At 43.9% G+C, this 144,179-nt stretch overlaps 1 protein-coding gene across 2 annotated transcripts; it reads right to left on the reverse strand.

Annotated features, from left to right (window-relative positions):
- Nucleotides 1-997: 997 nt before the first annotated feature.
- Nucleotides 998-96,232, reverse strand: HIC2 (HIC ZBTB transcriptional repressor 2). Of its 2 annotated transcripts, XM_084649100.1 has the most exons (4): nucleotides 96,121-96,232; nucleotides 51,519-51,662; nucleotides 11,535-11,678; nucleotides 998-3,835 (listed from the first exon to the last, which is right to left on the reverse strand). In XM_084649100.1, exon 4 carries the CDS (start codon nucleotides 3,797-3,799, stop codon nucleotides 2,099-2,101), a length of 1,701 nt encoding a protein of 566 aa, XP_084505226.1. In that variant the 5' UTR covers nucleotides 3,800-3,835; nucleotides 11,535-11,678; nucleotides 51,519-51,662; nucleotides 96,121-96,232; the 3' UTR covers nucleotides 998-2,098. The 2 variants fall into 2 exon arrangements, with proteins under 2 accessions (XP_084505226.1, XP_084505225.1); XM_084649099.1 differs by lacking the exon at nucleotides 11,535-11,678.
- Between the last annotated feature and the right edge of the window lie 47,947 nt (nucleotides 96,233-144,179).

The raw sequence follows: 144,179 nt of genomic DNA on the forward strand, positions 1-144,179 counted from the left end.
GGGGGCGGGGGGGAGAGTGTGTAAACCTTACTCAGTTCAGAAGGGATGATTCTACTGGCTGTGAATTTTTACCACCACACTCCACCAGTCATGGGAGGCTTGAAATAAGCCATAGCTTTCCACAAGGTCACGCCAACAAAGTCGAGGGGCCAAGAATCGGCAGGCTAAACTCTCTGTCTTCTCTCCTAAACCAATAGCAGCTGTTGGCTGTGATGTCTTAGGCAGATGTTGCAAAAACGTTTTGTTGCTTTTTTCATTTTGAGGTGTATATGTGTGTGTGCGCGCGTGAGCAATTTTCTAAAAGGGAGGATATGAAACACTTTGGTTTTTTTTTTTTTCCCCCTCCTCCCCATCTTATTGCACTCTGGATTCTAGTAAGTTATAGGCTGCGACTCCCCTCACCCTCTGTCCTGCCAGGTGTTTACACACTGACCCAGATGTGCTGGAAGAATGGAGGATGAGGGGACCTTTTTTCCATAGCATCCAGGTTCAATAAACAAAGCTGGAAAGGGCCCAAAAGCTCTAAGAAGTTTCCTTCCTTTTATCTAAAAGTGACTACAAAAAGCCAAGAGTTTGCTGAGTGAACCATTCTAAGCATCTATGCACTGGGGTCTCTGGCTTAATACATTTTTGTCTTTGGCCGAGCTTTGCTTTAATATTTTTCTAGCTGACTTTTGATGGAAGGACGGGGTGGTAAAAAAATCCCTTAATTTTAATTTAGCTTCTACTTTATACATTTACTTACAATAAAAAAAAAAATACCTGCCTAATCTTTCACTAACCATCTTATTGTTCTCATGAATTCAAGAGGTAGCAAAGGTAACGGGTCTGTTCACACAGACTCGCTCTTTAGTGAGGGAGGAAAGCTAAAAACATACACACACACAAAAATAAAATAAAAAAAAATTAAAAAAAAAAGTACCTAAGGAACTTGTAGCAAGTCCAGCCTACATCAAACCCCTTCCCTACCCCACCCACCCCAAGAATTAACCTCAGACCTTCCAGTTCAAACATTCACATAAACATTACAATGGTTTTTCCTTTAATAAAACAAGTACCTCTAAGCAAAGAATATTCATACGAAACTACTAGAAAAGTAAAGACTACCCCCTGCTCACTGAAAGAAATTTCCAGGGCACCCACACCCCTGTTCAGTCATGGGTAAGGCTGCAGAGGTGGCGAGGAGGGGTGAGGCATGTGGTTAGGTATGCCAAGGTTAAAGACTAAACCCAAAAGGGGGGAAAAAAAAAAAAGTGTTGCCATTTCCTGAACTGAAACACTACGTGGCACACACCTAGGTAGACTGCTTTAGCCATCTCCACCTCATGGGGAAGGATGACGACTCCCATCACCATCACAGCTTCCCACAGAATTTAAATGGGCTGCCAACCCTGTCACAGTCAGTCCACAGCTTCTGCACTGGGTACAGCAAAAGCAATGCTTTGTGGTTTTGTAACACATTGTTAGAAAATGGGGTTCTTTTTTTTTTTTTTAATTTTTTTGTTTTTTAAAGGAGTCGCAAGAAATGCCCTTATTGAATCTGGTTGTAAGGACATTAGTAATGTAACATTAATGCAAAAGGAAAGGCAAAGCCCACAGAGTAGCCAGTGGATAACACGTTCCACTTGCACTTTTTGTTAGTGCAGAAAATAACACTTGATCAATGTCTATAAAGCACTACAGGAGTGCCAAGGAAGAGGGGGGCGGGGGAATAAAGAGTTGGTACAGCCCCAGCTGATCAGATGGAATGTCTCTCCCCATTCCCACTTACCATCCAACAGGCAGGAGACCTCACTCCTGCTACCTGGGTGGAGGGATCAAAAGAGAGACCAAGTCAACACCCACAAAAATAAACGGCATTTCTTGCCACGCCACTGAGATTTAGAAAGGGGGGGTGGGGAATGATTTGAGAAGGGCATCAGCTTGGCTGTGGACCTACGTTTCTTTGTCTTTTATTAAAAAAAAAAAAATCTTAAAGCTACGTTTGTTTAGGCCGCCTATGACTGAACAGAGGAGGGGAGTTGCCCTCTTAAGCAGCAAGTCTACAGAAAGGTAAATCACTGCGGATGGGCTTGAAGCTCATTCTGGAGTCTTTGGCTTATGTGGGAGAGGTATGCATTCGCAGGTGGCTGATCAGATTGCGCTGCTGGGTGAATTTCCCACCACACAGTTGACATTCGTAGGGTTTTTCTCCTGAGTGGACACGCATATGCTCTGTCAGTCGGTACTGCCGGGTAAAGCGCATCCCGCATTCCTCGCAAGCAAAGGGCTTGAGCCCTAAATGGCTGCGCATGTGCCGTGTCATGGTGCCCCGCTGTGTGAACATCTTGCCGCAGATGTTGCAAGGGAAGGGCCGTGTCAGCCAGTGAGTCTTCTCATGCTGCCGCAGAGTGGCTGGATCCTTGTAGCTCTTCTCGCATACTGAACACTTAAAGGGCCGGGATTCTGCAGCATAGGGCTGGTTAGGGTTGGACAAATCCTCAGCTTCCTCCTTGTCGCCATATGTGCCTTCCTCCTTGATGTAGAGGTCTTCCTCAGTGTGCGTCTCTACGTGGGCGTTGAGCTGCTCGGAGCTGGGGAAGCCCTTGCCACAGGGGATGCAGACATACAGGTTGTCACCGTAGGCCACAGGCTCAAACCCCTCCTGCCGGTAGACGTAGTTGGCGCTGGTGTGCCCCCCACTCTCACACTCGCTCTGTCCACTGTCATCGCTCATCTCCTTGCCGTTTTCTATCTCCTCTTTACACTGGAATGCCTGCTCCGGGCCATAGGCGTTGCTCAGGTTCCGCTCGGCCGACTTGGACAAGGGACCCACCAGGATGCCATTGGGTAGCCCCTCGCCTTCCTCACCACCTTTGCCCCCCTCTTTCCGGTCAAAAGCATTGTCTTTCTTGATCCACTCCTTCTTGCGTGCCGAGTGCCGGAGGCTCTTGCGCTGGCCGCTCTCCGCCAGGGAGTGGCTCTCCTCGTTCATGTCCATCTCCATGGGCTCGCTGCTGTCTGCTGCACTCTGGGGGGCTCCGGCTGCAGACTCGTCGAATGATGAGGCACTGTTGGCTGCGGGGGCTGAGGCAGATTGGGGAGAGCCGTGCTGGCTTTCACTGTGCTGTGTGTCGTCCTGGGAGGCTGCCGCGGGGAGCGACGGGCTTTTTTTGGACAGGTCGAGGCCGAGCTCCTGGTCGCCACTGCTTCCATTTGCACTGCCGCCGTTCTTGCTGGCTCCCCTGCTTAAGGAGTGAGAGTTCTCTTGGTTAGAGCTGCTGATGAAGATCTCATCGTCAGAGACCTTTCCCTTTGGCAGCTCCTTTGAGTGTGAGCCCTTCATGCCCTCAGTTGACCCTGAATAACGAGTTTGGATGACTGAAGTGGTAGAAAGCCTCTGACTCCTGGGGGGTCTCCCGACACTGGGGCCGCCGGCCCTGCCAGTGAAAGACCTCCCATTCCGCTTCAGCTTCTTCCTGCAGAGAGCTGCCAGGTCGTGCAGTTGGAGGTAGCTTGCTGCGGTGAGGAGAGCATTAAAGTTCTGTTCACCGGGCTGGTCAGTCGTTAAGAGCTTCCCAGTATAAATAAAGTCCAAGATCTGTCGGAACACGGTGGGGTTCACCATGTCCGTGTCTAAGTTAATCAGGTTGTCATGCAGGACGAGGGATTTGAAATACATGCTGCTGGCTGCCAGGATGTTCTTGTGGGCACGAAACAGGGCATTTTCTACCACAATAATCACATCACAGAGGAAACCTTTGGCTCGTTGCTGGTTCAGCTGCAGTAGCAGTTGTTTGGCATGATTTGGCAGTTCCATCTCCACCTTCTCTTCCTTTCACCTTCACTTTACCACCTACAAGACAAGAGAATAAGATCTGTGAGCCCACCATTTCCACTTGGACAAACCTGTGTTTAATAGACTGGTTTAACAGACTGCTGTTTAATATTAGGTTTGACACTGACTAAGGAGTTCTGGGTGCATTCCAGCACTGCAAGCTGTGCTCCTGCTAAGAATACAGGGAGAAACATTTCTCATGCTAAAGCCTCAGGGTTTTTAAAATATATATCTATATCTATATCTTAAACACTCATGATAGGCTGAAACTACCTATCCAAAGATCAGCAGGGAAGCAATGGTTAGTTTTCAGTTTGTTTTTTTCCTTCGGCGTGAACCCCTTTAAGGGGGATGGGGAAAAAAAGCAAGCTGTTCCACCATTATTCATATATTTGAAACATGTAAAATATTTATCATAAGCAGCAGCTTTCATTGCTTTAAATATATGGTTTCTGTCTTTGGGGTTAAAAATAATACAGGCAGCAATTTATTCCATATGCAATGCAAGTTAATTACATCGAGGTGGGAAATCGGGGAGGGGGGGGAGGGGAGGGGGAAGAGAAGGGGGAACTTGTAAGAGTATAAAATGTGAGTTTAAAAATTTCCCCCTGTTCAAATCCACATCCTGGTCCCCAGGAAGACAAGGACGACAAAACCAGGGCTCCAAATTAATTAGCATTGTTAAAGTTCTTTAAAGTGCTAAATGTTCATGTTACCACTCCTAAAAAAAAAAAAAAAAGCTTGTCAATAACTTTACATTATTTTCTTGGATTAAAAAAGAAAAATGAAATAATAGTACACAAGGGTTTTGTTTAAACAGATAAATCACCTATCTCATGTTTCCTCTCTCATTCTGTCCCCTGAATGATGGTGAGATTAAAGACCACAAACACCTTTTCTATCCATATATTGCATATTTTTTATTACACACACACACACACACACACACACACACACACACACACAGAGTGCGCTAATATATCTGGACTTTTAATGTTGGCAGCACGACTGACTTTTAAACATCATAAAAATCCACTGGATTTCCAAGCACTATTTTATCTTTTGAAATGCATGGCAAGGGGGAAAATCAAGATCAATTACATTTGAGGATTTCCTGGGTATTACATGGAATACTTGACACTAACCCTCTATTATGCGCATTGTATTTGGATTTCCAGTTCCTTTTATACTTCATTAGCTGGATTTCATACACACAGAATCCAGCCCTGTACTTCACTGATCTCAGCATTCAAATTCTGTGGAGGCATTTCCCTGACATCTATTTTAAAAAGTACCTGTTCCCTCTCAGCCAAACGAGTTTTGGGTAACCGGTCTGGGGTTAATGAACTTCCTCCAGATAGAAATGTAAGTTTCCTCTTAAAAAAAAAAAAGTTTGTGATTTTTCTCATTATAAATGGTTGCTTAAATTCATTGGTCTCTATTAAACACCAAACATACAACACACGTCAACACGTTCTCTAGACCTTGGTTAATTAGTTTGTAGATTATCCTCTATTCTTCTCCCTCTAGTGAACCTCAAGAATTAATTCCAATTAACTTTTGACCCAGAGCTGGAATAAAACCACTATCATCTTCATTATGAAGCTCTTACCCAGGGAGAGTTCATACTGAAGTAATTGAATATAAGGACTGGTCTCCAAAAATCAGCAGTAAGCAACATGAGAAGTGAGAACAGAGAATTAAGCAGAGCGTTTGGAGGCCATAAAAGTTCTGGCTGGATTCTCTTGGATATACAGCATCTGCCAGAGCGTGTTCATGCTTTTAACCATCTCTGTGACTTGGGCCTGTTCCACACAGTTTTTGTACCAATTTAACTATTTCAGTTAATGCTGTGATTTTATACTGATATTGTTAAATCAGTACAACCGCTACAATTGACACACAAACAGTTATATTGGTATAAAGGCACCTTATACCAGTAGATCCTATTGCTATAACTTTAAGTACCTTTGCACTGATATAACTGTCACCACACTAGATGTGCCAACTTAACAAGACCAGTTTCAAATCAGTCTAGTTAAAGCAGTCCAGGAATGGAGGGTAGACCAGCCCTTGGATTTCTAAAAGGAAAAGAAGGGAAACGGGGTGGGCAAAGGCTGAAGGTTCCAATGTGCTGACAACTCCTTTAGAATACTCCAAAATATTCTCCCTCCCATTTGTCTACATCTTTCTAGTTCCCTCCATGCTCATATGAAATCCAGAATTGTAGTGAAAATTTGCTTCCACTAGGTCTCTTTCAGCATTACAAGCTTCTCTCCCACTCCCCATCCTGCTGTCTATCATTCAAATGGCTTTCTCCAAGGAAACAGGCCTGGAATATAGTATTCTGGTAGCAGTGAAGGGGTTAACTTCCTCTTTTTAAGCTCAGTAAGTTAGTTACCAGTTAATGTTTTTATTACTTGTGCTTCCCATTACCCCATTCAGACCCACCGTATCCCTCTGGGTCAAGTCTCATGTACTCAGGCTAAAGAAATATTGAATTATGTTGTCAATCTCGAGGCTTGAAGGGAAAAAAAAAATCCATGCTACCATTAGCCAGTGGTAAATGGTTAAGAGTTCCCTGTCAAGGGTGGCCTGTGCCATCAATTTCTGTGCCATGCAGGCTTTCACTGGACAGCAGAGTTTCTAGCTCTTATGGCTGTATAGAAAACCTTCCAAATATAAGCCAATGCAAAGCTTTCTTCCCAAGTCGGCTAACAGGCTGCTCCACCAGTGCTTCCACGGCTGCTAACAGTTTGCAAGGCAGTCAGTTTACTCTTCTACAAGAAGACTCACTTTTTACATCTGGCTAGTAGGTGGATCTGACAGCAAGTAGGTGTTTGGTAAAATTTTCAAATCATGTTCATTATCCACATTCATCCAATCCAGTGCTCGCGCACACATACTTGGTATTTGAATTTAAATACCGAGAGCTACATTCACCTGTACACCCTGGCTGTTCTGTATTGTCTCAGTAACACAAGGCAGCCAGAGCGTACTGGTGAATCTGGCCTCTACTGTGCAGAAGTTTAACACTGTTCCCAGAGATGGGTGGATGCTAGAAAGGGTGGAGGACAAAGAATAAAATACAAGCCTGAGCAAAATAGTAATTATTCATTTCTTCTCCCCTCCCCATATGGCATTTCTGTCTGGTAGGGAAGCACACACTAGCTGCATGAAAGCCCTAGGAGACTAGGGTCTCCACTATTTGATACTGACAAGCACTTTAAAAAACTATGCATGCTGTAATTAGCCAAACTGGAGAGTTGCAGCACACATCCACTTTGTCTGGTTTTCATGGCTTGTTTCCGGAACTCCTGATTAAGGGGAAGAGACAGCAGCACACAAAAGCACCAGACACCCACATTTATCATCTAGTCATGTAAAATATGACTAACTTCTGCGTCATCGAGCCATATGGACAGGGAAGGGGAGAAAAACGTTACTTACAGCATAACTAAATACAACACCTACACATAAATAAATACCCATTGCTCAAGCAGAGCAAATGGTCAGCTAGTTGCATTGGTCTCACTAACAGTATGGTTGTTGTTTTATGTGCATATAACACCCCTTCCCACAAAAAGAGAGTGATTTTAAGCTGTTCCATAAAGGAAATATGTGGGAAGGAAAATGAGAGACAATAAGAAGTCTTGCCTAGCCAGACAAATGAGAAATTTAGTAGGTTACTGAACTAAAACCCAACTTATTTCACAGTTTATGTCACTTGGAAATAGTGATTGTCCAGGCAAATTTGTATATACAGAACATGCAATATGCCTGAATTGCAAATGCCAGTCTGATATAAGGCTTTGCAGAGATTAAAGGGCTCCTTTAGTTGCTCAGGGGAAAGACCTTTGATTAAATCATATCAAATAAATCAGGGAACTAGCTGAAGTAGCTGGCATATTCATTTCCACGTTACAGCACAAATGCCAACTATGGAAGTAACTATCCTAAATGGGCAAGTCAGTACTTGGAGGGGTGGGAAGAAAGAAGTGTTGAATTTTAACTCTTATTTATGAGGTATGAAAATACGTCTGTGACCTTCCTTCCTAAGTAAGTCTTCTTTAGTTTTTTTAGCATGGTGCGTGTTCTTTAATTATGACTGCTTATTACAGAGCTTCAATTTGTATCTTTGTGCATCAGCATCACAAGTATTAAGTAATTACTACCACACATTGCTATTTTGTGGCACTCATGAAAACCAGTGAGCTTTCTAAAGCAATCATGGAGTAGCAGAGATGGGGTTGAAGATTTTAAAACCAGTAGTCACTTTTCAACTTCAAGCACTCCAATGCAACGTAACGGATTAAGTGTTCCCCAGACTAGAGATTCCTGTTGATTTAGCAGCAACAGCGTAGTGAACTCCATGAAGCAGCACTGTCCCAGGCCAGGTCTAGAGGCACTTTGCCAGTATAGCTATATCAGTATACTGTACTAGCAAAAAGCTCCTAGTGTGGACACAGCTTATTTCAGCCCCCACAAGCAAAATAAGCTTTACCAGCAAAAGCAAGTGGCACAACTATGCCAGCAGATATTTGTAGTGTAGACCTGGCCTTTATCTGTATCTTCTGAAGTGCTCAGGAAATCATCATAAATCCATTACAGACATTGGTCCAGAACTGACCAGCTCCAAACACCCACTTAACAGGGATGCATCCTGAGATGGAGTGCATCCTCTTGTTCACTAGATGGGTGCAGGAATTGTTCAGCAATCCATAGCATTTAGGAGACTATACAATCCCTAGGATGCTCCCAAACAGTAAGGAACAGCATAGATCCAATTAAAAAAAAAATACCACAGCATTCCAAATAAATAAATGGTGAACATTACAACTTTATTATAAATACCTGGTGCACCTGTATCATAGCTCTGAAAGGGGACAGGATATTAAAGCTTTACAACTGTATTAGTGCTGAATGCTCAAGAGAGCTTCCTGAAAAAACCCAAAACAACAACTGTGGAGCATCAAATGCTAAGACTGTTTTTGGACCACTGAAAGAAGCCTTGCTCTATTCTAGGGGAAGGAAATAAAAAACAAAAGTTGTTCCATTCCAGGAGTAGCATGGGCACAATGGGATTTCAGATGCTTTTCCATTAAGAAAGATACTTAAAAACATGGCAGACTCTCTTTGCTGAGTAGGAGACTTATTACTAACATTTGTGATCAAACACAATGGAGCGTCCTTTGCATACTGTCTAGGACCAAACAGAACTAGGGGTGTATTGGTCACATAGTAGTAGAGATAACCCAGTTATAAAGGAAGGCTCCTGCCCAGTTTCAGTGACCCTGCAGTAACAGCAACCGCTTAGTATACACCGTTTCCAGAAGTGTGAACCTCATCAAGGATCCTGATGCACAATAAAGGAAGGAAACAAAATGGGAGTCTTAGCGTTACAGGGAATTCACCCCCACCCACAGCCAGAGTCTAGCTAATGGAAAAATGGGACAGAACAGAAATGTTATGCTTCTAAGATATTACACACAATGAACAGCATTAAAATAAACCTACACTAACTAGGAGCTGGCAGTGTCTTCATAAGCAATATTGCCTAAGGAACTGGATGCTTGTGAGAATTGATAATCAATTTATTAAATCAGTGGCTCAAAGCCAAACTAGGGCATATTCTGGTCTGATGGGCATTGAATACAGCGTAGAACATACCATGTGCTCTAAGAGCTTTGCTGCTTTATTACAAAGTGAGAACAACTTAATCCTCTCTCCATTTACCATCAAGACTTCGGAAAGGAAATTGGTTAAAATTAGACTGTCAAAACACATACAAACAGTAACAAAAAATAACTACTTAGGATGAAATACTAAATGCCACTACAGTGCTTTAGAATTGTTTAAGGACCATAAAAAAAAAGATACTTACACCCATCCCCAAAGCAAATCCCAAAGAAACGAAGACTGTAACTATCTTTGCAACCTATGGCAGGAGACGCTATTTCATTTCACTGCTGAGTTTCAGACTGGAGTGTTAGACAGTGTTTATATTTTGAAAGGAACACCAGTGAAGCAAAGAATAGTTCCAAAGCAGACCTAACGAATCCCTTGCTTCATTTAGAGAATTTGTGGGCGGCAGAGAGGCTAGATATGGAGAAGCTGTGTACTGAAATAACTATGATTGATAAAAATCTAACATGGAGATCAGAAGCTCTGCATCAAATTAGATGCCATTGAACTTTAGCCTGCCTTGCACATTTTAATATACGAAGGAAAAGGTGGTATTCTCCTTGACTGCCTGCTGTCCCCAGCAGCTCTGCAGCACTCCGGTGAACATGAACAAAAAACAAACAAATGGGAAGTTTATTCCCTGTTCTGCTTTCTTCTTCCACCAATTTATTTGGGTCCCTCTAGCCTTTAACAGACAGAAGAATGCACTGTGTCCAACTGCCACCAAATTCCTGTGGGCAAGTCACTTCACTTCTCTCTGCTTCAGCTTCCCTATCTGTAAAATGGGGTGACAACACGTAACCCTTTTCAAGAGGCTTGGGTGAAAAAGGGCTTTATCAGGATGTATTCCTACTCTAACGCTCCCTTCACCCCACGGCCATCTGCGCTGTGGGAATACTGCCCACATGTTAATTTCATCGTGGTCTTTGGGACGAGGCATAGGAAACGTGGGCTCTCACGGATGCGCACCTCCCTGCAGACTGGTGGTGCCTCACAGGTTCCCTGGGGAGCTGCAAATGCCCTGTAATTAAACACACACGGGGTGCATGGGTTCAGCTCTAAAGCAGTCAAAGCTGGCCCTAGGGATGTGCTGATAGTGATATCCCAAATGGCAACCTCCCATCCCCTGAACACAGTCAAAGCACTGGAGCTGAAGTAGCGTCAATAAAGTCCCCCTTTTCATTCTCTCTCTCTCTCTTTAAAAAAAAAAAAAAAAAAAAAGAAGAGGATCAGCAAAAGCTCTAGGTGGAAGGGGTGAAACCCCAGGAGATCCAGGTGGGAAACTGGACGCAGCACCATGGTGTTCATGGAGAGAGAATCTCACACTTCGTCTCAATATATTTCAGACTAGCCCTGCAAGCAATACAAGGGCAAAGGTGTGCACAGCAGGGGCCGAGCAGCATGCACAGTAGGAACCGGCTGCACAGTTAAAGCGGTAGGAATAGGGATGGGGGAGAGAAGGGAGGAGTGCGATATCTTGTCAAACCATAGGGTAAGATGTTGGGAAATTAACGTGAGCCACACTTGGGCTGCTGTGGTGAAATTAGTACTGTGCAGAACTGCTCTCAAAAAGAAAGGGAGTCTCTGCTTACTAAAGCAAATGCCTCAGAATTGCTGCAGAATCTGTTCTGCTTGGTTTTTGACACAAGCATCCTTGGGTTTGGTAGCCTGTGTTGTGATGTCTGGACATGAAGCACGAGGGGAAAAACAAGCTCAGCAGCTAGGGACCCCTGGCTTCTGTCCTCAAAATGTGAAGAGCAAAAAGGTTTGAGGATTCCTGCAGCACCGTGTCCTCCTGCCCAAAAGGTAACAAGCAGCGCCAGATACCTGATGCATAGCAAACTGCACATGGGGCAGAAAAACTCAAGAGGGTGAAGAATGCAGGGATTCCTTAAGGCTAGCATGTGTTGACAATACCAGGAAAACAAAGGGCGATCAGGTCTGCGTGAAGCTGCAGCAAAGCAGGGGCAACTTGTTATGTGTTGAAACTCGGAGCATTAGAATGCACGTTAACCACTTCGTTGCCGCTTACCATGCCAGGTACATTGGGCTAAGGGCACCTCCATCCAGTGCTGCCTGACGTGCCAGGTACATCCCATGATGTTCCATTGAAATCACAACAGGCCATCAATAGAACGTGGCTGCACAGATGCTGAATGAAGAACCAGCAGGGACGCTGTTAAATGCAATTAAAAAACTGCAATCAAAATTGAAACGTACATTTCAAATGGCCACCTAATTTAAAGACAACAACAACTGCTTCTATCGTTAACCCCCTCTCAGACTGTTGAGCTGCACAGGGCAGGGATGTGCAAACATTATGGGGAACCCCTTGCAAACCTCTTGGATCCTTTTCTCTGGCAACCTCCTTTCTCAGAAATACAAGAACCCGAAGAGCTTCAGATAGGAACACGGAAATGCTTCCCAGGGAATAGCTGTCCATAAGACACCTTCATCACCTCATTTTGCCCCCTGAAGGCTATCTAGCAACTAGACACTACAGTGATGGGTGATTTAGAAATGCTTCTCCATTGTTGAAGTCTTCATGCCACAATCTTCAGAGTCCCATACTCTGCACGATGCTTTTCGCATGGCTTTGAAGGAGCACTTCTAAAAGCTGCCACTGCCCTACTTTGAAATCCGCCTGTCACAGAACTGCCATCACGTTAAGCCAATCTGGTTTCCTGTGGACCCAGTTATATACAGAAAGGGAAAGAGTCCATTATTCCAAGACTGAACCTCAGGGCATGGCCTACTGTATCGCACTACAGTGGCACATCTGCAGCTCTCCCAGGGACGCACCGTAGCGTAGAGGCTTCTTGCACTGACGGAAGAAGCTTTTCCCCCTACCTAGTTAATCAGTCTCTCCAAGAGGCAGCAGGTAGCTGTGTTTACACCAGGGATTAGATCAACCTAACTACAGCACTCATGGCACAAAAACGGTTCACAGCCCTGTGTGACGTAGCTCTGCTGATCTAATTTTTAAGCATAGACCAGGCCTCAGTGTACCACAATGATAACGGAGCTCTGACGATTTAGGACTTTCACTGTGTCTCAGTGATTGAGGATTAAACCGATTCATGGCAAACTACACCACAGTCCCCACCTAAAACTTAGGTCCATCTAACTACATTGCTCAGGGCTGTGAAAACGTTATGTCCTGTGCGACCAGATAGCTCAACCTATTCCCTGTTGCAGACACAGCTAGGTGGACAGAAGAATTCTTCCATTGACCTAGCTACCGCCTCGCAGAGAAAAACCCCTTCCATCATTGCAGGAAGCAGCTACACTGCAGTGCTGCAGCTGAAGGTTGCTATACATTAAAAATGTATAATTCCACCTTTCCTGCTGAAAAGAAAAGCTTATGCGACCTCCCCATTTTAAGTGAATGTTACATAGATGCTCCAGGCTTGTGAAACTTAGTGCAAGTCCTACAACCTCAGAGCCTCCTCCCTCAGGAGTTAGCATAATCAAATAAAGAAGGATTACTGAGAAGGATAATCCTTTGGATGAGACATTAAATATGGGTCCCTTTATAGGGCTGTTTGTAAAAGAGGTATATACCACTTGTGAAATCAGGGAAGTAATTAAAACTAAATTTTGCTTCAAATTGGAGGAGAGCCTGCAAAGCACTTTTAATGCTGTGAATGTTGTTGTCAGGTGAACACAGTTACACAATATGTCTGGGCCTGATAAACCAGGGGTTCAAGGACAGAACATGGCAAACATTCTTTCCCTTCCCCACACTGTCTCCCAGCATCCCTCCTACTATTGGTCTACGTGGAAGCCTGTGGACATTCTTGTACCCCCCCAAAAAGACTCGGCCGGGGGGGGGGGAGGTAGGCTTTAAAGGAGGACAAGGTAAAACTCAGGAAGAGGAAGGATGGCTGGAAAGTTCCTAGACAGCATTTGATTTTTGGGCTCAGGCCTACCTGGCTTATCAGGCATAGTTTTTATGAGGGACTGTGTTGATATTTCATAATTTTCTCAGCAAAAGTAGAAATTACAATCTACGAAGCTTGTCCAAGAGGAAATAAACCCCCTGCCTAGCTTCATAGGTACTCATGGACTAGAAAACTTGCCTAGCTTCACAGGACTCTCAGCAATGAGGTTCTGCTCCCCCGTTAGGGAGCAATACATTTGCATAGCTCTAGTTCTTTTTGCCTGCCTTGTGTGCCTGTCCAGCTGGGAGTTAATGATTGGATAGCACTTCTCAAGTAAGTTACGATTCTGGCCATCATTTCCATGTCCCAGAAAAAAAATCAAACTGCAAGACACCTTCACTGTAATGAATTTCCTTAAAAGGGATTGATAGTAAATGAGGACCACTGGCCTTGCAGCTATAAAGCTCCTCCCTGGAGAGGATACAGAATGCAGAGAGAAGGTTCTTCATTCTGCCTGGACGTGCGCTGGGTTCAGGCCCGAAATATACAGAAAGCTGAACCAATACCACCTGTCACTTTTGTAACTAAATCATTTTTATGCTGAAATAACAGGCCTTTTGCATTAAGATTATAGCTGTCAAAACAGGCCAGATTTATTGACAAGATTTCATCAAACAAAGGTGAAATTTAAGCACATACACTCCTACTGACCCAGTTTACACTGGACCAGGATCAGCAGTGCAGAACCGGTTTAAAATGGACCACTGCCAGTGTGAAAAGCTGTGTTTAAACAGAGTGTCTGTATTAGCTTAGGCACAAGGGTTTCAGCCCCTGCGAACTGGAACCTTTACCTCTCGGCTCTTTCTGGAGTAAGCCAATGACATCCAGGCTGTGGGTAAGCTACTGCTGAGTATATAATGGTGGCTGCATATGCCAACACTAACTCTGTGAAGCACGTGGCGATACCCAGTTTAGGAGGGGGGTGCTGAGCAACGCATTAAAGCATTTCTGGAATCTGGAGTGAGACAGCAGCTCAAATGCAGATTTACATACAGATTACAGCAATTTGCTACTAGCTACTGTGAAGCAAGAAGCTCTGCTCAGTGGTTACTGCTGTAAGGGAAAAACAGCTTGCGGAAACAACACAGAACTGTTTAAATAAAGATACATTTCCCACTGGTGGAGCCTCCCCATTCACACGGAGGCCAAACTTCCCACTGGTCTCTGCTTGTGCTGCCCATCCCTAAGCAGAAATCTTGTACAGAACACGTTTGTCTACTGCTGCCCACATGAACCAGCACCCATGAAGCAGTGAAACCCTTGTGATATTTGCCAAGCATGATGGACTCCAGGGATGTAGCAGAACCATGAAACAAAAACCACAGGAGACAGGAGGAGCAGGTAGCAATCAACAGATGCTGACACTCATGCAACTCAGAACTGGCTGAACAAGCTCACCAAAACCTGCATTTCGACAAAACCCACCAGACAAAGGCAGCCCTAAAACCAAGCAGTCGTCTGACACAGCCTCTTATTTCAGAAAGACGTCCATATCCTTAAGCAGACCCAGCACATACAAGCAGAAGACACCCCTGACGCACCTACCACCCGGGTCCCTTTGCCAGAAGCTGGAAATGGGCGACAGGGGATGAATCACTTGATGATTACCTGTTCTGTTCATTCCCTCTGGGGCACCTGGCATTGGCCACTGTCCGAATACTGGACTAGATGGACCTTTGGTCTGATGCAGTATGGCCGTTCTTATGTATGCAAAAATTAATCTAGCTTCTTACAGTCAATTACCTTTGGGCCTTGATATACAGAGTTCTTCCTTTAAGATTTATCTGGATGTCCGAGACCTTTCGAAGTCTTTCTTGCCTGGAGCAAGTCAAATGGTCACGTTTTCCCCTACCTGCCCTGGCTTGCCATGTTTCATTTTAGGATGGCAGGCTAGGGGACTGGGCATAGAACAACTCTCTGCCAAAGCTGGCAAGTGACTCATGAGAGGTGGAAAGAAGTCCAGGAGATTCTTTGCCCATTCAGGGGACAGAATTTACTATGCTTGTATCTTAGAGCTTCAAGAATTAGCACATTTCCTCTTTGGGTTGTAGGGTTAAAACTGAAGTCAAAAACCTCCAGGCAGGCAGGTTTCCCCTTTAACGATCTTCCTTTGCATAAAACTAGCATGATTGACAAACCAAGCGCCATGTACAATGGCAACCAAGTCCACCATCAACACCAGCAACATGCCTGCCTGACCCATGCTGCATCACATAAAATCAACGTCCAGACTCTACAGCCACAAACTAACCTATAAACCATGAGAGCTACATTCTTCAGCCCCATCATTCGTTCTCCCAACCCCTCCTGCACACGCTTTCCAACAGGGCACTGCACATGCACTGTTGCTATAAGCAGCTCTGAATACTCTGCTGAAGTCCTGCTCCAACGTGAAGCCGTGCCCCTCAGCGAACCCCAAGTATGGCTATCCCTCCAGCAAATAAAGAGGTGGTCAGGGATGGGAAAGGAGCAAACATTCCCACTGTCATAAGAGGAGCTGAACATCAGTGTGCTGGACAGCCTGGAGGATGGAGGAAGCAGTGGCTGTGGAGTTTAGTTGGCAAGGGAAGAGATTTTAGAGGTTTTAGATTTTCAGCCCCGGTCTACATTTAACATTTAGATCAATCCAGCTACATTGCTCGGGGCTGGGGAAAATTCACACCCCTGAGCAACAGCGGCTATCGGTGGTAAGCTAAACTAGCTCCCGGTGCGGACGCTGCTGCATCAATGGAAGCATTCTGCCATTGACAAAGTACTGCTGCTCAGGGAGGTGGAAGACCTACACCCACAGAAAAAGAGCAGTTCTGTTGATGCAGGAAGCACCTACTCTACGGGGTAGCACCCATAGTGTAGACGTACCCTTTCAGGATCCCGGAGCGGGAGGGAGCGCCCCACTCAATCTTTGGCGCTCTCCTTTGCCCGACGGTGGCAAACTTCACAGCTGTAGCTCCGCTATTCCGATCTACTACCACTTGCATTGTTGCAATCGCCGGTAGAGAATTAAGAGTTATAAAGTTTGTTAAACCAGGCTTTGGAGTGCTGAGGGAACGGGGCAGATCTGGAGACAGGCTCTCCCACACAAGTCCCATTTATTGTGTGTCCTCAGTGAGCTTCGCTGGTTGTGTCACGAGAGGAGCATTCCACACAGAGCTGACTGCACAGCGTGACAGTGCAATAACCCCATGCACTCACTGCTGCAGCAGCTGCCCTGAACACTCAGTGTGAAGGCAGTGATGGCAGGGGCTGAGGAGAGGAAAAGGTATATGAGCACATTTTGCGCTGCCATGAGAACTTAGACCAAGCTGTCATTACACTTCTACATCCTGACTACCAGAGAGCACAGAAGTTGGGTGTCCTCAACAGACAAAGAAATAGATTTTGTTATCACAGGTATGCAATTTTTGCCTAGACCCAAATGTCTGTGCAGCTAGTGATGACGTAATGCATTAAACAGCAAAGTCGTCATCCAGCTCCTCAGCAAGAAATGAAGGCGGTGCCTTTGGCGCTCAGTTACCTTGAGCGGCCATTATGTACTATGAATGGTTTGCTAAGTACTAACTGGTTCCTCAGCCCTGTACAGGTTTCTACACCTCAGAGAAGTCTCCACTTCTGAGTCAGCCGCTAGAAATTCGTGTCCTGGAAAGTCCTCTCCCTCCCACCAGTAAAAGGCAAAAAAGAGTAAAACCAATGAAAGATGAAATTGGCCACAAATTCCGCAGGACAGGGCGCATGTCTTACTTTGTAAAGCACCATTTAACTTCACAGAGTACCAAACAAGGAGTAGTAAATAATAAATAATCATCATTTAGCAGAGATGCTGTCTGTAAAATTGGAAAAACACTGCTGTTCTATACCTTAATCAATGCTGTTGGTAGGACTGCCAGAGATACTGCTTGCCCTCACCTGACTTACTCCAACAAGCACCCTGTTTTTATTTTAGAGGCGATTTGGAAGATTTCCTATGCTGGACATCTGCTTTTATTGACACTGTTGAGATTAATGTTTTAACAGAGAGGTGATGAGGATGATTAAATATACTGTGGGAGATGTCTCTTCCCTTCATCCAGTAGAGTCTAATTTGCCAGTTTGCATCTGTGTACCACTAATGATTCATTTACAAAGCATCTGTGTCTGTCTAGGCTTTCATACCATGCTGAGCACCATGGTAGCTGAGCATATCACTTGCCAGTTACTTCATATAGTTTGGAGGACCAGATTTTGCTGTTACTCCATGAGAATCTCGTCCTGAGTTGGTAGAGCTAGAGTCTACAGCACAGTGATGAAGGGTTCCCCACCCTCCTACCCACCACGGCTCTCTTAGTTCCCCACCTTCCTGTGTCACTGAGTTTTCATGCCTACGTGTTCTGGCACCAGTTTCAAATACTGAGAGAATTCAATGTGGCACAATCTGAAGCAGATCCAACAGCACCCCTTGCAAAATTCTGTTTGCTTGGGGTGTGTGATTTTTTTTGTTTTCTGGACAGGTGAGTGAGATGCCATTAGTATTTTCCATCATCACCACCACGATACAGGCAAGTGAGTAGATACTGACCTAGGCAGGTATATTGTCATAACAATTCTATAATGCCAGTTTAAAGTACATTCTATGGGTTACAAAACAATCAAGCGATGAGTATGGGGCAACTAGGAAAGTCCCATTATCAGGATTACCTATGGGTGTTTTGTTGGTAACTGCCTGAATACCCAGGGTTAAGTATTTCAAAAGTCATTCATCTTCAGTTACCACCTATGCAAACTGCTACTTTAACTGCCTATTCATTTGCTGAAGGACAGAAGCCTCAAAGAACATTTTATATGAAGACTGAATGGATTCCCTTAGTTCTTTAAGATATATTAGCACAACCTCATTTGGCAATTGCCCCCAAGGGTGCTGGGGAGCAGAGGGGTGAGGCAGATTCTATTTATAGAGGATAACACTGGAAGAAACAGGAGCTACTGGAGAATCAACCGTGAGGGGTGAAGCTGTGACAATGCTAAATCTAGCAAAAGGTGCAGACACAGTCTTTGTGCCAAAGAAAGCTCTCACAACATGCAATAGGTGGGGCCACATTCAAGTTTTAGGCTTGGCTGGCAGGTTTCACAGGCACTCCTGATGAGAATTCACATAGGTGTATTCCAAAGCTGCAGGAGAGAAGAACTAAAAGGCTATCTAAATATAAAAAACTGCCAAGTCACTTCCTATAGAGCTCTCCCCTTCCCACTTGAAGGGGCAGGTGGTAAAAACAGCAGGTTGGACTGATTTACACTGGTTTAAATGGAGTAGTTGATCCCAGCACGTTTACAGCCATATCACGGAGATCAGAGTCTGGCTCAGCTAAACAGAACAAACTATCAGTAACCACCTCAAGGAACATGGATGCTATATATCAGGGGGGAAAAGTATGGTTACCACTCTGCCATTTCTATCTGAGCTCACTAAAATAAAGTAACAGCATCAAGGAGCTCTCTAGAAGGGATGCCGATATGCTCTTTGGAAGAATATATTTGGACTAAAACTTTACTCTTGGCATGGTGAATTCTCAAACACCTGTACCCAGTATTTAACTGCCATTGCAGGACCTTGGCTGAACAGCATTTAACCACATGGTGGGCTAACTTAAATTTAAGCATCATTGTGCCACAGTGCAGGTGCATCAGCACAATCTGCATCCTTGCTGCCTCAAACAAAACACCTGGTGAGACTCAAGCAGGTGAAGAAACCGCACTCATCAAGAACCCTAACCACACTAGGTAGGAAACAGTCATACTCTGATGCAGTCCAGCTGTCTTCAACCCCTGGTTGGTTGATTGCCTGATCAATCTACTACCCTAGCTATACAGTATTCAAGGTGATTTCTCTAGAATTCCACAGAGGTGTCAGTCTTTAAGATAAAATACACTGCTCAGCCATTTTAAAGAACTAGAATAGCAAAAACCACCTCACCATCCATCCATCCTGCAACAAGGAACTAGTCCATCCTGCGACAGGAGGAGAAGATAATGTACTAGTAGTAGGTCTTCTCCATCCCCGACTACTATGATGCTGATGTTTTTGGAGGCTTGTCTCCTCAGCTTCCTTATTAATACCAGTGTTCCTGCAGACCTTAGAGTAACAACGACAATACACCCGTATCCAAGAGTCCTCGTATCTCTGAGTTTCTCACAAAGTTAGTCCTTGCATATCCAGGTCTCCCACTGAAGTCAATGAGAGTTTTGTAACAAGGTATTTACTGGGCCCCTCATCATCTTACACAGGGGAGAAATCCTAGATGGCTGGGAGCAGCCTGGAGAAACATTCCACTTTCAAAGGGGGTTATTTCCTTTTTTAAAAAAACACTAACTTTTTTTAGCCAATTTTTCATCAGTCTGGTTTAATGCATCCCAGCTGTATATGAGAATGCTGGCTCCCTCACAGAGATATTCCCAACTGTACATATTCATTTCTGAACAGGTAATGGGTCTTGGCACAGCGGCTGGATCCTATGCAGGAGTTGGATGTGACATGTTGGGAAAGGGGTTGAATTCTCATCTCCTGTTCTAACAGGAAGGCCATTCAATGAATACACCCAAGAACCTGAAACAGACACATGTCTAAATTTGTGACTTTTTTTTTTAAACTACGCTTTACTGTTAGCATTTTTATTTTCAGTGCTATTGCTCTCTCCCACTGATTTTGCCCTGACTATTTAGCAGAGAGATTTTCTGACACCCATTCCTGGAGTTTATAACAGGGAGAACCCTACTTAGCTCTGTTGGGTTTAGCTGGTATACAAAGAACAGACATCACTTGCAGCCACAGAAACATCTACAATGCTAACAGCAGGATTTATGGGTAGCTTCTGCCCCTCAAACTGCAGAGCCAAAGGGATCTTGGACAGCAGGTTGGTGTGTCTCAGAAGAAAATTGACTTTTTAAAAAACAAAAACAAAACAAAAAACATGGTCTTAGTAAGAAAGTGGAGGAAATAAATAGAGCTTTGGAATTCTGAATTCCATGACTAGGGTAGTTTTAAGAGAAATTCCTGCATTGGGCCTAAACACACAAGCTGAGATTTATAAAGGAGCCTAAGAGTATCTCTACACTACAATTAAAAACCCGTAGCTGGCCCTTGCCAGCTGACTCGGACTCATGGGGCTCAGACCAAGGGGCTGTTTAATTGCAGTGTAGACGTCCAGCCCTGAGGCTCTAGGACCCTGAAAGGTGGGAGGGTCCCAGAGCTCGGGCTGCAGCCCCAGCCAGAACAAATTGTCTACACCACAATTAAATAGCCCTGCAGCTTGAGTCAGCTGGCACGGGCCCAGTGTGGATCTCTAATTGCCATGAAGACATGCTGTAAGTGACTTAGGAGCTGCTGAAATCCCCACCCACAATGATTATTTATACATACTACAAATTTTAGAAACTGATGAATAGTATTCCCATTTTAGGATATAAAACAAGCTTTTTTAAAAAAAGATATGGGCTTATCTAAAACACATTAGAACTTCAGGGAGAAGAAAATCCAGGTTCAGATCTGAATTTTACATTTAGGACTGCTTGTATTTAAGAAACAAAACCTAAAAATTAAACCTCCATAATTTTGCGTGAGCGAGATATTTAAATCTCCAAATTGAAACCAACACCTAAGGCTTTTTTCCCTGGTTTGAATTAAAAAACAAAAAAACCACACAACTGTAAGGATCCATCCCTCTTTCCAGTTCTGGCAGCTGAAATTTCACAGGAAAATGCCAGACTTTTGCCAAGGATGGTGGAAAGTCTCATGAGAATGCTAACCTACTAAAAAAATCCTCCACTTAACATGGCCAAAATCCCAGTGGATCTTGCTGGATCTCAGCCATTTGGAATTCAGCACCATTGAATTCAAACCTTAGCCCCCAGTGCATCCTTCTTGGATCATTGCTAATTAAAAAAAGAAAATTGTTATTCAACTCTGCTTTTTTTTTTTAAATTAATTGCTATTTTCCTAGAAAGGGTAAAGAGTATTTCTCTTTTAATGAGTCAAATTATTGGAGAACTCAGTGACAGATTATCTTAAAAATAGTTTGAGGGAAAAAAATAAATTAGAAAGAAAAAACCCCCCACAAAACAAGAAGCACTTTACCACCACAGGGTTCCTTTCCCCTGCTGTGCACAACCATTAAATGCCATTCTGCCTCCTCATTTGAGACACTGAATCTGAAAGATCCAGCATAAAAGGCCTGGTGAACACTGTGCCCGATAAGAAATGTTTAAAAAAAATATGGTTATAACGACACTGAAATAATTAGAATATTCACAGAAGTTCCCCTTGGATTCAAGTCAGCATGTGGGAGTGAGGGATTAAGATAAAGTATTCACAGCATTTCCCAGTCAGATGCTGAGATATCAAAGCCTGCGTACTAAGGTGTACTGGTGTAGCGGGGGTGGCTACCTAATAGCAGACACTGCAAGCAGCATGAGTGAGTGAGTATAGTTTGTTTTTTTAAGTTTGTGATCTAGTTTTAGTGCTCACATGAGAGAGTAACAGCTCTAGCCTAGTGTAGGCAGGCTCTGGGCAAGCTTTCCCCAAACCTCTCTGTCAACATATGCCAAACCTGAATTAAATCAGTACTGCTCCTTGATATCGCCCACCCACCCACAGCAAGCCGGAAATGCCAATTTTGTCAACTTCTTCAGTCAACAAATTGGGGCCATTTTATTGTCTCTTCTCCTACATGACAGTAAACAGTTACTCTTTGATTACAATAAAGCAGGAAGCCACCTGAGCAAGGAAAGTATAGTACTGAATTTTGTCATCATCACCTTCCGTACCAGATCTCAGCTTTTCACGAACCTTCCTGGACACGGCTGTGAGGGAGAGTGAATGAGTGCATTACTCCCATTTTACAGCTGGGGAAAATAGGGCACAGAGAAATCAGTGACTTCCCCCAAGGCCATATTTCAAGTCAGTGACACAGACTAGAACAGAACCCAGGTTTCCCAAGCCCCAGTCTGATACTTTAGTCACTAGATCATTCTTCATCTTGTGGAAGGGAAAGGCTCCTTTCCATAGAGTTTGCGACTCCCTTTCTCCCAAATGGCCCTGAAGCTACAGCTAGAATCTGCTGCACGGGGGCGTGCATTGTAGCAGCTGATTCAGTAAGTAACAAGGTCTTCTGAAACCAAGTCGAACAGCTCAAGTGATTTAGTGTTCCTGCCTGGGCTTGCCAAAAGACCTTAATGCAAATACAGCCCCAGGAAAGTGAGGGTGGGCTCTATGGTTCCCTCCCCCTCAGGGCTTTTTCTTCAATCCCAATACACTTCATTACAGTTGCACTTCAACTGAGAATTCAGTTTATTTTCTGAAGCAGGGAAAGTGGGTTAGTAACCCACAAAGAGCGCAAACTCTGGTGTTCCAGAGGATTTGCAGTCATCTCAAAGGGGTGTTTTGTCCATTGACATGTTTGCTGTCACATGAGCCACTGGATTCCAGGCAAGTAAAACAGGCTCACTCACTCCAAGGAGTGACACATTCACACATGGCATTACTTTTCTTGAAGGTATTTACAGTTTACTTTTTAGTGCTACTTTAAGTTCAAAGGGTCTAGTAAAGCCCCATTAAGCCATTTACATCAAACTGGTTAGTTAATTATCCTGTTGTAGACTTTAAATTAGTGATTTATAACCCTTTCCCAGAGATGCCAGTATTTGGAAGCACTTCAGCAGGGCAGGGGTTTTGCGGGGTGGGGTGACAGATGGAAAACACACAGACTTGTGTTGCACTCAATTAACTTTTTGGAGGAGAGTGGGGGAAGACACCCCACTGTTTAACAGGCGGCAGGGTTCGGAAGACTATATAGCATGAGCTCTTCCCTCCTTTATAAGTCTGTCTCACTTCAATACTTCCTCATTTGTTTTTACATGGTGCGTTGGAACACCTAAGTTGGACCAAAATCCACGTGTGCTAGTTCAGATATAAAACCAAGGGCTGGATTTCCAGAAGTGGCCATCACGCAGCGGGTTGAGCGCTTGGAGGATCCGACCCCTTATTTTGGTGCCTCAGCTTCTTCTGAAAGCCCAGAACATGGTGGCTAGAAAGGGAACCCGGTGACCTGCTCCGACCAGGGTTTATTTGGTCATTCCTTTTCAGAAAGTGCTCTTCTGCCAACCATCTCATTTTCAGTGGACAGCAGTTTGCTCTCTAGCACCTTTATGTCAAACTCAAAAAGCGCTAGAGACATCCTTCCACTAAGCCTCATACATAGGTGCTGGAACTGGGGTTGGGGAGGGCTCTTGCAGTGCTGCCGCACCCCCTGGCTTGAAGTGGGTTCCATGGCTCTCAGAGCCCCTCCCAATACAAACCGTCCCAGCGCCCCGGCCTTTTCTCTCTCTGAAATGTGCTATGCCCATTTTATACAGAAGTTCATCAGTTCAGCCAGGGGGAAGCCACAGCACGGATAAGTGGCAGAACAAAGTCTAGACCCTGGGAGTAGTGACTCCTAGGACCTTGTTCTAAGGACCCCTCATTTTTAAAGGATATTTTTGTTCCTGTAGGCTCGGGTTATTCCCATTAGTCCTTCCAGCCCATTCAGGGGTTTTCACAGGTAAGTGAATGGTGCCCCTAGGCCCATAACCACAAAAAGCTAGTCAAGCCCCACAAGAACAGCAAAATGGACAAATGTTAGTTTCTCTTCGCCATCCCTAACAGCTATTACCGGGCTAGAGGCAAATGACCTATTGGACCAGTATGCTGAATTTTACTGACCAATTAAAGTGGTGACTTAAAACCACTGCTACATACATACAGACAGACTGACAGTTAGGAAGCAACTTTGGTGCCAATCCTGCAAACTGCTTTATGCAGACCAGTCCCTGTGCTCATCTGCAGCCATATGAAATTCAGGGATCCAGTCACACAGGCCAGCTTGCAGATTAGGGCTTTCAAAAGGTGACCCATTCTGTTTTACCCTCAAATGAAGGCGTGTGAAAAAGTCAAAGTGTGTTTCCATTCAAAATATAAGGAAGTGGTCCACTTGTGTGGAAAAGTCCCACAAAATGTAGTGTTTTTTCTACTCCCAAAATGGTCCCCTTTCCATGGAAAAGGAATATTATTCTCAAGCAAACCCCATTTAATTTGTCCAAAAATATCAATTCACATTGGAAAACTTTGAAACTTTTCATTTCACAGGTTTTTGATGTGAAAGCGGCCATTTCGTGAGGATTTGGCATAATACCCCCAAAGTTTTTGGGTCAAAAAATGGTCTGGAACAAGAGGATGAAACAGTTTCAAACAAAGTTCTATGAAAATATTATCGCTTTTTCACAATTTACTGCTGCTAACTGCAAGCTCTAGGTCTTCTAATAAAAACATAAGTAAACAGAGGAGTACTTAAATTGTCAAATAAATAATAAAACATTCTCTGAATTCCCCCGCCTTTTCTTGGAAGTAGTTACACCCAAACCATCAGTCACCGGTATGTTTACACTACAGTAGTTATACTGCTGTAGCACTGTAGTGTAGACTCTTGCTATAGGGACAGAAAGGGTTTTTCCATCGCTGTAGTAAATCCATCCCTTTGAGAGGTGGTACCTAGGTCAATGGAAGAATTCTTTTGTCAACCTAGTGGTGTCTACACTGGAGGTTAGGTCAGCTTAACTAGGTCTCCCAAAGCACACTTACATTTTAGGTGTAGACCAGGCCTCAGTCCAGTAGCTGTTCTGTTGTGCTAACCCTGCCGGGAACACACAGTAAGGTAAGAAAGTTCAAATGCAAATCTCAGCCACCAAACAGCCCATCACAACCTGAACATTAGGATTCTAAACAAAGAATATCAATTTTTCTAATTCAATAGGAAGGAGGGGAGAGAAGAGGGAAACCAGTGTGGATAAATGAGCAAACCTTTCTTTTACCTCCCTAAAACCTTCCATTTCTAAGGCATGCAACAGCCATGACCACTTCTAGAACAGGTGTGTCCCATTAAATACTTCCCATGTCACACTTGTGTCCCTTGGACACTGTTCTAGGGATTTAGTACCACTGCACACCAGCTGTAGTTCACCCCACAGAGGTATCCTGTAACACCCTACAAAGGGGGGGGGAAGAGGAGGGGCTACTCTCAATTGCGTGCAGAGCCCCTCACCATATGACCTTCTACAGTCATTCATTGGCATCTTACAAACACTTGTGCTCTCAGTGCATGCACAAATACAGAAGCAAAAGGCATGCCCTCCTCCCCCAGACTCACATAACAACGAGTGTATTTCCAAGTTAAATGTACAAAGGGTTTCAAATAATTATGCTGGTTATTTTTCATTTATTACTTGCAAATCCTTGGCTGATTTTATGCCAAATGAAAACACGGAAGATCGCCTTGAAGGAGGATACAGAACTACTTAACTAGGGAACAACTGCTCGGACTCACTTCATAAGCAGGAACTGCTATTCAAATATTGTATATGCAGGATTATCACAGGCTGACTGGCCCTTTAAGAGGAGTTGGGCTCAACCTTCCCTGAAGCAGGCCAGCCATCCTCCCAGCTGGTCCTAACGGACTAGGAATCAGAGGGCCCTGGTCAATTATTGGGCCCAGCTGGGGAGAGGTCAGAGGGTTTTTAACAACACAGCTGGGCAAGCTCAGCCAGAGGGAAGCCAGAAGGATGGTTGGGTTCTCTGGGACCCCAGAAAAGCTGGGAGCAAAGCCAGAGCAGACCCTTAGCGTGGACGAGCTGGGCCTAGTAGAAGATTCAGGTGTTTCATTTGGGACTTTGATTACTGTGGGAGGGAGAGTTGAGCCCTGGAGGAGCAGGTGACCAACCATCAGTTTTCTGTTACGTTAGGACTCTGAGGGAAGCAGCCTGAAAATCTGCTATGGTAAAAAAGACTGGAAGAGGACAGGGTCTCAGCCCACAAAGGCCAGAAGGCTGTGGGGGCCAAGCCATGTGCATCTGCAGGAGTGACTGAAAAGTTGGATATGTGGAAACTGAGGCAGGGAAGCCACAGGGCCTCAGAGGAAGTTAAACTGTGACAAGAATCTGGAACAAAGGAAAGTGAGCAACATATACATCTAAAAGTAAGTGAAAAGCCATCCACATTGTGTGTGTGGGGGGGTGTTGTTATTGGTTATTCGTTTTACTGTTGCACCTAGGGACCCTAGTCCTAGACCAGGTCCCCATTGTGCTAGATGCTGTATAAACACAGAACAAAAAGACTGTCCTTGCCTTCCTGGGTGTACAATCTAAGTGTAAGACGAGACAACGGATGCGGGAGTACAAGTAATCATGAGACAATACTGGTCAGCAGGATAGGGTGTAGGCTCTGCACACCAACTGCCTGTTGTCAAGTTTTCTGTAGCCACTGTGATAAAGGAGGGACTTGAAGGTGGATAATGAGGTGGCTTTATGGATGCTTGAGAGGATGCCACCAAGTGCAGCATGGGAGAAAGCACTAAGGTATGTGTTTGAAAATCCACGTGGGCAGGGGAGGCTGGCATCGTGGGTCAATCAGAGGCAAGCACCAGCAGTGTGATGGTGAATCAGAGATGGCAGGTAGGGTGCGGACTGACTGAAGGGCCCTGCAAGTGAATAGAAGCAGTTTATGTTTGATGTGATAGAGAAGTTCCAATTTAATTCTTAAGAAACTGTTGGCCCAAGACCCAGCATTTGCCAAAGGGACTGTGGGTTACGAAGAGGAAACTTGAGGCAGCAGGTCAGGAAGTGCCATCACCTACAGCAGATACCAAGAAAGGGCAAATTGAATAGTAAAAGCTTCTGGGTAACACAAAGAGCAATGCTAGTTTGGTGGCCAGTCCTTACTTCTCTATCCTCCTCCACCAAAGGGGCCAGCTGGACATCCCTACACATGTATACGGTCACTGCATCACCTCCTGCCCCACAAAAGACAGCTCAAAGTATGTGGTGGGGAGCCTGGGGACCGCTGGTACCAAGCTGTCCCAGGATATTCATAGGCTATCGCAACGATGCCCAAATGGCGGGCATGCACCCCTAGGGAGGATGCAGAGGGAAGTTCGGGGAGGCATGGCGGGGACTAGGTCAAACCCCACAGGAGGTGGGGAGGGAGCACTCCCCAGCCATGCTTTGCCCCCAGATCCACTCCGGCCCGGCTCTCAGTCCCCAGGGGGTGTGGACGGGGTGGTGGTGTTTGAGGACCACTGGGTTATAGAGTAAGGCCAGAAGGGACCACTGTGACCATCCAGTCTGACCTCCTGCATAACAAAAGCTAGAGAATTCCACCAAGTGATTCCTGCATCAAGCCCGTAATTTCTGGCTGAGCTAGAGTATAGTTTAGAAAGGCATCCAACCTCAAATTAAAAAGACTCCAAGTGATGGAGAATCAGCCATATCCCTAGGTAGACTGTTCCAATGGTTAATTCAGATTGAACCGCCTGAACTCACATGAGTAGGGCCCTACCAAATTCATGGTCCATTTTGGTCAATTTCACGGCCGTAGGATTTTTAAAAATCATAAATGTCACGATTTCAGCTATTTAACTCTGAAATTTCACAGCGTTGTAATTGTAGGGTCCTGCCCCCAAAAGGAGTTGTGTGCATGCGTGTGTGTGTGGGGGGCGGTTTTGCAAGGTTATTGTAGGGGGGGGTCGTGGTACTGCTACCTGCACTTCTGCGCCGGCGACGCTGCCTTCCGAGCTGGACAGCTGGAGAGCAGCGGCTGCTGGCCAGGAGCCCTTCAGAGCCACTGGCAGCAGCAGAGCAGAAGTAAGGATGCCCTGCTATGGTATTTCCACCCTTACTTCTACACTGATACTGGCAGGGCGCTGCCTTCAGAACTGGGCACCCAGCCAACAGCTGCCATTCTTCGGCTGCTCTGCTCAGAGGGCAGCGCAGAAGTAAGGGTGGCCATACTGTGACCATCCCCCCCCGCAAATAACCTTGCAACCCCCTTGCCACTCCCTTTTGGGTCAGGGCCCCAGATTTGACAAACACTGGTCTCCCCCATGAAATCTGGTCTTTTGTGTGTTTTTATCCTATACTACACAGATTTCATGGGAGACCACCAGGTTTCACGGTCCATGACGTGTTTTTCATGGCCGTGAATTTGGCAGGGCCCTGCAGATGAGCATATCCGTCCATCCATACTGTTGTGAAGGTAGAGAGAGCTTCAGAAATCATGAGTAGCCTGGAGGCATGAAGCAAATGGATGCCCAAGTGCCTTTAGTAGGGCTGGGCAGAGTCCAGAGTTCAATCATCTTCTGAGACCCAGCTTTTTTAGGACTGGCTGAGAGCAGGTTAGATGAACCAGCTCCTCAGTCCAGTTTAGGTCACCAGTGAAGAGAGGAGTCCTTGGTTTCAGTCTAGGCCTTAGTAAACCTGCATCCATTTATCCCACAGAATCTTAAACTGCCTCTGTCTGCACCGGGGAAGCCTAGAGCTGGGGCATCCTCTGGCAGTTCTGATTTGAGGTTTGTGTAGGCAAAACATACCCCTAGCTCTAATCACTGTTCTCTCCCCTCTATTCAAGCGATCCAAATTCATACCTACACAAACAGCTGTCAGCTGTACCCTTATTCTTTACTCAACTTGGTCTTTGACCAGGAAAAGATCTATGGCATAACAACCATCACCCGGTGTTCTGTCACAACTGAAGTTCAACAGTTAAGCTTTTCCTAACCCAAAGATTTTAAACAGTTTCCACTCTTCACTGCTATTACAAATTTATTTGAGCATAAGCTTTCGTGAGCTACAGCTCACTTCATCGAATGCATTCAGTGGAAATCCACTGAATGCATCCGATGAAGTGAGCTGTGGCTCACGAAAACTTATGCTCAAATAAATTGGTTAGTCTCTAAGGTGCCACACGTCCTCCTTTTCTTTTTGCGAATACAGACTAACACGGCTGCTACTCTGAAACCTGCTATTACAGTGACTGCTACGTCAGGGATTTCTTGGCAGAGTATGTCTACACTGCAGCTGCAAGCCAGCCTTGAGCTAGTTCTACACAAGCTAGCATGCTAAAAATATCAGCGGGGACGTCACAGCTCTGGCAGAGACTTGGTTTAGCCACCTGAGCTCAGACCCAGGGGTCAGGTGGGCTTGAGAGTCTGAGTTGCCACATACACACTACTATTTTTAGCATGCTAGCTAACACGAGTCTGTCTACCTGGGCTTGGAAGCTTACTTCCAGATGCAGTATAGACATAACCGAGCTGACCACTAAGGGTAAGGGCCCAAGTCACTCCACAAGAAAATGAACACACAACGCAGCTCTTCTGCTGTTTTACTTCCAGAAAGCCAAAACACAGGATGTTAACATTCCAGCTACTGAAAACCAACCACAAGATCACATCTGCCTCACCTGGAGAGAAGTTTAAACCCAATTACTTTTCTGTTCCTCACAACAAACAGGATACAAATCTAGGGAATCTTTCATACTTAATTGCTACTTGGTTAGATATAGTCTTATTTAAGAGAGAGCAATAAAATATATTGTCTTCAGCTCTAGTATACTCACTCACTTTCTTTGCTAAATGCAAGTGTCAGGAGTGGAAGAACTCATACCACCATGGACAAGGTCAACTTATAACTCTATCCGAACGTGCCCACATCTGGACTGGGATAGTACACCTTTCTGTTTCCACACAGAGCCACTGGGTCTTAATTTCGGTGCAAAGGGGGGAAAATAGCTAATTTCAGCTTGATGCACAAGGATTTAGCTGCCAGTTGCTAGCTGTGTGGGAATTGAGCTGTACAATAGCCTATGGCCAGGACTCAGTCCAAGCGTTGAACTCTCACTGCTGCCAGCATAGCTAAGCACCTAATCCACTCGATGTTCTCCAGCAAACTATAGCTATTTTGAGAAATGTCAGTCTTGGGAGTATAAACTCCTAGCAACATTCCCTTTAAACTGGACTGAATGCATTATGTAATTGAAAGGAGTTTTATTAGTGAAACAGCACAAATCCCACTGCCATTAAGAATAAAAATTCATGAGCTACTGAACAGCAATGATTATTCAGAAGGCTGTCATGTTTACTGTGAAACCATAGCCATGAATTAGGCTTTTAAAAATGTAATGTATAAATAACCTACATTTTAAAATAATTTTACCCAGCAGCTAGCTCAGCATTCAAACCATTTTACCATCTGCCTTTCATATCACGTTTTTCCCTTTCCTAAATCACAAGACCAAATATATGGTTAAAGGGTTAAATAAAAACAATCCCCTTAGGTTTTCTTTTTCAATACACAGAGCATAGGAAGATAGAACAGCTGTACATGAATGCTAGCATCCTGACAACACCAGATCACTTAAATTTTGCTCTCAGATTCCTATAGTTGATTTGCTCCCTGGGAGGTCTGGAAGATTGGTGTTAGATGCCTGCTATTCCCCCTTCTTTTTTTTAAATTTTTGGGGATGAAAGGAAAATCCAAGGCTATGCTATGTGTGTGCATAATATTATAACACACTCACATGCAGAGTGGGTGCCAATAGAGTTTTTTTTGACATTTGTCATATTACAGTATGTGTGCTATTTCCTGTAATAAACTTGCTGTGGTGGTTCCTATTCTTAACGACCATGGGTGGTTAGCAACCACTTCTTCATGGCACCTACTGTACACTTCCCACAACCTCCTCCAGCCTTCTACCTATGTTCAATTCTGAAAGTGTAAGTAATACTAAAACCACACCCAAAAACCCCAGATAACGCAGACAGTTTCCTGACAATTTCCATTCTGCTTTGCTTTCCATGGTCTAATGATGGAGACGCTGATGTGCTGGATACTGGTCACGCTGGAACCTCCACCACACTTCCATAATACCCCTTATTAGAAAATGGACATTGTGTCAGTTTAAAAAAAAAAATCATAATTTTCAATTAATGGTAACCATTTAATCCTGTTGTCAATCTACATTTCCTTTAACTGCTTGGATTAGGGAGAGGAGGTTACGGAAAAATATAGGACATGTCCTGAGTATAAAGATTAAGCATATATTGCCATCAGGGAAAGTATTAAAAAAAAAAACCACACAGCCTTTTTCCTGAGCAGAGCCCACTTTACATGAAGAAGCAGAAGACAGGTATTCATCACACTGTTCCTATGGAAACTGACACTAAGCAACTTCCCTGTTCTACCTTTCGGCTGTCTGCATGTGTGCCCACAGTACTGTCTGGAGCATCCATCCCTTAAAATGTTCTCTCATCAGGAGAGAGTGAAACTGTGCAGGAGGACAGCCACATTAGAGTCAGGGACTGGGACAAAACTAGGAGTGAAAATTAATGAGTCCTGCAGCTTGTTGAAGAGAACAAACAGGAGAGTAAGAAGCTGGCATGATGAAGAAAGGAATGAGATTTATCCCCACCTGAGCCTTGTCTATACTAGTAAAAAGTATAGCTTCTCTCTTTTCTTACAAGATAGCTTTCTCATTGTAAAAAACCCACACCATTATGCTTAGAGTAGACGTGGCCTTTGACTGAACCTGTAAAGCCTGGAAAACAGAAGTGAAGCAGAGTTGTAAGTTCTCTTCTCATTGCACACCCAGATTTGACGTTAGGCAGCTGGTTAGCACCCCTGCAGAAGGTGTACCTGGACTCTTTTATTGGAAAATAAACATTCCATTAACTGATGGAGAACAGTAAAGCTCAGAGTCTTGTTTAAAGACTATAGATCAACTTATTACTATGTTTACTCTCATAGCAAGTGGACATGCTAACGATTTCCTGCAGCTAAACTAATGCCAATGCAAAGCTAACCTGTTTGGTTTTTAAATCAAGGGACACTGATCCTGTGATGAGGTTTCTTGCCCAGCAATGTAGTTTCTCATACATCAGATGAGTGATTTAATCTGATGGCTGTTGGTAGAATGAGTTCTTCATTTTACCCAGTCATTAATATAGTACACTCTGATTGGCTTTAGGAACAGACCTCTTGTACACTTCAGCCAATCAAGAGGCAGAGTTAACCACAAAAGTACATAATAACTAATCTGGTCTGGATTTAGTTATTAAGATTAAAACAAACAAGCAAACAAAAAAAAACCCACCCCACACCACCCAACCACGCCTAAAGATCAGCCATCCAGTAACCTGTTTGGTGTAATTACAATGATAAAAAAAATCCTACATCAGACTGAGCTAAATTTTCCTAATTCAAGCATGTGTCAGGACAAGTGTGGCAAACACCACTTGGCCACTCACACTTTCTGGGAGGTTAACAATATTGTTGGTTTTCAAATGGGGGGTGAAATCCTGGGGCAGGGCAATCAAATCCTGAACTTTAGTATTATGGACTGAATAGGCAGGAGAAAGAGGGGGGTATGTGGCTTATTTGTCATGTATTTTTGCTGCTTGTATTGTATGATGTGCAGGCCTGGTGTGAATCACCAGAGCATATGCCCCGGGTGGTATAAGAGTTGGTGCTTTCCTAGTGCCTTCCACATGGGGATCTCAAAACTCTTAACACACACACACACACGAACAACCTTTTTTAAATGGACTGATGGGGGAGGGGAGATTCCGATGGTGCACACTTCGAATAGAAGGTCCTAAAAATTAAAATTCAAGACCACATCTGGCCAAATAGTGAAACTGGTGACTCCTTTGGAGCTACAAATTTGTTGCTATCTATATTAATTCTTGTTTGCGTGTGAGTGGGGGCAGGCAGGTGGATGGTTCAAAGACTAGTGTACTGTTCCTTTAAACAGGGGCTGGAGGAGCTTCTGGGCAGCGACTTCAGAAAGAATGAAGAGTTTTATGGACAATACTACTTCCCTTAGCTAATAAAGTTCTTCGTTCAGTGTTAGAAGAAAGTGACTTTTTGCAATAGTTTACCAATGTCCATGACAATTCCCTTAATAAGGAGGCAGAGGGGGCTGTTCTGGTCCCGTTTGGATAGGTCTTTTCTGCAATTAATCTGAATTACAGTAATAATACCCGTTGGCCCCAACTGAGATCAGTGCCCCACTGTCCTGAACAGCTTACAATCTAAAGAGACAAGACTGACGGAGGGTGGGAGAGGGAGAAAACCCATGAGTAAGTGACTAAAAATATCCATCAGTTAAAACCAGAATAAGACCAATATTGTGTGCTTGAGGCCTTTGGAATTAGAAACCTGCTTAAAAAGGAGGAGTTACTTCCACGCTTGTTCAGTCCTGTCCGATAGGGAGGACAGTCCGAGACTGTCGACTCCCAAGAACCTCATTCCGCAGAGGTTTTAAAAGGTATTCGCGTCTGCCTGGTGTTAACCAGAGGGGCACCGAATCAGGCACACTGGGCAGGTACAACTCTCCTTTGCCGACGGAAGGGTTGAGCAATTGGGTTTTACTCAGACAAGTGTTTGCAAAAACAAAACAAAACAAAAAAGTCAACAACTCTTGTGCACTCCCAGTTTTTTGTTATATAAATCAGACTAATTTAATCTTGGCACAACAGGAGCTCCCCCAAGACCCTTGCTAGAGCCCTGGCATGGAGGTAATTGTGAGAGCCAGGCAAAGACCTGACCACACCCATCACAACTACTTTGTGTGAAAGGAACATTACATTAGCCCATAAGCATTACCATAGCCTAACTTCTCTCTCTGAATACCACCTCAGGCAAGGACTGTGTAGCCCAGAAAGGGGAAAAACCATTTCCAATTTTCTAAGATTCCCGGATCCTGCTTATCTTCAACCTTTCCCAAAACTACGGAATCCCTAAGACATGCCTTCTCCGAGGCTGCCTCCAGATGATAAAATTACCCTCTTCCAATCAGGGAACAGAAAAAGTAGCAGCGTGAAGATTGAACAGTCACACAATGAACAGGAGCAATTCATAGAATAAAATAATTCACAAAACAGCTGCCAAATAAAATGTGACAGTGACCATCTGCTCATGGATATTCCATGGGCAGGAAGAGGGGCTAAATTCACTGGGCTAGCTATTTGCTGATCATTGGGAGAGAAAGCATGTGCACCAAGAAGCAGCTAGCACTGGCTGCTGGGAGTGCTCTCGGCCAAGAGCTGAGCATCAGCATGTTCCACCCACTACTTTGAATAGGTACCCAGGGGAGGTGGTGTGTATGCCATGTTAGCCAGCTTCAGCATACTCCAGGGAAATACTTTTTATCTCAGTCTAAACACACAGTTCCAGCTAATCAGGTTTCCAACAATGGTTTGGCTGGATACTGAGGATGCCATAGAACGTGACATGTTCTGACCACCTTCCGGGCCAGGTTTTGCTCTGTCAGAAGCCCAGTACTGACAGGACCTAGGTTTGGAATATTTGACAAACGGTTTGTGGAAAATGCATTTAAAAACTCAGGCCAGGTCTACACTACAGACTTTAGTTGATGCAAGTTACATGGGCAAAGAGCTGCTAAAGTTGATATATCATTTGTGCACAGGCATAGTTGGCTGTTTGGATTGGCACCATGCCTACTCACCAGGAGTGCTTTAGTCAGTGTAAAGTGTGGTGCACCAGAGATAAGTATCCCAGCATGCTACGTGCTGCCATCTAGCGTGAGGCCTTTTCACAATGTGTTCTGGGGTAGAAAATCACTGTCCCAGGAATCTCTGGGAGCTAGGGGTCAAGTTCCCAGCACGCAACTTTTGCCATCCCAGAATGTCATCCACGTCCCATAATCTTTTTGCCTTTTTTTTCCAAAATCCATACAGAAGTACAGCACTTTTGGCACTAGCCCGCCTTGCTACAGAGTACATAAACAGAAAAGGCTAACTTTCTACGAGTATGCAAGTGTTGGTGGATCACACGGCACCAATATCCAAGGCGGCTGGTCAGGGAAGACGCATGACACTTGAATCTATAAGAACACAGGACTGTTCATAAAGCTGCGGACAGGGACAATCTTTCCCAGCTGAAATGCCCATAGTTACTCTGGGAACCCAGACTCCCTCTTGCTCACAAAGTCGTACACCAGCCACCTTGACAGCACCAAGGAGAGATTCAGTTATTGGCTCAGCTGGTGCCAAATGACTTGAATGTGCTGTTGGTAGACTGTTGGGATGCTGGCAGTGAGAAAAATACCAATGGTTAGAACTGCCTGTAGTGACGGACGCTATCCAAGAGGAAAAGCCACAGCCAAGGTGGAGGTGCAGCAGCTCTCTGACTTTGAACAGCTAGACAAGAGCTCAGCTTTGAGTTATGCAGTTGAGGGAGGTTTTGAAAAACCCCTTCAGTGGTCAGCCACAGTAATGTTCTGTGCTCGACTGTTCTCCGTGCCTGGAGAACCGGTGCTTCTAGGAACTGTGTAGTGCTTGCTGTACATTTATAAATGTGTATTTCCCTCAAGCTAGGAATTATGTGGTGCTTGCTGTACACTTACAAATGCTGTGTGCTTTGAGTACCGCCGTGCATTCTGCAACATTTCTTGGGAACTCAAAAATAATAGTATTCTTCAAAAATAGAAATTTATTGACTTGCAAAACCAGTGCAGAAAAGCAATGTGCAAAAAACAGCAGGCAATGAAATACAAACTTTAAACTTAACAGAATGGAACTTTGACATTGGAAAGGCAGCAAACATTTCTGCCCATTTCAGTGCACAAATGTAGTCTGTGGCTACACATACACTGACCTGTAAGAGCCAAGGTTGGTGTACGTGCAGCTGGGGTTTCCCTTGCTGTCACCCAACATGGAATAGAAAGGCTAAGGATGCAGCCTGTGATGCCACGGGGGTGAGGGGGGGGGATGGATGTAGGGAGCTGCTACTATGGAGTCCTCCAACGATGGCAAAAGGAGAGAGTCTGGAATCCTTGGATCTGTAGGTCAACCAGGGTCTGCAGCAGTTGGGTTTGCTGCCTGAGAAAATCCATTATGTGCTGGATCATCTCCCTCTCCTTTTCCTGACAGGATTTCTGGGCCTGTCTCCTGTCCGTTCTTTCCTTCTCCATGCCATCTGCCATGTTGGCCCTCCAGGCCATTTGTTTGCAGTCCAGTGCAGCATTAGCTTGCAGGATCTCCCTGAATATGTCCTCCCTATTCCTCGTTCTCCTCCTAGTCAGGGCCAGGAGTTCTGTGAGCAAGGGAAGGGTGCCCTTCAAGGCTGCAAAAGCAGCAGCTGCTGATAAAAAAAACAGATGTCATTGGATTTACAGTCCCAATGGAAAGGGAAAGAGTTTCAAAACTCCCTTCTCTTGTTCCCATAAACACTTAATATGAAATGCTTATAGATACTTCAGCTTTGGAGCCCAGCCACAAGGAGAGCAGCCCACCAAGGGCGAGGAAGGAATTTCAGTTGCATGAAACAATAAATGTTGGTCTCTATTCCATGGTTACATGTGCAGGGCAACGGCACTGAATAGTGGCACTATTTTCCAAGGCAGCGAGAGTTTTAGCTGACCTCTTGCCCCTGAGGGTAACGAAGGCATAGAACACTCAGCTGCCAATGGCTGCCCGGGTCCACATGCCTCTTGCCTGTTCACTGCAATGGTGTGGGAACATGTACTACCCCGGAGGAAGAAATCAGCCATCCCTGGAAATCTTCAGGAGAGGGTTGCAGAGTATCTCCCGGCTATAAGAGACTTCCCTATGTAGATAAACAAGCTCCATGTGGCTCCCCACCAGCTCCCACCTCTAATCCAACAGGGGAACGAAGAGCAGGTGCCAGCTCTAACTCGTTTGGCAAGAGCAGAACAATGAAAAGCAGATACCTTTGTCTTAACCAGGGGATGGGCCAGGTGCCATCTTGGAATTTCAACATTGTAAAGAAAAATGCATGCTTGCCAGAGGTCCCTTCCCCTCCACTGGGCTCGTCCATGCTCGCCTGCTGGGACTCGCTAGATGGGGCGAAGTCTCAAACAGGTCTTGGCTCATGACATCGTTGGAGTCTCGTCTCTTCCTCGTCGCTGTTCACAGAAGAAACCTCTGGCTTCTCAGAGGTATCCATGGTGGTCTCTGGGGTCTCCGCCAACAACGGCATGCTGCTCGTTGTAAAAGCGGCAAGTGTGTGGCTCAGCACCAGATTGATTGTTGGCCTCCCTGGCCTCGTGATATGCCTGGCCAAATTCCTTTATTTTCATGGGGTGCTGCAGCTGGTCCCTATTATGCCCCTTTGCTGCAACCCCTGTGCTATCTTTTCATAGGTGTCTACGTTTCTACAGCAAGGTGACTTATGTCAACCTAACCTTTAGGGCTGTCTACTCTTAACTGAAGATATTCCAGGAGATTCCCCCCTCCCCCAACATTACGTAATGTCGTTTTCTTAAAATATCCTATTAAAATCTCCTGGATTGCTTTCAATAGTCTGTGGGAGATTGATGCCAATTCCAGGAGACTACAGGCCAAGCCTGGAGGGTTGGCAACCCTGCTAACTTTGCAGCGTAGACCAGGCCCTAGTTCTGCTAGTGTCCTATCCCCAATGAAGACAAGTGTCTAAGAAGTGTAGCCAATAACACTGTTAAAACACAAGACACCAGAAAATACCACTCCAGTAGATCCTCCACATCTTCATAATCTTTGGCCCTGAGCAGCATAGTACTTGAAGAGAAGTTATTGCTGCTAAGAGACACAGGCACTTCTGAAAACTTTACCCATAAGTCACATGGACTGGGGGGTGGGGGAGGGAAGAGAACTTTGCAATTTGGGATGAATATTTTGAACAAACTAAAGCAATCACCAACAAACTGATGTTGAATAAATACAAGGAATCAAATTAGTCCTTTATAGAGATGAGTTATAAAGACTGACAAGTCTGAAATGACCTGAAATAATAATTTTCCATGTACATGAATATTTCTAACACAACTATCCAAGGGACCGGAGAGAGAGAGAGAGTTGGTTGCCTCTTAAAGGTGGACCTTTAACTAAAAAGGTTGAACAAGATTATAGTGGAAACCCTGAGGATACTTTGAAGTGGTTTTGCTGTGTTTGGGCACACCATCTAAAAACCACACTCTTGGGATTTTCCAGCAAGCTTGTATTTCCTTGCTCCACCAACTTTCCTCCCCCCACCCCCCCATTATTAAAAGGAGAGTTGCTTGATAAATTAAAGTAGTATACTGAACAGAGAAACTGTGGAGAGGTTAAGTAACTTGGCCGAGGTCCCAAAGCATGCCCAGTAGAAGAGCATGGTCTACAACCCAACTCGCTGTCCTTTTGTAACAAATCCAACATAGTAGACAGGCAGTTAAGTAAATTACGTATCTGCATAGTTTGGACTAGAGCACTGATCTTTCAGCTCCCCCAAAACACACACACACACACACAATGACCTCTATCACCTGGGCTAAAGCTGCTCCCCCATAGCTTATAATAATTAATAATAAAGCCCCTCTTCTTCTGAGGGCCAGACACTAGAGAATTATATTACACACATACATAGGCAGTACATTATGCACAGATCTATAGGGTGAGCCATGCAAAATGTAACATTTAAGGTGCCTATCACAGAGATATCTAAATGCAAATATAACACTTTATAGAGACCAGACAAAAGCTCCCTGCCCTCTGTTGCTTACAATGTGTGTGTTCCAGTGAAGCAGAGAATCCTGCAAGGGGATGATAATCATGGTGATCACTGAGAGAATGATTTAGGTTTGAGACTGGAAGAAGGCCAGCTGGACTAACTTGTTAAGTGCTGTAGTTAGAATGGAATGGAGAAGCTCTGTTCCACTCCCATCCCCGTCCCCCCCCCTCCCCCGGCATTACCTCCCCCCCAAAAAAGGGGAGGGAGGAAAGAAGAGTCCAAAAGGAAAACAGAACTAACAGTACCCAGGTCAGGAGTAGTATACCAAATATACTAAGAACACCATCATGAGCTCTCTCTCACAAAATAAATTCTACAAGAGCACCTCTCCCCTCCACCCCCCGAAACACACACATTCACTTCCAGTCTTAGAAGCTCATATCAAATTCCAGGCCAAAATAAAAGTTATAAGCCTCCTGGTTCTTAGAGTCAGTCTTAGACAGGACTGTCCTGACCCAGCATACACAGATTTTTTGTAATTGTAGGGACTGTTCATATGTTAGGGGTATTACATGTAAACAAATTAATGGTATAAAATACACAGGTCCTGTCCACACTACAACTTTTAAACCAAGTTTATCAGTTACCTGCATAAACAGCTCCAAACATACTTTGTGTTCACACATCACAAGGTTAATTCTTGTTTGGCAACTGGTAGCTTACAGTATTCCACCCCTGCCAGAAGAGAAAACGGTCTTTCTATAACCAGTTCAATGTAGTTTTTTGCATGGTGAATAGAACAGCTCCCCCTACATACTCTATTGTGCACGTGTAACCAGTTTTTCTATTTCTACTCCCTCTCAACTAATAGTAATAGGGTATCATAGTGTGTAATGCCCCATTCACTGCTAATGCTGCTCTAGCTGTAGGTCTTCCAAGAACACCCCTGAGACAGTATGGGATTGTGTTCCAGAATGCAATTATAGAGAGTTAGCCATTGTGATAGATGTCTATACCAGGGGTGGGCAAACTACGGCCCAGGGGCCGCATCCAGTGCTTCAGACATTTTAATCCGGCCCTCGAGCTCCTGCCAGAGAGTGGGGTCCACAGCTTGCCCGTTCCGTGCGTGCCGTGGGTCCATGCGGCTTCCGGAAGCAGCAGCATGTCTCCCCTCTGGCTCCTACACACAGGGGCAGATAGCATCACTCCTGCAGCTCCCATTGGCCGGCAACCACAGCCAATGGGAGCTGCAGGAGGGATGCCTGCAGACCGGGCAGTGCACAGAGCCGCCTGGCCATGCCTCTGCGTAGGAGCCAGAGGGGGAACGTGCTGCTCCTGCTTCTGGGAGCAGCCCTGATCCCCCTTCCATCCTCCAAACCCCTCGGTCCCAGCCTCCTGCACCCCAGAGCCTGCACCCCAAGCTGGAGCCCTCATCCCCCCACTGCAACCTCCTGTCCCAGTCTGGAGCCCCCTCCTGGTCCCCAACCTCCAATTTCATGAGCATCCATGGCCCGCCATACAGTTTCCATAGCCAGATGTGGCCCTCAAGCCAAAAAGTTTGCCTACCCCTGGTCTACAACGAGGAAATGAACAGAGAGTTGTGCTGTGAAAAGAGCTGCTACGTGGACATAAAATTAACCGATGCTTGTTACAACACAGTTGAGACAAGAACTCGTTAAAAAGCCATGATTGTACTTGTAGCATAGAGAAGGCCTTATACACATGCGACATTTTTGCACTTTAAAACCTCTGGACAGATTTTCTTCAAATTTGGCTTATTCCTCAGATTTAAGTGAGGTCACAAGTCAAAGGGATCTTTGAGCTTTTTATGTTCTTCCATTATTAGCGTAAAAGATTTCTGATCCAAAAAGGATGGAAAATGCCTAGCACATTAGGGATGCTAGGCATTATTGACTAAATTAAATAAACACCTGACAAATTCTCTCCCCTCCCTCCACTAAACAGATGCAGATGTAAATAAATAAAAAAAAAAAAATAGAAAACTTCTTTATGTGCAACTGAAAGGGGAAATGGAGGAAAAACACAAACACCGAAATTCAGCCTTCACTACAGTGTGCGCAACCTATGTCCACTACTATGTGAAGGCCTGTCACGTGCAATTGCATTAACACATTCATAAAGAATTTTTTTTATACGGGCTCTGCACGCTTTTAAGGAAAATACAAGTCAGGCCAAGTTTGGAATCCTCCAACCTATGCAGTTAAAATTACAGCAGCCCAAATTAAATTCCTTTGTGGAACTCAGATTCAAAAAAAGAGGGGGGAAAAAAATCTCCCCAAACTTGAATTATCTAAGGATTTTATCATGAAGCCAGAGAGTAGTAATATTTATTGACATGCCAAGAGTCCTGCAGCGCAAGAATTTAGGAACACCCAGAGTACAGATACACCTAAATATCTTAAACCACCATTTTGTTTTATATAATGTAATCTTACAAGTGGGGATGATCACACTGCCCATTAAGGTTGCTTGATCCATTTCATCGTAAGATGGTGTTTTCAGTTGCTCATAATTTTACCAGTTTGTAACTGATTGGACTGAAGTTTTCCATGCTGTCTGCCTCAGGCTGATTTTTTTTTTTTCTTTTTAAAGAAAATTTGAAAGGAAAATAGTTCAGCCATTGCCAAGGGAGGGTGGGGGGAAAAATATATATTGTTTGGCCCATATTAAATTCTAGCAAACTTCTCTTTGAAAAACTCCAAGCCCGCTATGTGTTGAAGGTAGAACTTGACTTTTAGCGTGAGGGTGGCCTTGGTGAAAATCTGACCAAACCTAGCCAAGTTATGGAAACTTTTTTTTCGGGGGGGGAAAAAAAACCAAAAAAAACCAAAACCAAACCCAAGTTCTCTCATGCTCAGACTTCAGATTTTAGCAGCTTAATTACTACGATTATTAATACCTTTTCCAGAATGGCTATTCTGGTAAATTGTCAAGTATAGACAAACCCTCAGACTCTGTCCAATATCTGTGAAACCCACTGGCAAAGTGTCCAATCCTCCTCTAGTGCCAGTCCGCACAAGGTAACAGCCTACTACAGTTACTAGTTACTCTGTTTGCTCAAGTGGCAGAGGCCAGTTTGGTGCATCTGAAGGGTCCAACTCTGCTGATGACCTACTTAGGTGTCAATATGATGGAATCAGCTTCTTCAGTTCTCTCTCTCTCTCTTTTTTTTTTTTTAAAGTAGGCTATCAAAACACCCACAACCATGTTAAAAGGACATTAATGTCACAAAGTCAAGCCCTCAGAATCAAAGTGGCCTGTGCAGCTTTAATTTGGTCCCCTTGAACGTATGCATAAGTACATATTTTCCACAGGCCTCCTGCCTCATTCAGTGCCCAGGATGGATGGCGCTTACTTAATGAGCGGCTATTCACAATATTGCTTTCTCGTTGCACAATGTGTGGCCAGGAGCCTTATTCACTGTATTCTATCCAAACCCTGCTCTGAGGCAGAGTTATCAATTTCCACAGTGGTTTTTCTATGGTGCTCGTCACTAGAGGCCGAGTACTTCAGAAACATTCATGAATTTATTTTCACAACACCCTGTGAGCTGAGGGAACATCATCCCCATTTTGCAGCTGGAAACTGAGTCAGATTAAGGTCAAAATTAACACTGAGTTTGGGTGTACAATTTGAGATGCCTAGGCCCTCGGAGCACTTATAATCACACTTCATTTGTTCAAAGCAGAGCTCAGCTGCTTCTGTTGCAGCTGTGGGTGCCCGGCACTTCTGCAAATCAGAACCAGGGTCTCAAGCAGGGCACCCAGAAAATGAGGCACAGACAATTAGTGAGCACCTGTGCAATGTTTGGTTTAAGTGACTTAACTAGCATCACACAGGAACTCTGGCAGAGACATCAATAGTCACGTTCTCCAGAAGTCAGCTGTCTTATCTGTGACACTGTCCCTTCTATGCCAGCAATCCCCCGCCTCACTTGTGACACTCTTTCCAACTGCTGCAATAAGCAAAACATGGGTCCTACTGAATCATCCCCAGAATAGGTCCATCTGCAACGTATGAGACAAGCATCCTGTGGGGAAAAAAATACTATGATCATGTAATTAAATCCTGTATCAATGCATATGCACAAAAGGCTGAATTAAGGTTACACAGGCAACCTTAATAGTGGCATTTCATAACTTGACTTTGCAACCTTACTAATGTTCTTTTAATGTAGTGTTGTGTGATTGCTTTTGAAAGAACATTTACAGACCATCCGTGAAAACACAAACTTGATTTTTCTCAGTTGAATTTGCCAGGTTTGGGGGCTGCTCAAGGCTATAAAAAATTGGAGCCTGAAGCAACTTTTGTGGGTTCATTTCCCCAGAGACCAGCATAGCTAAGAAGAATAGTCAACCTAATGGAGAGAGGAAAATTATAGTACGTGTAAATCAAATAGGGTCACAGAAGTAAACTGAAACCAGTTCTAATCTCTGTATCCCACAAATCCCTCTCCCATGTGCTCTCTGGCACCACTTCAGAGTAACCTGGGGAAGAAGCATGTTCACCTGTTTCAGTGTACACGATTTCCTCAGTGGCTACAGAAACAGGCACGAAGAGGATCCCACCTGGAACAGCCATTGTACTTCCTGACCAGAATCTTGCACATGGTAAACTTTATGTTGAAGGGGAGGAAACGAACAAACAGCCTGTGCTTGTGCCCTCTCTGTCTTCTTTGAAGAACTAATATCAGGAGATTTATATTCAGGGCAAGAGCCCATGCTGGCAGGAGAGGAAACTGCTTCTGAGAAGGAGGGGGAGGTGGGTAGAGGGAATAGCCTCCAGTTTCTTGGCTTGTGATCAGCAAGCTGGGACGCATTCTGTGGAACTAGGCCAAAGTATTAGTAGTTATATTCAAAAGAATACTTGAATCCCAGCTCAAGGGAGCCTAGTTTGTGGCTCTCATTTATGCTGTACATCAATTGAATATCAAACCACATTTTCTGCCTTCTGAATAATAAAGCTTAACAGTTTGGGACTCCCATATGGTCTATTGTTAAGATATTTCCAAACACTGGCGGCTGTTTTATTTCTGAAGGAAAGACGACTTCTCCCTCCTCCGAGCTTTACTTGGTAAAAATAGGCATGTGGCAAAATAAAAATAAAGTGCACCAAAAGTTCTGAGAGGAGCTTAAAAATGAAGGGGTTGAAAAGATGGGAAATACATTTTGAAATATAAGGGGAGGGGGGAGGGGAGAGCCACTGTCTCATGCAAATGCGTGTTTCAGGCAGAAGCAGCTGGTGCCACCAGGCCCTGCAGTACAGAACAGGGGGTGCAGAAGCTTTCAGAGCCCACGAGCTGCCCTAACAAAGGAGGACCACACAGATTCAAGCCATTCACAAAAGGAGCCAGGCTGATTATTTGATGATTACTTACAGGGGGGTCTTTGCCAGTAACGTAGGCAATAATACCGGAGAACCTGTTTAATGTGTAACCTGGGTTTGTCTTTTCACACGTCCCTCTTTACTCAGCTACTCATTCTCAGAGGGCAAGGCTGTTGGATGAAATTATCAATTTTCTACACAAGACACTAAATTTGTTAATAAATCAATCTACAGTGCAATACACACTGCCACTATTTTACCTGAACATTCAGGTGAAGACGGGGAGTGTTTTTATTCCCACTTCACAGATAGGACAATGAGGCAGAGAGATATTAGAAAACTTGTTCAAGGTCAGAGTCATGGTCAAAGCTAGGATTAGAATTAGACGTTGCCTACTTCCTGTCCTGTGTTCAGACCAGTTGGCCACAAGGCCCTCTTTGAAAAAGAGTAAGTCAGTTTGTACTGTAACAAAATTTGACAAGTGTGCCCAAGCACCCAGTTCCATTCAGTAAAGGCCAGCGAACTGCTCAGAAACCTCTCAAGTCCTATAATCCTAACAGACAGTGCTGTTAGGACATCCAACTGAACAAACTCCTGCTCTCAGCAAAAAGCACCACAAACTGGCCCGAAAGAGGGGCTATCCAGGCCTCCTCACGGAAGAAGATGAAACCCTGCATCTTGACCATCCATGGTGTAACATACTGGACTGTGTTTAAGCAAATGATCCAGGAAGATAAAAGAATTCTCATACCAGGCAGGGGTATGGGGACACAGCAAGATCACCAAAACCTAGCAGCCACTAGACTCCAAGGAACTAAGCTTTTTTTCCCTCCTGCTGTTGTCACTGCTTCACCCTTGCCCCACAGCACCTTCTCATTCCTTCCTCCTCCCTTCCTCACACATTCTGCTCTAGAGAAGAACAACCAGTAGCTCACAGCTGTCACCTGCCTCTTCCCTAGAGCTATGCAAAACCCAGAATTTCCATCCCACAGGGAATTCTGACATTTCAACATTTGTCTTCATCCCGAATCAGGGCACAAAGTTGAAATTGTGAAACTTTTTGCAGAACAGAAATTCTGAAAAATGTCTTTCCAAAAAGTTGTAATGTTTCAATTGGACATTTTCCATCAAACCAGTTAGACACTGAAACTAAATAACTTCAGTTTGGGCAGTTTACTGAACTGAGCTGAAATGTTTTAAATGTTTTACAAGTCAGTGTGCTATTAAACCTCAGTCACAGGAAAATCTGTGTTTCATTAAGGGAAGGCATAATCCCCAGGGATTCTGCCCCACAGAAGATAAAGATGGCTTGAACAACTCCTCCCAAAAGGCAATGCGCTGTCAGGGAAATGCAGTGTAATGTTTTGTTGAACTGACCTGAAACATTTTCTTTCCAATCAGTTTTAATATTTTGATTTTTTTTTTTAAACTCTGGTTGAACCGACCCAAATTTATTTCATTTTCTTAACCGGGGCAGGGGGAAGAGCTGAAGATTTTCAACAAAATCAATTTTCCCCACAGAAGACTTTGATTTTGCAGAAACTGTATTTTCCATTGGACAATCATTGACAGAATTTCCAAGTAGCTCCGTGTCTCACTATGTATAAAAGACACTTCTGGGAAGCATAACGCAGAATCGAGGGGCACAGAAAGTATCCTACAACCCCACGTACACCCTTACCCACTAGCTACAGCCTGCACCCCTTCCCAGCCCTCATTAACTTCATCAAAAGTTCCATCAAATTTTATACAGAAGGATAACTTCTCTGTGGAGTTTCCTGGATCCTCCTAGAATAAATTCTCTCTCTGCTGTAGAATTCTGGGATACTTTAAAAATAAGCTTTTGATTGAAGCTCATTCTCTAGAACAGAAATTTCTCTAAAATGGTATTTTAGACTTGAGTCAGTTTCACAGCTATGGAAAGGGACTTTAGAAATTAGGGAAAACACCCCTTCCCTCCCCCCCACGACCTCAAAAGGATTGAGGTCATCGTAAGACTAGACTGTGGGGTTTGGAAAGAATTTTGAGAGCCTCTACTATAGAGGTTACTCAACACAGTTGCCCGTAGGTAGATCCCATCCTTCTACTGCTTGAGCTGTTGATGCTTCTTTACTCACTGGGTTGAAGCAGTGAGTGTGTATGGAGGTTCTTGAGGTTGCAAGTTCTTTCTCATCCCACACGTATGTGTCCAGATCATCCATAATGACACAATGGAGGATCCTACTGTTAGAAGGAGTGCAGGGTTACCCTCCCACTGTAAATAGCAAGATGCTGCATAAGGACCAATGTGTATTCCTAATTCTTATATATCTTGGGAAAGGGGAAATGGGAGGTGCGCATATATTTTGATTTACTTTTTTAAAAAACACTTAGCCCACAGAATTCCAATGTTGGAAACTGTAATAAACTTTTTTATAAACCCCATAACCTTGTGACTGTTTTATAGTTGTAAGGAATCATAACCAGAGAAAGATTTAGTCTAGCAGTGATCTGCCCTCAAACATATTAATCTGTCACATCTAATATAAAGGCAATAAGGAGACTAATGATTTCACAGAGTAACTTATACAGACTGAGTATGGATTTAATGGGATCTTAAACTTAAAATTACCCCTGAAGCCAGAGTAAATGTCTCAGCCCAGCACCTACTAGCCCAAGGACTAAGCCTACTAGCCAGAGTGGAAAAAACACTGTTTTTATTCATGATTTTAAGCCTTCAATATATGTTTTACAGTTGTATTTTACTGCTGTTGGACATTCTCCATATGGCTGTGACACACATGACCAGCTTTCTTTTTATTTCCTCCTTTAGCTGGGAGATTTGATTTTTCTGTTTCTCACTACAGTAAGATATGCAATGGGGGACAGGGCCTTTGCCACCATGCACTCCCCAAAGCTATGCTGCCTGACATGTAAAGGAATACAACAACAATGCATTGTATACAACATTTTTAAGAAAAAGAAAAAGGAGTACTTGTGGCACCTTAGAGACTAACCAATTTATTTGAGCACAAGCTTTCGTGAGCTACAGCTCACTTCATCGGATGAAGTTGCATCTGTTCATCCGATGAAGTGAGCTGTAGCTCACGAAAGCTTGTGCTCAAATAAATTGGTTAGTCTCTAAGGTGCCACAAGTACTCCTTTTCTTTTTGCGAATACAGACTAACATGGCTGCTACTCTGAAACCTAACATTTTTAATATCAATTCTCTACTTAATATTTGAAATGTTAGTTTTTTCTTTTCTAGCTTCATTCCACTTTCTTTCCTAGCACAGATCATAGGGTAGGTCTTCTTGCCTTGTTTTTAGGGTATGTTTCATGTCTCCTTCATTTCCCTACACCCTAGCTGCTCTTTCCCCTCTATTTTCTCTCTCCTGCCTTCTCACCTGAAATCTGTCCTCTACTTCTCTTCTCTGGCTTAATAATTCAATCATCTAGATCTTAAACCTCTCCCTTCTTTTTCCTACCCACTCACACGCTCCTCAATACCCTTCAGGGAACAGAGTTCTGGCCCACTCCACATTTGGTTCCTTCCTATCCTCCAGAGAAGTAGCAAACAGCTCCTAGGGACATGCAACTCCCCACTCTTCCTCCAGAAAGGAAGACAGCAGCTCACTCAATCCTTCCGACCCCGGACCTGCTACTCAGCCCTCTAACCGATCCCAGTTGCCCGTTCACTCTGCAAGAACGGTTAAGTAAGTTTTTCCAAATCGAGATTAAGAGAACCCTGAATGCATTTTATAGTCGCTTGCATACAGAACGAGCCAGACCTGAAACCACTACTGATGCTTACAAAAAGTCTTTTGATGTTGAACCAGGGAGCCCTGGTTTCAACAGTAGCAAGACCAATGAAACCAAGTGTGTCAGCACGGCTGACTCAGGATACTGAAGAGAGTTTTCTACACTCTCACGTAGTGCTGTAATATAGACGCCTATGCCAACAGGAGCATTTTTTTTCCTGAACGACGTTGGCTAGGTCAGCAGACGCCTCTTAAGTTGACATAAGCCCCAGTGTAGATGGAACTATGTCAGCATAGCTACATTGGTCAGGGTGTGGGTTTTTTCCATATCCATGACCTATGCTGCTAGGCCCACATAACCTTTCACAGTAGAATCCCATCAAGAACTTCAGAACATACAGGGAGGGACATTGGCTCCCTGATAGCAGAAGGAATTCACGTTTGAAGCAGTAGGAAACTGCTTCCTGGATACAGTTATTCACCACATGGAACCAGTCACCTCCCTGCTCAATATTAAATTGTAACATTATTAGTGCCTAGGATGAACTTTTAGTTCCACTCTACAGCAACGGACAGACTACAACATGTTGGAGAGACAGAGAAAAAATATCCAGGTGTGAGACGCTTATTGCTCTGGCCACTGCAAAAAAAATGAAGGCTTGAGCTCACATTTTTGCCTGATTGCATAGCTGTCTCTGCTACCCATCTAATCTGCTTAGAAAACTGGTTTTGAAGGATATGGTTCAGACATACCAGTCTGGGGGGGTTGGGGGGGGGAGTAGCGAGAAGTGCTGCAGCTGCAAAAGAGATCTCAGAGGTTGCAACACACGCTCTCTCCCCCTCCTCCACATACAGTCAACTGCACTGGGCGGATAGGCTGGAGATTCTACAGCGTAAGCAATAAGGCAGAACAAGGTGTGAGAGCCTCTCCCCCCCCCCCTTTCCCTAATACCCACACCCTTTGGGGGTGCTGTGGAAAAAGCAAGAGGCTGAAAGTCCAGCCACCAGAAAGAGGGAGGTGGCAGTAATACCTGTCCTGGCTCATTTCAATTGTGAAACCACTTTCACGATGGGCTGGAGGGAAACACATGTCACTAGATGTTATACTGAATAAGGAGTTGCAACGTCTGTTTCGTGGTTCGGTTTTGAACCCTTATTGTGCAACCTGATTTTCTCCTATTATCCAGACCACTTTGCAAACTCCAACACAAATTCAGTTGAGTCATATGTCCTGGAAATTAAACATATCAAGGGGGAAGGAGGGAAATCCACTGCATGTTTTGGTAACAATATCTGAAACTCACACACAGAAATCTCATTTTATAGGTCGCTGCCATCTCTAAACTACGGCTGGATGATAGAGGGAGTATAATTTTAAGCGGCCCTTGAACACCACAAAATAGGCCAAAAATTTCAGTCCATAACTCGAATAGGTCACCAACAGAAGATGAAGCAGCAAAATTAGCGGACCAGATTCTGGCTGCACTTACATCACACCAGTTAAGTTACTCCAGATTTACAGTAGCAAAACTGAAATCAGAATCCAGAATCAGAAGCACGTTAAGAAGGCAGCTGCATTTTTTTTTTCTTTTTTTGTTTTAAATGCGTAGGACTTCAACCCAGTTTGCTTTGTTTCAGAAGTTTGCGCTCCCCTTTTCAGGGGGGCTAATGGTCTTTAGCAGTTGAAAGAAGACTTCTAAACATTTGACATGTGTGCTTTTTGTCTTCTTTGTGATGGCTAAAGAAGGTATAGGATAGATACCGGTATTTGTCACTCTCTCAAAGTTGTGGTTTTTCCCCTGTTTGTCATCTTCCTCTTCCCCCTCCCTCCTTGGAAATATCAGGAATGTGACACTAGTCATTAGGAGGGTCTCTGAGGCTGTATTTTGTGAGCGCGGACTCCTTAATTGGTGCAAGTGTAGAGAGTCTTAAACAAAAACTTCCTCTCCCCAAAATGATTATCATTTAAGTTAAACAGGTGTTAATGAAAAGAGTTTGAGTCTGACTAAAAATCCCTTTTCCCGCTTAATTGTTCAAACTATCACTGTCTTAACTCTTGCAAGGTCACCATTTCATTCATTCTCAAGTCCTCAGAATCTTTCAGGCCACTCTTTTTCCTACCAAAGACCAGACAAGGTTCCAAGTGCAATTCTAGCCACCCACCCCCATTTGCTGGTCATCTCCCCCTCACCCCCCAATTTTTAGGTTATTATACGACAGCTGGCTGAAGTACACAGGTATTATAGATGTAAATGGAAGCCAAAAATATAGCCAGCACAGGGATGCTCAGAACATCTGATATCAGGGGACACCCAATCCACCAGCAGCACACCACATGGTGTTGATAGGGCAAAACCCAACCTGCTTCTGCTGAAGCACAAAGCTAAAAGACCAAGTATTTTTCGCTATCCAGAGAAGTGCCGTTTTTTCCTCCTGCTTAGCTCCCGTCCTCAGCTCGGGGTACAATTCCAAAAAATCATTAGAAAAAGGTATTTGTGACTCTAGATAACATGACTAGTCCTTTGTCTTTAAATAGGTCACTTGATTCAAGAATCTCATGGCGCTTGGCAGTACTATTTGCCACTTCACAGATGTGAGGTTAGATGACTTGCTCAAGGTCACAAAGCAATAAAAGGGGGAAATGCCCAAGGCCAAAAAGCAATAAAGGGGGAAACTGGACATGGAGTCCAGACTTCTCCAATTCTGAACCCACTACCCTAACCTCTAGACCAAAGGCGTCAAACAATGGGGTAGGCAGGCCAGATCAAGCTCAGCCGATGGACTTGTCTGGCCTTTGACATTCAAATACTGCAAAATCTGAAGCTTTTATTTTGAAAAAAGCATTTCTAGTCTTCATGATTATGAAGGCAACAATCCAAATAAGTGTGTGAAGCCCGACAGCAGCATCCTTCCAGGGCTGCAGGCAGCCTGAAAGATGTTGACTGCCCACCCCCCATTAATCTCATTAGGATATTAATGCTGAAGCCCAATGACAACACTTCAGTGATCAGCAATTAAATAGTTAATGCTTCCATTTGAGCAGATGGAATGGGAGTTACTGTAGGGAAGAACAGAGGTGGCACAGACAGGGAAGGCAGAGAGAAGGAAAAGGAAGATGGGAAGACGACAAAAGGCGCAGAAATAGCAAAGATCCTGACGGGCAGCATAATTTCCCTCCTTGGTGCTAATTAGCAACCAAACCATGCAGCTTTTAAGACCCTCTGCAGACTAAGCTAGTCAGGACACGTTAGCTAACATCACATTTCTAAATCCTAGTAGAAGCATTCAAGTCTATATAGATCGAGTTTCTGATGACATCACAGGGACCAAGAGCAAAGCTATAATGTGGTGTGAGGTCACTGGGATGACAAGCAATAGAGAGCACCTTGCATCTATGTTCTGGTGTATTTTATATTCGATAGACAAGAATAAGTTGTACTTCTCAGGCCGAAGGTTGCATGTGAAAAAGTTAATATTTCAATTTCTAGTATCATTTTGTAGTTAGACACTACCACAAGGCTAGTATTCTCTCTGCTGCTTCATCCAAAGCCCCATTACCCAATGGAAAAAGGGATTAAACTACTAGTTTGCACTCCCCTCGAACTTTCCAAATCAGAGGATTTCAAATTGCTTTAAAATCAATGACTCACCTACCTTGAACGCAGCTATAAATAGTATACCCGTTTGATAGATGGGTAAACAGTCCCTCTGAAGTCACCGAGATTGCAAGGCTGTGATTGAGGGCATATTTGACCCAAAGATGTTGACTTCAATGTGAGTTGTGGGTGCTCATCATTTCTGAAAGGGAAAAAAAAAATAAATAAATAAAACCACCAATCAGGCTACCTTTACTTAATTATTGAAGCCTGGAAATTTTGGCTAACATTAGGCACCTAAGTGACTTATCCAAGGCCACAGAGACCAAAACACCCACCCCCACCCCACTTCAACAAGGGGATTCCACTTCTTGGCAATGGTCTCTGTTCTCTAGAGCTGGGGTCGCATTATTAGGGGCATGGTCTCCTTGGTCTTTATGGCTCCAGAGAGTGTATAGAAGGAGAGCAAGGAAAGTCTAAAACTGAACTCTGAAGTTTTATTTTGTGGGAGTGTGGCATACATATGGGATTCTATCTGAGAACCAGTGATTCAAAGAGATTTGGGGGTCATAATGGATAAGCAGCTGAACATGAACTCATGTTCATGTGGCCAAAAGAACTAATGCAATCCTGGGATGCATCAATAGGGGAATCTCGCATAGGAGTAGAGAGGTTATTTTACCTCTGTATTTGGCACTGGTGCGATCACTGCTGAAATACTGTGGCCAGTTCTAGTGCTGACAATTCAAGAAAGATGTTGATAAATTGGAGAGGATTCAGAGAAGAGCCATCATTAAAGATTAGAAAACCTGCCTTATAGCGATAAAATAAACAGATTGAGCTCCTTGAGTCTAACGAAGAGAAGGTTGAGGTGACTTGATTACAAGTCTAAGGGCTTGTCTACACAGACAGCACTGCAGCTATGCTGCCGTAGGCTTCAGTGAAGATTATGTCGATGGGACATTTTCTCTCGTCGTCTTTGTTAATCCACCTCTGCGAGAGACGGTACCTATGTCAATAGGAGACGCTCTCCTGGGAACATGGCACTGTCTACATGAGGGGTTAGATCAACAGAACTACGTCACTAAGGGGTGGATGGCCATAGTATCTCCATGGGGAACAAATATTTAATAATGGGCTCTTCCATCTAGCAAAGGTCTAACACGATCCAATAGCTGGAAGCTGAAGCTAGACAAATTCAGACTGGATAGGAGTAAATATTTGACAGTAGGGGTAATTGTTCCAGTGGTTAATTTACCCAGGGTCATGGTGGATTCTCCATCACTGACAATTTTTAAGATCAAGATTGGATGTTTATCTAAGGGATATGCTCTAGCAATTATTTTGGTGAAGTTCTATGACCTGTGGTACACAGGGGGTCAGACTAGATGACCACATAGATTCCAAGGCCAGAAGGAGTCAGTGAATCCGTAAGAAGGGAACTGGACTTGCCCCCTTTCCTCCTCCAGTGATGACCAAAGTGCTTATAGCAAGTTTTCAAGGGGCAATAAAGATGATGCCCTGGATCCCTGCAACACCATTTTCACAATCCATTACCCGACTTATTATTCAAATACACAGAGTTCCCCCGTGCTGGGGCAGCATCGCCCATCGACACAGAGCTGGTTCAGAGTTCTTACAATAAATACCAGAAGAGTTATGAATCTTGTGACGTCTTCTAGCCCTTTCAAGCTGACAAACTGTTCCCCAAATACTGCTGGAAGACTGATAATTTCTCATTGCTTGTCCTGGGCAATAGGTGTGCCCCTCACCAAATAGGCTTACCACTTAAAAGCTTAATTGCACCTGTGGTTTAAACATTATCCCCAACAGCACTTGGGAGTATTTGGATTTGGGCATTCCAGGTGTGGGACTCAGGCCTGCGTTCACAAACAGAGCTGGGCAAGCAGGAGTGGAAGCCGCTGGTAAGAGCAGGTTATATACACCAGAGGGCAAAGGCGGGGGGGGGGAGGGGAGTGTTTTTGTTTTGATCAGATTTGGCTTCACTTGCATTTCCAGCTGGGTTTGGGTAATGTCCACCGCATTGTTTGTGACTAAGGGCAGGTTTCCTGGTCTCAGATTTCATTTCCACAACAAAAAGATGAAAGTTTGAACCACTTGTACAACTTGGGCGTTTGCAGCCAGCAACGGTAACTGCACAGCAAGCACACTCCTCTGTGCTCCTTCATCCCACAGGCTATGTGAAAAATGGAGGAAGAGGAAATAGCCCAGGTCTGACCTGGATTACAACTTGCCATCCTTCCTTTACAATCTGACGTTTTACAAAAAGGTTAATGCTCCAAGATTGAAGGCACACTCAAATGCTTCTCTATAAAACCTTTTTAAAAAAACCTGCAACCTACAGAGGCAGTCCTCCTTTTCTCCCCTCTCATTTGGCAGATAGGGATTCCTATACCCCACAGTTCTTCTGGAGAAGACCACAGAAGATCAAGTTCCTTTCATTCACTCATTTGTGGACCCATTTAGTCCATGCTATGTAGACATGCAATGCACTCCGTTCCCAGAAAAGAGTTTGTGTTGCTTCTTCGGACACGGTGGGAGAAAACAAATAAAGTAGGCCTTGAAACTAGGTACATCATAGTAGCCAAACTTAGAGCCAGGGACCAGGAATCAGCAGGTCTTAAATTCTAATCTCTGTTTACAGTGACTTACCATATTAACTCAAGCAGCGCACAAACTTTCCGGGTCTCAGCTCTGCAGTCTACAAAAGGGAGAAACTATAGGGTGTTGCATGGTTTTAATATAGCTCAGATATGGGGAGCTTGCCCCTCTGAGGGTGTCTGAGCCCCTGTTGTTACTGCCTTTGTGTACTCCAGGATCTGGAAGGACCATGCCCACCTATAGGGGTCGGACTCCCTCCTTACTCCCCCGCCACATGAGCTCGTTCTGGGGGAGCCTACCCTTCTGGAAGGGTCAGAGGCCCCATCCCCAGCCAGGATCTGCCCATTTGAGTGGGGGTGCAGAGAACAGGTACAGTTCATCCATATCATAGGCTCTAAAGCACACGAGAGGGATGGAACACCCAGAGAGATGAATGGAGCAGTTCACATATCTCACTGCTGTTTCAGGTTGTATTCATCTCCATGGGGTGTTCTCATTCAGCTCAGACCATCACAGTGTGAGGAATGGGCCACTTCGGACCTTTCAGAGCCTCCAATGCTACAGATGCCCAAGCAGAGGAGCCTTTTCCCTCCATCGTCCCTCAAGCCCTCCTGTTTAAAGGACGATGATTGTAAGGGCTTGCCTACACTTAAAATGCTGCAGCAGTTCAGCTGCACCGCTGTAGCATTTCCATGAAAATGATACCTAAAGGAGGTGTAGGTACTCCACCTGCCCAAGAGGCAGTAGCTATGTCAAGGGGAGAAGCCCTCCCATTGACATAGTGCTGTCTACCCTGGGAGTTAGTTCGGGATAACTGCGTTGCTCAGGGGTATAAATGCCTGCATGGATTTCCTTGAAATTTGCTGTGCTTTGTGGGAGTGCAGGGTAGGGTCACTGACCCACATTTGGAGTCAATCGAGCCAGGGGTTCCGGAGATACAATCCTGGAGAAAAAAATAGACATTTTTGAAAAAGTTTCTAGGGTTTATCTTGTTTTGCACGGAGCTGAAGATCAAACTGTTGCTGTGATGTGTGTCAGAATGGTCTCCAATCAGTCAATTTTCACCCGAGGTAGTGCATGGTACCCACTAAGTCTTTGGAAAACCCAAATTGTGAATGGTATTTAAGAACACGTTCACTTCGCTTGCACAGATGTGCAGTCTGGAAGGACTGAAGTGTGCATGCGCCGATAAAGAAAGAACAATTTCTATGCAGCCACTTTGTGCTTGCCTGCATAATCTAAGGGAATGTGCTGACACAACTGCCCCAGTGAACACCTTGCCACTGATGTTTCTAGTCCGAACCTTTGTACCTCTGTCCAAAGAGGGAAAGTGGCCTAGGCAACTTCTCTCCCCCCACCCTTTTTGTCTTTTAACAGTGTTAGACTGAATCCTTTTAGGAGTAGCAGCCGTGTTAAGTCTGTACTCGCAAAAAGAAAAGGAGGACTTGTGGCACCTGAGATTGAATCCTGTGAGTGAGTGTGAGCAGGCTACGCAAAGAGCTTGGACACTGTAGCAACTGTGTGTTAAAGGGGCATAGCTGAAAAGAGGGTAGAGTTAAGATTGTATCGACAACCTTAAGTGAGCATTTCCTGGTTTTGAGAAGTTTTAAATTTTCCTCAACTCTGTGTTCTGCAAGAGGCTCACCTACCAGCAAGCAACCGTAACTCTGTGTTAATGTAGTTTTTTGCCGCTGAATAAATATATTTTTGGGAAGTACACAGATCTTCATATAAAAACCTGTGGCTATGGGCAAGGGATCTGTCTCTTGGGCAGGGTAGATTGATTTAAATCAGCAAGCAGGAAACCCCGATTTAAATTATTGATTTTTAAATTTCATTTTGCACTGTATTTTATTTTCCTGAAGTAGGTGGATTCTTGTTAACACACGTTATTTGCAACTAAATATAGCCTTTTCACTAACTTTGATGCTTCTCTTTGCTAACCAGGAGACTACACTATATCGATACACAATTAAATTATATAGCTCAACTTTACCTTTATTCAGATTCTTACTTTTTACATTTACTATGTTAGAAAATGCTTGAAGATGCAAGAAAAAATTTAGTAAATAAAAAAAATGTGATTTGTGTCAAGCTCTATTTGGATGGAAATTCAATTCAAAATATACAAACAATTTTAATTTTTTTAAATTAAACTACCTTAAAAGTGCCTGATATATTAACTCTTTTCTTACCAAAAGATGTTTTGATATGAAAATTGATTAAGCAAAGGAAGTATGAATAGTTAAGTAACTGAACTGATAGATTCTGGCCACCCTGTCCTTCAAGATTTTAGAACTAGTAGATCTTACCCTCTCACACCTAGTTTTTAATTCATAGATTGGAAGAGGAAAACAAACTTTCCTGCAGTTTCAACTCTCAGTTGGTTTCCTCACTTTTTTAAATGAGCTGAACTAAAATGAAGAAAATATTCTCTGCATCTGCGGGAGAGATGACTGTTAAAAGCTGGTTTCGCTCTTTAACAAGTGTGGTTACAGGTGTTTAGCCTGTAACTTCCAGCAGCTCAGTGGTTTGATTTTCTTCAAAACTTGGCAGCAAAAGTACTGCTTAATTTTTTTGTATTAAATTATTCTAATAGATTATAATAAAAGTGTAGGCCTTAATGTAGGTTGTCATAATTTTCAAATTTAATTTTAAATAGGTTTATTGAAAAAAAACCTTTATTTAAATGAAATCTAATTTAAGTAAAACTGTAAGGGTTTTTTTTTTTTATTAAAAATATGATTTTTATCCATCCTGCTCTTGGGAATAGTGAATTCCATGCATGGATCAAAGAGGGCATGTAGAGCTAAGAGAGACAGCAATAGGAGTTGGTTCTGTGTTTAAAAAAAAGAAAAGAAAAGAAAAGTTAAACTAGATATCCTGGAGACGGAGTATTGTCTACCAGGTTACAGCAGCTTTCAATTAAAGTTACATTTTATCCTTAGGCAAAGTTATACAGTATCTCTCTAATATTAGCGGGGGCACATTTTCAATCATGTAGATCTTATTCCCCACACACCACATTAATAATAGAACAACATTGTGAACATCGACCAAATCAGCTGGGAAATAAGAATTTTCTCTTCCCTCTCCTCTAAAGAAATATCCCTCCTCTAGAAATATCACTGAGCAACTGGAGTTAAAGGGGAGGGAAGTGGGGTGAAAATGCGGGGGGATGTTTGCTTCCCAGTAACGTGTACAATAGTGTGGCAGGAGTTCACACACAGTATACGTTTTTGCGCAGCATGAATGACTGAACCCCCCACCCCCATCTCACACATATGTTAAGGCTCAGCTTCTGCTTTAAGCCACCATAACCAGAACAGAAGTAACACCAACATACTGTTTTGAACATGCTTCAGAAAGGTCTCGGGCTCTGGCCATGACTCTCCACGAGTATTGCAGTCCAATGACAGAGGCAGCATTAGAATGCGATCTACAGCAGAGCCTCTCTCATCCCCTACCCTGCCTGGGAGGCATGTGAGAAGGCGGCTCTTTGCAGCAAGTCTCCGGAATGCAGTATGGCCCCAGGCAGCAAGAGTGGTTTCCAGAGAGGCTGTTTGCCAATTGTTTCTTGTAGGGTCCCACAGCTCTATTCTTTAATATTAAAGACAATGGGGATCAAAGGCAATGGAATCTGTGCCTCTCCCAGCCCAGCTCCTGGGTAAAATTCTGAGCCTCATTAGCAGCCTTACCTTGCTGAAGAGGATTCCTATTCTAGGCACGGAAGACAGTTGTTGGCAGCCAGGCAAAGGAGACCTTGAATAAAATTGTCAAGAGTCCCTGTGTAATGTAAAAAGAAAAGGAGTACTTGTGGCACCTTAGAGACTAACCAATTTATTTGAGCATGAGCTTTCGTGAGCTACAGCTCACTTCATATGCATCCGATGAAGTGAGCTGTAGCTCACGAAAGCTTATGCTCAAATAAATTGGTTAGTCTCTAAGGTGCCACAAGTCCTCCTTTTCTTTTTGCGAATACAGACTAACACGGCTGTTACTCTGAAACCTGTATAATGTAAGTTCCTACATCACTTTAGCCTGCTCCGCACTGCACGGTTAGGTTGACGTAAGCTGCCTTGCATCAACCTAGCTGTAGAAGTGTCTCCACTTAAGTTTGGCTACCGCCAACATAAGTGCCTCTCTACAACAGGTCTACACTACAGACCTATATTGGTATAACTCAGGGGGGAGGAGAGGACAGGACAGTTATATCAACCTACTCCCCCCCACCCCCCATAGACAGTGCCGTGTCGATGGAGAGCTTCTCCCACAGACAGAGCTACTGCCTCTCAGGGAGGTGGATTAACTATGCCAATGGGAGAGCTCCCTCCCGTGGTCATCGCAGCATCTTCACTTAAGCGCTACAGCTGCATCAGCGTTTTTAGCGTAGACCTGCCCTTAGCGACACCACCTCCCCAAGCAGCAGAGAGTCAACGTGGATGTAGTTAGGTCAACGCAGCGTCAGTGTAGACACGGCATTGCTTACATCAACTGTTGCTGGCTTTCAGGAGCAGTCCCGCAATGCCCCGCACTGACAAGACAATCCATACAAGTGCTCCTGGTGAGGGACACGCACTACCGACATAAGGAGCCAAGTGTGCGCACGCAAGCGATTTAATAACTGCGGTGACTGTATGCCGATGTAAGTTAGGTCCACGTAATTTTGTGGCATAGACATAGCCTAAGAAAGTCATGGGGACTAATGATACTAAGTCACATCTGAATCTGAATCCTTCCCATGCCATCACATTTTGCTTAGGGCAGTCGTCGTCACTAGTCAATCCTAGAGAATCTCCTAGTCAATTGCGATCTCTTGCAGTGTAGCCGCTAAGGCAGGCTTCCTGCCTGCCCTGGCCCCACACCACTCCCCGAAGTGGCCAATGTGGCCCTGGGGACGGAGGAGCAGGGGTCTCCTTCCAAGCGCTGCTCCTGCCTGCGAGCACCGCCCCCGAAGCTCCCATTGGCTGGGAACAGGGAGCTGCGGCTAATGGGAGCTGCGGGGGCGTTGCTGGAAGAGAGGCACGGTGTGCAGAATCACATGCCCCCCACCCTCCAGGGGTGCGTTGGCCCCTTCTGGGAGCGGCGTACGGCTGGGGTAGGCAGGGAACCTGCCTTGCTGCGCTACCAACCAGGAGCTGCCTAAGGTAAGTGCTGCCTGGCGGGAGGCCGCACCCCAACCCCCAGCCCCTCCAGGAGCCAGCAGCCCAAACCCCCTCCTGCACCTCAAGCCCCTGCCCCAGACCTGAGCCCCTCCTGGAGCCAGCACCCCACACCCTCTCCTGCACCTCAACACTCTGCCCCAGTCTGGACCCCGTCCTGCATCTGAACTCCCTCCCAGAGCCTGCACCCCTCACCCCCTCCCAAACCCTTACCCCAGCCCAGTGAAAGCGAGTGAGGGTGGGGGAGAGCGAGTGACAGAGAGAGAGGATGGAGTGAGCAGGGCAGGGCTTTGGGGAAGGGGTGGGGTAGATCCTAGGTTGTCCTTAAATTCAAAAAGTGATCTTGGGCATACAAAGGTTGGAGACCACTGGCTTAGGGTATGAACAAGACCCCACCCTCTCTCCCTCCCTATCATGTTGTTTGGCAGAACACCTACTTTGTGTTTCTATAAACATAACTTTTTTACTGGGACAGGTTAGGCTGGAGGGCCAGTTGGCTGCTTTTCCGGTGGTCCCTACCCTTTGACAGTCCTCCCTAGAGTTAAAGGTCCCACCAGCATTGCTTTAAGGGTCATTTAAACACACAAGCCTTCCTGCTGCATCTCATGATGTAGTACCCAGGGAAGACCTAAGTCACTTAAGCACTTTTAAAATGTTTAGCCTGTATCCCTGCATACAAGCTTGCTAACCTCAACCATGCTTTTTGGAACAATGCTGGAATGGCTTGTTGCCTTGTACACTTGCTATTAAGCTTTCACCCCTGGTTCAGGTTCATGCACTGGCTGTATATACACTAGGAAAACTGGGACCTAGATTTTATTAATGGTGGTAGCAGCAGTGGAAACCATGACGTAGACGTGACTCAGACACTTCCAGTTGCATCATCTAACTGCTTAGAACAGGTCCAGAAAGGGCAGCGAGGAAGAATGCACATGCTTTTATGTTGTTAGCATTCGTGCTACAGCAATGGTGGGAGATTTTCAGAAAAAACAAGCAACAGGATCATTACTGTGGATACTGGATGTTCATGACCTGGGTTAAGAACTGCTTAGTGTATCCAGAGTCCATGCTGCCTACTTTTAAACGCCTTCAGAGTCAAGGGTGGTGTTGTGTCTAGGTAGTGGCATGTTATCTAAAACATGGAACTGGTAGCAGCATCTCACTGAATCAAACCCCAAAAAACCAACACCTTACACAGAAAGTGGATGGTTAGTCAGCTTTTTCCAGCTGACTTTTGCACATCTACCGTGATAACTGACTGAAAGGTCATACTCAAAGAGCAGTTATCAATGGCTCATTGTCAAACTGGTAGGACATATCAATTGAAGTCCCACAGGGATCTAGCCTGGGTCAGGTACTAGTCAATATTTTCCATAATGATGGATGAAAGAGTAGAGAGTATGCTTATAAAATTTTCAGATGACACCACAGTCAGAAGAGTTGCTAGCACTTTGGAGGACAGGATTAGAATTCAAAATGATCTTAAATTGGTCTGAAAAATCAACAAGATGAAAAAGTCACTAAAGAGAAGTACAATATTTAGGGAGGGGGAAAAATCAAAAGCTCCTATGCAACATAGGAAATAACTGGCTAGGCAGCAGTACTGCACAAAAGGATGTGGGGTTATAGTGGATCACGAATTGAAACAGTCAGTCAATGATGATGATGCAAAAAAAAAAAAAAAAAAAAAACACACACACCACGCAATATGTAAAACAGGGGAAATAATTGTTCCACTCTACTCAGCACTGGTGAAGCCTCATCTGGAGTAATGTGTCCAGTTTTAGGCTCCACATTTGAAGAAGGACATGAACAAACTGGAAAGAATTGGGGGCGGGAGGGGGGGTACGTTTAGAAAACATGACCTATGAGGAGAGGTTCACAGAAATGGGCATGTTTAGCCTAGGGAAGAGAAGGCTGGAGAGATGCATGACAGTCTTCAAATAAATAAAAAGCTGTTTAAAAGAGGACTGATCAATTATTCTCCATGTCGACTGAGGCTAGGGCAAGAAGTAATCTGCTTAGTTTGCTGCAAGGGAGATTTAGATTGGATATTAAAACTTTTTTCCTAACAGGTTATGTAAGGAGGTTGTAGAATCTTTATTATTGGAGGCTTTTATGGGAACAGGTTACACTAACTCCTGTCAGAGATGGGTCTGGGTATACTTCATCCTACCTCAGTGCAGGGGGATGGACTAAATGACCTCTTGAGGTCCTCCCCAGGCCCAGATTTCTGATTTTATTTTAAGAGAAAAACCTAGCTTCCATGGTGGCTTATCCCTCTCACTGAACAGCAGCCCCCCAAAAAAAGTCAATTTGGAAAGTGTCATATTAGAGGAAATTGGATACACTATGCCCCCACATCTGCCCCCCAGAATTCAGTTAATTGGCACCCAATTCATCTCCATATCTCATTTAAGGGCTCAGACATGAAGATACATTGCAAAACCAGAGCATGAGAGGATTTACATTTTTCCCCCAAACAAACTTCTTTGTAGCAGCATCTAAATTCCCTCTGGTGATCGCTAAAGGAAGGGCACAACAGCCAGGGAAGTGTACTTGGACATCAGTCCGGTACTGTGTCAGGGTTAAGGTGTCCAACACTGACCAAGAGGCACTAGATTCTAGTAGCAGGCAGGAACAACTTTCCATCTGTCTTAGTTTTAGTGAGTTAAACATCAGCTTTTGATAAAGAACGTAATGTCCTAACCTTAGAAGTTTGCTCTTCTTCTTGATTTGGAGTTTTTCCACAGAGCAGGTGTTTTTCCCCCTGTACATGTATCTTGTTTCCTCTTATTCCATCTAGGCATTTACAGCACCCATCACTGGGGTATTCCACCTGCCCTCTCTAACTACTTAGATACATTCACAAAGAAAATAAACCCAGACTTAAAAAAACCTGTCAGTTATGTCAGCTGAAGTTTAATTAGGATTAATTAGTGGCAAAACAATGCTCTATCTACAAAGTCTCACATTTATTTATAAAAAGCAAAATTCGCCCAGGTCTATAATACAGGTCTTGGGCACAGCAGCACTGTAATAAAGTTGCCTGGCACAGTGCTTACTGTTGACTTTCAACACTACTTTTAAGCATTTAGTTGCAGAAACATCAAGGATGATCCATCTCCAGCAAAACATGCTTCACCTGCATGGAGAAGTCCCATTTTGTAAAGGAAGGGACAGAGCCACTGCTTTTCATTCAGAACACAACTGGAGCCTACCAACCAAGAAAGTGGGTTAGGATTAAACCACTGGAGTAGGGGCTGGGTTGCCAACTGTCTAATCACACAAACCCAAACACCCTTGCCCTGCCCCCTCCACCCCCCCTCTCTGTCGCTCCCTCCCCCCCACCCTCACTCACTTTCACCGGGCTGGGGCAAGGTGTTGGGGTGCGGGAGGGGGGGTGCAGGCTCTGGGCTGGGGCCAAGGGGTGTGGAGTGGGGTCTGGGCTGAGCCTGGGGCGGGGATGCAGGGTGCAAGCTCTGGGAGGGAGTCTGGGTACGGGAGGGGGCTCCGGGCTGGGGTACAGGAGGGAGTGAGGGGTGCGGGCTCTGGCCAGGCAGCGCTTCCCTCGGGTGGCTCCTGGTCAGTGGTACAGTGGGGCTAAGGCAGGCTCCGTGCCTGCCCTGGCCCCACGCTGCTCCCGGAAGTGGCCGGCATGTCCCTGTAGCCTCGGGGGGGCGGGGCCTCTGCCCCTGCCTGCAGGCATCCCCCCTGCCCCCCCCTTGGCCTCAGTTCCTGGCCAATGGGAGCTGCAGAGCTGGTGATTGGGTGTGGGGGCAGCATGCAGAGACCCCCTGGACCTCCGCCCCAGGGACATGCCAGCTGCTTCTGGGAGCGGTGTGGGGTCAGGGCAGGCAGGGAACCTGCCTTAGCCCCGCTGCGCCACTCGACTTTTAGCCTAAAATCTTCCAGTTTGGCTTCAGTAACCTCCGAGAGATAGAGTCCAATTCTGGGAGATTCCTGGCGAACCCGAGAAGGTTGGCAACCCTAGTAGTGGCCCTACTGCTCCCTCTAGCAGATCCCTGCTTTACAGGCCTATAAAAAAGGACCCAGAGACTATTTAGGTCAACTCTCCAAACCACACAAACATTGCTGAGCATCCCTTCCGAGTGCTCCCTTGCTGCTCCTGTCTCCATGCTGCAAAACATCTCCAGTCTTCATCTGAGGCAAAAACATAACAAATAGCGTGTAGGTGTCCAATGTAGAAAAGATCCCAAATTGCATCAGTGGGATAAAACCTCAGACCAAGAAAGGATTGAAAGTCTATTTCAATACCCCTGACCAAGGCTGGAGTCTATCTGTCCCTGCTGGAAGAGGTAACTAATGGGCATTCAGGAGGCACTTGAGATTTCGACATCAGAAGTCGAACAAAAGCTGAACATGCTGTGGTCGACAGATGGCCACTGATCACTGAGGCTCAGACTATTCTCAGAATTTCGAACTTGTCACTTCCCTTAAACACCAACAGTTCACAGTTTTAAATACAAGAACAGGGAGAGGGGAGAAAACTTAAAACCACCTGAGTCAAATACCAAGAGCCTTTTTGATTCACAGTGCTTTAAACTGCTCAAAGACCAAAGATTAGTCTAACAAGAAATTCCTCTTTATGAGTACACGGCAGCCCAGATGACAAAAATTAAACTGCCACTCAGCCCTAGTAGAAATTCACCTATCTTTCACCTCCCACTGACATCATTAACATGCTACCGTCAGCAATAAAGAGCAATTGAGATCAAACACAAACGAGCACCACCACTCTTCCTCAGGTCTCCCCCTAATGGGTCAGAATTTTTGGCTGGAGCTGGTCTTTTCCTGATAGGGCGATTTAGTTCACTTTTCAGTTCGTGCCACTGCTATGATACAAAAAGTACAGAGCCAGGAAATCCCATGTTCACACCAACGCAGTCCTTTTCATTCACACCTTTTAGCACATGGAACCCAACATTAGTCATCTAAATGCAAAAATTAATCCGTTTTAAATGTGGGTTTGGGCACCTATAATCAAAAGCCTCCCCTGTTCCCAAGTTCTGAGGCCCTTTCTTAGATTGGGAGAAATTTTTTATAAATCTCTCTACCACTTGATTTGTACAATAGTTTGCAATACTATTTTTAAACTGCCAGTAACTAAGCTAAACCATGGCCTGAAACACCAAACCAACTGCTGTCACAGTCCAGAAATGTCGGGGTTTTAAAACTCAAGTCTAGTCCTGTATAAAGGGGCTGCACACACGTGTCAATCAGCCACTGTGGCAAAACAGAGGCGCTCAGGCTGAGATTTCAGAATGGCACAAACTTTTTTTGTGGGGAGAGAAACTGCCAGTCCCCTAACACATCTGGAACACCCTCTGAATTTTCAGAGTAACAGCCGTGTTAGTCTGTATTCGCAAAAAGAAAAGGAGTACTTGTGGCACCTTAGAGACTAACCAATTTATCTGAGTTGTTAGTATTGACTCCGGGGTTGGTACTTGGAGAAGCCAGATGCTACTCCATTCTAGTTTTGTTTATCTATCTCCAGTTTCACACAAAGTGACACTTTTGGTAGTGACGAAGAAAAGAGGGAAAGAAACCAGTTATATATAAGCTATACAGGAGATAGGTATTGTATGAATGAGAGTTTTTACAGACTTAAACTGCCTACACTCAGGGCTTGTCTACACTTACATTTTATAGCGCTCTAACTTGCTGGCTCAGGGGTGCGAAAAATCGCCCCCCTGAGCCAGCAAGTCTGAGCGCTTCAAAGGCGCTAGTGTAGACAGGCTCCCAGCGCTCGGAGCTAATCCTCTCGTGGAGGTGGATTACCAGGAGCGCCGGGAGAGTCTCTCCCAGCGCTCGTGCACGACCACACTCGCACGTCAAAGCGCTGCCGTGGGAACACTTGGAAGCTTCTAGTGTAGCCATGCCCTCAGTGTCCTGAAATTCTTCAAGAGCTGGTCTGACATTTTTACTTCAACCCGTATGAGGAAGCATCATGAATCCCCATCCTCCCGCTCCTAGCATCAGAATAAAAAGGAAAAAAGGAAAGCACCTACATGGTATTTATGCAGAGTGGTAAACAGACAGGTGATAAAACCCTGGGGTGTCAAGGCAGCAAAAAGCCCTGGCAGGAGGGCTGATATTGCCATGCGTTTGGATGCTCAGCAAAAGGCTGATAATTAAGAACACAGACCTAACCCTACATGATATTGCAACAGCTCAAGTACTGTTCTGAAGCAGGTAAACTAATATTGCTTGTACCTGTTCCAAACCACATATTAATACATGGCTTCTGTTTCTACAAAGCCTGCTGGCAGCTCTCCTGGAAGGAGCTCCTATCTCCAAGACGATCTTGCATTTTTGCCTGGTTTCTGAAAAAGGATCTCAAATAAGTGGCTGGAGCCCACGGTTTTGGAAACCCCACTGTGTTTATCTTTACTGATAAGCCTGCAATCTTGGCTGGGAGTGCATCAGCCCGTGTCTGCAGCAAAACCCTCCTCTAGCCAATGCCTTCTTACAGGAAGGGGTCTCGGCCTGGGCATTTCATTTAACCCCTTACTGGTCTGTGAGGAATGGTCTTCTGCATCAGTGCCTTTGTAAAAAGGGCACAGACAGAAATAACTCCATTGAGTCAAACCATCAGATCCAATTAAGTGGCTTTTAGCCCACGAAAGCTTATGCCCAAATAAATTTGTTAGTCTCTAAGGTGCCACAAGTACTCCCCATTTTTGTTTTGTTTTGTGCTGATACAGACTAAGGTGGCTGCCATTCTGAAACCGGTCTCCATTGAGTCAATCGCTGAGAGCCCTTTGGTTTTCTGAAGCTGGAGAACTGCGCAATGCCGAAGTGTAGTTAGTAGGTTTGATCCTTTGATAGGGGACTGAAGGTCTGCTCGTGCAGGTTTCTTAGTACTTGAGCGTTCCATCCACATACACAAACCAAGGCTAAATATCAAGAGTCCCTAGGGACTTCCCAAGGTTGTGATGCCTAGAGCTTGGGCAGCTGAATGCTACAAACAAGAGGCTGTTCTGAGAGAACAGTCTCCACTTCTTCTCTTCCCCACTCCCCCCCTCCAGTCCCCTTTCAACACACATGAGGTGGCCATCACCAAGCTGGTTTCAGTTAACCATGTGCCTTGCCAGAGGTGTTTTTTTAAATGGTGTTTTCAAAAAGTTATTTTTATTTATATTACGTGCATACAGTGAACCAGGCTTTCAGAAGCAGTACAAGCCTAGAGAGGGCCTTTGCACTCATGAGCTGCTGCAGCCTTTATTCCAGACACACCTCTTGCCAGGTGGAAGAGCATTTACTCATTAACTGATCCATAGAGAACCACTTTCCCTAGGTCTGCCTGTCCCCATATCCTAAATCACATACAAAGAAAATAGTACAGCAAAAGGTACTACCTGTCTCCCCACTGCTCTTAAACAGACACAATCAGCCGACTGGAAATTCCAGCTGAAACATTTTCATCTCTGTTTTGGAGCAATACAGTGGGTCCTGGCCTACTAGTCCTCCAGCAGAAATGAGACGCCAGGCAAAGGATTATAATGAGTCTACTGGAATTTCCATTAGAGCATTACATCTCGGAGGGACACAGTGCAATAAATAGAGCTGGGAATGCTAGCCGGTCAGTGTTCACATGGCCTGGCACTCCTTGAGCTTGACGAAGACAGCAAGTTTCTTCAGCAGCGTTTGCATGGGTTTATTTAACTCACGTGACCAGTTTCACACTTTCTTACTAAAGGAAAAATGAGAGCACAAAATTGTTTCTGGGCAGCAAAGCATGCCCATCCAGAGAGACACAATTTTACTTGAGTGCCGATCCAAAAAAATAGTTTCGTGTGCAACTCTGCTGGTTTTGCTTTCACATCCAAATGCAAAGCAGCTAGCAGAATTTCACTGTGCAGGTCCTCATAGCAATGGCTGTAAGTCGCACATTTTCCCCCTCACCCTTGGCTTGTCCTGCACAATCTAAATAAACCTTTGCCAGACACAGCCTTTCAGATCACAAAATAAATTCCTAGAACCTGAAAAATTACTTTCCTCTTCTGAAATGATCCAAACTGAAGCATTTTGTCTTAATTGTACAACAAGTGGCTTATAGCAGTGATAGAGGAGTGGAGATGTGCTACAGAAGTAGAGAAACAGGAGGGGGCAGGCTGACCCAATTGCTAATGCCACTCAAAGCCCAGAAACCCTCACTGAAAGGGTCAGCTGCATGCTAGACTGCTTCTGGACAGAAATGGCTCTGCCATCCCCTGGCCTCACTCTTGCGAGGTTCTGAACAAGTCTGTGCGAACTCCAGTAGTCCTGCATTTGCCCTCCACTTTATTTCAATCCATTGGAACCATGAACGGTACAGCCATGTGCGTGTGAGTACAATATGGTTTTGGGTCCAAGAACAACAACAACATAGGAAGGAAGAGAAGGTAACATTAAATCAGTTCCAGACAGAGAAAAAGACAGCCTGTCACTAGTACATAGAAACTCACAGAGCACTCTCACATAGAAGGGGACCAGGCCAAGTGACTAACCACCCCCAGCCCATCTCTGGAGAAGTTTGATTCTGGAACTGCATCCAGATCTGAACTCCCTAGCTCAGGCCCACTAACCTTCTTGCCAGGTTGCTGGAAAGAGGGACTCTCAAACATCTTAAAGTTGTATTATTTGTTTGGATAGTAATGCCGAGAAGGCCCCCTTGGGGTGAACACTGCACAAACACATAACAGAATCCCTGCCTCAAAGAGACTATGAGCTCTGTAATACAGCACTATAATATCAAATGCCATACTATGTAACTTAAATACGTGCATTTATATAGTTTTTCCATCAGATGACCTCAAAGCAAAGCACTCTTCAGAAGTGAGGAGGATTTATTATACCCAGTTTCCAGACGGGTGAACTGAGGCCGAGGTTAAGTGATTTGCGCCAAGGCAGAGCAAGCGAGAACCCAAGTAGTCCCAAATTCCCCCTTTCCAGGCTCTAACCACGAGACATGCTGTCTTACATTTCACCTTTATACTGTTGTATAGTAGGCCAGAAAACAATTAACCACAGGTGAGCAATAAGATCCCTCAGCTGGCATACAAGTCATTGAGCGGGGGTTTAGGGTAAGAGTATTTGCCAAGGTGAATATGCTATGAAGCAGGGCACCATTTCCAAATACAGTATGTGCTAGTTTTATATATTGTCCTTATCACCAGCATTTTTTTTCCCCTGATGGTGGCAGTGAGGTGGGGGATTGGGTGAAGAATTTCTCTAATTTATATCAATAATTTAAAAAATAAATTTGTTGAGAGACACGCCTGCCACAATGGAATATTCCACCAGGAAGAAAACTCCCCTCTCAAGCGAGTGTAGATTGCGAAGCATTCTGTGAGCAACGTCCTTAAGCTAAATACAATACTGCTTCAGAATACTGGGGAAGCCTGGGCACTGAGTGACTGCAGAAGAATTAGCAAATCAGAAATTAAGATATGCCACCCCCAGAGGTGGATACTGGTCCTGCCTAAAATTGGCTTCTGCCTCAACACCAGAAACGGAGTTGCTGCTTAAGGTCTTGCTCCTCTCGAGCAAGGAGCTGACAAGGCCTCTCCCCCTTGTGTTGTGTTGCTTTGAGGCTATTTCACACCAGCGACCAGCAATATTGCTACGTGGCAGGACACACTGTTTATGCATGTAGTTTGTGATAAAGGGTTTAGCTGCTGGAAAACACTAGGCATGGGAGAGAAGATAAGGAGTTCTTATCTTGTCCTGCAATAGATGGTACTCAGTTATTGAACTCAAGTCTGTACTGAATGGAATGGATCAGCAGCTTCCTCCCGTTCATTGGCGAGAGAGAGAGAGAGAGAGAGAGAGAGAGAAGGAAGAGTTTATGCAATGATTTACTGAACAGGAAAAATATTGATGTGTCTGGTTAGAGCATCTTGGAACACAGTCTCATGAGATGACCATCTCCATATCAAGTTATTTTAAGGTGTGGAACATCCAGCATGACCAACAGAATTCCAGGTCTAGCAGAAATAAAAGAAGATTGAGATTCAGGTTAAAAAAAAATTACAGCATGAAAAGACTTTTGTAGGAGTACAGCAAGAAAAGATTGGAGCTATTTAGTTCACTGAGAAGACATAATGGAGGTTTGCAAAACAAGGAATGCTACAGAGAAGAAAGAAAGGCAAGCAGGCACTATTTATCCCCCCCCCCCCCCAATAACAACTCAAAATGCATTTGAAACTGAAATACAACACGCAGTTAGCCTATGGAACTCATTGCCACAAGATACAAGAGGCTGGGAGCTTAGGAGGATTTAAAAAAAAAAAAAAAAATTAAAAATGGATGTGAATACCCAGCTACACAAATCTGAATACAAATCTGAGGGATAAAAGACCTCGTGCTTCAGTACATAAAACCAACTACTTGCCTCCTCTATGAGCAGGTTATTCCTTAAAAATTTACTTTTACTGGTCCTGTCACCTTTCTCTGAAGCATCTGGCATTTGCCTCTATTGGAGTGGATGCCAGACTAGACAGACAGATCCTGGTTCTGATCTGGCATAGCAATTCCTGCATTCCAAGCTGGAAAGGAAAGAACATGCTGGGGAAAGTGTAGAATATTAGATAGCAAGTTCCATTAACAGACAGCCCTGTTAGATAGCCTTTGCTCCCCATCAGGCCTGCACTCAGGCTAGTGGGAAGCAGGAGAGCATGGCAGTGGGTAGGTTGCTTCAAGAACACCAAGGGCCAAACTTGGACTTCAGTTGTAGGTGCTTAGGGGGCTAAGTTTGGCCCTTTAAGCCCCCCGCAATGGGGGAAGGGGTGCACTGGAGTAGATGTGTTACAAAAGAAAAGAAGGACCAGCAAAACGGCCATTTGCAGACTGTACTGTAAAATGCTAGATTTAAAGCAGAAATACTGACAGCGCCAGACATGAAGGTCCCAAGAGCGAGCTTTAAAAAAAAAAAACAAAACACACCCAAACCAATCACTCCTGTGCCACGAGTGCTTCTGCAGCTAGAAAACCTAGTTTTCTTAGCGCTCCTTCCTATTAGCCTTTGGATGAGCCTTACCTCTCACAGCAGAGCGGTAGGGCAAATTCATACACCAGTTTGTAAACCTCAGGCCCAGGACACACTGCATCCACTCCAAAGGGGCATTTAAGACAATGGCCTCTGTCTTCCTCTTGAGCTAGGAGGTTCTGAGTCAGCTGAGGAAATTAGGCCCATGTCTCTGGATGAAGCTTCCCCGTTGGCTTTGGCTCCAAGCCAGATTAGCCCTCAGATTGAGGCCTTGTGAGGTGTACTCTACAGAAATTGCTACCGGATATCTGCCCAGAGCAGCATCCTGGAAAACCAGCTCGCTCATACCCCTGCTTTGCGGACACTCTGCTTGAAATCAGCTGCCATTGTTGCATTATTAGTAACTATTATCATAGCACCCAGGCACTCTAGACATGGACCAGAACCTCACTGTACTAGGTGCTGTACAAACTCAGAACCACCCCTCCTGCCCCCAAGTCCTCATTCAACTACCCATGCCAGATATCGAGCAGCAGGCACCACCACAGACAAGAGACAAATAAACCGATCAACGTTAGAAGTAGTTGCAACACTAGCTAATAAAAGCCAGGAAATCCAGAACCTACAAGTAAAGATACTCTCGCTTATTGTAAAACAGAGAAAACTACATTATTGTCCACACTGATGACTGACTATTTAACTTCATTTGAATTTCTTAACTCAGTTACTATTCGACATAAATTTGTCTAAAATGGTTAGCAATATGTCAATTTAATTCATTAAAGAAGAAGAGTTGACACAATAAACTTATTTTTGGACCAAAAAGGGCTGCATGAATGAACCAAGGTTTATTCCATTATCTCATCAAATCAGTACATAAAAATCGAATGTCTCCATACAGCAATAGAACAAAATCCTGAGTCTGTATCACAAAAAAAGTCCTCAAAAGATTGGGAATGGGGAGGACAAATTTAGCAGGCACGGGGTGACTGACAAACCCAGTTACTGTATATGTGCATTAATGATTCCCTTGCCTCTTAAAAAAATACTACTTACTGTTATCCTTTAAAGTTGTACATAGGGTTGCCAGTTTTCGTTGGATGTATTCCTGAAGGTTTCATCACATGACCATCTTTAATTCCTAGAGACCTCCAGGACAATCCTGGAGGGCTGGCAACCCTACTCAAACTTGTACATCATGGCCAGGAAAACTGCTTTTCGGAACATCTCATTGTTCCTTACTAACTTCTTTCCACCCCTCCAAAAAGGGCAGTCTATAGAATTACCCCAAAAGCTCTGTACAAGGGCAATGGTAACAAATCCATTAAGTGGAGGGCAAAACTACCATGTCTCTTGTCCTCTCAAGGCACATGTGTAACACCTTATTAACAATTAATAGGTTAATACCTTGCATTTATATAGCATCTTTGGTATACAGGCCTCAAAGTGATTTACAGAACATCGGGATGTGTTCTTACCCCTGGTGAAACTGAGGCATGCACACACAAACAAGTCAGGTGTCTCACCCAAGATCATGGAGCAAGTTGGGGCAGAGTAAAAATAGAAACCCAAGTTCACTGACTCCCAAATCCTGGATCTAACCACTTAACACTGCATCCTAAACAACGGGAGCTATGTATGTATCTAATAGAGAATAGTCCTCATCACCAGGGGTATTTAACCCATCACCCTGGCTCTGAAGCAGCTGAATATTAAGCACATTACATATCTGGTATAAATTTGTGCACCCTTGAAAAAGCAGAGCATTTGAAGCCCATTTGGAGTTATGAACACTATGATGTTACAAGGAAGAACATCCACAGAATGAACCTGTAGAATTAGAATGCTTTTACTTCGAGAAAGGAGAAAAATCCTGCTACTAATCCTTCAGACATTTTAAACAAGCCTGCTAAAGTGAAGCTCTCTCTCTCTCCTTGGCAGGGCGGGGGGAAGGGGGGAAACAAAAATCTTACTTCAACTGGGGGTATAAGAAAGATCATGAAATTAATTTAAAAGCACTGAAGTAACAAAAAACAACTACAAACAAAAAAAGTGAATACTTCACTTCTCCTCCTCCCCCACTCCCATAGCAGACAGGGGAAACAAACAGCTCACAGAGGGCAGAACGGTCAGACTCAGTTTTTAAAATATTAATAAGAAAAAAATCCACCCAGTGCAGCTTTAAAGATGAGGGCTCTTTATATTATTATAGATAGATACACACACACCCCCTAGATTCCAAGGGGGATGAGAGATTTGGTGGCTACTAGCATTTGTCAAAGAACTGTAATGGAAATATTCTAAAATGCATGCAATAGTTATAGGCTTTTTCATGTCTCTGGAGGGGTGGGCATGGAGAATAGTAAAAAGAGGAATTAAATCCTGTAGTGTTTTTTTGTTTTTGTTTTTTAAGTTTTCACTTCAAATAAAGCTTTATTTTAAAATGTATAGGGCCAGCTGTTAGTGCATTGAGCTGGAGGTCCTGGGTATTAGCCAACTAGACCCTGTGAATTGTGTTTAGTGAGAAGTTTATTAGCTCAGTAAACACCATTCTAGTTCCCCTCACCCCCAACTGTAGAAGTTAAACCATGAGAGCATACGGGACCTCGAGCACCCAGAGCAACAGTTAACTAGATTACAAGAGCTTTTTAAAGCAAGTTACTATAGTATTTACAGCAGTGAAATCACAGCACAAATGGTAGGTAACATTTGTGACGGTGGTTATCATGTTATGGCATAGGTAAGCTAGTTTTCCTTTGGTAATTTTTATGAGGCAAGCAGTAACAAATATCATGAGGGCACTTGGCAAGGCAGGACAGAAACTTAAATACTAGTGAGATAAGTAACAGAGAGATGGGGGGGTTTGAATCAGAAAACATTCCTCGTGGTCTGTGTTTCTTGAGTGTGACCAATGACAATTCACTGTTTTAATCTGTTGGTGCTCTGTCACCAGGAGGTATGTATGGGAAAACCTGTCAAGTTCTTGTTCTGAGAACACACAGCAGGGAGGCTCAGTGCAGTCGGTTGTAGCTCAAGAGATGCACCATCAAGAATGACATCTTATCAGTTGACCCAATCAGAGAGCTGGCAGAGCTTAGAAGCAGTCCGAGTAGGATATACGCATGCCAGGGACGTTGAGAGGGAAAGCAAGAACTGTTTCAAGTTCCTGGGTGACCGCATGTGTTGGCAAAGCTAATGCTACACTGCAGGATAATTAGGTTTCGAGAGCACGAAGCAATAGGCAGGGCATCTTCAGACCAGCCAGGGCTCATGACAGCTGTATAAGACATGAGTGCAGAGATGACTTGTTTAGCTGAGCAGAGAAAGCTCTTCCCAAGGTGTTCTGGACAGAAAGTGTAACTAGTTTTGACCAGCTACAGGCAGTATTTCAGTTTAGACTATGTTAGACAAAAGGGAAATCTGGATTCCTGGTCACTGAAGTCTTTCCTTGACTGACTTCCCACCCCACACCCAGCCCCAACAAGCAGAAAATGCTCGTGACCAGTAGGATATAGCCAAACACTGCAGCCTACACAGATTAGTGACTAAATAAAGGTCCATTAAAGGGAGCCTGCTATATTGGTGCAGTGAGTGAATGATACAGTGGAGTCACATGTGTGTTTTCTGATTGCAGCTTGGATTCTATGGGTATGTCTACGCTGCAATTAAAAATCTATAGGTAGCCAGTGCCAGCTGACTCAGGCTTGTGGGGTTCTGGTTAAGAGGCTGTTTAAAGGCCATGTAGACATTTGGGCTTGGGCTGGGGCCAGGAGCTAGGACCCTACAAGGTGGGAGGGTCCAGAGCTCGAATGTCTACACCGCAGTTAACAGCCCCTTAGCCCAAGCCCCTTCGCCCAAGTCAGCTAATTGCAGAGTAGACATACCTGAAGGGGTGAAAAGCAGCAAAGCCAGGACAAATAGTGGTGAGGAACCAACTCTTCAAACCCTCTAGCAGCTAGGCTCCTCGCTGTTGCCTCTCCTTTTCCCAATCTGAGGACTTCCAGAGCTGTAACTACATTTGAATCAACACCAAACAACTTGGAGAACATAACATTTTTGAACTTAGTGATAGGTGGGTAGCTGTTGTCCAGGCCTTCCTGGATGGACCTGCGTGACCAAGACCACAGCTGCTCTGCCTTTTATATTTTCTTCAACGTTCTCCCATGCAAGGAGTCAGAGAAGGACTGAGAATCCAATTGTTACATTAAAATGTACAGTGAACTGGGAGAGCATTGGTGCATTCACTACCTACAGAATTGGTATTCATTTTCAGTCATTTCCCTAGTGAGAACTGAACATGCAGTTATACTTTAGCTGCCTGTCTGAAGGGACCACGAATTTTACAGTGGGTGAAATTATGAGTTATGGTGTTTGCTTAGGGAGCCAAGACTTGGCCACTTGCAGCTGGAGACTTATTCTATAAAGATACTGGGAAAAAGATGCATAGGGCACATTCTGCGCATCCCAGAATGGCCACATCAAGTTAATGTTTGGGGTTTTTTGCCACAGATCTCCTCCAGCATAGAAAGTCCTTGGGGAAGTACTGGCAACTAGGATGGGTTATATCCAAGAGCCCAGGGAGAGGTCTACTTGCAGAGCTGGGCACCAGGAGTTCTAGATGTCCTTTCATGATTGGTCATTCTTCTTACGTAGCATCTCCTTTAAGTCAAAGAATATCAACTTTCTAAGAGACCACAAGTAAGTTATTTTCACTTAGTCATCTAGGAGAATGGGAAGATGAGTGTCAATAGCCTCTTCTTGCTCTAATGGCTTGTCTTTAGGGGGAGACACGGCTATTCTGGAATATTTCCCTGCATGGACACACTGTTCTGAAATAAAGTGACTATTATAGAATAATTAATCTATTCATAAAGCTAAATTCTACCAAGATAGTTATAGTGGGATAGTTTCTTTGGAACAGCTAGATCGGTCAATTAGACAAGGCCTTAAGACAGAATTTCAAGAGTCCAAGTAAGAGGACTGAGACACAGGGATTTAGGAAAGAGTGCATGTCTCAGTAGACAGGGCTCTGCCACTCACCTGCTGTGTGAAATTGAGCCCATTAGTTCACCTCTGTGCCTCTACTTCCCCTCCCACCCTTTGTCTTGTCTATTTAAATTGTAAGCGCTTGGTGGCAGAGTCTGTCTATTACTTCGTTAGTATAGCACCTAGCAAAAACTTTAGTGACTTCAGAATCCTAAACTAACATGGCCCTTTAGCCCCTACCTGTTTGAAGCTAAATTACACAAGATAATAATTGTGACTCTCTTTATTGAAGAAATCTCATCTTCCAAAGTAAATGTTTTCTAAGTTGTTGCTGCCAGGCTCTGTGTTGAGGACCCCTGGACAAGGAAGAGCTACCTAACCAAACCAAGGACACGCCAAGGCCATGTCAAACCTATAATAAAGCAGTTCCAGAGAGCACACTCAGTTCAATCCCCTCCTCCACCAGCAGCAGTTAAAGACAAGACATCCAGCTCTTTAAACTTAACCCTCTCCCTTCCAAAGAATGTCTGGAATTTCTTCTATTTCCCTACAGAGAATGGAGAGGAGAGGATTGGCAGTGGGGTGAGACAGATAAGAATGCTTGCCTTAGCTGCAGGTTTTGTTAAGTCCACCTGGATGCTTTGGGCATGTGATGGCAAGAAGGAGACAGCCTGGAAAAAAGGGGCAAATTTTTAACAGTGAGGGTAATGAACCACTGGAACGTGGTGAATTCTCCATCACTAAGTCTTTAAATCAAGATTGGGTGCCTCTTCTAAAGAATACACTGTATCTTAACCAGGAGTTACAGGTTTGATACAGGAATTACTGGGTGAGGTTCTCTGGACTGTACTATGCAGGAGGTCAGACAAGATGGTAATGGTCCCTGCTGGCTTTAAAAACCTATGAATTACATCTGCAAAAGACTCAGACTACAAATAGCTGGTATGATAGCCAAGTAAACAGAACCTGTAGTTTACAGCATGGTTAGAGTATATAAAACACCTCCATAAAAAACACAACAGTATAATCCAATTGCTGCAGGTTTCATTTATGAAGCAACAATAAAGTTCCTTTTCCCCCCCTCCAGAGTGTCCTTTAGGATTTGCCAAGATGTTGTACAAAGTGCCAAAAGAAGGTTAACAGTAGTTACTGTTGCTGGGAAGCTACGAAAGGGTAGCATACTGCAAGCTAGACCCACATGTTTAAAAGCCTGTATTGCAACCATACATACACAGAATTTCCTGTGTGAGAATGCAAGTCCCTGCGCCACTGACATTTGGGCCAGGGCAATTTACTTATTTTTGTAATCCTTTCCCAAAGCTGATGATATATGGTATTTAAAATGGTAGATATAAGACCACTGACCAAACTATTAGCTGCTCTACATCATGCATGCACTGTTTAGGATGTATCTGCCAAGCCCCACTGACACAGTACCATAGTAGCAGGAGATTCAGCGTACACACAATGTGTTTTTTGGCAGTCCTGTAAAACTAAACAGTTGAGTGTGCAATCTAGGAATCGTACTGGGTCCTGAGATCGTCAACTATCATCTGTGGCGGAGATTTTCTGTCTGCAGTCAGCAAGGAGCAAGGGATTTTTCCCCACTCAGATGGGGTCTTTACCTGTTAACCATGTCTGTGTCACCTCCTGGTTGGATTATTGCAATATACCCTTCTTGGGGCTACAGTACGACTTTGAAGTTTCAGCTAGTGCAGAATACAGCTGCCTGCTCACTTAGCTGCATTTCTCACAGAAATCACATAGGACACCTGGGTTCTGTGGTGGCTTCCACTTAGTTACTGAGTGTAATTCCAGGGGGTGCTTTTAATTACTGAAGCCCTGCATGATTTGGGTCCTGGCTAGAGATCAGCTCTCTTCTTGCATATTAACACCCGGTTTTCGTTAGCAGGGCGGTAGGCTGGTAGTTATGCCACCCAATCAAGAGTCTATCTAACATGCACAACCAAATTCCACACCCTGGTATTTAGTATTGTAAGATTACCAACATACTAAAAAAATAAGGCTGCAAACAGTAAACAAAGAAACCCGGAAATATTTCCACTGTCTCGCAATATTTCTGTAGTCAAAACATATTCTTAATACAATCTGCATCTTGGGGACAGAGCGCGAAAGACAGTAAGTGGAGTAATATTGTCATCCCTACCTGGTCACTTACAAAGGGAGAGACTGCACAATCCTACACATCTTAGGGGATTTCTAGATTCTCTTTCCCTCATTCGTGAGCCAGGAAGAATTAAAAATATCTGCCTACACTAAGCTAAAGGGAGCCCTCCCCTCACTTCAGACACAACCACAACAAACATTCCCAAGTCAATGGCTTAATGGAGCACCACTCTGTGGTTATACCCACCACTGGGATTTCATCATGTTTGAATTTATTGCAGCTCACATATCAAGTCAAGTCAAAAGGAGGCGTTCAAGATTTGGACGGTTTTTATTTATTTTTTTTTTTTTTGAGGGGAGAATGTAAAGGACAGGACAGAGTAGGGACTGCTGGGGTATGTTTGTATATTTGTACACCTGCAAACTTGTAGACTCTGAGAAAAAGAAAAAGAATCAATTCCATTAAATAGCTCTATAAATCAGTCCCACCCAAAAATCAATAGGAAACTACATCCGCTAAATGCTAGGTAACACCCACACTGGGTGGGGCGCAGCTGTCTGTGAAAGCGGCCACGCCAAAGCCCTCAGTAGCTGCTCTTCACCAGGTTACTTGCACGACCTGCAGGGATACTGGCGCCCCCACATCCCCCTCGCCCAGCTCTCTGTCGGCCTGCATTGGCTCTATTTTAAACAGAGCACAGAATGGAGCTACAGGGTCTCTCTGCGCTGGAAGTGCAATTTCCAGCCCAGGTAGGCATGCCGTGCTCTCTCTGATCGAGCTAGGGTGCTGAACACGGAAGTGTAGCCACGGCAGGACGGGCTAGCCACCCCCACAGAACACCATCCAAGAGCTCAGCCCTGCCCTCAGGCGGCTACACCTCTCTCCAAGTGCGCAGCCACAGCTGCGCCTCTCTTCTCACCATGCTAGCTCGGGCAGAGCTGGCAATTTCACCTCCAGCTCACCAACTGACTAAAGAGGGTTCAGTGTCACCCCCACCCCAAAGAGTGGCAGGAGGACACCTTGACCAGAAACACAAAACACACACACACACGCACCAGTGTTATGCTCTTTTCCCAATAGGCACTGATTCCATGTATCTAGGCACTTGAAACCCTAGCGTTTGAAAGGAGCTTAGGCCTTTAGAAAGAGCTTCCCAACGTATCACATAATTAACTCTCTTCCTCCCCACTTTGTGGATAGCTGTTGTCGTTACACCAGGCGGTGGTGTCCGGGGCCAAAGCTCATCCTCCATTTTGGACAGAGGGCTCTGGCTGGCTTGCTGCGGCAGGCTGCTGACACCACCTCACGCTGGCTGCTGTTGTGTGCTAAGTTACGTAATGATTAAAACGGAAACAACTTTTATTTGGCGACAAGCTCTCTGTGCCTGAAAGAGAAGAACACTACAGACACCATAACTCTCCCCAGAGACAAGTGTCCCAATACTAGATGTCAGCCTTCACGTGGTTAGATATCTGCCCATTGATGGTGATTAGCTACCATGCTCTCACTTTCCAGTTGCGATTTGGCTGCAGCTTCACGGTCTTTTCTACAGGGGAGCAGATGTCTTGCCCCCATCTTTCCTGGCAGTAGAAAGCTCTGTAACTTTCATTTTGTCATGGCACAGCTAGAAGGGTACAGAAAATTCATATTTTATTTCAACCAGCAAGAGATTGACATACTGAATAACTGTACATGCTAACTTTCATTTTATGCACTTCATATCACAAATCGTGTCAAACCAACCTGATAGCTTTCTTTGACAGGGTAACAAGCCTTGTGGATAGGGGGGGAAGCTGTGGATGTGGTATATTTTGACTTTAGTAAGGCTTTTGATACTGTCTCGCATGACCTTCTCATAAACAAAATTGAGAAATACAACCTAGATGGAGTTGTTATAAGGTGGGTGCACAACTGATTGAAAAATCATTCCCAGAGAGTAGTTATCAGTGGTTCACAGTCATGCTGGGAGGGCATAACGAGTGGGGTTCCGCAGGGATCGGTTCTGTTCAATATCTTCATTAATGATTTAGATAATGGCAGAGAGAGTACACTTACAAAGTTTGTGGACAATCCCAAGCTGGGAGGGGTTGCAAGTGCTTTGGAGGATAGGATTAAAATTCAAAATGATCTGGACAAACTGGAGAAATGGTTTGAAATAAACAGGATGAAATTCAATAAGGACAAATGCAAAGTACTCCGTTTAGGAAGGAACAATCAGTTGCACACAAAGAAAATGGGAAATGACTGCCTAGGAAGGAGTACTGCAGGAAGAGATCTGGAGATCATAGTGGATCACAAGCTAAATATGAGTCAACAGTGTAACGCTGTTGCAAAAAAAAAAAGCAAACATCATTCTGGGATGTATTAGCAGGAGTATAGTCAAACAAGACATGAGAATTAATTCTTCAGCTCTACTCTGTGCTGATTAGGCCTCAACTGGAGTATTGTGTCCAGTTCTGGGTGCCACATTTCAGGAAAGATATGGACAGAGAAGAGCAAAAAAAATGATTAAAGGTCTAGAAAACATGACCTATGACGGAAGATTGAAAAAAAAAATTGGGTTTGTTTAGTCTGGAGAAGAGAAGACAGAGGGGACAAAGTTTTATGTACTTGAAAACTGTTGTTACAAGGAAGAGGGAGAACATTTGTTCTTCTTAACCTCTGAGGATAGGATAAGAAGCAATGGGCTTAAATTGCAGCAAGGGCAGTTTAGGCTGGACATTAGGAAAAACTTCCTTACTGTCAGAGTGGAAAAGCACTGGAATAAACTGCCTAGGGAGGTTGTGGAATCTCCATCACTGGGGATTTTTAAGAGCAGGTTGGACAAACACCTGACAGGGATGGTCTAGATAATGCTTAGTCCTGCCTTGAGTGCAGGGGACTGGACAAGATGACCTCTCGAGGTCCCTTCCAGTCCTATGATGCTGGGTGCTGCGTGTTTGCCTATTTTCATGCAAAATTTATGAAATTCAGACAAAGTTTTTAAATTGCAAAAGCGAACTTAAGGCTCAATTTTTTCTTTTCATATTTTGTAGTTATCCCAACAGGGAGGCTCTTGTCTGGTGTTATAGATGGGGCCTTATCATTTAGTTTGGGTCCCAATACTGCCCAGGGAGGGAAAGAGAAGTGGACTGTATGTTGCCTTCCTCTTCGGTTCCATGGCCAAGTGAAGAGCTGATGTGGTCTGTGGGTTGCTGAGATTAGGCCTAAGTATTTATCCCACCAAAGCATCTGGGGCCCTTGTCATGGTCCAGGAGGCCAGCATACTAGGTGCTGTACGAACAGAGAACAAGAAGATGGTCCTGGCCCCCAGGGACTTACAAGCTAAGTAATTGCTGCAAGATACTGAGCACCTTCAACTGACTGATGTCAGTGGCATTTGAGGGCATTCAGCATGTTACAGGATCAGGCCCACAGTCACAGGTTCCCCCAAAAAGAGATAATCACTAGGCCCTGGATATCCCTGAGGAGGCCAGTCCAGGAACACACAGATGGCACCCTGGTGGGTAGGCTGGATGTTTTTAAGAACAAGAACAAGCATGAATTGTCCGACTGAAGGCTTCAGTTTAACCATTGGCATCCAGCAAGAACAAAGCATATGCACCAACATCAAGCTCTCCTGCTTTCCCAATAGGTAAGAAAAGCAGAAGCAGCAGCAAACGGACACCCCTTACAAACTCCATCTGAACGGTGGTCAGGTATTCTTACAGGCCCAGTGTACCCAGAGCAGTTCAAAACAAACAGCCTACAGTCTATAGGCACAAGTAAGTGCAGCACACAAAGCACTGTAGGGGACTGTTACAAATGCAACGCTTCATGGAGTAGTTCAGTACGTATTAGATGGCTGGCTGCTCCATATAAAGTGCAGCATGAGACCCAATGCAAATCTGAGTGGAGGAGACAAAACAAGATGACGACAGACAGGAAGGAGCACGGTGCTAAGAATGGGAAGGTGCACAGGAGAAAGTAGGGCAGACACGAAGGCAGAGTTGGAAACAGAGGAACATGCAGAGTCTGGGGGCTTTGGAAGAAAGGCAAAACTTGACTTTAAAAGACATGGAAAGGGGAAGTCAGCATGGAGATCAGATGGTCAACTGGAATTTAAGAACTGGCATAGTAAAAGAGTTAAGTCATGCACCAAATTGTTTAATAAAAGAGACAGGTCAATTATGAGGACTGCCGTAGGAGAACTGGGTTCAGAGGATTGCAAATTATTTGACCATTAAAATTCTCCTCCCAACCCATCTCAGTCACTCAAGCATCAGAACTTAAATCCCATCTCCATCCACTACAAAGCTAAGCTAAGCTTTCTATGAATGGGATAGAAGTTTTTTTTTCAAAACAGTGCATGTTAAACAGCACTACTGTGCTGGTTCAATCTTGGACAGCATATTTTATATATTTATTTATTTTGATAGAACTGGATCAACAAGGTGGCTGACTTCATTCTGTCAATTCCTAGAACAAAAGAAGGGAAACAATACAGAGACTTTTACGAACCAACTTGCTCAAATCCTCAAGCTGCCTACCACCCAAAACAGAACTGATGTTCATTACTAAACAGTTCTAAAATCAAGTGACACTTTTATGCAGTTGTCCATTGTAGACTCTGCTTTTGAGGGAGAGATTGTTCACTCAAATACCAGTGAATTAGAAACTACTATGCAAGAGAGAGTCCATTTTACTAATTACTGCATAGTGAAGAGTTGCTCTTCTATTAGGGACAACTCCAATTCTGTTGACTCTGGTGCCTTGCAGAATCAGGTCCCATTAGAAAGCCATTCTTAAAACAAGTACAGTAACTCCTCACTTAACATCCCCCCGCTTAATGTTGTTTCGAAGTTACATCGCTGCTTTACTAGGGAACATGCTCGTTTAAAGTTGTACAGTGCTCCCTTATAACATCGTTTGGCTGCCTGCTCTGTCCATTGCTTGTAAGATTCTGTGGAAGAGCAGCAACTTTACAAGGGAGCATTGCACAAGTTCCTCTTCTCCACCTCCTCCCCCCTCCCTCCCAGTGCTTCCCCCGCTGCCAAACAGTTGTTTGGCCGCAGGTAGGACTCACTGCATCTCCACTCCTGCCCCTCCCTCCCAGAAAGTCCTAGGCACCACCAAACAGCCGTTTGGCAGCAAGGAAGCACTGGGAGGGAGAGGAACGGGGACGCGGTGTGCTCCGGAGAGGGGGTGGAGTGGGGGTGAGAAGAGGTGGGCCTGGAGTGGAGCAGGGACAGGAAAAGGCGGGCCTGGAGCATCCCCCAGCAAAGTCAGTGCCTGTTCTTGGGGGAAGCTGCCGCTGCTGCTGCACAAGGTGCTTTCTAGCATCCTTGCCTGCAACGGGCTGTGCTTGTGTGGGGTAAGCCAGGGGCACCTCCCAACCACAGTACAGTACTGTACAGTATACAATGCCTTTTGTCTGCCCCAAAAAAATTTCTTTGGAACCTAACCCTCTGCATTTACATTAAATCTTATGGGAAAATCGGATTAGTTTAACATCGTTTCACTTAAAGTTGCATTTTTCAGGAACTACAACGTTAAGTGAGGAGTTACTGTAAAGTATCATTTTTTAAAAAGGTGGTTTTTATTTGATACACCAAAGTGATAATGTTTGATTTAAAAAGTTTACCAAGGGGCCTGATTAGCAGGAGAATTGCAAGTAAGATAGTAAGTTGTCCATTTCCCTGCCCTTCAAATGAAGGTTTTATGTTCTCATCAAATGCTTCTTTCGCATTATTGTGTGCGGTGTTGTTTTAGCTGTGTTGGTCCCAGGATATTGGGGAGACAACATGGGTGAGATCTTTTATTGGACCAACTTCTGTTGGTGAGAGAGACAAGCTTGCAAGCTTCTCTCTCTCACCAACAGAAGAGATATTACCTTGTCTCTCTTTTACATTATGTCAAGTAAGTGTTGCATGTCCTTGAAATTAGGTAGTTTTCGGAGTAAATCCAAAAACCAAAAATCTCTGGGTCCACTGGCACATCAGAGAGAAGAATTTTTGGTAATTCATTGACTAACAAACCTATTCAGGAGGTTTTAGGGTTTTCTTCTTTTTAAAAAAAAATAAAGACCGACAAGAAGAGCCAGAGACTTACTGAGAATCACTCGTGCCAATCTATTTTACATGGAAGGCACTCTGACATTATGATAATGGGCACAGGACAAAACCCTGAAATGCGTGTGCAGCTGGAAGAATCATGTCTTATCTCAAACCTCTACACTGTGGCCTGAGGCCGACTGGTCGAAGAACAAAATGTGCATAGGGTTAGGACTCGAACATGCCTTCCCCAGACAGTCCCCTGCAGCGTTTGAGCCAGTCCCATTGCTAGAGAGAGGAGGTAGAGGGTGCCGCTTCTCAAAACTGTCCCCACCACTTCCTCTGCAGCCTCACGAGCAACTGTAATGTCAAAATGGACGCCCCTTTCCGGTCGCAGCTCCCCTTGCTGCAGCACAGGGGAGGGAGAAGAGTGGCGCTGGCTCTACCATCTGCTTCCCAGCCAGGCTCTGGGAGAAAGGAGGAGAGCCGGTCTGAGCTCAGCTGCCTCTGTCTGAGCGTAGGGGCGCACCTAGCAAAGGACAGTTCCCCTCCCGAATAAAGGACAGCCCGGGAAGCAGGAGAGTGGGAGGAGTGGGGACTGAAGTAAGAGAAGCTGAGAACTCACACCCAGTGAAGACTCTCCAATGCTCTGCGCCAGCCCCAATGTGGGTTAAAATGTGCTCCAGACACATGCCCCTTCTCACTTCCTGCACTAGGGACTGTGGCGGCTCCACACCTGTTGGAGATCCTCTCAAAATGTGGAGGAGACTCAAGCAGGAAACTTGCAGGTGGTTTCCATTCCCTTTACAGAGCACAGGGAGCAGAACAGGACCAAGAAGCTGTCCCAAAGTATCAACTGTGACCCAGGGACCATTTTGAAATAGTATCTTCAGCTCCTGGCCCAAAAGACTGGACCACACCAAGTAGGAAAAGTCCACTAGACTTTTGCCTTGGTAGCGTACAAAGCATTCACCCATGTGAGAACCAGGCCTTTGCCAAGAGCCCTCTGCATAAAAATCACATTAATAATAATAATAATCCACCAGCAGTTCTCTTTTGTTCAACAGCTGCAATGTCCCCACTCCTTGGACTGGACTGTGCAAGCCCTTACTCCAGCAGAGTCACACTGACTTCCGGAGAAGTGCCCAAACGTTTGCAGAGTCTGACCCTAATCAGTTATCCGTCTTGCACCTATCTGAGCCTTTGGATTACAAGCTCCTTCGGGCCAGGAAGGCGGTCTGGTTTTTGAGTACATTCTATCAGCTGCAAAGTGCTCTGTGTCCATGTGTGGCACTAAGTCTAATTTTTGGTGCAAAGAGCAACTCTACACTCTATCATATGCTCATAGGGGCTTTTTCCACTGAACATTTAGCTCTGACCAACAATTAGTTTGCACTAATTAATTGATTTCTTTATTTTACTGCAAAAGTCGTGTGTTCATATTACCACTTGTTTAATATTCAAACCCTGACTCTAAATTAAAAGAAAAAAAAAAATCAATCTGCAAAGTACGGGCTTGCAGAAATACCTATATGGCACAGCACTGAAGTCCGTGCAATGCCAGGATACTCTTCGCACCTTGGCATTCCCTCCTTCTGGAAGATTTAAGAAGAGTGGGAACTGAAAGTTTTTCTAGCACAAACATGCCCAATTAGTTTCCAATAATTTACACTAAATTTAGCAGCGACTGGGTTCTCTCTCCCACTGCCAATATACGAGCTCCTGGCCAACACACGAATCACTCCTCCCACACCTCGTGAGGCGCAGCTCAGCGTGGGGGTGGGGCAATAACATGGCGATTCTTATTTTTGGGTGCGGGGGGGGGAGGGGGGGAGGGGGGAACACTTTCTGAAACTTCCCCTGAATTGCTGCATGCCACAAAGGACAGCTGTTACCTTCTCACTTACAAAAACGTGACCTCAGCCAATCAAGCTACAGCCCTAGGGCTGTAAGATACCCTCTTACTCACCACTTTGACTGGCCAAACCTAGTGAAATAAGGCAGCTTTCCTCTCAACCTCAAAACAGGCATGTGCATGGCTATTGCTTCAAGAGGTTTTGGGGGAGGGCAGGGAGAGGAGAGAGGGTGCAGATCAAGCAGTTTCAGAGACAGACAAGCATGGATCTACGTATGATCAGTGAGGAGACAAACGCGAGTCAGCAAATATTTTGAATAATGTCAGAACAACTACACATCTGTAAACTGGCTTGGACTTCTCTGGACTCCTGTCCCTTCTCTCTTGTCTAACCAGTTCACTGAGAGCGGGGGGGTGGAGTTGGGGGGTGAGATGAACCCCCAAGCGTCTAACACATACTACTGGATGTGCTGGGCTGATTTAGTACACTGCCATCAGTAAAGTCGGGCTGTGCCAGGGATGCAGCTGGTTTCCCTGCCATTAGAGGGGGCAGGGGGATATCATGGGTGGATTTGGTTTCTCAGGACTGTTGGATGAGGTTGTATTTCACAAAACCCTACTCACATATGGTTCAAATACAGATCCCACTCATCTGAATCCCCCAGATTCCGGGAGGGGAAAGGAGTCACAAAAGATTGGTTAAGTTTTACAGTTTAGTTTGCTCTACGTGGGGAGGAAATATGTACCATCACACACATTGATGGTGTGACCTGGGTGGGGTTGAGGGGGTGTCGGGGAAATCACAGCATTGCCATATTTCAGATCTGGAAATGCAGGCACAGAGGAGTTAGCACCATCAATCTGACAGTTATGAGGCTTAACTGTTTATAAAGCACTTTGAGATCTTTGGATGAAAATGCTATATAAGGACAAGTATTCTACCACTTCCAACCTGAAACCACCACTGTTTTAATGTAAAGCTACTGTATATATTCCTTTTCCCACAGCCTACAGTAGCTGGCCACACCCTTGAAACAGCTTTCCATTTAACAAACTGCTTCCCACTGCAGTAGTACTGCAAATTCGAACTGCTTTTCCTTAACAACCAGCTCTCCTTGCAGATATGGGGAACTGAACCAGAAGTGTTAAGCCTGAAATAATTAGGCAGTTTGCACCAGAAGAAGTTAGACAATGGTAGCAGCTATTACTCCTTTCCTTTCATAAAAGATGAAGGAAAAAGCCCAGGAGGTCATCTAGCCCATCTTTCAAATATCATGCCCATTATACAGATGGGGAAACAGAGGCGCGAGTGACTTTCCCAAAATTACACAGCCAGTGAGTGGCAAAGGAATCATTACATCCAAGCCTTTGTTTTAGCCACTAACCAGGGATTCTCAGACTCTTTCCTCGCTGCGTACTGCAAGTTAATGAGGAGATCCCCTTGTAGCTTTCCAAGCATGGACCACCTTGCCTCTAACTGGTGACAGAGTAACAGCACTATGGAAACTACAGCAGCTGATGACATTTAATAACTGGAAATGACGAGTGCCAGCACCAAGTGGCCAGCCAGCTGTCTACTAACCACTATCAAGTGGTCCACAGACCACAGTTTGGGAAACTCTGCATTAGCCCATGCCCTTCCTTTCCTTTTCAAGCAGTCCTACCCATTATAACAACAGGCCAGTATTTTCAAACACCTCCGCAACTTGGATGGATGTAGAGCGCAACACGCATTAAACTGTTCTTCTTGGAGTTCGCTTAAGAGTGCTGCCAACTTGTAAACAGTAGAGTCAGTTTGCTGCCAACACAATTTTGACCTAGAGCAAACGGAAGTGCTTTTCCAAGAATCTTTAAGGCTGTTGAGTCACGCTGTATGCTGGCACTGGACCACGTAACCCAAGAGGGGAAAACAAACACAAGAGAAGAAACCACTCCTAGCAGAGGTTAAAGGGGGACAGATGACGGTTTTCAAATTATTCGGGGACATTTCCAGGAAAGAGGTGGTGGTGCAAGAGACTCTTTCCGAAGAGCTATTCACCACAGGGGAACAAAATCGCATTCATATTTTCATTGTTGTGGTAAGGTTAAGTAGATTTGATACTCCGGATGGTAAATATTCATGATATTTTGCAACACTGATTTAATAACCGTACAACAGAGCCTAACAAGCCCAACTTACAAGAGGCCTGGATATCAAGTTTTGCATAGATCATTGACTCAGCCCTTTAGGATGCATTATTATTTGTATTATGGTGGCTCCTAAAGGCCCGCAACTGAGGTCAGAGTCCCATTGTGAAAAGATCTAGTAAAATACAGTCCCTCCTCCAGAGGGCTGAGAGCTAAATAGACAACGGATATCATCCCCATCTTACAGATGGGGAACTGAGGCAGAGAGAAATTAAGTGACTTGCCCTAAGTCACACAGGAAGTATGTGGCAGAGCCACAAACCAAACCCAGATCTCCCAAGTCCCAATCAAGACCATCCAGAAGAGCCGACATACAAGCCACTGGTGCATTCATATGCACCAACTCAGGGCAGAACAAGGTTTTCCCCCTTTTTAAACGAACAACGTCAGACCAGTTATTAAATCAATTCAGCAGGTATAAGAAGCTTTCAGCTTTGGGAAACTTGGGTATAACTGGATTTCAGGTCACAAGTGAAATTACTTTCAAACCAATCCTAAGCAGACATCAGCCTATGAACCTCACAAAGCTACAACACAACTGGCCATCTCTGACGAAAGGAAACCTTTTAAGGACATCACCCACAGGTCAGGATTTAAATGTATGAGCAGAGCTCTGAAAATGCGTATGTGGGAAGTTAATGGATACATTCTCTGTCATACAAACATTGGTAGGCCTGGTCCCTGCCCCAAAACACTTACAGATTTTTCTTTGAAAAATAGGTTGTGTCATGTCTGAAACATCAGAGTATCAAGAGCTTTCTGAAAATGGACAACAGGTTTTTTTTCAGAGACTCAGAGTTTAATTCAAAAATATTCCCCACAAACACTGCTCTGAAGTCTTTATTGGACAAAAGGAAAGGTTTCATAGGGTCAGACAAAACTCAGACGGGACAGTGGCATACTGACAGCACGTGGAAAGACTAAAATAAGCATGATGATTTTAGTCCTGTATGACGGTATCTTCTTGTGGCACATTGAAGACTGGATCCATGTACAATGAATGCTTCTTTTATTTAAAAGAAAAAAGAAAAGCTACAAACATACATTTCATGAGTGAGAATTTTCTGTATACCTAGGTGAAGGCAATTTAGGGGTGAGCTGGGCTTGCAAAATGTCAAGCAGCATAGTAAATTAACTTCTGTGTTGTGGCATTTCCAATGGCCACCATATCATGCATCACTTTTAAAACCCAGAGTTGTAAAAGCAAAGGGAAACAAGGAGAAGTCTATGGCCAGCAGAGTTAAGGACAATATACTTTAAAAAACTCCTTATTAGAAACAAAAAAAATCCAAACAATGGTATTGTCCACTGGTAGAAATTATAGAATTATAATGCAGAAAAGGCAGAAGGTTTCAATAAGTATTTCTGTTCTACATTCGGGGGTGGGGGGAGGAGATAATGTAGTCATATCATCGGACGACACTCTTTCCATTGCACTAATATCTCAGAAGGTCATTAAACAGCCACCACTAAGGGGACAGAGGCTTCTCTTTTACCAACAGAAGTTGGTCCAATAAAAGATATTACCTCCCCCACCATGTGTCTCATATCTTGGGATCCACACAGCTGCAATGCCACAAACAGCAGCTACTAAAGTTAGACATCTTTAAATCAGCAGATTCAGATAATTTGCATCTAAGAATTTTAAAAGAGCTGGCTGAGGACCTTGCTGGACTGTTAATGTTTGATTTTCAGTAAATTGTGGAATGCTGGGAAATTTCAAAAGACTGGAGGAAAGCTAATGTGACAATATTTAAGAAGGGTAAACTGGATGACGTGAGTAATTATAGGTCTTTCAGTCAGACATTGATCCTGGGCAAGGTAGTGGAGAAGCTGATATGGGACTAGATTAATTAAGAATTAAAGGGGTGATAATATTGTTAATGCCACAGGGGTTTGTGGAAAACAGAGCCCATCAAATTAACTTGATTTTTTTTTTAAATGAGATTACAAGTTTGGTTGATAAAAGGTAATAACGTTTATGTAATATACTTAGACTTCTGAAAGGCATTTGGTATAGCACAACATTTTGATTAAAAAACTAGAAAGATATAAAATGAACATGGCACACGTTAAGTGGATTAAAAACTGGCTAACTGATCGATCTTAAAATAACTGTAAACAGAGAATCACCATTGAGGAGGTGCTTCTGGAGGTTTCCCCAGTGAGCAATATTTGGCCCTCATCTGTATAACATGTGTGTGACAGACCTGGAAGAAAATAAAATCATCACTGATAAAGTTTGAAGATATCACAAAAATTAGAGGAGTGGTAAATAATGCAGAGGACAAGTCACTGACAGAGCGATCTGGTTCACTTGGTAAACTGGGTACAACCAAACTATGCATTTTAATATGGCTACATGTAAAAAGTATGTAAAGAACATACGCCATACTTACAAGATGGGAAACTCTCTCCAGGGAAGCAGTCATTCAGAATAAGATGTGGGGGGACATGGTGGATAATCAGCTGAACGTGAGCTCCCACTGCAATGCTATGACCAAAAGGGCTAATGTAATTCATGGATACATAAATAGGGGAACCTCTAGTAGGAGCAGAGATGTTTTCACCTCTGTATTTGGCACTGGTGGAATACTGTGTCCAGTTCTGATGTCCAAAATTCAAGGAGGGTGTTGATAAATTGGACAGGGTTCCAGGAAGAGCTATGAGGATGATTACAGTATTAGAAAACACGTCTTATAGTGACAGATTGAGCTTGTTCAGTCTACTTAGCTAAACAAAGAGGAAGTTAATAGGTGACTGGATTACAGTCTACAAGTATGTACATGGGGAACAAATATTTAATAATGGGCTCTTCAATCTAGCAGAGGAAGGTCTGACATGATCCAGTGCTAGAAGCTGAAGCTAGACTAATTCAGACTGTAAATAAGACACATTTTTGGGTGGTGGTGTTTTTTTTTTTTTGTTTTTTTTTAAACCAACGAGGCTAGTTAACCATTGGAACAATTTACCAAGGTTCGTGGTGGATTCTCCACCATGGACAATTTTTAAATCAAGATTGGATGTTTTTCCTAAAAGATCTGCTCTAGGAATTATTTTGGGGAAGTTCTATGGCCTGTGTTCTACAGGAGGTCAGACAAGATGATGACAATGGTCCCTTCCGGCCTTAGAATATAAGAAGAGCTGCTTTGGTTTGATAAGTTCATGTATCATTGAAAGTTACCCCTTCTTCCTTTACCTAAGAGACTGAAGGATAGATAATGCCTCAGGCCAGCCTGCTAAAGCGCAATGCTTTCTACCTCTCTCAGCCAGAGGATGAGCTAGGGCAACAGTAGAAAGTTTTTAAAACCTAGTCCTGACAGACAACACCTGCTTTAGCTAATGGGTGGAATCACACCTAGCTCTTGGACAGCACTATCAATATATCTGAAAGCTTTCTGCAAAGGAAGCAAAAAACGAATAAATGATGCATCCCAGTTTTAGGTCCAGTGGTATTAGGAAAATGATCCACTGATGACAATGTTTTTCAGAGTGGACTTCCTGCTTTTCTGTAAACAGTTTTCACCGCCAGCTGAATTGACAGAGTAGGGAGACAGAATGGATCAGTATCTCCATCATGCTGGCTGTTGAGCCTGGTAGAACATCAACACTGTAACAGAAAGCGTGATGGAGATGAACAGTTTGTTCCAGCTATGCTAGCAACAGAAACCCATTCAGCACTGGCTGAGGTGGCTCCATTTCTGACTACCATTTTCTACAACAGATCTGTTCACTAGCAGAGACAGGGTCTTCGGCTCTCAGGTTACAATTTTAGTTACTGTGTAAGTGCAGCCTTGTCTCTTCAAGTCCTGCAACATACATTTCAGGTTGCCTGATGGGCAAGAGATGTAGGCTTGGGTAAATCAGATTCCCCACTGCTTTCCAAACTTTTTCAATAACTCAGGTCTGCAAGTAGAGCCCTTGTTTGGGATCTGCAATTACCAGGATCACTCTCCACCCCTTCCTCCTCAAACAATACGGGCTCTAGGAAGGCACGAGGGTTGTCATTTCAATAATACAAAACCCTGTTGCTTCCACTCCAGAACAGCTGACTGCAGGTGCATAGTAGGCTGTGCTTATTAACAAAATAGGAAATTGGATATATAGAAAGAAAACACTGGGGATTAATCCTGGATTGCAGTTTGTGGCCAACACTGGGCCTCCATCCAAACACCGATGACAAGGAGCGAAGTTTTCTCCCACCTGTCACTTAAAGCAGGTACAATTATTGCAGTGTTGTAGTCTCTCTCCCCTACAGCTATTGTGACAATCACTTTTATATCAGTTTCACATTCATGATGAGCTCATTATTTTGTTTGTTTCTTGTTTTGCCAACAACCAGCAATGGAGGGTGAATTCTCCTTCCACAAAATTGCGAATTAAAAAAAAAAAGTGACTAACTCTTACAAATTTTGACAGCTAGCTGCTAAGGCACACATTCTTCAGGGAAAATATTCTGGTCTTCAAATTGGCATTCTGGTGGAAGTTTGATGGGCCAATTTAACAGGAAAACGCAATTTTAAAGAATATTTTGAGGCAGATTTTGAACTACTCCAGGCAGAAGAAAAAATAATTACATGTACCATTGCGGCAGCTTAAAATAGTTGCTTTAGCACCGAAGCTGCAGAGCAGGAGACAAATCTCTATCACAATGCACTATCCCTGAAATGGAGAGTGTATTGTAAACTCACTTAAGCAGCCTCAGTGATACAGTCAGTCCTTTTCAATCACAGCCAACCCAATGGGACAAGGCTTTTCAGATATTTTTCTCAAAAATATTCTTCCGCTTGTAGTTGGGCCAGGACTCTGGTGTTGTAAGCAATTCCACAGCTGAGCCCTGTTAATTCTTCTCCAAGCCCAGCAGGGTAGGCATGTCCACTGATGCTGAAATGGTCCCCCTTCTCACTGAGCTTTGCCTGTCACAGTACAGCCTACGTAATGGCTGCATTGCAAATGCAATTCCATTTTCTCCCACTCTGAGACTATATCTGCTGTGGTGTTGAAAACCAGGGACTCACTTTGTGGCAAGTATTGTTGACTGCCATTAAATCACAAGATGCAGCAGCAGCTTTGGGGTACAATGAATCGTTAAGTTACAATAAAGTCTAATTTTGCTAGTGTACCAGAAGTTTGGTGTCCTGTGGTAGGGAAACTGAAGACCATCTTTCTAGCAGTACCACGACCTGCTATCTATCAAGCCACGATACATCCATCAAAAGACGGAAGTGCAAAACACCATAAACAATGCAAATAGGAATTCTGATTCTAAAGCAACTATGCATCCACTAAAAAGCATTATCCTATTTTTCTATACCTATTAGCCAGAAGTATGGATGGGAATCAAAACAGAGCTATATATTCCATTTTCTACAAGGGCAAAAGAATTTGTAATATGCAATTTAGGTTTATCACTACAAGCTTTAAAAATGCTGGAATCTAAGAACTCGCAGCAACATCCTTTAGTCAAAATTTGGATTTTCAAATCTGAACAGTATTTTTGGATTGCAGTGGTTTGGGGGGGCTTTTCAATCCATTCCACACCAAAACAGATTAGCCATAAAAAAAAAAAAATTTAAAAAAAAAGTACCATGATGCTAATGAAAGTAAATTGAGCCATGCACCTTCTAGGACTGATGCCTCCCCTCACCCCCTTTATCCTTTCACTCATTGGCCTCTGCCAAACAATTCAGTACGGCCACAACAACACAGCACATGATAGCAAGTGCTTCAAGCATCTTACGATATTTATTACTATCTACAGGTCCATAAGTCATTTTGCACAGCAACGTATGTGGACACTAACATGAGTTATTGCATTAAAGATGTAAATCTCTCCCAGATCTTTGGCAAGAGAGTTGTTTTTAAAGGGGGGGGGGATATAATTATGTATTTTTTCTACATTTCACCCAGAATAGAGAGGATACACTAAGAGAACAAGTGCTACAGGCTCACACTCACTCCCTTTTGCACCCCACCACACTTAGATCAAACAATATATTTTAGACCCCAGAGAACAAGGTATTTATGGTTGGTGTCTTCTACCCACATTTGAATGGAAAGTAACAAATGTAAGCAGCCGTTTATTCTTAATGCTGATCTCCCCTATAACTAAAATGATATGCCAGTGGCAGGTGGCAAGTTTGAGGGGGGGGATGGGAGTTGTTTCTTTTCTTTCTTTCCTTTTAATAAATATAACAACAAAGGGCAGCCAGATTTGACCTAATGGGTCAACCATCAAGAGTTAAACTGATTTAAATAATTAGACCTAGAATGTCAGGCACCACCACAAATAATTGCTCCTAATGCTTTTAGGATTAGATTGCTAATGAAAAGGCACAAAAAAGAGGCCACTTGCAGTTGTGGAAATAAGTCAATTTTCCTTTCATATGTCATTTTCTCCATGCAGAGCTGCTGTGATATGATCCTAAGGAGCCATTTATGGTTCCCTCTCCAGAACTGCTGCGGCATAAGCAATAGCTTTAAGTCACAAAAAATTCGGACTGTGCTATTTATATGTACAGTGCATTTATTAAACATAAAAATTAAATATTTTTGTTCAAAGTTCAGGATGTTTTTTCAGTGAAAACCATGAGGAGTAGCATATTATCATCTCCCTTAGTTGGTATATAAATTCCACCAGATTATTCAAAGAGCATTTTGCAGTATTTTAAGCTTCCTTCAATCAAAAGATAAAAACAGTCATTTTGTAATAAATTGTGTTCTTATTGGTTTTTGGCTTGTTGCATGAATATATTCCCTAATTAAGTAGTATCCAGTGGGATCTGAGTAGCCCTCTGGTACATACTTGGTTTCATATATAATTCATTCATTTTATGTAGAGCTATACACCCTTACACTCACAGACACTGAATGCAAAGTTACAGCTCTCTCAGTAACAAGAGGTAGCGGTTTTATTTGGTTTCTAAATGGCAAGTTTTCCTAGCAAAAAGTTGGCAGAAGTTATAAAAATCCCAGAGTATATTATAGGGTACACAAAAGACTCCAAGCTGCGCCTAAATAAAAGGCGCTCTGCTCGCATTAGCGACGAACCGACTAGCTACTCTCTCTGCACTGCTGTGAAATGACCAAATAAGAGCGCCCAGCTGGCAGCACTGATAAAGGGATAAACAGACATGCTGGAAAACCCTCCACCCCTCGCTCAGATGCCCGCTTCTACGTGGGACAAGTGCAGACCGAAGTAAATTATTGACTTCTCCCCTCTCGCACCGGTCACGATCAGCTCGGACTGGGTGTTCACAACACGCACCGAACTGCGGCGAGCATAATGGGCGCCTCGGAGATCGCCCCGCAGCAGCTGCCGAGCGTGGTCATTTCCCGGGCGCGAGAGGTTTTCATTCAGAATTCGGCCGGGGTAAAAGATTCACTCACACGTCTCACCATTCTTATTGATCTGGGAAGAGGGAGCCCACGTAAGCCTCAGAGCCCCCATTGAGAAAAAGAAGAGTTCACGGCTTAGCCATGGGGATCCCACCGGGTCTTGCTTTGTAACCCAGGGGAGGGGGAGTATGGTATACAGCTGAAAGGGGGGGGGGGGGCAGAAGCCCCACTCAATGGCAGATAAAATGTTACCCTCCGGTCTGATTTAACAGCAGCTTGGCCAGGTTTTAAATCTTTTCCCCAGGTAGCTCGTACACTAAAGGGACTGTGGGGGGGGGGGGCGCACCGGGAAGCCGGGTCCTAGCGAGCCCCAAACAGTGGGGCTGCGTAGTATCCTCTGCTCCGTCCATTGCATTGGAGACGGTGCAATCGGTAACAAAAGCCAGAGACACCCCCCCCCCCACACACACACACACAAACACACACAGTAGCAGCGGCGGCTCCGTCCCTCCTTGATCTCAGGGCGGTGGGGAGGAGGAGGAGATGGGGCAAAAGTTCAATGCGATCCCACTGAGCGGTAGGGGTGCGTGTTTGGGGGAAGGGGTAAGCTTTATGGGGAGGAAACCTGGCCTCCGGGCTCCGGCATGGGAAGAAGAACAGTGGCCGGCGATTGCCACCCCTATCTCGACCTCCCTCCTGAGCGCTCCGGGGGGAGGGGAGGGTGGAAATTGGTGGACCTGAGGGGGGGGGAAGATATTCATGGGAACCCCTAGCACAATACAGGCAAAGGCAAAACACGCCCCCACCCCAATGCACTGCACCCTCCCTGCCCAAGAATGGCTCAACCGCGATCTCCACGCAGGGGGCGGGGAGGGGGCTGGGGCAGCTAGCGACTCCGGGGGCTGCTGGTCCCCCTTGGCTCCTCCAGGCAGCAGCTGCCGCAACCTCCCCGCTGCCCCCTCCCCCCGACCGCTAGGCATCGAGCAAAAGGGGCAGAGCACCCGGGGAGGGGGAGCAAAAAGTTTCCAGCCGCTGCCACCAAATAGCAGCGATTTACCATCCAGCGATCCATCCAAATTCACCCCCTTCCCCGCCCCCTTCCCATGCAGCAGGGGCAGCACATGGGGGGAGAGAGCAGCGGCTGCCGGGCACGGGCACTGCAAGGCAGGGGACCCCCCCCACGCCCCTGTGCGTGGGTCTCCCCCCCCCCATTGCACCCGAGCAGTGGGCACATAAAGAGCACGGGGCAGCAGGGCTGGGCGGAGAGCCCCGAGCAGCAGCCGCTGGGCTGGAGTCTGCCGCGTCCGGCCCCCGGGCGGAGAGCCCCGGGCCCTCCACGGCTACTTTGCCTCGTTACCTGTTTTCTCTTTTATTGTACGGGCAGCCGCGGCGTTGCTCCCCCTTCCCCTTCGGCTCTCGGGCTATACCAGCCTGTTCCTCATCTCACAGCCTTCCTCCCAGCGCCATCTTGCAAGCTTGTGACGTTGGGAGCTGCTCACCCCTGACCCACATTTGAATAGAAGCCAAAATGAAAAAAAAAAAAGGGGGGGGGGGAGAAAGAAAAGAAAAGGAGGAGAGGGGGAAGAGAGAGGGAGAGGGGGAAGAACAAAAAGAAAGAGAAGGAGAGAGAGAAAGGCAACAGCCAAGCAAGTGCTGCGCCAATAACACATCAGCTCCTGCCCTCTTGCCAGCTAGTTTAGTAATAAGCAATTTCCTGCTTTTGCAATAAATGTTGCAGCAGCAGCGCTGGGAGAGAGGGACAGCGAGCTTTGTAATTCCCATTAAAGGACGCAGGCTTCCCCCACCCCCCTCCCCTACCACCCACACCTCCGAATTCAACCCCGGAATCCTAGCACTCGTTTATGGCAATCTAAATATCGCTACTCACGCTCCGATTTTCAGCAATCAGAAAGGCATTTGTGAAGATTATTTCCCCCTCTCCTAGTGAGATCTAGACTGTGTCTGTAAAATAATTATAGGGACTATAACCTGTAAATGTGTTGAGATTTTCTTTTAAAAAATTAGTTTCATGCTGTATGCAAAACCAGAAAATTTTACAGTGCAATCTGTATGTTATTCGTTTATTACCATTACTTATTTGTTAAGCACTGCCAGTATGTTCTGTATCATACAAGACAGCAATAGAGACATAGCCCTTGCCCCAAGGACTCAATAGGAATTTAAGATTTCTTTTATTTATTGGAACTGTATTGGAGGAGAAAGTTGTTTGGGATTTACATCCCCAGTCCTGCAAGCATTGACACGTGTTTAATTTTACACACATGAGTAATTCCCTTGAACAAAATGGGACTAAGTGCTTAAATTGAGCATGTACATAATTTTTTTAGGATTAAGGCTTTAATTTTAAAATTTTTGAACGGATAGATAAGTGTCAACTTTTCCACATTGATGAGCATGGCCAGCAACATGCATGTAATGCTGAATAGGAATAATATTTAGTATTACATTTTCAAATGTGTTACATTTTCCAAATGCTATACGGAACTTAACTAATTAACCTCTAATAATGAAGCAACATATATGACCACATATTATGGCAATTAGATATAAGATTCTTTTGCTCCGACACAGAAATAATTGGAATATTTGCAAGTGTGAGATAACGTTTTCTTTTATTTGATATGTTATATATTTATTAATAAAGGAGGAAATTATTGTGCCAAGGGGGTTTTGCCTCTCAGAAGTAAAGTCCTCAATATCGCCCAGGACCCAAGTCCCTTTTACATTGGGCAGGGTGATGACATTACTGAAGTTGATCCTATAATTTGTAATGTCTCTGAGAATTTGATGGTAGCCCTGGCAATATCAAGTATTTCAGGGGCTTCTTGTGCAGATCCAGGCAGTTAAGCTCCATCATAGCCCCACAGCCTATATTAGCCTTGTCTGATAATAAAGTTCCTTTCATAGTTGCTCACCTGGGGTTTTTGCCACAGAGGTCTCAGTCCCACCATAGGGGCCTGAATAGACAAATAAAGATAAGAGAGATCACAACCGAGTGTCAGAAGGGTCTGGACCTGCAGTACTCTCACCATACCCTCAGTAAAGAGCAGAAAACCTCCGCTGTGGAGAGAACAGCGGATCTGACTGTGAGTACAAGACACAGCGAATTATATCTAGATCAGTTCAAGATTCCTGCCTCACTGATGCTCACAGAGAAATGGTGATGGGAGTGGTTCCCAGCTATATTTTAAACCTAGTGGCCTTGCAAAAAGCTAGAGAGGTGCAGGGAACCATCTTACTCCATGCTGTGCTGGAGGAGTCATAGGAGAATGCCCAACCTTTGTGGCATGTGAACTAAGCAGGGAAGAGAGACCAATCTGGAAGCTGTTTTAGCCAAGTTTAGAAATTACTTTCATCCAAAATCTCCATAGGACCCTCCGTTCTGGACACACCCACTCTAAGGAAATGGAGACCTGGACAAATACCTAATGGAGCTGAGACAAAAAACTATACATTAGGAGGTTGGCACGGTGGAAAATGCTATGATAGGACACAAATCTGTGTTCAGCTTAATATATACATTAGAGTTATATGGCTAAAGAGGGGCTAATGAGAACTCCAGACTTGGCCCTTCCATTAAAACTGTGGATAGCTGAGAATCTGCTGGAACAAGTAGGGCACAGGCTATGACCACACCTCCATCTGAACAAGACTTACAGGCATACAAGAGAGATACCAAGATACTTATAGTGTGTCCAAACAAGGCACACAGCCATGGATGTTGCCATCCAAACAGACAGTGCCCCCAAAACACATCCACTGTGGGCATGTCTAGCATTGGGTACAACATGTGCCAAGTAAAAGTACTACTCAGGCATGGACAGCAGCAATGTCAGGGCCAAGACCAAATGAGAAAGACAACTCTGGCATAAATACATTGTTCCTGGGGATTGTGGTGTGGCACATATGAGTAAGTTGGACTAGGTGACCTCCTGAGGTCCCTTCCAACCCTGATATTCTATGATTCTAAGTTCTGAGAGATGGTTGGTACTCAGTGATATCTTGAGGAGGACAACCGTTCCAGTTCTAATCAGATACTGGTGCTTATAACAGTTATTTTTATATATATATATATGCTGCAGTAGCCCGCTGAGGCCCCAGTCAGGATCAGGGCCCTTTGTGCCAGGTGCTGTACAGACACATACAAAGACACTGACCTTGTCCTGTGGATGGTGGTGAATATGTTGAAGCCACTGGATCTGATGCAAGTACAACAAACGGATTTCATCCTAGTAGTGTATTAATAGTTCAGAATAGAAGCTGAAGAGCTAGATAACCTGACTGGAATTATATCCCCTGCTCCCATTAGTCTCCAGCCCTTCCTCATAAACGTCTCAGTGACGCTGTTTCTGAGCAGAGAAGCATCTGTGGACCTTAATATTAAATACAAGATGGAGGCACTGCAGGCAAAATTGGTAGATGAAACCTTTTCAGGGCTGTAGTAAGTTGAAAGGCACTCGCCACGCATGGATGGACTTTAAAGCACCTCCAGGCTTTCAAAGCTATGCTGATGGCTGGCTTATGCTCATGGAGGAGGACATTGCTGTGATGTGTAGAGTTGAATCCCTACCCTGTGGATCAGCAGTGAAGCCCTCACAGAAAAGAACATGTCACTGCAGAAAGTAAAGAGGACTCCGGAGCTGGTGTGCCCCTGTGCCCTGACAGCCATTCAGCACCACCGCTCCCAGTGGCAGTGGATGTCCAGTGCCACCTAGCAGGCAAAGCAGTTGTTTACAATAGTGAATGAAAAGGGTGGGTATGGGTGAGTTAAACTCGGCATCGGCTAGTACTGTGTTCTCTTTCTGCACCTTCTAGTGCAGGTGCAGATTTAAATAATCACTTTTTGCAGTTAGACAGCAAGGGAAATTTCCAGCAGTGAAACTTCCAGGGAGGTACAAGAGAGCCACTTCATTGGCTTTTTGCAATGTCTTTATTGCAGGTGCAACACAGAAAATAATCTGACTGCAAAGGTCGGCAGGGTATAAAATGCACAAAGGAAGAAAATTGTGAACTAAATCAGGAATAAAATGCAGTTCTAGGAAGGAAGCAAAGTACGGGGGCAAATAATCATACCACCAAAGGTTTGACTGAAAGGAAAATACAGGCAATTGCTAAGCTACCAGCTCCACAAAGACAAGAAGTGGCTACAGCAGTTTCTAGGCGTGGTCTGCTACCTGATTTACTGCATCCCGAATGGGACAAGACTGAGAGTCCAACTGGAAAAACTGTTTCTTAATGATATGAGGATGAGAACATAAGATTGCCTATGAGCAACTGAAAGATGCATCTTTTTAGGCATTGGTACTTAAGTTCTGACCTAGAACTGTGCGAATTGTGCTCAAGTAGAAAAAGACCTGTTGGTAATAGTATATGCAATGTAGTCGTACCAATGTCTGATAAAGAGGTTCTTCTACAATCAGACCATAAGCCCCTGGAAGGCATGTTCACTAATCCACTCAACAAGAGACACTCCAGAATGGCCATGGAGGACACTGTGTTTTATGCCAAGATGTATTTGAAAAGCTTCTCCATCTCTTCTATCTCTTCATCTGTAAATACATCCATGCACTGTTAGACTATTCTCACTAAGACCTCTTCATAATTAGGTTATTTCAATTCCCCACCCCTTTTTGTGGATTATTGCTACTCGAATTATTATTGCAGTTGATAGATGCTTGCAGGAAAATTACTTTTTTACCCTTGCATATAAAAACCTCCACCTCTAAAAAAATTCTTTGATAATTAAATTGTAGATAGTGCTGGAGTTCCACTTTCATTTTTCATGGAGCTTTGTTCCAATGGAATTGAAAGGCAAAACACAAGTTTTTAGGAAACACGTGTTTAATTGAGAAGGAATCTTTACTGGAAACATAATATGAATCCAGAGCTATCTAGTGAAGAGATGAATTGTTCAGGTCCCACCTCTCAAAACTATTGTTTTTGTGTGTCTAGCTGTAAACTCAGTGGGACAGTCCTGCGCTGGTTCAGATTTGGAAGATTCTCTTTGCAAACAGTTCAATATCATATACACAGTGATATATTATTTTAATTTTGGGGGGAGAAGGAGGGACAGTTGTATTGCTGTAGGATGAGTTCTTTTGTTTTATACCAAACATTTTATTAATGCACTATAAAATACCTATGTCTGAAATGTTACTGGCTATAGTCTGTGCAGTGGTTTATCTCCATTAGATTATGGGTACACAATATCACAGGTGGAAGACAAGTGATCAGTAAGTGTGTGTACAAATTTCAGTCTGATTTGTTCAGTTCCACTTTTATTTTTGTACTTATAACATCTTTGGTTAGAGTTTTTATGTTATTATTTATTGCTAAGATAGGGGTACTAAGTCGTATTTTAGATTGTCTATAACAAACCATAGAACCAGCAGGTGCTTGTTAAAATGCAGTTCTGAAATACTTGTGGAGTAGATTTTCAGATTACATGTAGCCTAGAATTAATCTCTCTCTTTCTACATGTTAGAGATAAATATTAGAAAAGCAAATACAACAATATATAAATACTTTTTGCTTTCTTTGTGTGTGTGTGCCTGTTTGAATGAATGTGTGTGCTGCTTATATGAGTAATTAAGATTGCATGCTGAAAGATTAACCTGTCGTAAGATGGATAGGAAGTAGATAACATGGCCAAGAAAGCCATTCCAATAAGAGGAGTGCATTAAGAAGTAACATGTATTGGAGAACAGTACACTGGTTGCCAGTTGGTGTCTAGGTGGAATTTAAAGTACTGGTTTTGCCTGAATGCTTTGGGACCTACTTGGGAATGGTGTGAGATGGCTCATTCGCCGGTGTAAGCGTGATGGAAGAAATGGAATTCGTTCCAGAAGAGGAACACAAAGGCTATGTCTACCCTGCAAAAAGAGATGTGTTCTTACATTGGGTTAGCTATCTCAGACCTTGTCTACACTACAGGTTACTTCAGTATAACTTACATCGCTCAGGGGGTGTCAGTAATCCACATCCCTGAGTGACATCAGTTATACTGACCGAAGCGCCAGTGTGAACAGTGCCATGTGGATGGGAGAGCTCTCTCTTGTCAGCTTAGCGCATCTCCGCTCCACCACAAGCTGTGCAGCTGTGAGCGCTGTAGTGTAGATATAGCCTTAGTGTCAAACCCTACGGGAGACATGTCACAGTCACTGTATCTAGTGGAGGTCAACCTTATACCCCTCCTACCTGACTAGCAACTCTGAGGTAAAAACGACCGGTGCCTGTCTGCTCCAGGGTTTTACATGGAGATAGCTACTTCATTGTACAAACACACCTATCTTGCAGTGAAGATGTAGCCAAAGAGAAGAGCCCTCATAAGGCTATTCAATGACAAGCCCTGAAAGGGTGGAGGAAATTGTCCAGAACAGAATTAAAGATCAAGGCAATGCTTCAGACTTGGACAATCCAAAGCAGTCTTCTGAATTAAGACGGTGAAGAAGGTAGTCACCAGATACAGATCAGAAGAACAAGGAAGATTCTATTAGGTTCAATTACATGCAAAGACGATCCTGGCATGTTAGGACACATTGCACTGCAGCTGCATGGCAAAAGCTCCTTTTTAAAATCCATAGAAATGCAAACATCACTTTCTCTGTCTCATTATATACCTGTAGGGTGAAATCCTGGACTTGGTGGAGTCTTGCCATTGACTTCAATGGAATCAGAATTTCATCCATAATCTTTATCTGACTCTCTTCCATCAACTTTTTTTCTGGATCGTCTGTGTTACTCTTTGCAATGGGTTCTACTCCATGCAGGTGGTGAAAGGGTTAATGTTGGCTTGAGAGGTCAGTTAATCACCTGGTTGCACCTGGAGGGTGGGTCAGGCCTAATTAAGAATGAAACCCAGCTGGAGAAGATCTGGTTGGTGCTATGAAGAGAGGAAGACAGGAGCAGAAGGGGGCTGTAAGGAGAGGAGAGAATTCTGCCGTGACCAGTCACTTTCTTGGTAGCAGAGAGTGGAGAAACCTGTGGGGACCAGGAAGGCTCCTGCCGGTGAGCAGGAAGCCTGGAGTGAAAGGGGAAAAGACACCTGAAAGACACAGGATTGGAGCAAGCTCCTGTGCATGACCCTGACACAAGGGTAGAAACTGGACCTCTGAGGAGAAGTCTTGGGGGGTGCTTTGGTCACAAAGAGCTCAGGAAGGGGCTGGGGGAAAGGCCTGTAGATGGCTAATGGTAGGAAGGAGTCATAGGAGGCAATGGTGAGGTGTCTGATGGAGCAAAACGTGGCTGCTTGTCCTCAGGATACTGGACTGGAACCCAGTGTAGTGGGTGAGCCTGGCTGGGTTCCCCTACCACTCTGCAGGAAAGTGCTGTGAAGCCCCCTGACATGAAGGAGCAAGGACAATTTAAAGCCCTGAGAGAAGAGTGTGAAGACCACGGGGCCAAGAGGTGGAGTGTACTAGGTGTAAAGACACTGGGTTTCCTATTGGACTTTCTTTTACCTGTCCAGTGGGCCGAGTCACGGGAAAAGAGACCTGCCCAGGAACAGAGCGATTGCCTGCAGCAGGTGTTAAAGAGGACAGAGCGGCCACGCCATGCCCAGCAGTGAGTTCAGTCTCCTGCACCATCATAGGAATTAGAACATGTCATGTGCAAACACACTGACAAGAGTGGGTGACAGTTACAGAGTGGCTACTTCTCCACCTGTGAAAGTGCCCATTGGCAAGTCAGCAATGCCTAGTGGCTAACGGTAACAAAGGCTGCTAAATGCTAATAAAACCCATATGTCCTTTTGTCAACAGGACGGCACTGGTTGAGGACTCAAGCCTCTATACCAACCGTGAGTCATCTTGTTTTGCACCAGAGCAGACTGTGTTTATTATGACCTAAAATATTAATGCAAAAATATGGGTGTGAAGTATGTTATGCTTTATGCTGGCAGAGGATTTGCCTTGGAGGCCAGACTGCCTTACTCTACCGGATGCTTTGCTAATTTGAGAGGCTGAGGCAGTCGAATGCACCTGACAAAGGAGAAAATAGCTTCACTGAGACTTTCCCTTCTGTTGATATTGATCTGTTTTCTTCTTGTCTTCTAAAAACCACCCTCCCGTCTGATCCTGATATCACTGTTACTGGTGTAAATCAGGAGTAACTCTACTGGCATCCATGAAGTTATCCTGGTGTATGTCAGAGGAGAATCCAGCCCAGTGTTTGATGTGGTTTAAATGAGGTTATAAACACTCAGGGTCAGTTTTGAAAGTCATCTTCTGTGATTAATGCTGATCACCATGGAAAGCCTTGCAAGTCATTTCATACCGTGTAATGGAAGGTGACTATAGTTCAGGGGACAAAGAATAAAGGGGTTGGGTTTTTTTCAGCTGCAGACAGGAGACTGGTTATGAGCATCTGCAAATGTTTAGTCTCCTGATTGTCTGCGTTGGCACTGAGGTATTAACGTGGCTTTCTGGCTTGCTTTGGGTGTGAGATACCAGTCCAGGGCTGATAGTATGGGGACAGAACTCCAGTTATTAATTTTTTCTTTCCTCTCTTTAAGATTTGTAGTCTATTTTTCTTTAAGACAGAAGGAACATGGCCTTGCCCTCACATTGTTCAAGCTCAAAGGACAATTCAAGTCCTATGTGAACTGCTAAGAAGCTGAAGAAAGCACACAAAGCCCATGCCATGCAGTGTGGTCCCTGTACCCTCTCCTAGGGATCATATGCCAGTGGTGTGAGACAGAGCTTCCCCTGGTTTGCTCTAACCAGGAGAGAATGTAGTCTCCTGACTCAATGGGTGCACTGCACTAAACTCTAGTGTAATTGCAGTAAATCACACAATAGCTTCTTGGACATGATTTTGAGTTGTAGTGAAGGAGGGCACTGGCCACCTGCAGCAGCACCCACTGCCCGGGCACTGCAGTCCTAATCCTGGCCTGGTATGGTGGAGGAAGGCCATGGGGTGTGGTGGGGCAGGACAGTGAGCCCTCTCTGCACTTACCCAACAGCGGCACCTCCCCTCCCACGAGGCTGGGCCTGGCTTGCCATTTCAGGCATTGCAACCTGGCACATGGGGTTGCAGCGCCACTTAGATTTGGCATCCTTGGTTGTGTGATTTCTGTGCAGTTGAACCCACACTAAACCCACCCCGGCTCTAACTGATGCTGGGGCCAAGCTGGTGCAGAATCAGGGAGCTGGAACTGGCTCCCTTACTTTTCTCCTGCTTCCTGTGCAAAGTGGAGTTCAGATGCAGGGGAGAATGGAGAGCTGCATACTGGTTTATCACTGCCATAGTTTCAGTCGGTTAGTAAAGTAACTGCAGCAAGAGGTACTCAGCAGGCTTTCATCTTGGATCTCTGTAGGGGAGAAGGGGTAGAGTACATTAACTCTTTATGCTAACCCAATTCCCTAGTGTGATATTTGCAAACTGAATCACATGTTGCCAGGTGATATTCTGCTTAATCTAAAACCCAAGTAAAGATAAAAATTGATGTAGGGGAGAGGGAGGGAAAGAGAGAGAGAAAATGGACATCATGAACAATAATTGCAAAAAATATATCTCTGTATCATAAATAAAATGTAGCATTTACATAGTGCTTTTCAGCAGACAGTAGCTAAGCCTTCTAAGCAGACAGCCTTCTAAGATACAGGGCAGTAAATATTATCCTCATTATTCCATAAATGTGGACAAATTATTGCTTCCAGTAAGCAGGTGAACAAGGGCCCTTCACATCTGGAACGGTATAACAACACTATGGCACTATGGTAATAATAATAATTAATAAAAGCTGCCTCAGAACTTTTAGTTCAGTGATTTTCAACATTTTGTCATTTGCAAACCCATAAAAAATTTCAAATGGAGATTGCGGATCCCTTTGGAAATCTTAAGGCATAGTGTGTGGACCCCCAGGGGTGCGCAGACCACAATTTGAAAACTACTGTTCTAGACCCATGTCAGCAGGGTTACAGTACTGGATATGCTTCAGAAACTACGCTTATCAAACTGGTCAATGGTCTTCTGAAGTGTCCATAGTGACAGTATTAGATATTTCAGCCGCTTTTAGTACTGCTAATCATGAGGTGATGTTGACTCATAATTAGGTCTCGGAAGATTGTACCAGGAAACTGCTCATGGCCATCATGCAGGATGCTGCGGGGTTCCATCTTATTAACCCTCTTGTTCAGTATGTATGTGGGGCAAGTAAGTGAGATAGGGCGGAGACATGACTGGTGGCTGCATCAGTATGTTGACGTCACTCCCTTCTATACCTTCCTGCTAACTAATCGTACTGGTGCAGATGAGTCTTGCGGCAGGGGTGAAGGATAATTGGTTGAAGTTCAATCAAAATAAGATGGAGGTGAGGAGAGCAAGTTCCACCTACCAATCACCAGAGGCAGTTGAGCTAGAGCCCACTTGATTTATGTAACAGGGAGTTGCTGGCAAGCCATTCTCCTTCCGTTTTGGAATTACTGCACCCTTTTGGTCCAAAATGGCTTAAATGTGTTGACCTTCAGGGCATGCTACTGAGACGATGTATTTTCCTGGATATTTGGAAAGGTGGGGTGTCATTGTATGGCTGGATTTCATTGGCTTGAATGACTTTCTGTATTTTAAAATTTTGTGTGCAACGTTTTACACCTGTGAAGGCTCTTAGGAGTATTGCAGAGGCACTTCTTTTAGTCTTTTAAAATATCATAGTAAACAAATAAATGGCATCTGTTCATGTTACTTTGCTGCTCAGAATCCAGGAGTGAGATAAACTATTTTAAGGAAAATGAGAAAAGATATTTAAAAAAAAAAACAGACAGTGCCCTAATAAAAAATGCATGGATATCTGTTGGTGTTGTTTTAAAAGTAAGCCACTGCACCTTTGTAATTAAGAATTAAAGGGTCTATATGCACATACGTACAGTGAAGACCCCCCAAGTGATTTTGAGATGAGGGTAAACTGTATTTTTTTCGCCTAGTTGGGTTGAAATTACTTACCACTTGAAGAGCATCTGCAACAGCGTACGGCATGGAAGCAATTTTTCTTTTGCAAGAAGATGAAAAAGATGTAAAAAAGGAGTCAAAGAGTAAGCTGTCTGAATGGGCCATTAGCACCAAACTCTAAAGATGTAGAAGTCAAACAGGATAGAAAGGCCCCATAAATTTTTACAACTCCTTGGAGAAAAACACTGTGATTATTAAAACATGAAACCTTGCTTTTCTAAAATGCTTAAAAGATTAATATAGAAATGTCATACTGTGGCTGCTGGAGGGATTATCCTTAATGGGAATGTTAGAATTTATTTTAACATGAAGCAAACATAGCCACTGAAGAAAGATCAAAAGTGGAACAAATTCAAGACTCTTAATTTCAGGAAAATGAAAGGATTTCTACTTTGTTAATTAGAATGAGCAAATTCTCCATAAATATTGTCCATATGTGACAACATCAAATGTGGTGATCTCATCTAATTAGTCATTACTTAGTCCAATCACTGGTGTGAGAGAAAAGCTTAGTTCTCTTTTGGGAGGAATGCAAAACTCCTAGTTCCCATTTCTGCATGAGGAAATTATCCCTTCTTGCAGAAGTAGTGTTTTTTTTGGTGAGGTCATGTGTGTAGCCAAATAATGTCTGTGGTAACACATGGTCTTCAGGCAGGGTTAGGTACATCACATGATGCAATGGGAAATGATAACTGAGTTTGTGGTCTCTTCAACGCAAGCCCCAAGGTTACATTTAAGAGGATTTTTTGACTTTCAGTTTTCTTTTTAATCTAGCTTCTTCCAGCAAACTGGTCCCAATGCTCAACATGCTGCTCTGCGCTCTAAGTAAAACTGCGAAGTTTAAATTAATGACTCGCTGTTAGTAAGAAACTTAATATTCTCTTTGCCATTCCGAATGGCACTTAATTTACTGTCTCTCCTTGTTTGGTCATTGCTGCAGCCAAACACCTGATTCTCTTCGAACTCCAGTTAGCAGCACAAGACCATCAATTCCAGAGGCTGTAATTGGTTTACAAATTGTGCTGGCGTCTACTTGTTTTTTCCACTAATGGGAAGCACAAAACCACACTACACCACGCTGCAGTCCTAACACAGTCCTGTCCTTGTTCCTCTGTGAAATGGCTGAGCAGATGGAACACAGGTTCTTTTAATATTTATTTTTTAAATGATCCGTCATCACGTGAGCACTCAGTTTGAGTCAGCCCTCCTGCTGGTCAGAGCTCACCTTACCTGATCACTCTCGTCACAGTGTGTACGGTAACACCCATTGTTTCACGTTCTCTGTGTGTATAAATCTCCCCACTGTATTTTCCACTGAATGCATCCAATGAAGTGAGCTGCAGCTCACGGAAGCTCATGCTCAAATAAATTGGTTAGTCTCTAAGGTGCCACAAGTCCTCCTGTTCTTTTTGTGGATACAGACTAACACGGCTGCTCCTCTGAAACCTAGTTTTGCAAGAAGAACATTCCTGGAAAGTGAAAAATAAAAGTGCTCTGTCACTATATTCTGTCCCCACAAGTGCATTTAATACAAAGTTCAGTGATGTATATGCTGAAAACAATACTATTAGTGAGTAATCAAATAGCAATGATAACATGTTTCTTGGAAAAAATAGTTTGCAACTATTTAAAAGAAAATCCTGATTCATCTGACAAAATCTGCTTCTTTGCATTGTCTTCCACAAGACAATAAATTGATGCCTAGTTCTAAACTCTGTTGAACACAGAGTGGGGTGGGGGGAGGTATTTTTTCATGCTTTGTGTGTATAAAAGATCTTCTACACTTTCCACAGCATGCATCCGATGAAGTGAGCTGTGGCTCACGAAAGCTGATGCTCAAATAAATTGGTTAGTTTCTAAGGTGCCACAAGTACTCCTTTCCTTTTTTACAAAAACAGTGTCATTCTTTTTGACCTGTCACTCGTCTGCATTGTAAAATCATGCAATCCTACACATAATCACTTAGGAGTTTTTGGTTCAGTCAAAACAACATCGTCATCCAGTTACTGTTAATGTTCACTTAGGGACATTACTTCATGTTCGAGTTCTTTCTTATAAAGTATCCCTTTGCACCTTGGAATGCCTGCAGCAATTTCAGTTGGCTCCCGTGATGCAGCTTGCTAAGGCAGAGTTGCTCAGCTGGATTCAGTCTTGACTTCCATCCGCAGGAAACATGCACTCTCCCCGTATTTTCTACATTCTCTGCAAGCAAATGTCAACACTGATGACGAGGTGACACAGTTAGAGATGTGGGTTTTTGGTTTGCTGATGGTTCTGATTAATGAAAAGAAAAATAATAATAAAAATCATTTCCCATTGACCCAAAAATGAAATTTTCAGCAGATTGAAAAGCTGAAGGAAAATTTGCTTTGACTTGGACAAATATTTCATTCTGATTTCAAGCTCTTTTTTTGCATTTTTTTTAAATTGAAGGAAATTTTGAAAAAAAGTTATTTTGACCCCAAAATCAAACTATTTTGTTTCTAGAATGTTGAAACAACATACGTTTGCAAAACACTTCAATGTTGGGGAATCCATATTTTTAACTCAAAAACTTTTGACAGAAGAGTTTTGTCTGGCTCCAAACACAATGCTTGAGATAAGGAGTACTTGTGGCACCTTAGAGACTAACAATAACTTTTTTATAGCTGGAAAGATTAACAATATTGTTGGGTGGGCTAAGGGAACCACTGTTGTGGCTCCTTGTGGCAAGTAGTAGTTTAGATAGTTTAGTGTCCTTTTTCCTTTGTAGAGAAGCAAAGTGTGTGTTGTAAGTGGCTTGTCTAGTTTTTGTAAAATCTATCCATGAGGAAGTTTGTGTGGAAGGTTGGTTTTTTATGAGAGTATCCAGTTTTGAGAGCTCATTCTTAATCTTTCCCTGTTTGCTGTATAGGAGGTTGATCAGGTGGTTTCACAGTTTCTTTGAGAGTGTGTGGCACAATCGCTCATCATAGTCTGTGTGATATGTAGATTGTAATGGATTTTTTACCTTTAGTCCTTTTGGTATGATGTCCATCTGTTTGCATTTGGAAAGGAAGATGATGTCTGTCTGTATCTGTACGAGTTTTTTCATAAAGTCGATGGATTTCCATTCCATACGGCTAAATTCAGTGCCTTGCATAATGACAGGTTTCAGAGTAGCAACCGTGTTAGTCTGTATCCGCAAAAAGAACAGGAGTCTCTAAGGTGCCACAAGTACTCCTGTTCTTTTTGCGGATACAGACTAACATGGCTGTTACTCTGAAACCAGTGCTTGCAATGTGCAGCTTAGTGGGGTATGCACTTGGCTCAAGAGAAGGAAGGTCTCAAAAGGGACAGAAGGAACATAATCAGTAGAAGTAGAGGAATCTAGTTAATTCCCAGGGATCTAAACACCTTAAAACATTCTGTCTTGGTTTAATAACTAATTGTAAATTTACAAAACCCCAACTGGCTTCTGTTGCAAGAAACTAGAAATATATCTCAAAATACTTAGAAAACTATCAAGGAGGAAAATGGGAACCAGGCTTTGTAGAATCAGAATCTTCATTTGTAAGTGGAAGTACAATCCACAGTTGTTCAGGCACTTGAATGCTTGGGAATGTTACCTATCAATACTGTATGAAGTTATTTGCACACCTGACTTTGTTTTGGCCACCATAGAAATCAATCTCCTACTTCTCCAGTCTGTTTGCAGACCATGCTATATGGCACACATCCTAATTCTGGCATGCCAAAACAGTACCTTACCAATGAGAGAGCCTGGGACACAAGCACATGTAAAAGATTACTGCTAATATGTGTAACAATTTCCGTATCTCATTACTATTATTTATATTCCCACAATTCTCTTTGAAATAAAAGCAAGATCCACCTAGGAAGAGACATCACTTTGTCTCTAGTCCTTTTTCTCCATATGGTTTTGGGAAATGTGCTGCTAAGATAAAATGAAAGCACTATAATTTCCTGAGGTATCCTAATTGTGACAGTGCTCTTTTGTTGACAGAGTTGTGGTCTACAGGGTGACCACATAAATAAGGTTGCTGTGGCAAAACACAGTGAAGCTGTACCTTGGCAAGTGTATACAGTCTCTAAAACTTAACAGACTTGAGGGCTGCACTCCTTGCCTCTTTGATGTTCCTTGAATTTGCAAGGGTAAGATAGCACAGTAAAAATCACCTATATGCCCTACGTCGTCATTAAAATATGCATATATTTTAATTAATTTAAATGCTCTGATTACAATACCAAATGCAGGATGTGAACCATTACATGGCAGTTCTGAATTCTGTAGATACCTAAAGCTTTACAGCCCAGTTCTGCAACCATTACTCACATAGCAAGTTTTACTCATATTGGTATTCCTATTTACTTCAGTGAAACATTAACAAGAAGGGGGGCAAGATTAGACCCTTAAACTTCATCTACCTTGTGTGCTTGCATTTAGTACTCTCCACTTTCTGGTATCCACCCATTTATTGGTTGCCTGACCAGTGGTTGAAAACAGAGGAAAAGACTGGAAAGTCCATATTTCCTAAAGTTATGAGAAGAGAAGAGACTTTTATTAAAAAACCTTGACTGTGTGCTGGGGAGAGATCCTAGGTTGGTTGCACTAGAAATCTAAATCTGCTAGCCACAACAGCTGAAGAATGTACCAGGACAGTGCAAGTTTCTCCATGCCACTCCACTAATGAGCCTCGGTCCTGACAGATAGCACCAACCTCTAGAACAGAGAGGACAGTTCTTGTGCTCAGGTGAAGTCACGATCCTATTGGAATCAATTAGAGTTTTGGCACTGACATAGAGGAGCTAGGATTCCACCTTCATGCCAATTAATCCTTGGCCTCTCTGCTGACTCTGCCAGTAAAACAAGGGGTATCAACTGTGGGTGCGGTTTTTGGGATGCGAACACATCCATAAGAACTTGTTGGCCTACACGTCATTTCATATAAGCTGCTAACAAACAATTGAATTATTTCCATTCACTGCCCGGCCCAAAGCTGAACCAGTGTCCTCAGGGTGAAAGCATTTCATGCCATTAGGTGGCTGATTCTAACTAAGGACTGGTCTGTACTTAAAATTTAGATCGACATAGCTATTCGCACTTTTGACTGGTTTAGCTATGCCAGCCTAACCCCCATTGGAGACTCAAGTAGGCTGACAGAAGAATGCTTCTATCACCCTAATTAACGTTGATCAGGGAGGTGGTGTTCCTACAGCGACATGAAAACCCCTGCTGTTGCTGTAGGCTGCATCTACACAACAGGGTTATGCTGGCATCACTACAGTGCCACAGTCCCTTACTTAGCCAATCGGTCAGGACCCTGGTCTTGAGCCCAGACCCATGGGGTTCTTGAGAAGCAGCTTGGACCATCATGCCACACCAATTTGTCTACATACCAGGGAATTCACAGACTTGGATGGGCCAGTTTCTAGGGTTCCGCAATCTGCTTCCTGATTGGGCACATGGTCTTCACCCTGATTGGCTGTGACCGTATATAAACTTCCTGCTTTCTTTCTGGCCTTGTCTGAACAACAAGCTGTTGCCTGCTAGCGGCTATTTGGACCCTGCTTGACCCTGCCAGCTGCCTTGTTGTACCTTCCTCTTGGATTGGATCTCCTGCCTGTTGGACCTCTTGTGTGACCTCTGACCACTGATCTGAACTGTCCTTTGACCGGCTTGACCCCTGGGTATTACATTATCGCTTTCCGTACCACCTTCCCCTTTCCCCCAAATATTTCCTACTAACAATTTATCCTGAATAATCCTGGCTTCACCATATGTTTTGATCTCCTGGTAGGCCATCAGCAGTGTCAAAAATAAGTAAAAAATTGCAGCTGTCATTTATGACCAGCAGAACAGAGGTTGTTGTCCCTCAACTTCAGAGTTCCAAATCTCCGGCACTCATACTTTTACACAGAGGCCTGCTCAACACTTCAAAATTAGATTGACCTAGCTACCTTGCTCAGGGCTGTGAAAAATTTAGTGTCCTGAGTTCTGCAGCTAGGTCGACAGAAGAATTCTTCATTGACCTAGCTACTGCCTCAGGGAGAGGAGGAGTAACTGTATCGATGGAAAAATCTTTTCTTTTGATGTAGGAGATATCGACACGATGGTGCTACAGCAGCACAACGGCAGTATTGTAGCTATGCCACTGAAGTGGGTGGAGGGTAGACATACCCTCAGATGCTAGATTGTTTTGTCCCAGTACTCTGTTATGGCAAGAATATTACAAGTGCACGAAGCCTGCACAGCGCCTGCCATAGGCTCTGTCTTAACCTATTTTTCAGGTTAAAAAATGGGGAGGAGAAGTTATAGGAGGAAAAACATTTAATGCTTAGCCTTAAATGCTTCTGGAATAACTAGAATGAAGTATTATTTAGCAGGGGTGTGTGTTAGGGATCAGATGGGGATGCTAACAAAGAGCCATGCTCAGCTGCAAACTGGTCAGTTATGTCTTGGCTAGGGAGCATCATGAGAGACCATGGTCTAGTTGTTTGACTTGTGGGTTGCATACAGATAGCCATGAGCTGGGGGCCATGCAACTGCTCACACCGGCTTTTTGATCTCAGAGAGGAGGCCTCACTCCGTTCATCCAATATCCAGCCAGCTCTAAGACCAGAGTCAGAAGACGGAAGACAAAGACCATGACCTGCATGGTGAACCAGCTAGATCCAGCCAGCAAAGCATGTAGCAAAATCAAGAACGTACCTGGTGTGCGCACCCAAAGCAGTCAAGGGGTTCAGAACACTGGTTTGATCAAATTTGAATGATCATTTTAACAGATTATTTCACTCTTTTTAAATGATCTTTTGAAGCAACCACAGAAAATAGCACACGAGATCTAATGTGACAGGAATGGGGTAGCTGTGGGGAAATGTGAAAGGAGTAACTCGTGCATACGTGCGCAGTTTTATCTACAGAGCTAGCACTTTTTAGGGAAGTTGGACATACAGCGAAACCTGACTTGTGATGACTCAAGGAATTGAGAGACTCAGTGAGCACAGTTGGTCTTCAAAGACGGAGTTCAGCTGCACTCAATGGGCCTGATTCACCACTCCACTCTACCAGCTTTGTACTGGTATGACTCCATTTAAGTCAGCGTGGCTCCATTTAAGGCAAAGGTGTTATGCTGTCATAAAACTGAAGTAACAGCCTGGTGAACCAGACTCAATGTATAAGGGAAGGTACCTTAAGGCAGGAGATTGCCAAGGAAGGATGATCTTTTGTACACCTTTTCCTGTAGTAAAACTTGAGTTATAGTGTGGCAGAATGTGGGAGCTGCTTTCTGCTGCCTTGTCCCTTGTGTCGCCATTTACACCTGTGCAAAATGAGTGTAAAATGTTACCAATTCAGAAGAGCAGCAGTTTGCAGCCAGTCTGCATAGGTGTGAGCAGTTTACAAAGGGAGCAAAGCAGTGAAGAACTGGGCCCTTAAAGGTCCCAGATTGTTTTACACACTTCATTGTGCAGGTCCTGGTTACAGTGAATATCTGCTGACAGTAAGGCGGTTCTGTGGGAAAAAAAGACTTCTCTATAAGAGGGTTTCGCTCTGCATGTATAGACAAGTGCATGGCTGAATGTACGCATGTGAGAGAGAGATGAGGCAGGTTTTCCAGGCCACCATTTTGTTCTTGCTCTGATAAAAAGCAACAAAATGGTTGCTATTAGTGCTCCCTTGGATAATGCCCCACAAAAATTCCAGATGTTAGCTCTGTGATCAGTCTGGATTAAAAGGAGTGCTTTCTCTTGGCCCATGTGCAATTTCTGTGCAAGGAACAGCAATTACCTGAATCCTAACTACTGTATAGGGATTGAACCATGCAAACAGGGCTTTTCTCATTGTGAATTATGGGCAGAAACTGCAATCTACCTTAGGCACAAACAGCTAATAAGCCCCAAATGAATGCACTCTACCTGCAGGGAAAGGGTTTATCCCACAAGCAGAATCCTGCAGTATTTTCACATTTCACTCAGGATGTTAACTGGCATCACAGTTCTCACTGGAAGGACACATGCTGCCAATGGGAAATACACATTATTCACTTTCCTTTATTTTTAACGCCGTTCAGGCACAACATGGTGAATTCGGACGCAAGTCCCAGCTCAGTTTCACAACCAGTTTGTAAGATTGTGTTCAAATTTTTATTAACATGATTGTTCTAGCAAACTGCTGCTCTCTTGTACGTGACGAGCCGAGTTTTGAATTTCACACGGGGGAACTGTAAGTGAATACGATGCAGGTTGCTTAAAACATTGGGTTAAGTCAGTGATTGTGTAATATGCTGTAACTGACAGGACCTCAAATGGAAGTGTCCACCAGTAACGAAAGTACAGTTAAAAAGGAAGAAATGTGCCTAGAGACACACTGGTAGGGAATCGGCAAGCCGTGGAAATAAGGGGCTGAGAACAGCTATCCCAAGATGGAGAATTTCTTATTTGCTTGCTCGCATTGAGAAACAGAAGGGGTATGGGGAACTAGGCCGGACAGCATAGTTAAGAAACAGGCCAGCTCTACAAATGAGGATAAAACCTTGCAGCCTGTTCTCATCCCTTAAAACAGTCTGTACTCAGCTAACAAATTAGTGAATCAGAGCAGCGATCTCCTGACATCTTGTGGCTTCACTGCAAAATACAACTAACCCTCCCCCAGCCTGAAGGCACAAGTGTCAGCTGAAAAAGTTGACCTTGGCATTAACTACAGCCACAGGCACTGAAGATCCTTATATTTATATATAGCCACATTCCTCTCTCAAATGCTGGGTTGCTTTCCCCTCCACCCACAAAGCATGTATGTGTTCAAGTGATGCTGCATCTTCCTAGGCACTTACGTATGGGCTTACCATGCTGTACACCAGAGATGGCCGCAAACCTAAATCCAGGAGCTGAATTGGATTCAGATTCTGGGCCTGCCACCCTGTCTTGAATGAATCAACCAAAGACCCCGGATCCAAACATCCCAAGCTTTCCCAGATTTCCTCCCTCATCTTTGCCCCAGAAACTCATTATTTCTCAGGTTGGTGTTGGCCTTCAGTAGAGACACGAGATTTTATTTTCCCTCTGTAGAATATAAGTAATTCCTTGGCTTCAGTGGCCCAGCTTCATTCATCTCACTCTGGGGGAACCAGCAATTTTAAGAGCATGAGATAAAGATTTCATTTTTTAAGGATTAATTTAGCTTTTTGTTTAAAAATCCATTGTTGCTAACAAACAATCTAAATTTACAGATTTTTAAAAAATCAAATGTATGCGTAATATCTGTCACCTGAAAGCATCGCCTCATTCTTGAATAGATTCATGAAGGAATCTTTTATCCTTCTTCTGAGCAGTTGTTCCTGACTTTGGTCTTTGCCCCAATTACTCTGTTTCAGAAGCTGGAAAGGAATGAACCACACTGAATAATCGCAAGCACAGACAGCAAAATCGCCTTCTTGCTGTCTGGGTCCCACTGGGTCTCCCTCTTGTTATTCGTTACACTGGAGTTTTAGATTGTGAATGGCACTGCACTGGCTATTAGAGACAACAGCCCGAGCCAGATTCGGAATCCCATGGGAATACCAACACTGGAATTGGAGAGAGCTCAGACTGCCCATGATGTGAGTGTAATGCAGAGGTGCTGGTTGTTGAGTACTAGGTGGGGAGATAAGATGCTTCTCATATATTTTACAAAGTGCATCGCACATGTTATCTACTTCAGATTGCCAGATTACCATACATGGGAAAATATGTAAACTACACTATGCCCAAAATCCCTCTGAAGTCCAGGCAGGGAGGCGTACTCCATCTCACAGAGAGTGGGGGGCTCAGTTGTCTCTGTGGTACTGTCCCGCCCCCCACGCTGGGAGACAAAGAGGGGCAGGCTGTGAGCAGGAAGGCCAGAGTTGGAGCCATAGGGGATGAATACTGTTCCCTGTGAAGCCCTGAAGGGAATTCATGGAAAAGTAAGAGAGACAGAGGTTATATTGACATTTTTGTGCCCCCCGCCCCAGCCCTTCACATTGTCACTTTTCCTAGACAATGTTCCAGAGGCAGAGCCCACGGGACAGAGGAGCCGGTGGCAGGGGATAACTGCAAGGGGCTAGGAAGCCATGAAGAGGCAGCAGTTCCCCCAGGGTCTGTGTGAATCCCAGCTGATTTGCAGGGTTAGGAGTTAGACCCACTGGTTCCTTAGCTAATACCCTCCTCCTATCACTTCCCAGGAGGATTTGGAGGAAACTCTCACTCCGAGGCCAAGAAGCGCTCTCTGTGGACTTTTCTATAGGGTGATGCAATTGGGCTCAGTATTACAAAATCAGCCAGTTTTTCAATTTAAAAACTCTGATAGTTTCTGAAACAGGACTAAATGACACGAGAGATTTCTCCCAGCCTTGGCTCATGTGTGAACCCATTTTAAATTCATATAACGTATGTACTTTATGAAGCCTATAATGGATCAAATTCTGCTCTCTGTCACATCATACAACCAACCCTCTTAAGTTCAGTGGGTTTGCCAGGGCTCAGAGCCAAAATCTGATCCAATAAACATATGCAACATACCACAATGAAACCTGTGCTAAGGGTCGCCTATAGTAAGTCACCTCAGTCTTATGTAAGCACTTGATACTATCACCAAAGTCAGCTTTCAAGTTTAACTATGTTAACCCTTTAAAGTCTACCACTAATATGCAACTGACTGTAACTTGTGGCGCTCTCTTAAAACAGGTTATAAACTGAAGATGATTACCAAGTGTTAAATAAAACAAACATGTAACCAAATGAAAATTATTAAATGCTCAAAGAAATCCCCTTTCAAATATTTATAATTAGGTGTAGAGATTTCTCATATATATACAAACACACAGTCTGTACAAGTGTGAATTTCCTTGACAGAAACAATTCACACTTATGAAAATGTAATGGTCATTGTGACATGTCTTGCTGCTCCAAACTAAAGTCATCTGTTTCTCTCAAATGCTAAACAGGGTAAAGGCAGCTGCAATTTGCACTTTGCACTGGCCAGCGAAAGTGGGGGAGGGGGGTGAGATGTCTTCCCTAACTTGGTCCTTGAACTAGCCAGAGTACAAGGTGGCTTTGTTAGAAGATGGGTTATTACTCACTGGGAAGTACTGCTGTGTTGATATTACTAGCTGAATTTCACTTAGTAGGACTCTGCACCAGGCTAGAAGCTCCCTCTCCCGGAGAATATACAGCGTCTCACATTGACTCAGCGCCACCTGTCTAGAAATACATCGTTCTCAGAACATTTCTTTGGCTTTTTCCCCTATAATTAGTATTTGTTTCTCTCTCAATTTCCTGTCAAATCATTGTAAGTGTGGCATTTACAAGAAGTGGCATTTAACTTTAAGAAGTGGCATTTAACTTAAAAACACAACCCCCCCTCACTCCCCATTTTAGGAATATCATAGTTAGCTACTGAAAAGACCAATTAGGTCATCTTTCTCCTTACATTTCCAGAATATAGTTAGCCTCCCAACAGGGGATGTACAGTAGCAGATATTAAAGTGATTCTATGCTTGAATGTGTACGTGTGTGTGTGTATAAGTGAAAAAGAAAAATGTTACCTTACATCAGCAGCTGCATGTGGAGAAGAATTGACACAATGGCATGTGTAGGGGGCTCATTTGAATAAGTAACAAGAGGAAAGAGAAGAAGAAAACCTGTGATTTATGTCCATTTAGTTATTTTAAGCGACAGAATGCTTATACACAAACTGGCTCCAACTGGCTTTCTTAAGTGAGCAAATACCCTCTTTGCAGCTGCTAGAGCTCAATGCTAGCGTAGCTAGTACACTGTAATAATAATATTTAACTTGTTTGTCACCATTGAGAATTTTTTCTAGTGATTATTTTTTCTGGTGTGTATGTACTGATTTTAAGAATTCAGAATCACAATGCAGAAGACCCATCAATATGGAAAGGCAATCCTGAATATACACATGCAGACTGTCTGAATGGATCGCCATATTTTTTCACTGAAGAATTTGTTTAGGTTAAATAAAAGAAACAGGCAGGAACCTAGGGGGTTCATTTGGTGGTGCTCTCTCTGTTCTGCTTGGCTTCTCAGCTTTCAATAGATCCCAAGGTCAGGCAGTTGTTTGTTGCTAGGCCAAAGTGGCAGCCTCCCACCCTAACAATGCTGCTATCTTCATATCATCTGAGTGATGGGGGCAACATTGTGATACTTTGGCAGTGTTGCTAAGGAGGTTGCTAGGTTAGATTGATGTCACAATGTGGGTTATAAATTGCCTTTACTCTGCTGGCCCTTACTTGGCCCCATAATACAATGATCTAGTAGATGGCACCAAAGTCTTCAAATGATACATTGGAGCAACATGTTAAGACCCTGAACTTGGCAGCAAACACATGTGGTATCCATTGAACAAAGGGACCACTTGTAATATAGTAAAGTAAATAAGCAATTGCTTTTGATACTACAACCAAAATAATGATGCGTTCTTTCATGTCCAGGAATTAACAAAAGTGTAGTGACAGAATCCCGAGTTTGTGACCCAAATGCATGCACTAAAAACAGGGCATTCAGTTAACAAGGAAGTTCTGCACTTTACTCCCACTATTCCTGAAAGAAGAAAGTTTTTACAAGGCATCAGAGAGTGAGTGAGCTGAGGTATAAATTAGCCAGAAGTGTGAATTTCCCAGCTTTCAGTGGCGTGTGCCCATAACTTCAACAATACCAAAATATACCAGAGTCCTCTTTACATTAGTGTCTGTTTATTCTGGTACAAAAGCAACAGGACCTGTATTTATCCTGAATTATTTGCAATGCAAGCAGCGTCCACAGAGGATGCTTGCCACTTGCCTATTGCAAAAAATAATTGCTGAAGAGTCATTTTCACAGATTTTTTTCAAATTCATGAATAGAGCAAAAATTAATTTTCCGTCATTATTTTCAGTTCTACAGTGCCTACGTGTGTGTGTGGTTAATTTCATTTTTAAAAAGAATAAATAAAAATTGATCAACAGTCATGCCGTTCAGAGCTGTGCTGATTTAATAAGTAAATATATCATTAGACAGGCTTTTCTTTATGCACGACGTCTTGATAGCAGGGCTTTAGCTGCACACCTCTCATTAGTGTTAATGAAATTTATGTGGCTAAATCCCCATGCATTGCGTTGAGCATATACCTCAGTATATTTATAATTATTTTTAAAGACTGCATTACTCTCAAGACAGATCAGAACCCAGCTTGTACAAGGCCATTGTGGTCCATAGGGTGAATACATATTTATAAATGTTTTAAAAATGCATATTCTATTTACTCCACAGAGCATAACAGCTCTGCTAGCTAGCAACACATATTAAAGGAGATAACCAAAAATCCAGAAGAAATGTCTTTGAAAAATAGTTAATACACATGGGGTATTGCAGCCTTTTTAAAGATTAATTTCTTGGCCATTTATAATGTAGTTTTTATTATTAAAAGCCATTGGACCATATCACTCAAAAGCATGCTTTGTAAATTTCTTTTGCTCTTATTGAGCCCCATTCTGATCTCACACTGGTTTTATACAGATTTCAAAGGCATGAATTCTTGATTTACACCAAGGTGAGATGAGCATCAGGCCTACACAATTTGAGGATCACATCTAGCCCACCATACTCATGTGCAGTCCCACTGAAGTCACTTGTACTCACTGGGTACGTCTACACAGCAGTTAAAGCTGGCCCAGGTCAGCTGACTTGGGCTTGCCAGGCTTTGGCTGTGGGGCTGTCAAATTGCTGTGTAGACATCTGGGCTTGAGCTGGAGCCTGAGCTCTGGGACCACGTGAAGGGGGAGGGTCCTCCCAGAGCCCAGACACCAACCTGAGCCCAAATGTCTACACACCAGCTTTTAGCCTTGCAGCCCAAGCCCATGAGCCCAAGTCAGCAGCCTCAGAGCTATATTAAGGGCCATGGGTTGCTCTGCCACGCCGCACCCTCCATGAGAGAAAGGATGCTCTAGTTGTTAGGGTGCTAGCCGAACACCTGGGTTCAATTCCCTGCTCTGCCACAGATGCCCTCTGTGTTCTTGGGCAGGTCACTGAGTGTCTATCCTGCAATCACAGGGTGTGAGTGCAAACTCAAGTAAGGTACCTGAGCAAGCTTTAACGCAGCCAGTGGCAACACACGTTTCAGCACAGGCTAGCTGTGCAAATAATTACCCAGCGTTCCAGGCAGGCTTCTGGAGCCCGTGGGGGAGCACATCTCGCCATGTCTTCTCTGCTCAGGTCCTGAGCTAGGTAGATGAAAGCTAGCTCGGGGAGGCCTACGCAAGCTGTGATTGCACCCCAGGACTGCACTACAGCCATAGGGGGTCTCAGTAAGCCATCTGTAAAATGGGGATAACAGCACTTCTGTGCCACAAAGGGTGTTGCAAGGGTACAGTGATTAGTGATTGTGAGGTGCTGGGGTGGTGATGGGGGAACCATATAAGTGCCTAAGATAGAGATGTAAATAATTCTTCCTCAGCTCCAGAAAGCCCCTCTCCCCCGCCTTAAACCAGCTGCTTAGCATGGAAGACAGGATTTAGCTGTAGATAAACAGGATAATTTGCAGTGTATTTATTACAGCATAAAGAGCATGGGAGGAGGTATTCTCATTCCTGTTACACTACTCAGTATATGAAAATTCCCGTATTGTCAATAATACAGAGGCCTGATAACACAGGACATTCCAAGGTGACTTATTTTAATGGAGGTTACACACTACAACTGTGGCTTGGGGTGTTACTTTAACTCTGTGCCTTGATGATACAGTGTCTACCCTTAATACTGAAATGTACCGTTCTTGGAACAGGTTAAACGCTAACAAATACATTTTTATTTTTTTTAATAATGTGCTCAAAGGCGTTCACCGGCTATGCCAAGATTCAGTCCAAAGGGAATTTTTACAGCCAACTTGTAAATTCCCAACAAGAAAAGCTTAGAACAAGAAGTGTTGACATAGTCTTAACTACAGTGATTACTAAAGCTGATTTGTTGGGACAGAAGCAAATAAGTTTCATGCAGTAAGGCAAGAGTCGGGTATGGAAGGTGAGGCAGCTAAATTTTTCCTCTGAGAATCCCTGGAGGCTATTGTGTGAGACAGCACATGAAATGAAGCTGAAGCAGATCGCAAAGCAGGCAGAGGAAGAAACTCATTGGAATTTGTTCATTTTCATTAAAGGCCAGGTGAATTTATCCATATATATATATATCTATATCAGAATTTCTTCTCTCAAAGGTGATCAGGGGTCTGCTAGCATGTCAGTGCTCACCTTCTTACCTACTATGGCTCTGATTTATTTCTTTGTATCATAGAGCCCACAGAGGAACATGCAATGAACTCTTGTTTGTAATCTCATTGCCTCAATGAGGGCAGGAGCAGGCTGTTTGTTTGCAATCTGTCCCGTGTCTCTTAAGAGGAATAATAATAAAAAATCACTCCACAGGTGAGCCAAGTATATTTCCTTGTGGGACACATAAGAATCAGAAGTTTGAGATTTTAAAATAACAATCAGCAATAGACTGATACCCTTTTGCACATCTGTATTGGGCCAGATTCTGATCTACATGTCAGTGGCATTACCCCAGGCTTGTACTGCTGTAACTGGTAACAGAATCTGATCCACAGGTAAACACAAACAGTTCCTGAGACTGGGATTTTTGGACAATCATAGAATTTCGTAGGACTGGAAGGCACCTTGAGAGGTCATATAGTCCAGTCCCCTGAATTCATGGCAGGACTAAGTATTATGTAGATCATCTCTGACAGGTGTTTGCCTAATCTGCTCTTAAAAACCTCCAAAGATGGAGATTCCACAACCTCCCTGGGCAATGTGTTCCAATGCTTAACCACTCTGACCGTTAGGAAGTTTTTCTTAATGTCCAACCTAAACCGCCCTTGCTGCAATTTAAGCCCGTTGCTTCTTCTCCTATCCTCAGAGGTTAAGAAGAACAATTTTTCTCCCTCCTCTTTGTAACAACCTTTTATGTACTTGAAAACTGTTATCATGTCCCCCTCAGTCTTCTCTTCTCCAGACCAAATAAGCCCATTTTTTAATATCTTCCCTCAAAAGTCATGTTTTCTAGACCTTTAATTATTTTTGTAGCTCTTCTCTGGACTTTCTCCAATTTGTCCACATCTTTCCTGAAATGTGGTGCCCAGAACTGGACACAGTACTCCAGTTGAGGCCGAATCAGCGCAGAGTAGAGTGGAAGAATTATTTATTTTGTCTTGCTTACAACACACCTGCTAATACATCCCACAATGATATTTGCTTTTTTTTGCGACAGTGTTCCACTGTTGACTTATATTTAGTTTGTGATCCACTATGACCCCCGGATCCCTTCCTGCAGTACTCCTTCCTCGGCAGTCATTTCCCATTTTGTATGTGTGCAACTGATTGTTCCCTCCAAAGTAGAATACTTTGCATTTGTCCTTATTGAATTTCATCTCATTTACTTCGGACCATTTCTCCAGTTTGTCCAGGTCATTCTGAATTTTAATCCTATCCTCCAAAGCACTTGCAACCCCTCCCAGCTTGGGATCATCTGCAAACTTTGTAAGTGTACTCTCTCTGCTGTTATCTAAATCATTGATGAAGATATTGAAGAGAACCTATTACAATAGGTGTAATATAGACAGCTGGAGGGAACTATTTCCCCACCACACATAATGCCATTTTTTCATTTTGTTACTTTCATTTCCCCAGAGCCAGCCCATATTTGTTTTTATTCTTTTCAGTTTTCCTCCAGAGGTTACGTAGCAGGCGAAGGGAAAATTTTTCAGTTCCTCTGGCAGCAGTACAATCTTCAGGGTGGGGTGTCAGTGTGATGTCTTCTCCCACTGGAGGAATCAATCTACAGCTGCGCCAAGCTCCCGCTCAGAGTGGTGGCTCAGGTCCAGCCTGATCCCACTCACATTGCTTTCAGTGGGGCAGGGTCAGCCTGTAGCCCTCCTGCTTCTCCCTTAGGGTTTACTTCTAAAATGCACCATATTTCCTAAATGCTTAAGAGGGAACCTGACTCCCTCCTCCTTCCTCTTTTTAATGGTTACTTGTGGGAGGCAATAATCTAACTAGTAAATAGCAGGAAGGCTTGTTATGAGCGAGAACAATTTAGAATCACAACGTCGGGGAGAAAAGATTGATCCTGCTCTTCCTTTCCTCCCCCAATCCTTGCTCCCTCCCACCCCCAACCCCTGGCAAAATCCTTGGGGGGAGGGGAGGGGAGAAGATGGGATTCGGAAGGTGGAGAGAGCTACAGCCTGACAGGCAAAGCCAAAGCAAAACCCATTATTAAAGAGTCAACCCGCGGGCAGCTGTGCTGTTAAATGAAGGCTCAGGGCCAGACTGTGAACCACTTACGCACCCTGGTATGCGGCACATGCATCTGCTTACTTACGGGCCAAAGCGAACATGGTTTTACTGCAGGCTGAGCATGCACCTTTGACAACAGGCTGCGTTTTTCAAAACAAGATCTCAAATGTACAGCAAAAATTTGGGGGCAATCTCCAGATTCTCCTTTCATAGAATCATAGAATATCAGGGTTGGAAGGGACCTCAGGAGGTCACCTAGTCCAACCCCCTGCTTTCAGCTTTTTCTAGGAACCAATGTATTAAGCACTCAAAGAAAAATTCCTACGGTTGGGTGTGCATCGGCAACAATATTATTCACCTGGCCCCAAATTGTCATAAGTGAATTTGGCCGCCTTGATTTTCAGACACTCGGCTTGAGACACCTGACAATCTGCTTCCAAAACTGCTGAACACAGGCATTGCCAAGTCAAATCAGTGGGAACTGCGGCTGCTCAGCCCTCTTTGAAAATCAAGCACAGCGTGTCTCACGCTCAGCACCCAAAGGCAGAGATCACTTGTGACAGTGTTGCCATCTATACACATGGTTCACAGACAGGTCAGAAGATACAATCCCTGCCCCAAGGAGCTCACAGTCTAAATGCACACCAATGCCGGATGCAACCTAAAAGGAGAGCGACTGAGCAGAGATGTCCTCCTAGTTCCAATGGCTTCTTAAAAATTTGTTTTTAATGGTTAAATTGTAATATAAGCTAAGTGATGTGAGACGGGGTGTCCGGTTAGTAGTGGGAAGCAAGCCATAAGGAGAAGGATTTGGGAAGGGGACTTGGAGAGCAGAATGAGACCCTGGAATTCTCACCTGCTCCATAAAAGCAAGGATTTGTGCATCTCCACATTTTGGTCTAAATAATGAACTCAGAGTCACAGCGCTAATGCACCAGTAGCGAACCCAGGCTAAATAATGCAGTTAAAGCAATAGCTCGGGGGCGGGAATCATTTTTTTTCTTTGACAAACAGAATACATCCTGACTGTAAGTCAGAGAGGCTAGCTGTAGAATGAGCTTTTATGCTTTTCTTCAGAAAGTTTATTTTTGCTAGGTGTTTCCCAGATCAGTGAGTGCGCATCAGGTGAATGGAAAATAAACAGGCCAACAAGAACAGTGTGTTTAAATTGTAAATACTAAGTTTAAGATTAATAATATGGTACTAGCGTTTGCTTCCACCTTCTGCTTAACTGGGGGGTCTCTTACAGTGCTTGTTAAGAGCACCCTCTCCTCATGCTAGGGTGAAAGAGAATATAGAAGTATTGTAGCTCAGGCTGTAATTAGAGAGGTGGACCAAACTCTGAATGTCACCATGGACATATTCACTGTGCTCTCCCAGGAATACATCACCTTTTTTTTTTTGGTTTTTGTTGGGTTGGCTTTGTTCCTGTTGATCTAAAATCTGTGACATTTGCCCTGAAATTATAATGCAGCTCCATGTATGGAAGAACATTGCGTCTGAAACGCTGCTGCTGAGGAACCTTATCTGCTAATGCTTTAAAAAAAATCACAGCCTTTCGCTATTTCGGTTGATCATGATTTTCAGTAAATCATGTTTTAAAGAAAAAATCAGGGTATTTTCTGGACACGTGCATGCTCGGAAGTTTTCACAAACCCCAGTCTGAGCACAGCTGGCCGATCAGAAAGCTATTACTTCCTACTGAAACCCAACTGCTCTTTAGAAAAATCACTTCCCTTTTCCTACATAGCAAACCAGCCACTTTTTCTTTTCATGCACTAACTTCTTCAGTGAATTGAAAGGGATTTTTGAAATAAAAGATTGTGAACAGTGATCTAGGGTAGGGAGCAAAAACAGAGACCCTCCCAGGGAGCCATGGGAAGATGTATGCGATGTATGCGATGGTTTGAAGTAAATAGGATGAAATTCAATAAGGACAAATGCAATGTATTCCACTTAGGAAGGAACCATGAGCTGCACATATACAAAATGGGAAATGACTGCCTAGGAAGAGATTTGGGGGACATAGTGGATCACAAGCTATATATGAGTCAACAGTGTAATGCTGTTGCAAAAAAAGCAAACATCATTCTGGGATGTATTAGCAGGAGTATTGTAAGCAAGACTTGAAAAGTAATTCTTCTCCTCTATTCTGTGCTGATTAGGTCTCAACTGGAGTACTGTGTCCAGTTCTGGGCACCACATTTTAGAGAAGAGCGACAAAAATTATTAAAAGTCGAGAAAACATGACCTATAAGGGGAAGATTGAAAAAATTGGGTTTGTTTAGTCTGGAGAAGAGAAGACTGAGAGGAGACATGATAACAGTTTTCAAGTATGTAAAAGGTTGTTACAAGGAGGAGGGAGAAAAATTGTTCTTCTTAACTTCTGAGGACAGGCGAAGAAGCAATGGGCTTAAATTGCAGCAAGGGCAGTTTAGGTTGGACATTAGGAAAAACTTCCTTACTGTCAGGGTGGTTAAGCACTGGAACACATTGCCCATGGAGGTTGTGGAATCTCCATCACTGGGGATTTTTAAGAGCAGGTTGGACAAACACCTGACAGGGATGGTCTAGATCAGTGGTTCTCAAAGCCGGTCTGCCGCTTGTTCAGGGAAAGCCCCTGGCACGCTGGACCGGTTTGTTTAGCTGCTGCGTCCACAGGTTCGGCCTATCGCGGCTCCCACTGGCCGCGGTTCGCCGCTCCAGGCCAATAGGGGCTGTGGAAAGCGGCGCGGGCCAAGGGATGTGCTGGCAGCCCTTCCCGCAGCCCCCATTGGCCTGGAGCGGCGAACCGCGGCCAGTGGGAGCCGCAGTCGGCCGAACCTGCGGATGCGGCAGGTAAACAAACCGGTCTGGCCCACCAGGGGCTTTCCCTGAACAAACGGCGGACCAGCTTTGAGAACCACTAGTCTAGATAATACTTAGTCCTGCCTTGAGTGCAGGGGGCTGGACTAGATGACCCCTCGAGCTCCCTTCCAGTTCTATGATTCTATGATTCTATCACTAATACATGGAGAGACAGGAGAACTGGAAGAGGGACAAGCTGAAGGAATGAGGGTGAAGGAATTCTCTTCCAAAGAAAAAGGGTGATGCCTTTGAGATGTGACAAGGGTGTTCTCTGCCCCAGAGAGTACTGGAGGAAGGTTTGGAGGGATCCCAAGAAGGGGGAAACTGAGGCTGAGCACCTACAGGGCACTTTCCTGCCATGCTGGGGGCACTTAAGGAGGACTTGGCTTGTTGCACCATCCCTAGTATGAAACTACTGGATAATACATCAGCGACTGTGTTCTTGCCAGGATTTTAAGTGAAAGGTCGCTCCAAACTAGACACAGTTTGTACCCAGATTTGGTTCTAAAATTTCAAAAGTTTTGGGTCAGGCCTATCGTTACTAAAACCAAGCACAAATCTCCTAGCTCTGTTCAGACTCTGCTGGCTAACCTGACTTTTGGAACATGTTGTAAGCATTGATTAGACTAGATCTACACCAAAATGAACTGTGGAGTCTCTGTTTGAATCGGAAGTCCCATTTTCATCCATAGCATCACTCCACTGACTTCCTGAAGTGTACCCCAGGGAGGTTACACTTTGGTGTGAACTATTTGAGCAGCACAACCAAGTCCAGTTCCATTCCAGATGTTTCCTCCCTTCAAACTTGATCAGGAATCCCATGGGGCCTATGCCATTTTTATTTCCTAAGATTATCTGAGAGGCCATGGAAAGATACTGTACCAAACCACAGCCACAAAAAAATTATAAATAGTAATGACCATCCCACACCTGAAAGAAGCAGGCTATAATGATGCAGGAGGATAACCAGTCAGAAAGATATCCCTTAAGTGAAAGGTAGAATTGCATGAGAGAACACTAATTGAAGACACCATGTTTTGATTATTAATTCCTCATTTGCCTGGGTGAGGGTATGCCACTCCTTGGCTGAGTCTGTTGAACTGTACAGTATATCACTCTATCATTCTAATATCATCCTTCCGGCATGCTGCAGCTCCAAAGTCCTCAAGTTAATGTCATCGGAGGGTTTGTAATGCTTGTACGTGCTTAGCTCACACACATTAACTAATGAGTGCCTGTCCAGTGCTTTGAAGATGTAAATCCAGAATGCAAGTGCTAAGTATTATTTTTATTAGGGATTGGGGAATGCTCTTGGGCCACTCAAACACTGCGGGTTTAAACAAATGCCGACATTACTGGTGTTGCATTCTGCTTAGGAGAGGTTGTGAAAGGGTGTGGGGGAGGGGAGGAAGAGCCAGTAGATACGGCATATGACAGCTTGTATCATCCTAGCTTTTAGGAGGAGCTCTTCTATCCTTCCCATAAAAGACAGCACAGGTTTCCCTTTCGGTACAGAGACGGTGGATCACCACTGGGGAAAGAAAGGACTGATATTACAGGAAAATTTGTTTACAAACTAGGCAGCAGCCTCTCCATAACTAAGGTTGGGACCCTCTTCCCTCATTCTAGTCCCATTATAACTTTAATGTGGAACGTTGGTTTGGCCTGAAAATTGCTGCATTTATTCTGAAGGCAAAAGAGTAGTCTGCAAAAAAAAAAAAAAAACCAACCCAAATCGAATGGTTTCTGAGTTACAGCTCATTGACATTTCAACTCTCGTTCATTTCTGATTTTCCCCCCTAAAGTTTATTTCTCCTTCCAGCTCAGTAACAGTTTATTTCTACCCCTTCAAACTTGTAGCTAGTTAAGCTTCCTTGAAAACATTTGCTTTGTCTACCTTTGAAGAACATAGGAAGAAATTAACCAAAGTTGTTCTTAATTCAGGGCCAGCTCCTACTCCCGTTGATGCCATTGGGAGTATTTTGCCATTACTTTAGTGGGAGCAGGATCAGGGCACTATATTTTTGTGCAAAGACGTTTCTCTTGGCTGGCTGCAGATTAGAAGGAACATTAGACTATTTCTATAAATACCAGCCAAGAGATCTTCCTTCCGCTCAGGTAGCAGGGACCTGTTTTCTGGAGCTGGGAGAACACTTCCAAATCTGCCTCTGCAAGCGTGGGCAGTTTATTATGAAATGGGGACAGACTTTCCATATTTATAGCCACAATCCTAGTCCCATTATAAAGCTGATTGGAATTCCCTGTGGAGGGCCAGTAGTGCTAAACCAAATAAATAAATAAATAAATAAAATCCTCATGCTTTCAGATTTGTGGGACCAATTCTTATTGTAAACTAGGAAGTGGTGTGGATCTAAAGAAAATCTAATGACTTCATAAGCCTATCATAACTGAAAGGCAAGCAAGCTGGGTATCACGGAGGAAGCTCTTATTCTGCAGTTTAACAAAGAGAAACAGTTACTGAAATAGCTTTTGTGTGTGCAATAGTTATGCATTTCCCACCATATGGAATCAGAGCAGTTGAGTGCAGAGATGAAGTCTCTGCTTTAAAAAATTGTTCTATCCTCATTCATTTACCAGGGCTCATTTTACATTCCACAGGTCCCCCAGCAAAAGCAGGGTCCAAGGCGCTGGGGAAGGAACTGAGTTCTGAATTGCCTCCCCCTTCTGTCTGGCAGATAAAGGGAGAAGGAGGATATGGACGGGGAGAGTTTTCTTCCCCTGCAGACTTTCTGCTGGAGGGGAGAGCAGGCTGGACAGTGAATGGCCAACTGCAAACCCCAAGTGGCTGCTCGTGCTCAAGGCTGGCCCTGAGTATACGAACATTCTGGACTTCATTAGGTTACATTTTGGAACTGAGCCATCAAGTTCTGAACATGTTTTTAAGTCTTTTTTTTTTCTTTAATCATACACTTGATTTTCTCCCCTATAACTGTATATTGCAGAGGGGAAATCAGGAACATTTCATACCATGCATAGCAGCAGCCAAATCTGTCTTCAAAGATCCAGTTAAAAACAAAGAAGCCTCAATGCTTTTTTAAATCTGCTGCCCTGTCTTAAACTCACTTACACAAACATTCATGGACTTAATCTACCTAGATAACATGATTAAAAGCCTAAACAGATCAAATGTACATGTGCGCAAAGCCTTCCATCATGCTCTCGGAAGGGGTTTATTTCACACACCCCCTGTTTAAGAGATCCATTTTATAGATTCAAGGACAGCTCTCTCCAAGAGAAGAAGAGATGTTGCCAAGATACCAGATGTGGTTCCATTCAGGACCACTCATAGGAGCAATTCAAGATTAAATGAAATTAGATGTGTTGGTTATACATAGCGCAGCCTACTCAGGATACTAAATGACAGAGTTTGCCAATAATTAAGTGAAATCTCAGAGATGATGAGTCCCCAGAGCTCTGTGGGTTATGTTGGTCTAATTCTAAGTGTCATCATTATAGCAGCAGAGCAGAATATTCTACATAGGCCACAGAGTGGGAATTGTTGCTGTGGGTTATTAGCTTTTTACATGCACTATTAGAGGGCAGTGCAGTGCTTCATTACATGTATCTCTGATATTACACTCTCTTAACCTTTCTCTGTTATAAAGCTCCTGAAGTCTGATTGCCATTTAATAATTAATACTTAGCTTAGCACTTACTGTACAATGCCGTTTTCTTCTTCAAAGCACTTTACAAGCCTGTAATTAATCCTCCTCAAACCTCCAAGAGGTAGGTAAGCACAGTTATCCTCTTTTTACAGATGGGGAAACTGAGGCAGAAAGGTTGTCACTTAACCATGGGCCACCGTGACACTGACAGTGTTACAGCCAGGAGTAAAACTCAGGAGTTCCTGTGCAGAAACTGATATGGGACAAATTATTTTCATTTTGGTTCAGGTGCACTGGGGGAAGAAGATTCAGGGAACCCTTTCTGACCCTATAGCACATGCAAAAGAGGCTGCTCTCATTTGACTGGAGAGTGCTAGGATGTAGCCAGCTAGGGTTACCACCTGGCCAGTATTTGACCAGCCTGGCCAGTTTTTTTTATGGATGTGCCAATTACCAGAAAAATAATTTAATCTACCGGGTTTTTTTTTTTAACATAGGTCTAAAGATTTGCATTATTATCACAGTGCACTGGGATATCTAATGTTAAAAGTGTCTGTGTCCAGCTAAAGATGCTGCCGCATTCCCACTTCCACAGTTTAAGCAATAACAGATTAACACTGTTGAAAATACAACAGCGTCTGCCCAGCAACATGCCAGTGCACAGCACGCATGTGCGTGTGAGAGAGGGTTTGAGTCACAGGAGAGTGAGGAGACCTGTGATGGTATCAATCTTACCCATATGTGTTATCACTCTGCATACTATAAGAGGCTCCTGAAAGGAGGGGTTCCGGAGTTGTCTTGTGGTTGGGGGTTGAAGTTGTGGCAGGCTTTCCTTGTGTGTAGGAGGCTGGGTTTTTTTGCATTTGAAAGGTGGTAACGCAATAGCCAGAGCGGGCTCATCTGGGTGGGCCTATGCAAAGGGGACACTGCCGGGCAGTTGTAACAGTCCCACTACCCAACATGTTCCCCTGCCACCTCAGCAACGTAGTGTTTTAGGAAGGCAAGACGGAGCTGTTCCCCCCTGTGCTGCACCTTGGGTGATCAGTTACACCTGTACAAAATGGGTGTAAAACTGATGTGAGTGAAGAATTCTGACTAGGCTGCATTTACACAAATGGAACGACCACACAGGGGGAAGAGCAGGGCAGAATCAGGACCAGTGCCTGCTTCCACCCCTTCTGCTCCCCCATGACCCCAGTGTAAATAGGTTGTGGGAGCTTCTAGCGCGGCAGTGGTGTTACTATTAAAAAAGAAAAAATCAGCCCACAAATAGATTCAAACAGGAGTGTTCGCTGCTTCAGTCTGTCTGCACTGAAAATACCTGTATGTTCTTAACTCAGGTTGCAAACTCCAAATAGCAGCGAAGACTCAGCAATTCATCTTTTAATGAAGATTAGCAGCTCAAGTTAAAACCTTGAGAAGAGCCTGGGGTTGAACTAGAGCTGCTGCTGACCTAAGTTTAAAGCCGAATTGCCATGTGTTCACAGCTATTTTGACCCATGTTTGCTAACTTGGGTTAAGACCATACCATTTTTGTTTTTTTTTTTTGTTTTTTTTTTTTTTGCAGTGTAGACATATCCTTCGTGAGCACTTCATGCAGATTTCGTGAACAAAAATGGTGGCAAATTGAATTGCAGGTTGGCTTGAGCACTCTGCAAGAAATCACAGAGGAAAACATTTGTCTTTCTATACAGAACATGACCCAAAACTTCATAGATAATCTTGATATTTAAAACAGAGGGAAATAATCGTGAAACAAAGAAAGCCAGATTCAGAATGATTTGGATGGCCCTGGTGACTGGGTCGGGAGAGGAATAATGCAGTTCAGTGTAGACATGTAAAATGCTTAGGCCAAAGGCAAGGAACTAAGTGAGTTCAAAATTCAACCACCATCATGTACATGAAGGAGGAAAAAGATCTGGGGATTGTTACAGAAAAATCACTGTAGCCATTAAAGTACATGACCACAGATAAAAAGACAAACACTACGTTACATCAGCAGAAGGATGGAATACTAAGGAAAAGAGGTGACAGTGTTTGGGCCAAACCTGAATTCAGCAGAGTCATGGGTGCTCTCCACTTCTCCTCATTTAGCCCTTCCTGTATTCATTTAGGATTTTAGGCCTTGTCTGGACAAATACGGTGAGGCAACCTGGGGTGTCCATCTACAGAGCACTAGTGTTGCCGCTGCATACTAATTGCCTTGCTCCCTTGCACTTTGATCTACTCCGGTTCCGAAGCAGAGGTGATCAAAGTGCACTAGCGAATGTTTCGTGCATGGCAGCAGGGTCCACATGGACAGTTAGTATGAGGCAAGCTAGTGCAGGGTAGATTCATACCCCTGCTTGTGGCATGCTAACTGTTCATCTAGCCAAGCCCTTAGATCTCTAATTGGAATCATGCATATAGTCCTGGTCAGAGGTGGATTGGGGTTTGTGGGGCCCTGCGCCAGGGCAAGTGGGGGCCCTTCCCCACCCCTTCCACCTGCAGTCCCCCCTCCCCGGCACTCCTGCCGGGGAAATGGGGTCGAGACGCTTCCCCGCACTCCCCAGCAGAAGCACCGGGCGGGCAGAGCAGGGCAAGCCCGAACAGCTCCACCCGGCTCCCCGGCAGGAGCGCTGGGCAGGCGGAGCAGGTCAGGGCACAAGGGCACCCATTTTTCTGGGGGCCCCCCCAATTGGTCGGGGCCCCTGGGCATGTGCCCCCTTGGCCAATCTCCCACTGGTCCTGGGCACCATCCCACAGGAAGTATACTGTTGCCTTGGAGAGCATGTAATATTAGGTGTGATAATCTCTTTAGCAGGATAGGTGTTAGGCGGGGAAAACGTTAAGGGAGGTGGGCTTATTCTGAAAGGAAAGAGGCAACTTGGAGATGACCGGAGGAATGTTAGCAAATTTATGGGGGGTACTGACAAAGTTCTTAGGCATGTTCATGCCACTGCCAATAAAGTGTTAAAACCTAAGGGGCGTACACTGAACATCTGGGCACTCAGGCAGGGCTATTTTACAAAAAAGTATATAAAGTTATTGCCTAAAACACTAACAAAGGCAGCTGAAGCAAAACGTTTAAATAATTTCTAGAGACTGTGCCCCAGCTGAAGGTTATAGTGAGAATCAGCAGCGCCGTTAACCCAAATGAAGTCAAGCATGTTAGGCCTCAAGGCCTTTGCCCATTCCTCAGACTCTTTTTGTGCTTATAAGTCAGTTAGAAGGAAGCCCCCACCCCCAACCATTTATCTGTCTCATGAAGAAGTCTGTAACGTTTTTTATTTTTCTGCAAATTGTCTCCTACAAAGCAGCTTTCAGCATTTCAGGCAGCATGTGGCCAATGCATGCTTCACACTGTCTTTTTTCTCGTTTATCCTCTGCACATGCAAGGTACTTTATACGCCGACCGAAAGGTCTGCCTTGTCAATGTGAAATGCGGTCAGTACAAACACTGTCGCCATTTAAAGCTGTACTGTATGATGTTGGAACCTTGTGTGGCTCCTCTCTCTCCCACCTACATATACTTTCCTTTACTTGCTTTCTTGTGCCTGTGTGAATGAGAAATGGGCAAACTCATTTTGCCACATTTCCCATCCACTTGCACGCTACAGGCAGATGTGCATCATTGTGTCTTGGCCCTGAGTGTTACCACGTTCAGTGACTATGAGAAGAGCTTCTATTATGATAAGCCTGTAAGCAAGCCCTTGTAGACCTAAGAAATACCAATGCAAATTCATTAATATATTATATGTTCTTTATTGGGATTTTTTAAAAAATAATTAATTCATTAATTATGTACTAGTTCATTTGTAAAACAGAACTTTTTTATACTTACATCTTCTGGGCATAAGGAGTTCTTGAGTTCACAGGCATATCGGGGAAGGATGCTTTAACCTGCCGTAAGAAAGACTTAGAATTCCCACCTCTTAAAATTGGGGAATATTCTGGACTTAGTTCACCACTCAGAATGCTCTGGTAATGTGTCTAGTCATGGGTACTGTGATGGGGAGTGTACACCATATGCATAATGAAGGGGCTAACTGGAGCTGGCATGTTCAGTTAAGGTACATAGTTACACCTGGAGGATGGGCCAGGCCCAAGTAAAGATGAATCCCAGCTGGGGTGGAGCTGAGTGGTCAGTATAAAGAAAGGAAGCTCAGAGTAGAAGGCTGGCTACGGAGAGAGAGGGAAAGGACTTCGTAGTCCTGCTCTTGGTACTAGAAGGCGGTGAGATGGCAGGTGAGCAGTTAATCTAGCGAGCAGTTGAAGAGGAGGCCAAGGGGGAGAGCTGGTCTGGTGATACTCTCCTGAGTAAAGAAGTCTGTTAGGAGGTCAAGAGAGACACAGAGCACTTCCTGGGGTGGAGCAAGCTCCAGTGGTGAGCACTGATAATAGGGCAGGATCTAGACTTCCAGGGAGAGAGAGCTCTGGAAACTATTCAGTTGAGGAATGCAGCAGGGGAAACTGAAGAGGGATGAAAGGTCAAGTCTGAGGAGGGCAGAAGTAGTTTAATTTTTTACTTTTGATTCTGAGGTTCCAGGGGGAGAGTCCTGTGAGTCCTGGCCCTGAAAGAAGGGTGAACCTAGAGAGAGGCTTTGGAGCTTGGGAAGACAGAGGGGCCAGTTACTTACTGGAGCACATGCAGAGATTCCTTCTCAAAGGAAAGAGAAAAAGAAGGAGGTAACTGTCTAGGCATAAAGTCACAGGCAGAGGGAAGGCTGTGATCTTCTTCCCAAGCAGTGTCATAATAAGGTATAGGAATCCCACTATAGGTAAGAGGACATCTGAACAATCTGAAAGCTGTTAGTTACTGTTACAACTGTTCCTCGCGGATTTGTCCAACGTCTTCACTCTTCATTGTGCCAGAGGTCTTATTTGATGGGGTTTACTCTTGGTTTCTTGTAACAGGAATCCTTACCCTTCTAGGCAAACTAAAGAGCTGTCATATTGGAATGAATATACATGTTACCAGAAACATTTAAGTGAAAGTATTACAGCTGAACTTAGAACGTGCTCCTTACTCTGATCCCTGTTCTCAGCCCGTTGCCCTCTTCCAGTTTGTTGACGTGTCTCCTTCCCCAAAAGAAACGGATATTATATGACAAATAAACTGTATTACAAATAAACACAGAAAGAGATGTTATTGCAACGTTAAGGTTGCGCAATTAGAGATTTGGGAAATACAGATGTAAGGTTCTAGGTCAACATTAACGCATCCACACACGCACACATGCAGTCCTGCCTATTCTTGTTTTACTGGTTACATGTGTAGCTTAATATAACTTTCTCTAAATACATACCTCAAAATACCCAGGACGTGCAATGGGACTCAATTTACTGGGCTATTAGAAAGTTAACACTCGTGTTTCCGGGCTATTTTAACTGTGCAGTTTGTATTAATATAGATCTTGCATTTAATATCCTGGTTGTTTTAAAGTAAAAACATGGTCACCAAGTTTCCAGGGTGTCAAATCTCCAGGTGAGGTAGAGGATTGTTCCATGGTGGCTTCTATTAAGTGGTAGTGTACCTAAGATGAAGTGGTATTGTAAAAAAACACCCCAAACAAAAAAACCCGAATGCAAAACATCAAGAATTTCACACACATGCTGATACTGGCAAAAAGCCAGAAATATGTTGGTTTCGCTTGGGGTGTGAATATGTTTGAATATTGGAATTCAAAAGCATTTTTTTCAACAGAGACAGTATGTTGCAACGGACTTTGGAGTGATAAATATCAACTGTGTCATTTCTCTCACAAAAGGGGTTTTCCCACGGTGATATCATAATATGCAGTTGAAAAGGCCACACTGAGATGTATAGAGCTATATATTTTAAAAGTGGCATGCGAGTCATTTTGTTCGGCTCGAGTGTTTGACATGCAACCTTCACGGTTCTGCATGACTGAAAAAACAGCCCCATGTCCCAAGGTTCCAACAGACCTGAAGTGATTAGTGACAGTGTGTCAGTCAGGTCATACAAATTTGTGTGAGCAGTTAATCTAGCGAGCAGTCGTTTGTCATGTGACTAGGCACGTTGGGAGTTTTAGAAGGTATTTGGGCAAGTAGATTTAGTAACCACTGGTAAAAAGGCACAACTCCATTCAAACCAGTGGAGTCATGCCTGTGTACAACAGAAGTGAATTTGGCCATGGCCACTTGCGGAAGATAATTATTATAGTTGTGGGTTGAATGAAACATCCTTGAAGCTGGTGGGTGTAACTGCAGACATTTGTAAGAACAGTTAAGCTCCTTTATAGCAGCCTCCACCTAAAACAAAGGTACATGGAAGTCTCCCCAGGAATTAGAATATGTGAGTGGAGGGCTTCACTAGGTATTGTTTTGGGTAAAGGTGTGTGAAGTAGTAAGAGACAGGACAAGAAAGAGGAAGCACATTGAAATGCAGAGAGAAGGAAGCTATGTACAGAGCCTGGACAAGTTGGCTAAAAGAGAGTTGGGGCTGTAAGCAAAGAAACTGTCTCCTGTTATTTGGTTCTTCCTGTGGAGGAAAGAAGGATTTATAAATTTCCTGGAAATAAACAAGATAGCATCAAAATTACCTGACTCATCATCCGTTTCTCCTCTTAACGGGAACCACCTGCAAAATCCTGAATTCTTGCTTGGCAGCTCTGTAATATTATTTATGCTTACAGTGCCCAAAGTCATGCTATATACTTTACAGCCCAGATAAAAAGACATGACTCTTGCCCTGACGCGTTTTTAACCATAGACTCTGAAGGACTATATATCTCCCCAGGAAATGTGTCCAGTTATACCTATATAATTATACCGGTATAGTGAGACCACTGCAATTAAGCTCTTAAATGATTTTATCTTTCTCTATCCACTAAAAGTAAGGATTGCAGTATTGTCTCTATGCAAGCATTACAAAGCACAGAGGCCAGCATTAAAAGGGGATAAAGTCATGACCATCCTGTTTGTGTTTATCAGCCGATCCCTGGTGAAGTTCTTTTATTGTTTGTTTTATGATCATTTTAATTAGTTTTAAAATCAAGAATTAATTCCTTCCCTCAGTGACTTGGAGCAGCACTCCCCAAAATAAATTCTCAGAGCATGGACAACTTCTGCTGTGCAAGGCGGGAATGGGGAGAGAACTGTTTTGTGGAATAACTCACTCCAAAGGGAAATTCAGAAAGGTTACTAGTTGTTTAGAATTGAATAAGTATTTCAAATACGAGCAATACTGGGAAGGAAAACTGAAAATCAAGGACCAAATCATGACCCCTTTGAAGTCAATGGGAAAATTCAGTGGGGCTAGACTAGGGCAGCAAATGAGAATGTAACTCCCAGCTCCAACAGGCTGCAGTTATTTTCCCCTTCAGGAATAAGAAGGTATCTACAAAATACAAAACCTAAATCACCTCCTTCAACATGAACTGAATTTGAAGCGAATATTTATTTGCAGAGGCTTCAAAAAGTTAACTCCTATTTTACAATTATTTCACATTTGTGCATAGCCCTACTTCCTGGTTCTGATGAGGTCTGGAAGCCAAAGTTCCAAAATACCATGAGAAGGTGCTGTTCTTGTGATGTTTCTAGCCAACAGGAAGCACCAGAAATATCTAGAGATGGGTCAAGCTGCAAAACTCAGATCTCGATTTTAAATACCTGAAAGGGAGCTCTAATCATGACCATTCTATGACATTATATGATTTGGCAGGTGTGAACCGAAGTCATAGTTTCAATATTCAAAGTACTTGGTATAGTTAGGGTTGCCAATTTTGGTTGGACATATTCTTGGAGGTTTCATCACACAACATAATCTTTAATTAAATACATCCGATGAAGTGAGCTGTAGCTCATGAAAGCTTATGCTCAAATAAATTTGTTAGTCTCTAAGGTGCCACAAGTACTCCTTTTCTTTAATTCCTGGAGACTCCAGGACAAGCCTGGAGGCTTGACAACCCTAGTTAGTAAGGTGGTCATGATAGGCTTAGCCCGAGTTATCCAGAGTATCATGGGATGAAGGTTTACTCCACCCCTCTCTTCCTTCCTGTTTTAGTCAGTGGGAGTTTCCCTACCCCTCCCCCACCCTCCGAGGGGGTTAAATTAAGCAGCAAGTTTCCCACTCTGCAGTCCTGTGAGTAGACTTACATTTCTTGCACTGGGCAGTCCCTTTACAAAACTTGGGAAGGCGAAAGGCATTATGTATCTCAACTTTCTAGGAAAGTTTATACATTGGTTTATACAGAAAGCTAATTTTAATAGAAGTGATGATGGCAGGTCAGTTAAGCACACAAAAAATAATATAACTATTTTATATCTGCAAGTTGTTTTAACCACATTAGAGAGTTCCTGCAAAGAGACAGCGGGCGAGGCGGGAGAAGCAAAAGGGGAAAAATCAAGCCAGCATAACAAGGAATTGCTCCCCAGATAGAGGAACTCAAATGAGCACAGATATAGAGAAATGTGTGCACAGTCTTTTGGTTTCTGTTCATCCTATATATAGACCATGTGCCAAATTCTGACCCTGGGCTCAGCTACACATGTATAAATGTGGAGGAGCACCATTATAGGGACAAACCTTTTTACCTTTTGACTATTAGTTTGTAAAACATAGGTATCAATTCTTGGTCAGCTTGCCTTTTTGCTATTACATTTCCTTAGGACCTGACACTCGAAAGTGCTGGGCGTGCATCGCTCTAGCTGGAGTCCGCGCAATCTGTGATTGCTCAGCACCTCTGGAAAGCAAGGTCGCACTTGTTAAAAAGTTTGCTCAGAAAATAGTCCTCGTTCTGCTTCTGTGGTTCCAGATCCCTTTCGATGGTGTCTAATACTACCCTGGCTGTTCTCGTAAGGGTCATCGAAATGTGTTCCTGCCGGAGTTTGCTGAAGCCCTAACTTTTTCTTTTCTGCCCCTTATCAATGAAGCTTCTCATCAAAACTCAGCAGCAGTGAAGCTGCTTACACAGGCTTCTCACAAAACCATCCCCAGAAAAGGACGTTGTTTAAGCGCCATCTGTCACTTTCAGTCCTGCAGTGAGCAATACGTTATTTGCAATTGAAAGAAAAAACTGAAATTATTTTCTAAGACAGGTTTCAGAGTAACAGCCGTGTTAGTCTGTATTCGCAAAAAGAAAAGGAGGACTTGTGGCACCTTAGAGACTAACCAATTTATTTGAGCATGAACTTTCGTGAGCTACAGCTCACTTCATCGGATGCATACTGTGGAAACTGCAGAAGACATTATATACACAGAGACCATGAAACAATACCTCCTCCCACCCCACTCTCCTGCTGGTAATAGCTTATCTAAAGTGATCATCAAGTTGGGCCATTTCCAGCACAAATCCAGGTTTTCTCACCCTCTGCCCCCCCCCCCCCAAACTCACTCTCCTGCTGGTAATAGCCCATCCAAAGTGACCACTCTCTTTAAAATGTGTATGATAATCAAGGTGGGCCATTTCCAGCACAAATCCAGTTTTTCTCACCCCTCCACCCCCCTCCAAAAACCACACACACAAACTCACTCTCCTGCTGGTAATAGCTTATCCAAAGTGACCACTCTCCTCACAATGTGTGTGAAAATCAAGGTGGGCCATTTCCAGCACAAATACAGGTTTTCTCACACCTCACACCCCCTTTTTTTAAAAAAAACACACACACAAAAACTCACTCTCCTGCTGGTAATAGCTCATCCAAAGTGACCACTCTCCCTACAATGTGCATGATAATCAAGGTGGGCCATTTCCAGCACAAATCCAGGTTTTCTCACCCTCCCCCCCCCCCCCCCCACAAACTCACTCTCCTGCTGGCAATAGCTCATCCAAACTGACCACTGGGCCATTTCCAGCATAAATCCAAGTTTAACCAGAACGTCGGGGGTGGGGGGTAGAAAAAAACAAGGGGAAATAGGCTACCTGGCATAATGACTTAGCCACTCCCAGTTTCTATTTAAGCCTAAATTAATAGTATCCAATTTGCAAATGAATTCCAATTCAGCAGTTTCTCGCTGGAGTCTGGATTTGAAGTTTTTTTGTTGTAAGATAGCGACCTTCATGTCTGTGATTGCGTGACCAGAGAGATTGAAGTGTTCTCCGACTGGTTTATGAATGTTATAATTCTTGACATCTGATTTGTGTCCATTTATTCTTTTACGTAGAGATTGTCCAGTTTGACCAATGTACATAGCAGAGGGGCATTGCTGGCACTTGATGGCATATATCACATTGGTGGATGTGCAGGTGAACGAGCCTCTGATAGTGTGGCTGATGTTATTAGGCCCTTCGATGGTGTCCCCTGAATAGATATGTGGGCACAGTTGGCAACGGGGTTTGTTGCAAGGATAAGTTCCTGGGTTAGTGGTTCTGTTGTGTGGTATGTGGTTATTGGTGAGTATTTGCTTCAGGTTGGGGGGCTGTCTGTAGGCAAGGACTGGCCTGTCTCCCAAGATTTGTGAGAGTGTTGGGTCATCCTTCAGGATAGGTTGTAGATCCTTAATAATGCGTTGGAGGGGTTTTAGTTGGGGGTTGAAGGTGACGGCTAGTGGCGTTCTGTTATTTTCTTTGTTAGGCCTGTCCTGTAGTAGGTGACTTCTGGGAACTCTTCTGGCTCTATCAATCTGTTTCTTCACTTCCGCAGGTGGGTATTGTACTTGTAAGAATGCTTGACAGAGATCTTGTAGGTGTTTGTCTCTGTCTGAGGGGTTGGAGCAAATGCGGTTGTATCACAGAGCTTGGCTGTAGACAATGGATCGTGTGGTGTGGTCAGGGTGAAAGCTGGAGGCATGTAGGTAGGAATAGCGGTCAGTAGGTTTCCGGTATAGGGTGGTGTTTATGTGACCATTGTTTATTAGCACTGTAGTGTCCAGGAAGTGGATCTCTTGTGTGGACTGGACCAGGCTGAGGTTGATGATGGGATGGAAATTGTTGAAATACTGGTGGAATTCCTCAAGAGCTTCTTTTCCATGGGTCCAGATGATGAAGATGTCATCAATATAGCGCAAGTAGAGTAGGGGCATTTTTTATAAGAAAAGGAATAATACATAGTATTTAAAAAGTTTAATCAAAGAGACAACCATTTAAGATAACAAAACAGATAAACCTGGGGAGTTATTACTAGAGCTGGAGCTGTGAATGTAAAAGTTGTCTGTTAATAGTTTGGTTTGGTTTGTTTTTAAATGAAGTCATGTCAGTCATATTCACACGTTTTTTGTGTTTACTTTCCATGGACTGTTAGTGAGACTGAGTTCTACTGGCACAATCCTTTGTGGAAAATGGAGTTTAAGTCACATTCATGAGTATTTGTGGAAATCCAATTTTAAATTTGCGTGCATGGGTGTCCATGCCGGACATGCTTGTGGCCTCATGCAAGCAGGGAACATGAAAAAGACTGTATTTGCTGATCTATCACAACTATGCCACATAGCTCAATTTCAAATATCTACTATCAATTGAGTACAAACAACCCCTAAGATATTTGAAAATAAACTCAAATAATGAACAGTTTTGAGGAAATTGCAATCATCTACTCAGCTCTAACAACAATGTTCACAAATAAAAAGGCAAGTTAATTCTCTCTCAGGTGCAAACAACACCCAATTGCTTATTTAAAACAATATAAATCTCACATAGTTGCTTTTACTTCTGCTTTGTATATCCATTTAGCAAAGTCGGCACCCTGATACAATAATGATCCAGGTGACAAGCGGGGGACCCTATTGCTGAACTGGGGCTGAAGCGATCATATTGGCGCCTGAGGTTAAGAGGGCCCATGTTTCTGACAGGCTATATCTATCCCAGACAAAAAACCTCTGTGTTAAGATGGAGCTAAGGCTGAGAGTATGTATCAGTAATGTAAGGGTAAAAAGCATTGTAAGGATGATTTAATTACCCCCAAACCAAGAATTTTAAACCCAGATCATTCAGAATTAAGGCTACAGTCAAAAGAAACCCAGAGATTTTAAAGGGAAGTAATGCATAGTCAAGGTGCCCAAGCAATCTTAACTCTGCCCTGTAGAGACATCATGCAATAGCATTGTGATTAAGGTGTTTCTATTTTGTGGCCCCAGGTTAGGTTAAACTGGTTTTTAAAGACATTACATTTTTTCATCCCCCTCATCACCCCTTGTGACACCTCTATAGAGCAGGAAGGTAAAGGTCCTCTGAAGGAGGATCAGTATTCATCTATATTAATATTTGTCCATCCAGTGAAAGACATCAGGGAGTTGACTTCTTTGGTCAACTGGTTCAGACAACTGAAGTCCCTAAAGGGACAAGAACAAGAAGAGCTTGTATAATAGAGTTTAATTACTATGGCTCAGATCCTGCAATGAGCTCCATTCAGGCAGAGCTCTATGGCTCTGAGAAGCTCTTAGAACTTCAGTAGGGCTCTGGGATAGACAGAAGTTCATCTGCATGGATCTCATGGCAGCGTCAGGGCTTAAGGCAACAAAGTTACATATTGGATGCCAGTAACCCACAATTTGGACACATGTATGGACATTCACAAAAATAATGAAATGAAGTCCCTTCCTGAGAGTTATGTTTAAGCGGGATAACTCAAAGTCTAGGAAACCAAACTGAAAGTCTTTGTTTGCAGCCTGGGGATTTTATTTGTCCTCATACAAGAAAAGACAAAAGGAAGCCAAGTTCTAACATACTTTTAAATAAAAACTGTTTAAAATACAATTTTTCCTCTAACTTATTTTCATTGTTGAGATGTAACCAAGCTTCTGGAATTAAGTGGAAAATGTTGGCATAATATAAAATATAAGTCAATTCATTCTAATGATTCTGCATTTCACTTTCTCTAGTGACGTGCCATCAGTTCTGCTCTTAAGTGAATTGAAAAACAAATGTAAAATAGGCCTCGTGAAATTCCCAGTGGTTTGGTTCCCAGTGGTTTGGTCATTTAGCTGCATCAAAAATGTGCTTTAGTCTATGTCTGTTACAGAAAACCAGCAGGATTTCCCAATAGATTAGCTCCTGTATCTGAAACACCAAAGAAGAAGACATGCAAGGAAACTGGCAGCAGAACAGTGTGAGCAGTCAGGTTCTTCAGTACCATGGGGGGAATAGGCTAACAGTAAATACAAAGTCTGCTCTAAGCTAAAAACATACAGGAACAATAGGTGGAAGGATTTAGCAAAAGATCTCTCGTAATGACTCCATCTGATTAATTCTGAAGATAAATAAATGAAGAGAGATTGCACGTGTGTACTGTTCAGGAGTTCAGCTGTGTCCAGGGAAGGGTCTACTTGTTTATGGACTGTAAATGGGCAATATTATCACCTAGCCGATAGGGGTGTGTTCTGAGGCTTGATTCAGTAATGCTTGTAAAGCCCTTTGAGATCTTTGGATGAAAGGTCCTGTCAAACTGAAACATATTATTTTGCTCAGCAGCCTGTTAAAAGTGCAAGTGAAATGTACTTTATAAATCAATAAGTGATCATTTAACTGAAAGGCTTGCCTATAGCATTTTAGTTTCTCAATTTGTATTCTAAGTAGAGGATATATGATTGTTATCCAGAAAGCAGCAAAGGATTATGGTGGTGACAAAGCAGAAATTGAACAGAGATCCCAAGAGCAGAATGTCCCAAAACATAGAAATAACAGCGATTGAGTCAATTTCTCTTTATGCTTCAAACGGAGTTCTAGTTACCTGTCTCACAAGAATTTATATTAGTCTGCTTAGGCACAGTCATGGGGTTAATCCTCACTGGGAAATTCTGATGTTGCTAAAACCATAAACAT

The sequence above is a fragment of the Lepidochelys olivacea genome (assembly GCF_965140295.1).
Source record: "Lepidochelys olivacea isolate rLepOli2 genome assembly, chromosome: 15".
Taxonomy (NCBI): domain Eukaryota; kingdom Metazoa; phylum Chordata; order Testudines; family Cheloniidae; genus Lepidochelys; species Lepidochelys olivacea.

Coding starts and splice junctions, on each gene's coding strand:
- HIC2 (XM_084649099.1), bottom strand. CDS start 3,799: ATGGAACTGCCAAATCATGCCAAACAACTGCTACTGCAGCTGAACCAG.